A 144179-nucleotide genomic window follows, 5' to 3' on the forward strand; every position below is an offset into this window, starting at 1 on the left:
TACTCTGAGTGTCCAGTGGCAGCGTTTGTGTGCCCAGGTTAATCCTTGTGTCCCAGGGGAAACCTCAGGTGAAGCCGCAGCTTAAATGGTTCGAATGGCTCTGAGCACTATGGGATTTAACTTCTGAGGTCTTCAGTCCCCCAGAACTTAGAACTACTTAAACCTAACTAACTTAAGGACATCACACACATCCATGCACGAGGCAGGATTCGAACCTGCGACCGTAGCGGTCGCGCGGTTCCAGACTGTAGCACTTAGAACCGCTCGGCCATTACGGCCGTCTGAAGCCGCAGCGACTGCCGTGTGTATGGCCGTGTGGATGGCAGTCGCTGCGTTTCGTCCCGGCGCGGATTCATTGAGGTTCCGCCTCCCAATCTGCTCGGACCAACAGAAATCGGGACTAATCTGACCAGTTCACGGTTTGCCAGTCATTTAGGTTCCAACCGTTGCCGCCTCTTAATCCACGATATCGCTTTTTGCGAAATTTTCCAAATTTAAAGAAAGAGTTGGGACTGGACTGTAAAAGTGGCTCGATCACTATTATATTTGCACCTGACAATCTAACTTAAATTACGAAACCCTTTGTGCCTTTAATAAAGGATTTACAACAGTTTCAGCTGTTTTTATGCAACATGCAAAAGCTTGGCTGTGGATGCCCGTCCAATAAACTGCTATGTTAGACCACTTCCTTTGCAGCCTTGGTTTTTTCCGGAATGTTTTTTATTAAATTATATAGTCCTGTACTCGTCTGTTTGACGACCGTCCGTGAAACTGCGAATCACCAGCGCTATTTTCCAACGAATCATTGCAACGAGTGCTTAATCAGAGAGATGATCCGTCAGTTTTCTGCAAAGTGTAAAAAGAGTCGATTTGTTAGTGAGGCAATTAGTCGTCAGAAATTAGGTCGTCTTAAAGAATAGGGCTGTCGGTAACGACCAGAAAATAACGAGGCGTCAATCGAGCCGACGGGTAAGTGTCCTCCTACAAATTGCCGGCGAGCCGCCCCGTCTTCGACCAACGGTGGTCAGCAGGGAGGTGGTGCATGCGTGGGCGCGAGTGGTGAGTGCGGTGGTGGTGGGGGTGGCGCGGGCCCGGGAGGGGCTGCCGCGCCCTATAAGAGCGGCCGCGCCGGCCGCGTCCGCACTCCGCTCGCAGCCCGCCTTGCCACACGCAGCCGCCAGCAGTCTCGCACGTGAGTACAACAGGTTGCCGCACCGCGCACCCCTCCCTGTAGCTCTCCACAGTCTTTTTCCATTCTGCGAACCGTCGACAGACGAACGGTTTGCTCGTCTCGAACCAGAACTACGTACGTTAGTTCTGGTCGCTAGGCAAAACGCGGGCTTAACAATGTCGTTCCGTAAAAATTGCGTAATGTTGGTATCAGTATTTCACATAAATCATTTTCTCCTCTTTCCCGGACTCGTACGTTATTAACAGCGAACCGTTCTGCAATTTTTTGTTTTAAAAATACAAGTTCCCCATCTACACTTTATTTTTTAAAATTTATATTTCATTCTTTGCGACAAGCAGCCCATTCGCAAGCGATCATTCTTGTAGTCACCCGAGTTGTCAACCAGGAATGGGCTGCGATCCCGAAACAAACTGCAAAGAGCGATATATAAATACAAAACATGAAACCAAAAAGTGTAGTTGTGGAACTTCTATTCCCAAAACGAATACTTTATCAGCTACGTAGCCGATAATACATTTCGCACTCAAAAGTCATTAACAAGATCGTGAAAAATATGCCTTACTATTTAGCAATGTCTCGAATAACCACTGTTTCATCCAACAATATTTGGGTCTACAGAGGCTCGATAGTTTCGTGGAGCGTCCATTTGCGAGATAGGTAAAGAGCCAAACTGAATGACAAAAGAGATATATTCGAAATTTTTGTACAAACATTGGTGAAGTTTCTAACGAAAAACATATTTCGAGAGTTACCTGCAATTTGTAAAAAAATATAGTAGCAGCGACTTCAAACACAGAGGAAAAAAAAAAAGACAAAAATCTTACGAAATAAGCTGCTCACTGCTAAGAAGCTATTCCCGGAAATCGAATAGCAAATTCTCGAAATGTAACATCTGTAAAATTTCGATGTTTAGTATCCTCAATGAATAGTTATTTGAAACAAGATTTACTGCTATATCCTGTCGCACCATTTCTCCTCCAGTCAGACCAACTAACGAAAAATGGAAAAGCGACGATTGTTTGACAATTTTTGAACAATTTGCTCATCGCTCATTTACCTCAGAACTGACCGTTCTGCAAAAAACAGACTTAATAATATCGTTCTATAAAACCTGGGTAACATTCTTATCAGTTTTTCAGGCCTATCAGTTTCTCATCTTTCCCTAATACGAAGATTGTGTCATGAATTACCCGTGTTTTATCCAAAGGTAAACGTAAATGGGTTTGTAGACTTTTGGTAGTTTCGCTACGCGGACCGTTACCACATGGGTACGAAACAAAATTGAGTGAGAAAAGAGACAGACCCTAAATCTGTGTATAAGCAGCAGCGGAAGTTTCTAACGAAAGGCATATGTCGACAGTCACTTGTAATTTTCAAAGAGATAACTATCGCTGCGGCTTCTACATATTCAAAATTCTGAGAAAATATCAGCCACTGCTAAGAAACTCTTCCCGAAAATCACATAGCAAATACTCTAAATGCAATACCAGTGAAATTTAATTCTTATGGTCCTCACAAAATATTACAGCCTCACAACAGAGCGATGTAACGTACGATTTACTACTATCTCCTGATGCTCTACTTGACACATTTTTTATTTTAGATAGTCAAATAAAGTCTGTCCTACCTACTTCAAATTTAATTGCCTTCTTTAAAGGCTTTTTTAATTGTTTTATTAGTTATGTGGAGAAATTCTTGCAGTACGAGGAGCAATGCCAACAACGTTAATGCTTTTTATAAAAATAATTCTGAAGAAAGTACTTTAGGAATTACTGTCGCGATGCTGTCTGTATTAGTGTTCCAACAGATATTTCTATTTTCAGTGCAAAACGCAAAAACCTTCATTATGAAGACCAGACTGTACAGCTCACTAGGTCCATACCAGAAGTTTCCAGTTACTCATTATGACATAAGTGCGTTAGCACAGGCTAAAATTTCATTGGAAGCAGATTTATAATTATCATTATTTTTTTTTTTCGAGCGATGCAAAAGGTTTCTTTAGACTTTCAGATGTCGAGTCCGTGTAAAAATACCCTGCGCGATGCGAGACACTTTAACATCAATTACGATAAGTAGGAACTTTCCTCCCACTTTTGCCCCAATTAATCTAATTTACGAGACTTAAGAAGTGCTGCTTCACGTATTTAAGAGCACTATTAACGCCTGTGGTCAGACCTTAAAAGCAAGGATTTCACTGAGACGTCGCACTTGCCACGTGACCAGCACAGGGATAGTTTTGTGAGCTGAGATCTTCAGTGCGTTTTTGCATTGCTTCCTCGGGGTTCTCTCAGGATAATCTTTTCCCGTCCACGTTTCCATTTATTATCGATCTTGTAACTTTTTCATTCTTCATTAATTTGTCGTATTATCTGGAAATTGTGACGTTGTCAATGAATTTTTTGTCTTCTCATAAAATGATCATTGTTAATTTATAGAAAATACTGCCACACAACAAACAGGTTGTGGTTAGAGGAGGCACTATAATTGTAGAGTTTTTTACACTTAACTGCGCAAAATTAATAAACAAGCACGATTACAGTTAGTTATTTACATCTTCTGTGGTTCCTATTCACAGTAGATGGCTGAAATAATAAGTGTCATTTTTACGTATAGTCGGTCTATAGCTGTGCGTGTATATAAGTTATTCACTTACAGATTTGTAATTGCCTCCTTCTGATCAAGAGCACGTGTAATATGTTCAAAGAGCTGTCAAGCAGCAGTATGGTAATTTTTTTCAGTATAAAGATCATTTCCGTATGTGAGGACATGAAATTTGCAATCGACAAAACGAATGCCTGTCTGTTTTGTCGTAGCGGTTGGGAAGCAAAGTACTTACGTCACCAACATTTGAAAAAATGTTTAAAAGTAAGGGGTACACTGGGCTCATGTGTACAGGATGGTTTGGTATTTTTAGCTCTGTTTTAGATAAGAATTTGGTTGGTTACCAGGTTTACGTATTAATCTGCACAGTTCAAAGATATGCATACTCCAAGGCCCATAGACTTCAGATACTCCTTTACTTTTAGGTAACTTCGCCAAAATTCATTTAGCTGCCTCCTTTTCATTACACACGAAGAGAAGAATATTTAGAATTCACGGTTGAGGTGTTGTTTAACTAGATATTGGGACTGTCGAAATTGTTAACAAACTGGGATTCATTTACGAGTCAAGGGCAGAAAAAATAACTCAATAACAAAAATCTAAAACTCGAAATTCTATCCTTGATTTTCGAGTTGCTTCGATTACGAACGAACATACGAACGAGCTCTCAATGCTGAGCGCCATCTACAAGTTCGTCACTGAGTTCACTAGTGCTAGAGTCTTCTCACATCAGACTTTACAGAACGGTTTGCTTGCGCCATTCTCCTTTTATTCAGTACATGAGCTTTTCTCAGTGGCTTATGGAGTTTCGCCGTAATACAGTTCCCCAGGTGTGGATATCGTAAGTTGGGTTGCCTACCTTAAGGCACCTCAGACATTTCCCAGACCAGTTTTATTTTTCCCACTCTGTATACGCCCGATTTCCAATAGTTTTATTTTATTTTCTAAACGAAAAATAAATAGGAGGATCAGCGTTCTGTGAAACATATGTGTAGCGACCTGTTCCGTAAACGAGAAGCATTGATTAAGTTACCCCACGGAATCCGACGACATTTATTATGTAAAACGTAAAATAGCTGCAAAACTGCAGAAAATTCAATCTTTTACTGATAAAACGCTTCCTCGTCACAGTTAAGTGACTGTCTTGATTATAGCTCCAAAAAACCATGCCCAATTTCTTTTGGTCCACGCCCTATTTCTTTTCGTATCCCTGGCCAAGCCTACCGCACCATCTCCGAGGGCTTTGTTATCGACGGGATGTATTATAATCTTTCTTCCTTGCTTTTTACTCGCATCTACAAACTAAAAAATTCATTTAATGGCAGTCCGGTTATTTGTTCATATAATCTTTCTATGGCACGCTGTATGGTAGCAATATTTTTTGTTGTTTTTGGGTAAAGCCGTCCCTTCTAAGAAATAAAACGAGAACATTACTGTCCGTTAGGGTGTGCAAGCATTGTATTCCACAGCCCCTCTAACATTCGCGCTGGCTGCCATGTCGGGAGAACGACTGGTGGCTTAGTTCAGATAAATGGATGACGATTTTTAACTGTAATAAAAGTGAAAATACTTTGTGATTAATTAATAATAGATAAAAACTGTTAAAATTTTTCATACCGCTTAATCAGCCAAATTGAATTCGTACGTTTTTCGGGAAATGGGGAACAGGCACCCCAACAAAGTGAATTCACTATACTTGGTTATTTCTCGAAAAAGACTTTACATTTTATCACTCGCAAAGAAATCAATGGTTTTTTTTTGTACTTGTTTGCGCCCTTGTTCAAAGCCAACATCACTTTTCTTGTTTCATCTTTAGCAACTGAACGGCAAAACAAGTAATTTGAAGATTTGTTAACGAGGGGAGATTGCAGGCAAACCGGTTAAAAGTGTGGAAGAGACTATTTTAAAAACTGCACAGGTCCGCTGTAGATAAATAATTTTCTCTTGTCGAAAATGTGTTTCGTAAAAGTCGGTGTTCACTATCCCCCTGTTCAGTTACATAGAGGAATAAAAACATCAAAAATTTCTTAACTGCAACAGGAATCAAACAAATCTTCTCCTGAACACCCAGTTTCTTTCTTTAAGCTTCGTTTAGAATCTAAGAATTTTCTTGACAGAGATCTTTGTGTTGGACGTCGAGTGTCTCTTGCAGATCAGGAAAGAGATTCGGGCGTTCTACTATATCCCTTTATACAGTTTTCTTTTAAAGGCAGAAGTTGGAGCAGGCTCTGTGAAGCCTTCAGTCCGGAGCAGTGGTTCGCGTAATGCACAAAGCCAATCGACCGACGAACGCACACTGACATTTTCCCGTCAATGGCTCAAGTGTCACAGAACAATTCCTTTGCCCGTATTCAGAGCACTACATGACCTATCAAATGCACTGAGCTTCTGAAAATAATGTTTGCAAGCGTAATAATTCCAAAAAATGAAGAGACTGTACTGTTTATTCAAAAAGTTTGTAACACAGAACTATTAACTGTCGAATTTTCGCCTGAAAAAGACCTTCGAATGTGCACTAGTTTCCACAAAGAAGCGCAGAATTACGGTTTAAGATACACTAATAATTTAATTAGTTTAAAGAACTATACGGGTAACATTTAGGACGTGAAAGTTGTTGGTTAGCCTTCTAATATATAACATTCCTGTCTCTTAAGCGTTAATTAAACAGTATAGTATAAAATACCCACGAAATCTAATACACGTTAAATCCGCTGTAAATTTCCCAGTGTAGTGGATTGGAAGTCCGATTTCTCGGTCACTGAACCGAACGAGTATTAGCTGGGTCGTAAAAAGTCTAAAAAGCGCGTATACAGATGCGGCGGTAGCTCATTTAACTTAAGTAGTCTCTAAAAAATAAAAACATGGGCACATTTCAGTGCACTGTGTAATCCAGCAGTCACTTAGCGGTTTTCTACGCCTATAATAAGGTTCTTGTCGATTAAAAGAAAAAAGAAATGCCTTAGGTGTAATATGTTAAATTTCTGATGAGAAATTTTTCCAAGGAAGTAAATAAAAATTGTGACTAAAAGAAAACAAGAAACGCAGCAGGCGAGTCAAAATTGCTACGATAAACTGCGATTGTTCATAAATGGGAACAGACCACTTCGTACAGATAATAAACGCCTTATAATGTTCTGGACTAAACTCATGTATACCACTATCTATTTATCTAAAATGACTAATTTCAGAATCTGGTTACGAGACGAGTTTCTCTTCTCGTCTAATGTAAATATAAATAACAATATCGACTTTTGTTCCTCTTTTATGTCTCAGTTTGTCAGCAAATTAAGAAACCTTAGTCTTTGTCGGTATCGGCGTACTGCTCACTGTTCATAAGATATCTTCCATCTAAGAGAAAATTTCCACGCCGCAGAAAAGTAGAATAAAAAGTGGGAGACTCATGTTCCCTGTCGGCATACCGTTTTAGTCAGTTCAGAAGTTTGATCTTTCGTCAAATTATATTTCTTATCGGAAATGTTCCATCAGACAGAATCAAAACTCCAACGAGAACTATAACGATGATTCCTGCGTGTGTCTCAACCCTTCATGTCTCAAGATCAGAACATCAAGAAGTCTGTATCTCTAAGGGGTCCATCATCATTAGAAAGATCTCGAGACAAGAAAAGCTCATGGAGCATCCATGAAGTCCCCTGGCTATTCTGATACCCATATGAATGTCGAATGTTTCTTTCAACTAGACTATGACCGATATATTTACCCTGCGACCGATATATTTACCCGGTCTTTTCTAATTCAGCTAGTGCTCCGTTTCTAATAATGTCGCTACCAACGCGATGCCGAAAAAAAGAACGAAAACACTCAAAACTCATGTAATAATTTGCGGGCGTGAAAATGGGACGGACGGAGTCCTAAACACAAAAAAATCCATGGAGTTTTACGTCACACTTAGAAGCGATCACAGCTGTTAGCCCAACATTCGTACATGTGCATCTACGTATACCCTGTGCTAGCCGCTGTACAGTGAATTCGTAGATAACGGCATCATCGCGCAAGCTAAAAATAGCACGCTACGGAAGCTATGTTGTCCCTCAGAGATGTGCAAAAGGAAGGAACACATGGCTATCAGCATTTCCCTAAACCTGTCGCTAAAAAGTAAGTTGCATAAATTTCGTGTGTACTCAGCATTTCTCCCTGCGAATTGTTTTAAATTCCATTTACACTTCAGGTGAAGAGCTTTAACCCTTGTTAATTCCATTTACGATGTTGGCTGTTCTGACAATACCCCCATGTAAATTTCAGCTTTGTAAAAAGTTGATTAAAATACGTTTGCATTTCAGATGCATTAACCTGTCGCCTTCGTATGAGAATTCTAAATGCATTTGTTCGCCCATTTATCGACAGTTTTTGAAAAGTACTCGTAGGAGTGCTTAATTTTTCAGGCATCTGCTGCTGCAAAGTTTACAGGCCGATGCGATACGAGAATAATTAGCTAGACTAGTGTCCAGTAATTGCTCAAGTACCGTGACTGAAATTTCCACTGGTTTCTGAGCACCATTCTGCTGGACAGGCACGACATCTTCCTCGCCACCGGCACCCCCTCCACAATCCGAGTCATATACTACTTCGAACTCAGTCAAAACTGGTTCCGATGCCGATAGGTAGTTTAATTCGGAGACAAAAAGGGAAAGCTATATAACATACTAAGTAATGACAAATGATAAACCATTGTATATCAGTGAAGTTTGAGAAATTTCTTTGAATAAACTTTCTGGTTTCCGTAATTCGAAAATAGAGGTCGTATTTTAATTGCACGCTATATTATCATGAGAAATAATTACTTGTCTGCGGGCATATGCGCTCTTACTCGGGTCGAATAAAATGATGAGGTGAAAACTGGGCAACAGTGCACAAAACATCTACCGTCTGCATCTTGCTGCGATTGTATCCCATTTTATGCTGCTTCTTTCTTACAACAGAAAAAACTTCTGCATAAAAAATTAACCGCAAAATTGAAGTTGCCAGGCAAAGAAACTGTTCAAACAGTGAGGCAGCCACGGTAGCCGCTCGCTGTTCTGGTGAGATGTGAAACAAAAGCAGAAACGCTTGAGCGCTGATATCAAACGGTTGACGCTTAGTTATTTACCAAGGAATAATATTTCTATATGTCTTGCCTACGTGTCCTTTGAATAGAAAAATGGGAGAAAAGAGAAACGGGAACTACACTGGTGGGCCCACAAGCAGAACAAAATTAACCATTTTTTCAGTCAGAAACATTCAGTAATAAGCAGAAGCGGCTTTAGAATCAGTTTAACAAAGAACGACAATGGCGAAAATAGTTTTATCTCAGAAAAACATATTACTATATGAACAGCATACTAGTATGGAAGAGATGTCTCAAAAACTAAAAGGAAACAAGTAGCCACTCAGAGAATACGTTAAAATGGAAGATAATAGTAATGATTCAGTAAAGAGATACGAAGACAGACTTTTTCAGAGCTTGGTACAATAATCGTTAAATATCAGTCGCGACTTTACACTACCTTCATAAGTCTTAGTGAGAATATTCCATCTCTAACACAAGGCAATGTTACGTTTAGTTAAGGAATCGGTCTTTCTTTCCTTATTACATACTGCAGAAACGGTATTAAAATACAGCTAATAAATCAGCTACTAAGTTCTGTAAATATTTTTATGCTATACTGGATTGCAGTACTGGAATGCAGTACTGGAATGCAAAATGAGATATCTCTACTCGCAGTCTGCGGTTTTAATTGTTTGATTGAATTCGAGTGGAAAGTAAATTCAGTCTTCCGCAAGAACGCTGTTCCTTTGAAATTCTGATAAATCAATGAGAGGAGAGAGAGCATCCAGAAATATTGTTTGTGGTCTGGATTACCTTCCTCACGTAAAGGATTCCTCTTCTATCAGGGAACATACCACGTAAAAGCAGAAAAGTACTTTTAAAAAAAGTCTTACGTAACTCATTTTTTTCTCATCTGTGACGGTTGGCTTTTCTTCCTAATTACTCTAAAGGAACGTTAATATCGGTTCGTTCATTCATCGTAATACATTCAGCATTTACCCAGGCAGAGGTCACCTCAACATGCAAGGTAACGAGAAAACTTTCTGCTAATATTGCTTCCCGCAAAATATTAAAGGCTGAACCAGTAATTAGCGGATACGTTACTAGAAAATGTTTCCTTATCCTCATCTGCTTCTCTAAGAAGAGGCCCTGACTTACGTTATCCACTAGCCCCGTGGTATGGTGGACGGCGTTACGTAGTTTTATTCGTTTACCAAAAATGCAATAGTGGCACCGTCAGAAACTATCCTTTAGATATACCGGAAGGCCTTACACGTCCTAACTTATACCGGACGAAACGCTGGATTCCCATTCGGAATAAATGTTTTACTGACAAAAAAAATCGAGTATGCGATTCGCATTCTTGTTTAGGTTCGTATTTGATGTCCCAGACCTTGAAAAGGCTCATGTTGTAGATAACGTTTCCTCGAGAATTAGAAAATGAACTTGAAAATAAATTCGTTTTATAAGAACTTCGCAAAGTTAGGTTTTTTAAATCAGAAATGTGATACTCTTAAAGTATTCAGACGGCTGCAGAACTCAATGTCTAGCACTTCAGATTAGTCATGTCTGTCTAAAATTATGAAGTGTTTTCTCTATTTCGGTGCTACGTTCTTTCTGTCGCAGCTACACTGCATACATAGAGCCAGCACTGTTCGAAAAGAGTGGGAGACGTATTAACAATCGCCGTATTGAAGGATCCATCCCGGTATTCACCTGAAGTGACTGAGTTAGCCTACAGGGAAGCGAAATCGGAATAGCCAGATCCCTTACTGAAACCGACTCCTCCGAAATAAACAACCTCACCCGTACACGTTGGTGTATATCTTCTCGCAAGTTAGCGGTGGTCGGGACGCAATGGTTGCAAAAAAGTGTCCACGAGCTCCCTTATGTGACGCACGCACATAGAGAATTTGTTCTCTGAGATACAACCGCAGTTCCGCGCTACAATCTCTCTTTTTGCCACTGCTTTGCGAAAGGATTCATCTGAAAACAGGATCGCATATTTATTCTAAGTTAAAATTACGACAGTGAGGCGGGGCCCAGATATATAAGCGCAACGTGCACGGGCTCCGTGAAATGGTGCTCCGCTGCTAGAGAGCCAACCGTAACTTCAACTTCACAAGCCACCGCAGTTACACTCTAGTTTTCCCTCTGATTCGCTTGAGATTCAGCTGACTTTCTCTTACATTTTTGTGCGACATTTATATCATAAGTAGTCAGTCTTCTTAGATTAATGTCGCTTTTGTATTGTTGGGGCAACAGACAATATTCAACGAAAACTGTGCAAAGAACAGGTGAAAAATTCTCATCTTCGTACAGACGTTGCACTAATATTAATGCAGCTTGGTCTTTGTTATGCAGACAAGCATAAAACGGTAGTCAAAAGTTCACGTAGAACAGTTTTCCTTACACAGTTTATCATCACAGTTGTGTAGCGAATGTTTCGTGCAAATGGATAAACTGGAATACTGTGTCGTCAAAATATTCTTTTTCTTTCTTTAGTTAAGGGAAATTCATCTAATTGGAGCTTTAGCAGTCAGCTTCTTCACTTCAAACAGTCGAAAATGTTCTCGCGTATTCAAATTTAGCCGCACATCTGTTGAAGGTTGTCCGAAATCAACAGACGAAAATTCCAAAAAATGTGCACAGCATATTAGTGGACTGTAAATCAATAAAGATGAGTAAAATAACTGCCGTTATGGATACATCATAAAGGGGAGTGTAGTACATTTTACATGAAGAATTGAATATGGAAATCCTTCACGGAAGGTGGGTGCCACATTTGTGAAAGTTTGACCAGCAAATGAAAAGAAGAACTTCTGAGATATGCTGGGTCTTTAAAAAAAATTGTTCGCCTAATTTTGTGCGACGGTTTATTTCTGTAGTCTGGTCGGAGGTCCTCCACCTCAACCTGAAACCAAACAGCAGTCAGAACAGAAGACAACAGTTCTGGGTTAAATGTGTGTCTGGGATTCAAAAAGGATGTTTCTTATGTACAACTTTGGAATGGGTAAAGCAATAACTGTATACTACTATGCAAGTCCGGTCGAGCCTCTAGCTGAAGAAATGAATGACACGAGGCATCGACTGTTTAAGATAAAGACACATTTCTCACTAGGACAGTGCTTCCATACAGGTGCTTTTGAAGTATGAAATCTGAAGGATTTAAAGTACGAGTTGTTGGAACATCAAACCTATTCACCAAATGTGGAACCTTCTGTCTGTCGTTCTGTTCTAGGCGCTTCAGTCCGGGACCGCGCTGCTGCTACGGTCGCATGCTCGAATCCTGCCTCGGGCTTGGATGTGTGTGATGTACTTAGGTTAGTCAGCTTTAAGTAGTTATAAATCTACGGGACTGATGACCTCAGATGTTAAGTCCCATAGTGCTTAGAGCCATTTGAACCATTTGAAAAACTTTTACAGTCAAATGAAGATGTTATGATAATCGTGTACAGGAATTTCGTAGACATTTCAGAACTGGCTTTTAATGCTGGAATGAAATTACTGGAAGGACGGTGGATCAGCCAGGCGCACTCTGGCAAGCTACGCGCTTTCAGCACATTTGACTGCGACCATGTCACTGGAGCGAGACGTATGCAACGCTCCATTTTCGAAGTCGTGAAGCCACTGACTTTTTCAGAGACATCAGTCGCTGTCGTGGACAAGAACGTATCGATAACAGGGATGGGTATCGACTGTTGCTGCAGTACAGGAAACAAAACGACGCTTAAAGACTTGACAACAAAAGATTGACAACCGTAATATGCACAACCACATTTTCGCAGTGGGATATAGAAGTCACAGCCCAATACATGTACCTCAGCTTCCCACGTCACACGGCACAGGGATAAGTAGACACGCAGAAGTACCACCATTCGATCGAGGCTTGGAAAAAGACTGCTTTGATTGATGAGTCGCTGTGCACATTGAAACGTGCTGATGGTAGTGTACGAGAACGTATAAAATCACATGAGGCGATGTACGCCACTTGCTAACAGGGCACCGTTCGGGCAAATGGTAAAGATATTCTAGTGTGGATGATGTTAACATGAGACGAAATCGTCTGTCAGCGGCGAACGGTTCAGGAATCTTCTATTTATATGTGGCCTGGTTGTTCACCTACAACATCCCGTTGGCGTCATTTCTCTCCGACAGGAATGTGCAGAATATTATCGCACCTAAATTGTGTCAGAACGATTTGAGGAACACTCCACAGGTATACGTCTGCTTAGTTGGACTCTCAGGTCATCTGTCATCTGACCTCAGTCCAATAGAGCAAATTTGTGACACCATCGAGCGGTTCGTACATGCATTGTATCGTAGTCTCTGCGAGTTATATGTCCCGGTTGCGTGATCATTCGTCAGGGTAACTCCCCAAAGTACTTGTTTACACGTAATATTTTGAAACCAGCATTAACTATCACCTACTTAATTTCAGTGAGACTTTTTTGTGTTACGGTGAAGTGAGGGATTGTGAAAGAGAAGTTTGTGGCACCTGTGAATATCAATTTCCTTTCAGAATACATTCATCCCACTGTGCATTTGCTCCACTTTACCGATACCTTCGAGAAACAGGGAATCCGCGCCCTGAGCCTGTAGGCTGTTGGAGGCGAAATATAAGAACATAGGTGTCTAAAGATTCCGCCGTAGAGAGATGCGCCTGTTATGGGGAGTAAGATGTTGGATGGTACTACAGAAATACAACCTGCACGAGTATGACATGCAAAAGATGTAGGAAAAAGGAGTACCCGAGTTCGTTGCGTATAAAATTTGTGCACTGGTTCTTCAGCAACGTGCTACTGATGCTGCCTTTCACATACTCATGTTATTCACAGATGTGGCCCTCATTACGTTTGTCATTTACCTTCAAATGGTTCAAATGGCACTGAGCACTATGGTACTTAACTTCTGAGGTCATCAGTCCCCTAGAACTTCGAACTACTTAAACCTAACACACATCCATGACCGAGGCAGGATTCGAACCTGCGAACGTAGCGGTCACGCGGTTCCAGACTGAAGCGCCTAGAACCGCTCGGCCACTTCGGCCGGCGTCATTTACCTGAACAGTCGGAATAGTCTCATCTGGGACTATGAGAACAAACATAAGAGCTCATCAATATACGTTTCCCGTGAGTATTTCCATTGAAATGATTGGTATTCAGCTTTTAGGAGGTGTGCGTTTAACTGGAGCAGGTACCTGTCCACAGCACCCTGTGCTTCCAGGATGATATGGCCGCAGACCATTCCAGTCTCGGTGCACGATTAGAGGTAACCGTAGAATTCCTTGAGCATCGGATAGCTGCACCCGATTTATAACAAACGTAAAATAATATAGTTTAATACAGAGTTCTTTATGGAGAGTCTATCGTCTGTGGAATCAAAGAACATGTAGGGGAGGACGCAGCTGAGAAGAGAATGAGACAGGGATGTAGTCTATCCCCCATGGTAATCAATATGTACACTGAGAGAACAGGAAAGGAAACCAAAGAGAAATTTGAAAAGGGAAGTTCAGGAGGAAGAAATAAAAATTTTAAGGTTTTCCAACGACATTGTAATTCTGTTAAAAGCAGCTAAGCAGTAGGAATGTCAGTTGAATAGAACGAATAACGTCTGGAAGAGAAGTTACAAAATGAGAAAATTAAAAATAAAACAACAATAATAGAGTGTACTCGAAGTAATTCAGGTGATGCTTAGAGAATTAGATTAGGAAGTAAAATACTAAAAACTGGAGAAGAGTTTTAATACTTGGGGAGCAAAATAAGAATTAAGTAGGTGTAAAATGTGGAACTTCAGTATTAAGAGGTACTTAACTGCGAAAGATAAATATTTTAACATCTAATATAAAACTATGTGTCTAGCAGTCTTTCCTAAAAGTATGCGTCTGGAGTGTAGGCTTTTTTGTAAGTGAAACGTACACGAGCAACAGGACTGACTAGAAGACAACAGAAACTTTTGAAATGTGGTGCTATAGAAGAATGCTGGGGATTAAATCCGGCAGATAGAATAACTAATGAACTGGTACTAAACAAAATCTAGGAGAAGCACAAACTGACTAACAGAAGGGGTAGTTCCATAGGTCACACCCTAAGGCAGCAGTAAATAGTTACTGTGTGTCTGTGTAGGAGGAGACTAAGCTTCCACTTCAGTAAGCATGAATATGTGGATGTGGGTTGTAATATTAATGTAGAGATGATGGAGCATGCACTGGATGGACTACAGTGATTTCAATGTTTTACAATATTTTACACTTGTGAAAGTCAAATTTCACTTTCCTGCAACAAAATTGCTATGTTAAGTCTTAACAGACTGGTAAAACAAAAGTATCTCAGCCATCGCCATGATGGAAAAGAAGAAAAATTACACATTAATGAACACGGATGAGTATTCTGTCAGTTCGATTCCACTCCTTCGGTTCCTAAGAAGCTCACAGGAAAGAAGACAGTCAGCTATATTCCTAAATGAATTGTTGAGATGATTAATTATGCTCCGAAAACTTTCAAACTTTTAACAAGAATATCCCATTGTTTTCTATAGTAAACGATAGTCCCTCTCACGTGCTGCAATGCACGTATACTTCTTTTCCAGGTGAGTTTCATTTTATTTTTTTAAGTATTTCAGTTACATAACCGCAGTTTTTCAGGATCTTTTGTTTACAAATCAACACAGTTGTTAGCTTTAGAAACAATTCCGATTTGAAATGAATAGGTATACAGTTATTCTTCTCTCCTGTCTTCTGGTTACCGTAGTATTTCTTTGAAAGAAACTACAGTTTCAGCAGTTTCTTGCCAAAAATTTCCACTCTCATTTGGTTAAAATATAAAAACGACGAAGGTTTTGGTTACAGATGCTCTTAGCGGGACATTAAATGGTTGGACTATCGTAAGTTCATACTCCACCCGCTTTTGTGTTTAGAAACATGATTTTCTTTACTGATTGCCAGTTAAACCTTCTGCTCGCGGATTCCGCGTAAACACGGTGGATTTACGAAGCTACATTCCACTGTACTGAATGTACTTCTTATTTGCGGCTATAGAACGTTAAACCATAATATTCCTTCCTTGTTAGTTTCACGATTACTTCTGAGGTATGCAATACGTAAGAATAAATCATCAACGTGGAACGGGTAGTTGGTATTGACATACCTTACATAAGGCTGCATAGGGGGGTGAGAACTGTAGCTGACAGAATATCGTTTGGCGAGTGTCACTGGCCAGCAGGAGGACACAGATATCGCTACAACACAGAGGACGTGTTATTACGCGTCCATCGCTGCTTCCTCAACACGCGATGACTTTCTAAAACTGAGCAAATTTGTCTTCAAACGTATGCTACACAAATGGTGTAGTTTACATTCAGTAATGTTTCGCGTACTGAAATAACTTTTTGTATTTGTTTTTCTGTCAATAATGTCTCATCTGAAGAATTTCAGTAACATGTAACGATTTATTTCCTATGTGAAAGATGAGTTTATTAATTAGATAGGCGTCGTGATATTCATAAGTGACATTCAGTGGCTTACTTCAACCGACGAAACTGATGTTACGTGACAAGTTCGACTGACTCCTTCAAAAGTACAAAGCAGCACAGTGTCCTGGCGGAAGCGTCATCAACAAATGGAATTGAGAGTAGAGGAACGATGCGGGAGAACCGAATCGCCGTACTAGGCAAGGTCCTAATGGATGTGGTTTGCCGTTGTCTTCCTCCGACCGTAATGGCGATGAATGATGATGATGAAGACGACACAGCACCTAGTCATCTAGGGGCAGGTGAAAATCCCTGACCCCCGCCGGGAACCGAACCCGGGACCCCGCGCTCGGAAAGCGAGAACGCTACCGTGAGACCACTAGCGGCGGACTATCAAGAAATACCGAAATAATTTCGTGTGTACACCGGAAAGTGTGCTATATTCATATTTATTTATCATATAAATGTCAGCGGCCGCTACTAGCTGCAATTACGATTAGAGTAGGTTGGGTTGGTGGTCTATGTGGAAATGTTTTCTTGCAAAATCTTGGCTTAGTATCCAGTCAGATCTCAAGAAAATATCGGCTTGGTGCAAAGCCTAGCAACTGTTATTGAGTGGAAACAAATGTAAAACTGCCAAGTTCACTAGAAATTAAATTTTTATGGTTGTATTGACTTCATATTTACTAAGATACACCTGTAGTAAATAATGTCATATATATCACTGCGAATAGCAATGTGTAGGGATATGTAGTGTTTGAGTTGTAGGCAAAGCAACTGACGGGCTTCTGTCTATTGGTAAGATACTGAGAAACAGTAGTTGTTGTACGAAATAAATTGTTCACCGAACTCTGGCGAGGCTCACGTAAATGGGATTCTTTTCAGGGCGAACTAACAAGTGACGTCGAGCGTACACAGTGATGGGTGGTGCAGACTTCTGTAGGCTTATTTGTCTCGAAAGAGCATGTCACTAGAAAGCTGAAAAAGCTCAACTCGCAGACAGCCCACGAAAAACGTCGCTTTCTTCGAAGAAAGCTACATAAAAAATTCGAAGAACCAATATGGAGGGTGAAATTAGAAATAATCTTCAACTCCCAATTCATTACTCCTATACACAAGGAGTGGGCAAATTCTCTAGGAATGGATAGATACAGGTCCTGTACGACTACCAAGGACTATCAACTTTATCAGGACCACTGTACAATCACTGCTTGAGTGACATCTACACCTCCATTTACATATGTACTCCTTACGTCACTTCTTGATGTGTGACAGAGTGACCGAGCGACGTGGCGCAATGTTTAGCTTTAGCACATTGGACTCGCTTTCAAGAGGACATGTTAAATTCCCGGATGCTGCGGGGGAGGAATAACTGTCGGAGCACCTCCGTTTAAGATTGAATCTCTGTGATTTTACCGTCATCGGCATTAGGCCAGATGTGTCTCGAAGGAAGAAATATTTCTCTTGACTCGTTTTCGAGCATCGTACCTCAGGATTTTGAGAGCGAGCTTTTCCACGACACGCTGCATATTTCTTGTTGCGTTTCCCTCAGGGACTTGTCGAACATTTGCGTGTAGCTCTCGTCGTAGCTAGACAACCCGGCAACGAAGCACGCATTAGTAGCAAAGGTGTACTCCACTTTGAGCAGAGACTTCTAGCTTAATGAAGTAATCCACTTTTTAGCCCCTCTGCGGAGGAGGGGTTTAACTAAGGGAATACTGTGTTGGCTAGACGGCTGGGTTAAGATCTTGGAATACTTATGCGCTACCGTCCTAAATAGCCAACGAAGATGGGCACTTACCCGTGAATCTGCTAGCGAACAATATAGTGAGAATGCAGACGTCGTAATATTTCCTTAAAAAAAAAGAGCTGACACTATGAGGTAACATATTCCAGGACATGCCGTTCGTCGTGCCTTGTTGCAAATGGAAGTTGCAGGTAAGGCGTGAGGGAGCACAGGACCGTCATGGCTAGATCGTGGAAACATGAAAAGAAACTGCTTGGTGAAATTAATGACGCTTCAAAGGAAGTCAGAGATATTTCAGAGGAAAGTCTGCTCTCGAAACATACACTACTGGGCGTACATTGAATGATGATAGCAGTTTCATGCTATCTTGAAATTAACCTCGGTCTCCACGGAAGCTGTGTTTTTCATAGTAGGCAGCTTGAATGAATTGCTAAGCACACATATTCCTTCCTTGTTAATTTTGTTCACGGTGGACTTTTTTTTCTAGTTGGACAATATCGCATGCCACATAGCCACAGTGTTGCCGCACTGGTTTTAGGAGAATAATGACAAATTGTAGATCTCCCTCCAACCCCCCTCCCCTACCTTCCTTAATTCACTGGTTGCTTATACTATTGGGAACATCAAGGACATCACTAAGTGCCAGTTGATAGCTGTTCAGAACGCTTCCTGACCCGAAGAAAATGAACTCCCTGTGAATGGAAACTTGACTCTGCCTGGATCCATATATCACCGCCTGCTTGCCAAGACCTTTCAAGCCAACACACGACGAATTTTAATAGTTCTACTCGCCAGAATTGCATCAACACTATCTTAGTTGAGTGGTCATAGTGTTCGGGCTGATCAGTGTATATTAAAAACATTAAGAGTCACATAACACTTCATTCGCTCCGTAAGCCCTTGCTGAAGGAAGCAAAACACTTTAATGGAACAACGAAAAATTACATCTGCGTCATCTAGTATTGTCTTACAGTACATATTGAAATCTTCCTTACACTTTTTGCAAAGGAAACGATACTATTCAATGTAGCACACACGATGTACTCGCTTCGATTCTACTCCATACGTCTACGTATTTTCCCACTATGTTGTAACTGGAACGTACGCCTTACGATCGGGCCTTCAGGACTTCTGACTACTGGTTATTGATTCATCACAGGTATGGGAAAGTTCGTATCGGTGACATATTTTGTCCCGAGTAATGTAAGTGACTGGGACAGGTGGCGCTATTAAGGCCTGCTCTTTGATCTCTTCAGGCCACGGTCACGGGCGCCATTTGTGTAATAACGTCTCACCTTGGCTCTGCTGCAGCCCACTCCCTCCGTTGGGGTCCTCGTAAGCTGCGCTACGATACTGAAACACTCCGCAGATTTATATTTAATGCTGCTTGTGTAAGCAATGCATTATCTTACTCACGTCTTTAATTTCGTTCTTCTAATGTCCTTGCATCCGAACACTGGCTGGCTTCGGTAAAATTAGTTCACGAAGTAACTTCTCTTTTATTGTCACTTCTCACTTGATCTCATAATGGCATCAAAGACTTTGATAACTTTTTTGGCATTCGGTAGCTACTAGCCAACTTTCGATCATGTGTCACAATTATCATTTTCCTTCAATATTCATCCCTTTTCTAAAAATAATACGTTCTTTCGTTTGCAACACATTTTGGCAATATATTTCTCCCTTGCCAACACACTACCAACTTGACATGTTTCTCACAATGAGCCGCTTTTTAATCACTAACTTACTCTGTCGATGCGCGCCACGTACATGGTGCCCTTCTCTATATAGTGGGCTCTTTCCTCTGTACGTTCAGTAGTTTGTTCAAAAATGGTTCAAATGGCTCTGAGCACTATGGGACTTAACTTCTGAGGTCATTAGTACCCTAGAACTTAGAGCTAGTTAAACCTAACTAACCTAAGGACATCACACACATCCATGCCCGCGGCAGGATTCGAACCTGCGACCGTAGCGGTCGCGCGGTTCCAGACTGTAGCGCCTAGAACCGCTCGCCCACTCCGGCCGGCTCAGTAGTTTGTTCCTTTGCTTTTACTTGAAGCTCGGATCATGGATTTGTCGACAAATTGCGCGGAACGACACTCAATGAGCGCAGCATTTGAGACCTCTTCCCTTTATTTAATTTTGCTATTTCTATCTAGCCATCATAAAATGTCCAGGGATGATATTAGAAAAGCGGACTTCAGCAAGCCCGATTCAGACAATCGTCGAGGAGCCTAGTGTTAAATAAGTTTAGTTACTCTAAATTTTCAGCCAAAAAAATTGTCCAAGAGACAATCATCTACTAACCCAAAAGTCACGAACCTAGTGGTTTTACTTTGAGGAGTGCCGTTTTTGATGTGATGTCTGTGTTCGTGAATCTGTATTTCAGGAAACAATGAAATCGTTAGCGAATTTAATTTTTTTAAATTTTTGGACTACTACAAAATCACGTAACTGCCACACTTGGCATGGTCAGTCACATAGTCACTCTCTGTCGTGCTGATTTAATTCTCACCAAGTGGTTGGTTATCTCCAATGACGTGTTAAGACATTATAGAAAGAAACTGTGAGCTAACAAAGCGATCTCCTACAAACTGGAGACAGGGGAGCAGTAAAAATTACATCTGACTCCAACCAGAAAGGTACAGTATCTAATTTAGGAGGCAACAGTCGAAAAAAATATCCGTATGGCATTTTTGGTTGGGAATCACCTACTGAGCTGTTGGTTTGTCTGGTACAACGCTCTTTGTCTGACACCACTTCGGCGACAAGCGCACCGATAATGATGATGATGAAGACAACACACACACACACACACACACACACACACACACACACACAGTTCCGAGTGGAGAAAATTCCCGTTCCGACCGGGAATCGAACGTGGGGCCCCGTGATCGATAGCCAACAACGCTAACACGACCACGAGGTTCTGACAACAGCTGAAAACGGGTCGTTCTTGCCGTATGTAAAAGACATATTACGTAAATTCCACGTGATACAGATTATATTTTTTTGAGATGGAAATTGGAAATTTGTGGTAAGATCTTATGGGATCAAACTGCTCAGGTCATCAGTCCCTAAACTTACACACTACTTAATCTAACATAAACTAACTACGCTAAGGACCACACACACACACACCCATGCCCGAGGGAGGACTCGAACCTCCGACGGGGAGAGCCGCGCGGACCGTTACAAGAGACCTCAGACCTCGCTGCTATCCCGGGCGGCTTTTTAAGATGCATAGAGGACGTAGAAACTGAGAAGCGTGAAAAACAACTTAACCATTACATGAAGACCTCAAACTTTAGCAGGGCTCAGAACGAATTTGATTCCTACTATCCAGAGTACAGAAGATACTGACTGCCGCCCATGACATAGGTGAGTTAAAAAAAAAAGACGCAGCGACACTTGTACGTCTCTCATTAATTGTTGCTGTAGAAGATGCAGGGGAGTAGCACTTAAACACGCGTCATCTAGTTCAAGAGTTGACCTGTTTTACAAGTAAATACCTACGACTTCACCTGATGCCAAGAGTAGCCTCCAAACTGCAAGCTGCGTACGAATGTGAACTGTGTATATTAGCAAAAATAAGGTAAGGCTGGTAGGCACACTCTTGCATACAGCGTTCCTTTTTAATTAATGTATTGTGTTCGCCCTAATAAAGAAACATGCTGTTTGCCTTAAATAGAGAAGTAATGTGCTGGATAAATAGTACAATATTCAACTATCTGTATCATTTGTTACTTATTGTACATAAATACTAAATCGGTCCAAAAGCAGAGAAAGTGATGGAGTTAGGAAATGTTATGAAGAAAGTAAACAAAACAATGAATCTAGAAAAAAATTTTAAGAACCAGAATATAGAATCAGACTATTACTGTATTGTATGCCATCGATAGAGTGTCAGTTAATGAAATGCGCAGAGAAGGAAATATTTTGCTGCACATTGTTTCTCTTTTCTTTAATAAGATATGTTTCCTTGACATACAGCTAAGCCGTCGGTACAAGTTTGGTTGTACGTCACACCAGCAGCGCCGAGTTACCACCAACGTTGCTACAGAGGCGCCGCCCTTGTCTGCGTCCCTTAGGAAGTGATCCCAACAATGCAAGCGGTCATTGGTAGAGGCGTAAGGGACAGTATACGGCTTCCAAAGTTTGCTGTTCATTTTGGCGGCTGAATAAGGCAGTTAGGTTCATTTACAGCGCTTGTAAACCACGGAAGCGCTTCGTTGTTCTCGTAAAATACTGTTACTCGCTGTTACTTACATCGCGCGCCGACCTACCACCACTGGGGGCAGCAATTCCGAGGACAAAACGTTTCTTTTGGAAGCCACACGATCTTCAGAAAGTCACACTTTCTGAAGCGAGTAGATGAAGAAGAAATGCATTGGAAAATGATAAACTTACGTACAGTTTTTGCAATGCACATTTTTAATGTTCAACTGCTCTATCTCGCTAAGCAAATACAACTTTGATCTGTTTATTAGTCGGTCACTTGTTTTGTCTTTTACATTATTGATACTGAACATGTATTACATAGGACAGTACTCCTCTATATCCACTCTCCTTGCGTATAAACTATATTGGGTTAAACGACGGTATTTACTTCTCAGTGTTTGGTAACTGATATTAAGTTCACCATGTTCACATTCATCAAACGTTAACCTTCACAAGAAGTAACTGTTCGGTTATATGTAGGTATGACTAGTGCTTGATTTAGGTTCCTCATGGTGGAAGAAATTTGTGTCGCCAGAATTTGAATGACAGGGGAAATAGCGAAGATGGTATATAATTTGCGAGCGCCAGACTGTGCGTGAACGTGCTAGTTAAAAGAAGGTATCAGTTGATACGACGCATCCCGAGATGGCAAGGAAACGTCAGTTTGGTAATGGAGGGAAGTGTTGATGGATGTAGGTTGTAGTAGTCATTCTGCACAGCAGAAACCAGCGTGGAGACCCGCATTTCACTAATCTTGGGACTGAAGATCACACCTGAAAGACAAATGAAACACTTCTTTATAGAACGACCTCGCACGAAATGCTTTTAACTCTGTTCCTAATGACGTGATCTTTAAATTCTGAGAAATGTATTACGATTCAGTTCTTGACTCATTTTACTAAAATTTTCATGGAGCTACGCTGTCAAGCTAGTATTAAGGACGGTAACAAATTCATCACTATAGCTTAAATTTAAGATGCAGTTCTAACACAAAAGAACTAATCCTACAGTTTACCCGTCACGCCTTACATTTTTTTTCCTTTAAAATGACCAACGCTGTCAATTCTTACACGTTTTACAAGGGTATCGTATTGTTTGAATCCATATACTGGTTTATAAGTGAGAATAGCCCAAAACAGAACACTCTGAAGGAGGCCCAGACTTTCTGATTATCTCGAAACAAACATCAATCTGTCACTAATTCATTTTCCTTACCTGAAAGGAATGACTGGTAAATGAGAATGCAGTGACCGGTGTAGACGGTGCTCCTGCATAATAAAGCAAATGTTAATTACTATGGTTTTTAGGGTGACACAATGAATCTGTAAATCTGGAGGTCTGCAGAAGTAAACAGCAAGCTCTGGATTCCAGCAATGCAGACTAAGACAGCTGCTGCCGTCATGAAGTCTAGATATTCTGACGGCTTCTACCTAGGCCAAAGTGAAATATTCATGTCTAAAGACTTAACTGAACAAAGACATTCTCCACCTGGTTGTACTTTAGTACTGCACTACATTAACCCATTCTACTTTCGAGAGTGGTTCATTCATCCTCTCCAAACAAAAACAGCGCGCTATGCGTAAATGTGCGCAGAACGCGATTTTTATTTTACGAGGATGATGTCTACTTCTGTTATAGATGCACTTGAAAATAAGTCACTCTCGAACCTAGTAGTGCTTAATAAAGAGCAACTGTAAAATACAGCCCAGTCGAATAAGGTCTTTCTTCATATTTATTAACTGTGTGGTGACCACTCGCAAGAAGTTGATATAAATACTTACTATCATTTACTACTCTAATGTCTAACGGGGAAACAATGAGATCAAAATCAGATTATTTACAGAAACTGACGTTCATTATCTTACCGAATATACCGTAAACTATGAACAGTGTTTTCGGCTCTTTCGCCACACTGGCAGTGAGGGCGCATAGATAACGTATTTCCTGTTGCGATGAGACGAGTTGCAGGCAGAAGTGAGATGGGGTCGTTATTTATGTATCAGAGGGATTGGACATGTCTGGGTGGAATGGCAGATACAGTCGACCCGAAATGGAGGGTGACGAACCGTCCGTTACCGCCGCCCTGTCTTGCAAGTGAAACAGCACCAACCCTAATGGCTCCAGAAAGACGAGCTGCCCTAGCTTCTCGACTTTCGTGTCGCCCCTCAGCATGCCCCGCTGAAACCGGAAGCGAGTGCCCGCACGCGTGCTGCCGGCGTTTGTCCGTCTCCGTCGGTTTGCGGAATATCTGCGAGGATTAACGACCCGTCGAGGCAAGCTCAAAGAAAATTCCGACGAGGAAATTCCTGACATTGTTTTAAGATCCACCCCGGCATCTGCCTTGACAGGCGTGTTGAAAAGTAATTCCTTCGAATTTTTTATGTGAAAAATCTCGAAGATTTTTAAGTAAAATAAATGTTGTTAACATTGTAGATCTTTATTCTTCGTGACTACATATTTTTTTCACAATTTAGTCGCTCTGGTGACGAACACATTTCTCCCAATGAGAGACAAATTTGTTGATTCCGTCACTCTAGAATGTTTGACTTTGTCGGCGGAGCCACAATCCTACCTCCGCTTTCTCCGCTTCATTTCTATACAAGTAAGGTCCTCGAAAGTGTTCTTTAAGTTTTGGAAAAAGATAAAAATTGGATGGGGCCAAATCGGAATTGTATGGAGGATGATCGATGACAGTGAAGCCAAGACTTTGGGTTGGTGCAGATGTCGCATCCCTGGTGTGTAAACTGGCAGAGTCATACTGAAGGAGAGAATGCTCCATGTATAGACGTACTCTTTGAATTCGAAACTCGATTACTGCACACTGTTTCTCACGCACCCACATAGCTATCTTATACACCGCCACATTACACGCTACAGTTCGGAGCCCTCTAGCGGCCGAGGGCTGCAAATAAGAATACATGAAGAGTAAGGATGTAGAATGTTAATAACGATTGCATTATTTAAAAAGCTTTAAGAGCTTTCACATAAGAAATTCGGAGACATGACTTTCCAGCACGCCCTCGTATATAAATGGTTCAAATGGCTCTGAGAACTATGGGACTTAACTGCTGAGGTCATCAGTCAACTAGAACTTAGAACTACTTAAACCTAACCAACCTAAGGACGTCACACACATCAATGCCCGAGGCAGGATTCGAACATGCGACCGTAGCGGTTGCGCGGTTCCTAACTGTAGCGCCTAGAACCGCTCGGCCACCCCGGCCGGCCCTCGTATATAATCATCGGGGACTCATAAAAGTGATGGGCAGAGGAAGGAACATAGAAAGGTTTTAAACTTATCACTGCTTGCGCCACATAGCATAACTGACGTCTCAGAGCTATGCACTGGCTCACATGCATTTACCCAGATAATGTAGTAAGAGCTGAGGCTAATAGAATTTTAAACATCTTTGGAAGTTGAACGAAAACGTGTATCACAGCCATCATAATTCAGTAGATAGAGATAATTCATAAGGCTAATGAAAAAGGAAATGCAGAAACAAGTATCCTTTCCTAGCACACGACTAGTACGACACTCTTTATGGATTTGAATCCATCCTTATCAAAAGGACTGTGACATGCTGAATTTTCCCCTCTAGCGGTGTGATACGGTACTGTGATGCGGGGAGTTCTATGTGTGCAAGCACTGAAAACATGTAGCTACAAATGAACAAAAAATTACTGACGTAATTGTATTTTCTCGAGGCGATAATTAAAACCTTATTACTACCCCTCTTAAGCTCATAGTGTTTCGTGGCCGGAATCCAATTCAGAACAATTCTACCGAGCGAGGTGGCGCAGTGGTTAGCACACTGGACTCGCATTCAGGAGGACGACGGTTCAATCCCGTCTCCGGCCATCCTGATTTAGGTTTTCCGTGATTTCCCTAAATCGCTTCAGGCAAATGCCAGGATGGTTCCTTTGAAAGGGCACGGCCGATTTCCTTCCCCATCCTTCCCTCACCCGAGCTTGCGCTCCGTCTCTAACGACCTCGTTGTCGACGGGACGTTAAACACTAATGTCCTCCTCCTCCTCCAGAACAATTCTTCTGCGTGATGCGTGAGGAAATTACATGAGGCTTCGACTGCTTGGGCACGAAGCCTTCATCAGGGCGACTACTTGTGGTTGCGGTTACCTCTTTATATTATCTGAATATAGCGTACTTTGTTTTAATTTGATAAAGGACATCTCGTTGTACACGATGAGTTGCACTTCGAAAGTATTTGTATCCCTGACCGGTATTCTGGCATGTAGCCCATCATCAAATGACGTGTCTGACAAGTATAAAATACTTGTGATACCTAAAAATCATGTGGGTCTCTGCGGTATGGAAATCGTCATGTGTACGTGTTAAATGCTTATTGCTGGAAAATATATGATGTTTATTTTATTGATTGTCACAGGTGAATCCGGTGGAAGCTACCATCGTGACGTAATGCTGCTTACGTAGAGGCGATGACGGCTGAGACCTGCGTGTGGTTCTTGTTGCCTGCGTTCCGGCGTTTAGGCGCGCGGTTAGGCAACTCCGCTAAGCACGTTCTGCAGTAACCGACCGCTACCAGACCGTACAACCATTTGCAAACAATATACACGGCAGTCGGAAACAGTATGAAAAGCTTCTAAGGGTGTTGCAGGGTACGTTGGGATCACAAATAAATTTTAAGAAAAAAATTCTATACATTGTGTGGTTTCCGAGTTAATTAGCATTGACATTTGCCAATCAGGCCGTTGTGCGCGCAAATTCGAGCGGCCCACCAAATACAATTACTGTCAGTTGGTCTCATAGCGAAGACGATAGCGCACGAGACTGTTCAGTTTTTGGCTCGGGTTCAGTCCTTACTACCGTCCCATGTCCAATTTTTGCATCGCACTCTTGTCCCGCGTTACCAAACCAAACGAAGAACACGGCCGGCGACACCGTCTCCCGGTTGCCGCTTGAATTAGCTCGCTCAACGGCGTGATTGGCTAACTTCAATGCTAATTAACTCGTAAAACGCTGCAGCGTAGCGAATTTTTTTCTTAAAAATTATTTTTCAGCACAGCCTACTCTGTGAAACTTTGAGAAGTTTTTCAAACTGTTTCTGACCACCCTCTACATAAAGCTGTAACAACAGCCTCAAGTAGTCTCTCTGCATGTAATAGCAGCTGAAACGCTGGCAGTTTTCTCTCGTGTATGACGCGGCCAAACACTCTGAAGGATTTTATTGTAGAATAGTGCACCTGTCTTACAGAATTTTCAAAACTTCACACGGATCCTGCTTCACTCATTTTTAATATCAACAATAATTTCTTATGACGCCTTTCAGCAGCACCATAATGTTTTCATGTGTCCACATAATAGTAACGCATTAACTTGGTGGCAAACCCTCTTTTCTTGAAGTGTGTCAGTTCATGTGCGAAGTACTGACGCCTCTGATGATGAAAAAAGTTACTAAAAGTTAGGTGTTGCTACAGTATGTACTCCATTTATAGCATATTGGACACCAATATAAAACGAAAACATCGGTTCACTCCTTTTTCTGACACAGTTATTTACAAAAGATTTTTTTTTACATTTATCAAGCCTACTGCAGCAGAAACGGAGTGGAAAACAGGAAGTAGCCAAGTTGCTTGTATCGTAAATCATGCTGACAGCGTCCACAGACCCCTAGAGAGAACGGGGGCGAGCATGTCGTTTCGTTGTGCTGAGGTCTCTGACCGGAAGCCACAGGAGACTCTGCAAGAAGATGGGTCCACCGTTTCTCATGTCATTCTTCAGATGAGAAGTCTCTTGCCAAGATCGATAGGTATTCTGACCTCTGGGGATGTGTAGCGATGGAAATGATTCTGTCGACCCTCTTACCGAGGAGACTCCCAGTGTATGCGAATGAATTCCCAGCACGACGACCTTTCTCCCATGTCGACCAGCTGCCAATACTCCACCCACCCCTCCCCCAACCAAACCGACAGTGTACAGGCGCAGGTCGTACTTGAACCGTAGAACAGCGGAGAGATGGTTTGTAAGGTGATATAGGACGTTACACGAAGTCCGGGTGAATGAGAGTTTGTTTGAAGGATGCCAAAACCTAGGTGAGCATAAGTAAGAGATCTGCAGCTAATTGATTACTGGACTACTAACACAGCAACACCCAATCAGAGAGCACGCATTACGGTTTGCGCGCCATTCCCATATCGCAGGGGTATCTCGATTGTCGCTTATTACAGTTAACTATATAGTACATTTCTGTCAATGTTTGATAAATTGTTTAATGGCTATAACAATTTCGATTGACTAATCTTTATAAATAGCTCATAAACACTTCTTTCGTATCAAAGCACGCTAAGAGTGATCATTTCCACTAGACTCCTATTAACGACTATAGTAGGAGCCTAATGGAAAGGCTGAATACTTGCATACTTTAGCACAAACAGTCCAAGAAGTGCTTATGAGCTACTGATATAGGTGTAGCCACTAAAAAACGAATTTGAGGATTGATCTAAATATACTTTACGGTTGAAAATAATCTGCTCACAGATTCTCTCCGCCAGTACCATGACAGTTATGAGCACATTAGAGTTAGTTGCGGACGACAGTTGCAGTCGGCAAGGTGTCTGTTGTTCTCAGTTTTCGCTGAATGCCTTGTTTCTATGTGCTACCATTTTATTTTAATGTATAGAATGACTGAAGCTCGTAGTGACAGTGTACATAAACTGACAATCTTACGAAGCTCGCTCGATACTGCACGTTAACGGAGAGTGTGTGAACGATACTCAGTAAGGATCTGCTTCTTTGCTCGACTGTCGGTCACTTCGTTAATATGATCAAGGTATCGTCAACGTCATCTAGAAGTCTCCGTACTGGTCACAAGAAATGTTGTAGAACAGTCCCGCCCCAGTGGTGACAACTTGGGCCTCTTGTTGCAATGAGTGTGGAGGTGATGGTAGAGGTTTACAAGGGCATTCTTACTGCTTTATGGATACCTAACATCGAAAATAAGTTGAAGAGTGGCCATCTTGTTTATAGAAATAACATAGTGCCTCACCAACAACACCACTCTGGAGATTTACAGCTACCGGCACATCCCACTCCACGTGGACGTCGGAAGGATCTTAAGAAAAGCAGTAAAAGCCTCTTTACACCGAACATCACATTATTCGTAAACCAATAACGGTAAATTTCAGTTTCAAACTTCATTTATACCAAAGCATACTGACTAGTTGTTCCGAATTTTAATTGTAACTAATATTTTTCCAAACACTTCGAATGATTAGCCTACTCGTACAAATATCCTACAAGCCCTCAACGTTCTATAGAATTATTTTCGTACGAATGACGTCACTAACGTCTGTGGAATTGAGGTTGAAGAATGGAACAAAAAACTCTCTCTGCGGTGAACAAACTTTGCTTGAACCCTTGGGTTCACTTTAGCTTATTTTTCATCTTGATTAGAAGGCAATGGTATAAATATAAAATCAATAGCCCTGCATAAACGTATTTTAATAGTGGTGTTTCTGTAAGTTATCTTTAATTATTTCTTGCAAATGTAAGACGACTGGTGACAATTTTTATATTATTCTCCTGTCCAGTGTAAGAAAGTGACACATATAAAAAATCTGTTTTGCGATCAGTACTGGCCTAATGTCACTAAAAAGTGAATATCTTCTACAAAGAGAGAATGCAAAACTCTTTTATTACAAACAGGGACAGATAACTAGTTTCACAATATCAACATTTTATTCCACAACTTCTCAGGTTCCTTGTTCTGAAATTGGCTTAAGACGCAAGTTTTATGTGGCGTCCTCAGGCTTAGAAGAAAACAGACTGATATTAAATCTTCCGATTCAAGGAAAAGCGCTACGGAAACGAAGTCACTGCACTGGGTGATTCGATTTCATTAAATGTATTTTCCTAAATATGTCTCTCCTGCTCGAAAACAGGGTTATGTTCGATGAAAAAGAAAACAAGCTGAGCAAACGTTTAAGTGCCGATAGCTTTCTCTTAGATGTCTCCCCATCACCTGGAAATGCCGTAGGCACGTCAACCGTCAAAATAGTCTAGTAAGTGAAGTCCGTTATATAGACAAAGTATAAATTTCTCGGTCCTGACATTTTCAAAAAATTTTGCAGTGGTGTTCTTGCAGCAAGTTTATTTAATATAGAAGAAATGAATCAATAAATTAACAATTTAGTGACATATACTACAAATACATGTTGCTAGAATAAGAACTGAAGAAAAATTCACGTGAAAAATCTTGTTTCGTAAGTTTCAGAAAATATTCTAGACCTGGTTTGACTATCAAACAATAAGGAGCTACAACAGCCATCAATCAGACTTTTTCATAATACCATGTGATAAACTGTGAGAGCTGTTGGAAAGTTTAGCAGCTTGAATCCCGCTTCAGGTACAACAATTAAACCTAATGCCAGGAGGAATTTTTACGCAGTTCATGTCCAGTTATTTCCCAGGATTTCTGTTGAAACCTAATAAGCTGTCTCCGTAAAAACATCTGTCAGTGAGTAATTTTATGCAGCAGACTAATGGAAATGCCTCTGATGAAGAAACTTTTTTCCTATGCTGTCCGGTTATATTACTAAGGATTTTTATATCGTTGGTGTTATGGTACTCTCGACCTTGATATAAGGCATTTTGTACACTATGTGATCAAAAGTATCCGGACACCTGACTGAAAATGACCTACAAGTTCGTGGCGCCATCCATCGGTAATTCTGGAATTCAATATGGTGTTGGCCCACTCTTAGCCTTGGTGACAGCTTCCACTCTCGCAGGCATACGTTAAATCAGGTGCTTGTAGGTTTCTTGGGGAATGTCAGCCCATTCTTCACGGAATGCTGTATTGTGGAGAGGTATCGATGTCGGTCGGTGAGGCCTGGCACGAATTCGGCGTTCCAAAACATCCCAAAGATGTTCTATAGGATTCAGGTCAGGACTCTGCGCAGGCCAGTCCATTACAGGGATGTTATTGTCGAGTAACCACTCCGCCACCCGAATTGTTCTTCAACGGTGGGAAGCAAGAATGTGCTTAAAACATCAGTGTAGGCCTGTGCTGCGATAGTGCCACACCTAACAACAAGGGGTGCAAGCCCTCTCCATGAAAAACACGACCACACCATAACACCACCGCCTCCGAATTTTACTGTTGGCACTACACACGCTGGCAGATGACGTTCACCGGGCATCCGCCATTCCCACAGCCTGCCATCGGATCGCCACACTGTGTACCGTGATTCGCCACTCCACACAACGTTTTTCCACTGTTCAATCGTCCAATGTTTACCCTCCTTACATCAAGCGAGGCGTCGTTTGGCTTTTAGCGGCATGATGTGTAGCTTATGAGCAGCCGCCCGACCAGGAAATTCAAGTTTTCTCACCTCCCGGCTAACTGTCATAGTACTTGCAGTGGATCCTGATGCAGTTTGGAATTCCTGTGTGATGGTCTGGATAGATGTCTGCCTATTACACATTACGAGCCTTGTCAAGTGTCGGCGGTCTCTGTCAGTTAACTACGAGGTCGGCCTATACGCTTTTGTGCTGTACACGTCGTTTCACGTTTCCACTTCACTATCACATCGGAAAAGGTGGATCTCGGGATATTTAGGAGTGTGGAAATCTCACGTACAGGTGTATGTCACAAGTGACACCCAATCACCTGACCACGTTCGAAGTCCGTGAGTTCCGCGGAGCGCCCCATTTTGCTCTCTCACTATGTCTAATGACTACTGAGGTCGCTGATATGGAGTACCTGGCAGTAGGTGGCAGCAACGTATGTTTTTGGGGGTTTGCAGATATCTTCTTTTGATAGCTCTCCAAATTTCTGTGATAAATATATACCAAACCTTAGAGCTTTTCTCTTACAAAAATGCCTTATTGTAATAAATGAAAATTCCTTCCACAGAATGCTTCGTTACAGCATGCCAAATTTAAGTATCACAATGTCAGTGGTTTGTGAGGAAAAGGTACATAAAGTTTCCAAAATGTAAGTCACGGGAAACCTGAATCAAAGATTTGACAGTGTTTGTATTAGGCCTTACCTTATCTGGGTGAACTAGTACAAATAATATGCATGCTCCTCTTCATCCTCAAGCAGTCTTTTCTTTTCTTGTCCTTTTCTCTTTGCTTAACCTGATTTTCAAATTGAATAACGATAATGTCAACTCCATCAATTCTCAGCTTATCTATTTCCTTCAATATTGACAGTGTGAAAGCTCCTGGATCAAATCCTAACCTCTGTAGAGTCCGTAGTCCGCCAAGATTAGCACAGTTAAAAACTAAACAAGCATCATACGCTACAATTTCATCAGCATTTGTGGAAACAAATGTTGTCTTGGGGCACGGTCTTCCTATCAGAAAGTTGAAACTTTCGTTAGGGTTTTTGAGGTTTTCCATGCACACACTTTTGTAGAAGTTCTGGATCTGCTAAAGAGTGAAATATTCCCCACATTTTGACAGCGTAAGACTGGAAGAAAATACGCAGAAATAAATAATATGAGGAAATATAGAACAAAAAAGTGGCGTGGACTCTTGCAAGCTTTTATTTAATTATCATCACACATGGGAGTGGAATTGGGACGTAATATTCAGGAATTGAAATTTCAATACCATGTAGTAAAAGAAAGTCCAATAACAATTTTTTCACAATTTTGGTCGCTTCCACGTATGTCCTCCACTAATAACACCACAAACTGGAGATGGCAATGAGGGCAGCAATCTACGCCTACATCTGCATTCCGTGGAGGGTGTTTGTGGTACCACTATCTACTCCCCCTTTCCTGGTCCACCCACGTATGGCACATGGGAAGAACGATTGTCGTTAGCCGCGCGGGATTAGCCGAGTGGTCTTAGGCGCTGCAGTCATGGACTGCGCGGCTGGTCCCGGCGGAGGTTCGAGTCCTCCCTCGGGAATGGGTGTGTGTGTTCGTCCCTAGGATAATTTAGGTTAAGTAGTGTGTAAGCTTGGGGACTGATGACCTTAGCAGTTAAGTCCCATAAGATTTCACACACATTTGATAATTTTGACTGTCGTTAAACGCCAGTATGAGCTCTAATTTCTCTGTTTCTCTCGTCGTGGTCGTTTTGTGAGACATTTATGAGAGGAACATTTATGAGAGGAAATAATACATTGCCCAAAAGTATTACAGTTACACAACAGGAATAGTAACACTGGCGTTGTTATTAATACATTCTCTTTGTCATATACAGGAGTAACTTTGCCATGTACTTCTTCAAACCCTTTCTCAGTGGCTTTAAGAGGACTTACAATGAACCAGTTACTCTCCCGTGTTCCATGCGACTATTGCATCCTTTGCTGTTTTCCTTCAACTCAAATATGAATATCGATAACCAGTTGCGATCATATGTGCACGCAGAGCTTCAAGTGAGCGCGCGTTATTCTTGTTCTGGTCTCTCGGAGTGAGCTCGTTAGCCGCTTGTGACATCAATATTGGGTTAGGACTAGTGTTTAACGTGCCATCAACAGAGCGGAGAGGGAGGCGGGGCACCGCGGCCATCCATCCGCCTCCTGTTCGGTCTTCAAACACACCGCCGCCACTGCAGATCATATTGCCTCAGCCTTCTTGCTAGATTTCTTTTGCCTATTTCTTACACAATGCCAGATTTGCCATCTAAAGAAAAGTATGCCATTGCTACTATCAGAAATAGAACCTCCCACGCTTCGACCTACCATTTGTCATTTTTGCATTAGACCTACGCATTGGTACAGCTTCGACTAAACTGCGTTCAGTAGTCGCCACATAAACCGTTGACTTTTCTACGAGTTCCGAAACTCTTATCTACAATTTTAAATTATTACCCTTCAAAGAGCTTAGTAGTTCAGTATAAAGGCTTTTTGGCTCCAAACCATGACAGTAATTAATGGAATTCGGGCCTCATTACACCACTGAGTGGACTATATACATCCTAATAACGAACCATAGGTTGTATTTGCTAGATTGTTCAAATGGTTCAAATGGCTCTGAGCACTATGGGACTTAACTTCTGAGGTCATCAGTCCCGCAGAACTTAGAACTACTTAAACCTAACTAACCTAAGGACATCACAAACATCCATGCCCGAGGCAGGATTCGAACCTGCGACCGTAGCGGTCGCGCGGTTCCAGACTGAAGCGCCTAGAACCGCTCGGCCACTCCGTACTTGCTAGAAAACGAAATATTTTTGATTCAGTGTAGACACACCCCAGATGGAGACAATTTATGAAATGAGGCTATGTACCTCATTCGGCGTTTGTTATGCCTTGAAGTTAAAAATACATAGTTTTAATCTACGAGGAGGCTGATCACTTAAAATTTAGAAATGGAACCATCGTCTATGACATCGGTTACAAAAATTTCTTAAACAGAACAACATAACGTAATCTTTCTCATTGGACTTCCGTATTTATTCCCACAAAGACGTAACAGTGTAAATGTCCTGTTGAGTTTATACAAATATCTGGAAATGTAATTTGTTCCAAAGAGAGACTGCAGTTCATCAGCTATCCTTTTAGTCACTGGAAATACGTTTGACACATTTTTAATCTGCTCACAGATACTTCTAACTTTCATTTGGTTTCTTCCTCTTTAGACTGAGCAAAAGAGCACTGTGGGAAGACGCTGGATTCATATTCGAGAGGACGAAGATTCAAATCCCCGTTCGCTCATCGAGGCTCAGATCTTCGGTGGTTTAATACGAATGCTGCGATGATTCCCTTGAAAGGCCATTGCCGATTCCCCAATCCGACTTCGTGTTCCTTCTCCAGTGACCTAAGACCCCAATTTTCCTTCCTTGTTCCTTCATTCCCTCTTCATTTATCTTTAAGTCTATTTCAGCTACATGCGACAGTCACAGAAACACGCTGTCACTGGCTTTATATACTTTCCCCCGTTATGTAAATGCCTTCCGTGGTCTATTGAGGCTACAACAAACATTTTCAATTACCTACATGTCAATAACGTATCTAAATTGAGGACTTTAAATGGAATAATGACGTTTACTGTCATGTTAAGCTGCGTGCTCTGCCAGTAATATTGAGGTATTTAGTGCACCGCTGAAAAGTAATGCCTTCATGGTCATTATGTGTTACTGAATTGTAATGGAAATGGAAATGCCGTGTGGCTAGGGCCTCCTGTCGGGGAGACCGTTCACCTGGTTCAAGTCTTTCGAGTTGACGTCACTTCGGCGATTTGCATGTCGGTAGGGATGAAATGACGATGATAAGGACAACACAACACCCAGTCCCTGAGCGGAGAAAATCTCCGAACCAGCCGGGAACCGAACCTGGGCCGTTAGGTACGACATTCCGCCGCGCTGACCACTCAGTTACTAGGGGCGGACTGAATGGTAATAATTTAAGGAATGAAAAATAAATGTTTCTCTTTAAACACTCTCTTTAATCACTTACATTCTTTTTGCTACATAGCCACCAGATAACTGTATACACATCTTCCGAGGATGAACTAGTCACGTAAGAACTCCACATACCGTATCCGCAACTTCTTTCTATGGCTGTTTTAAACAGTGAAGTTATAGTAACGTCGCCGAAAGTCTTTTTCCAGTTTCGGAAGAATATATAACTCGGTGGGTGTAAATTATGAGGGTGTGATGGACGTGATACTCTACAGCTTCAGCTTCTAAAACTCGTCTGTGGAGTCACCTGATATACTGTATATACTACAAAAGCACACTGAACTAGTCATTTCGGAAACCACTTAACACTTTTTCTAATCTCAGAGTATTCTATGTAACCATCTAAGAGTGTCAGTATCTGCACAAAAGAAATTCACATCGTTTTCACAGATAATTCTATCAGTTAATTTTTTTTTTTTTTTGATGTAGTGAATATATGTGCCATGGACTGCCTTTTCGTTTCTGGTTAGTACTGTGTGCAGTGTCAATGTGGCGAAGAAAACAGGAGCAGCTGCTACATATCGATTCTGTGAACTTTCACTTCACGTGCGGGCATACAGAGAAACCTTTCGATAACCAAGAAAAGCAATTCTCTGATGAAAATTCTCTTTCAAAATCTTAATCTGGAGCCAACCTGCCTTTATTGTGTGTTTGTTGCTTGATCTTTTTTTGTTGAAGTTGGCAAAGGTCGTCACACTCTTCGCCTATGATATGATTCGAGTGCCTCAATTTCTCTTCCTTAACATCTCAGTTAACACTAAATATAGCTCGTAATGACACACACATTAACATAAACAGCTTACATGAGTCTGAATATCTCAACTAGAGCAATATTCTCTGCTGACAAAACTTGCACGTTGATGAAAACACAGTGACGAGCTTCCTACACAAGATTCACTACCTGCCACAACAACTAAAAAATCATTTCTGGAATGAGCTTTCCATTATGCAGCATGTTAAAACCTCCTGGCAGATTAGAACTGTGTGCCAGACCGGGAGTTGACCGCGGGACCTTGCCTCCGTGGACAATGTTCTTACCGACTGAGCTACCCACGTACGACTTTCGACCTTGTGACGACGAGTCGTGAGTAGTACTTGGATAGCTCAGTCTATAAGGCAAGGTCTCGGCTTCGAGTCCCGGTTCGTCACACGATTTTAATGTGCCAGGAAGTTTATAAGCGATCGTTAATTTTGATTGCTTTCGGAGAGCTGAGATTGTAAAAGTGACTCAACTAAAATACATTAAAACCGATATTAGCGCCAGTGCTGCAAGTTTTGTATATACGACGGCCACGGAGGTATTTTTTGTCTATCAGCTCTCGTATCATTGTTGTGCGTCATTCAAGAATAAATATATTTTCTAAGATTACTTGTATAAAAAAATAAACTAGAGGATAGCGAGTCAGCACAGCAAAATGCGATGCGGTGCAAGAGCTAGCGTGTGCGCCTTCGAGCGGAGCTCTTCTACCTGTTCACCTTTTCCGCATTGATCTTAGCCCCCGATCGCTACGGTTCAGTTTGCTTTGTGTCTTCCGTGTGCGTTCCCTTTGAGCCACGCATTTGGCAATTATAAGGTTGACACACAAAGGGCAGCGGTCAGACTGCTGGCCTGCCTTCTTTGTAGCATCACAGGTCATGTTTTGCAGCGGCTCAATTATTAATGCTGACGCTGAAGCCAGGCATTTAGCAAATGGAGTGAGAAACGCAACAGGTCCAGCGCCAGGATTTATGCCAGTACTTAAATCTCGGCCCATTCGAGCGATGAGGTGGGCTTAATTTGGTGTCAGCAGCTCATTTTTAATAGCTGACGGCTTATGAGGCCTTGTTTCAGGCGAGCCAAGTTAATAGTCACACCAAACCCTAGTAAACACTTGCCTCATAAATATACATAGTTTCAGGATCAGGTCGTGCACCTCATTAAGCGACGATGCCACTGGCGCTTCATATTTCTCGAGGACGATTGCGAAGCAAGTTGCAGTTTCGGAATCCAGACGACTTGTAAGTAATTGTTAGTGGCTGACATTTCCACTGCCGATTTAGTATTCTTGATGACAACTGCAGAAGAAACTGTTCTAATGTATAACTGGACACTTGAATAATAATGCGAAACATCGTAATAGATTTAAGTTAATGAAGTAGGTTTCATGGGCTACACTAGCGATATCTCTTATTTGATATGGGACGTGTCAACAGTGTTACAAATATACCGTTGTCCAAGTGATAATATGGACACATTAATCACACCAGAGATTTGCGTTTATATTTAGATTGCAGTTGCTACTTGAGCAAATTACATAATTCAAAAGCTTTCACATGTATCACCTATTTTCACTTGTATTACCTATTCGGAAAAATTCCTCTATGAAGTGTAAGAAGGTCTTCTCAACTATTCCAGTTAGTTTTTTAATTGTTTTTATGACTGTTAGGAGCTGTAATTTATTGGAGAGATATTTACATTATTTGTTCTCTTCGTGTCAGAGTCAGTTTAAGTCCTGAAGAGCTGACGCCAATTTTAAGGTTAGTGTTAAATTTGTTGTTGTAAATTCTAAACTGTTGTAACTATTAACTTAATAAGATCTGCTACTGTTAATGGTCCTATTTGTGTAAACAACTGTCTGCAGGAAATGTATATCACACATAATCCTTACTGCACGTTTTTGTGCAACGAATACAGTACATTTGCCGATAGTGAATTTAAACACCCAAATAAAAACTAGCCTTCTGATACTTACATCATCAAGTTTAACAATCACATGCAGAGAAAACATAGCTGAATTTGATCATATCAGTGATCTACAAAATGTGATTTCCAAATCACACTTTTATGAACAACTACACCAAGAAATTAAACGGTCTTCACATATTGTTTTTACTCCATAATGAACTGTTGTTAAGTTATATTCAGTCTTGTAAACTACAGCCAGAACCATGGGTTTCTTCTGAGTTACGTGATAGTCGCTTTACACGAAGACCAATAAATAATTTTACTGAAAGTTTTCTTTACATTTGTTTCTGTTGGTATATCTTTGGAACACTTAAGTATGTTGCTTGGATTGTCAGTAATATTAAACACTCCAGATTTAACAGGAAATCGTTTAAATAAAACATTAGGTACGGAGTTATCAAAAGAGTCACCTGAAGGAAAAAGATTAATACAGCTGTCCATTACAGAGTGGCTACCTACAATTCGTTAAGAGTAGGAGAAAAGAGAGATATTCTGGCAGACTGACAAGGGCCACGAACATTTTATGTTATCCGCAAGCTGAAAATCTCCCATTGTTCGTTCCCATTCAATACACAGTTTTAAACCGTCAGGAAGTTTAAGTTCAAGAATGTTGACTTACATACGTAGATCGGTTCATCCAACGAGGTAACACTAATTCCTTCAGCCTTGTTAGTGTCAATACTGATCAAGTGGTTTCCATTGTGTGTGCCATGAGAAATGTTGAAGTCGATTCGCGTGCTCGCCAACCGCTCTTGACTACTTAGATATTTTTGGAGAGTATGTATAGGAGCGCCGTACACTGATCAGCCAGAACGTTATGACCACCGTCCTACTATCGACATAAACCCGTCCAGGCGAAAGCAATGTCGAGGAATGACTGCTAGTTAGACACAGCTACTGCGCATGTAGTATCAGTGAGAGTGCTGTCCGTGTGTGGAATGGGGAAGGCGCGCGATCTATCTCAGTTTGACCGAGGGCAGATTGTGATGGCCCGGAGGCTTCGCACGAGCATCTCGAAAATTGCGCGACTTATCGGGTGTCCAAGAAATGCTGTGGTGTGCGTCTTCAACAGGTGGTGAAACCAAAGTGAAACCACGTTCAGACGTCGTGGGGTTGGGCGGCCACCCTTCATTACAGATGTCGGACGCCGTGGGCTGGGCAAGCCGGCCGCGGTGGCCGAGCGGTTCTAGGCGCTTCAGTCCAGAACCGGGCGACTGCTACGGTCGCAGGTTCGAATCCTGTCTCGGGCATGGATATGTGTGATGTCCTTAGGTTAGTTAGGTTTAAGTAGTTCTAGGGACTGATGACCTCAGATTTAAGTCCCATAGTGCTCAGAGCCATTTGAACCATTTTGGGCTGGGCAGACTGGTAAAACATGACAGGCAGCGGACTGGGGCGGAACTAGCACCAGACTTTAATTCTGGGCAGAGTACAAGTGTGTCTGAACACACAGTGCACCGAACAATCCTAACGATGGGCCTCTGCGGCCGACAACCCAAGGATGTGCAATGTTAACACAACGACACGGCAACTACGACTGAAATGGGCACGTGACCTTCGCCACTGAACGTTGGCGCAGTGGCAGAGAGTTGTACGGTCTGATGAATCCAGATACTTTTTTCATCATGCCGACGGGAGGGCGCAAATCCGTCGTCTTCCGGAACAGCTCATTGACACCCGTACTGCGAGACGGAGACCAGCTGGCGGCGGATCCATTATATTGTGAGGAACATTCACGTGGGCATCCGTGGGTCCAGTGGAGCTCGTGTTTTGCACCATGGATGCCAAGGAGTACCGTACACTGGGTTCAGACAACGCACACCCCTCCATGGCGATCATGTTTCCCGACGGCAGTGCCATTTTTCAACAAGATAATGCGCCATGTCACAAGACACAGTGGGGAGTTCCAATTAATGTGCTGGCCCCCCAGTTCATCAGATCTGAAGCCGATCAAACATGTGGGGTGTGATTGAACGTGGCGTCAGAGCTCATCGCCCCCTCCCCGAAATTTAAAGGAATTAGGCGTGTGCAAATGTGGTCCTGAGTCCCTCCAGCGAGCTACCAAGGCCTCGCTGCTTCCATGCCACGACACATCGCCGCAAAGGTGTACATACCAGCTATTAGGTAGGTGGTCGTAATGTTATGGCTAATCAGTGTAATAACTAAGACACACAGCATATTTTGTCGACATTTGCACTGTTGTGTAGATCTTTTTCAGTGCAATACGAATACAAATATAAACGGGGTAAAAATTCGACGAATTGCAATTACTCCGGAAACGAGCCGCTGAAGTCTCCTGGTCCTTTGTACCAAAATACCGAGAAAATATCCCTAAACAATGTCCGACATTTTGTCGAGAACGTTAAGGTTGACCGAAATTATCAGTTCCAATAAATGGATCAGAGTAAACGCCAGAGCAGATAGACTCTACACTTCACTTTCATTGTTGAGGATTCGTACAGTGTGAAACACTGGATGATGAACCTGGCTTCCAAAATTCTTGGTCACGATACAGAATCCGTCACCATTCGTTGTATACTGTCCAATAATACCCCAAATATAATATTTTCAACATTTTGTGAGACCTGAGGGTGAACACTGTGACCTCTGAGTCTAATGCTGCGGATCAGCTGAGAAAAAACGCTTTCATGGCGAGACATGTTATGTGCCATGTCTCATTTCTTTGGTGCTAAACAATCTCTTTGGCAAGCACCGTGTGTACGTTCAGTGTGTGCATGTGTATGTGTGTGTGTGTGTGTGTGTGTGTGTGTGTGTGTTTTACACCTTTTCCGCTGCAGAACGTTCATCCGGGATCAGAGTACATTTTGTGAAAAATTAAACGTCAGTCGTCGGCCTAAAATCTCCATATATAGAGGGTTGTTGAATATTTCAAAGGAAAAGCTGGCCGCTGGCCGCTCCCCTGCCCGGCGCAGCACCTGCCTGCTAATACTAACTCTAATGTACAACAAATGCGAAAACCGTGACACAAAGCTGGCCAGCCCGTCACACACAGGTCTCGAGGCTTCTTCGTAGTTTTTCCCTAATTGTGAGATGTCTTTAATGAGTGGAAGGGCACTAGTTAGAAACTCACGCCTTTTTTTCTGATATTTTCGTTGCGTGTTTAACTCCAACTTTTATTAGCGTGTAGCTGTCATGAGCAAACTTTTCCAGTTGTGCCTGTCAGTCAAGTGCTGTACTAAATTTCTTACATAACGCAAATTAATGTCAAATGATTTAAAACAATTTGGTACTTCACGCTTCATTTATTTATAACGCAATGCTTTGGTATAAAGGCCAATGTGAATCTGATGAACGAAAATATAGGTCTCGTATTACGAGGAGTCGCCTTAGGTTTTAATTGGTTCAAATGGCTCTGAGCACTATGGGACTTAACTGCTGTGGTCATCAGTCCCCTAGAACTTAGAACTACTTAAACCTTACTAACCTAAGGACATCACACACATCCATGCCCGAGGCAGGATTCGAAGCTGCGACCGTAGCGGTCGCGCGGTCCCAGACTGTAGCGCCTAGAACCGCTCGGCCACCCCGGCCAGCGTTAGGTTTTAATTACCACCGCGAAAAAAATAAAAAGTCGATCTACGACGATGGAACTTGTTGATAGACCTAGTCCTTTTCTACATGTTCAGCCTTAAATACGACACGTGAACGGAGGATGACTTGCCGGAGAACTTTCGTTGTACGAGTCTACATTTTGGCCGTTCGGGAAACGTTCCACCTCGAAAATGACCTCGTCGTCATTTTAGAAATGCCTAGCACGCAATGATTTCTTCATCCGAGGAAAGAGGAAGAAGTCTCTGGGTGTGATGTCAGAAGAATAAAGGGGATGAGGAGAAATTTGATATCCTGTGCGGAATGACTTGGAGCTTTGTCGTGGAGCAAAAACAATCCCTCTGGTAAGGACGCGCGAAAAGTAAACCTTTTTTACATGTCAGAAGTTCAGGCTCTTTCACCATGTGTCAATGTCCATAAAAGACTTTTGTGAAGAGTATCACGTCGTGTTAAAAAATATTGTCTGTGTTTCATCTACTTTTCCAAGTCTCAGAGAAATTATAATCTGTTTTGATCGTCTCCCACCGGACCGTGTTCTCTACGTCATTTCGCTTTCTCGCTTCTGATCGTCTTCTCGTACGACCAATACTGAAGAACTTCTGTGAAGGGTAGCAGGTATGGTAGGTGGAACCGTTTGCATCACCAGTATGATCACTTAATTTGCTCACTCCAGATTTCTTGAACGTTTGTGTGTTACAAGTGTCGTGAATCCCTACACCGTCGTCTCCAGACGGTTTGTGCAAAACGTTTGCTGATTTTGAACAAATTATCAGTGTATATACTTTGTTCTAAGAAGTCTGGAAATCACTGCCAAAAGATGTAATGCAAGTAATCAGTTTAGGGTAGAAACAATTAATACCCTTTGTAAAATATTCATTGCTTGAAGGTTAATACACAATTCATTTGATTTCACTGTATCACTTACGGCTTACCTTCTCTTCATTGTTACATAGCCCATTAAACAATACGTCATGTGCTGTCTGACAAAACTGATCTTAGAGCGATCATAAAAAACAAAGAAAACTCGGTTTGAATTATAATGGCCCGATCTTTTTCTAAACTAAAGCGAGAGAACTTAGTTTACCTTAAAACAGGAATGTGTAACAATGAAATGATGAATTGGGCTATGTGAGTTGTATGAAAAGAAAAGAAAACAGTAATAGTTTCAGTAACATCCACTTATATCTAGAGAAAAATCAGCCTGGTTCAAAAAGTGGCTACTTGGTCGTTACACACAGAAAGGTAAAGTTCTGTAAATGAAATTGCATGCAAACTATTAGTATGTTCCATACTCGAATACTGCTCAAACGTATGGGATCAATATCATGCAGGACTAAGGGTGGACATCGATCGTATAGAAATAATGGCGGCGTGGTGGGAAACTGGTTAGTCTCAGTGGCCTTAGAGTCCAACACAAACGTTGTAAATCTTAACTGCCAGGCACTCAAAGAAAGACATCGAACATTTAGCAAAAATCTGTTTTTAAGACATCAAGAATCATCTTTCAGGACTGAAATTTAAAATAATCTTGTGTCTCGTAAGTGTGTATCTAGTGGAGATCGCTAGGTAACATTAAGCACGCAACAGTTCGCACCCTCTACCATCCATTTCAAAGTGCTTCGCAGAGTACAGACGTAGACATCAGTTTAGATTAAATCTGTTGTCTCTCTCTAAGTTGGTCACAGATATTCCCACTCATCCTGTACTGTATAAATAAATCTTCACATTCATTTACGTCTTGGTCAGTCACTAGAACGGTTTTAAAAGCAATGAAACAGTTCATTTTGGTATACTGAACTACAGAACATCCAACATCTTTCACCGTTGGAAGGAGAGAATCTCGATGATACTCTTTGACTACTGATCTCCAAATGCCGAAACATCCCTCAAAGGGGACGCCGTAAAAGTCGACTCGTTAGACAACACAACAAACCTCCTTTGTTCGGAACTCTACGTTTGTGCGTCTTGCACCAAATGTTGTACACGAACTTTAACGACTACCATTAGACGGCTTTAGTTAACACTGTGTACTGTAGATTTTTATTAAGCTCAGGGTGTCAACTACCTTCAAATGACAGATAAAAACCCTCTTTCATTTCCTCCTTTGTACATCAATATGCTTAGCATTTTCTTCACTATTTCGTTTAGTAGACGATATTTTGGCATCATATCTCACTGCTGCAATCCCTTTACACACGGCAGCTGTAGATACGCTTAGTAGATTAGCGACTGTTGTCACGAATACACCAAAGAAGCAGACGCCGAAAGTTTGGCATTCGTGAGTTTAAGGTCTGTCGTGGGAGATTTAATAGAGAACCTCCATTATCACATATATAATGGCAATTTAGAAGACTTCCAGAATTGTTATAGCAAAAAGTGAAAAACCAAATACGTCATTGTGTTGCAAATAAGTCACAAAAGAAGTACATGGAATTAGACATTTGTGCCAGTACGTTCCACTATTTCTCCCAACTCATGTAAGCATTCCACGTCATTACAACAGGAAGCATTAAATTGAGAACTGCAATCATGGAAAACGAATTTCAATAATAATAATATCAAAGGGATTTTCCGTCTCCCATTTCAAAGGGGAAAGTGCCTTTCATTCGTAGCTGCTACTATCTTGCTGCCTCTCGATAAGTGCTTCCTACGAGGTCTCGTAGAAATATCCCACGAATTGTAAAACATTTAATCATATTTGTTCCTAGTGAACTGGCTCGTCACGTGCAAATTAACTTAGAATCTTCCGATAGCATAGTTTCGGAGATTTGGAATATTAACAACGAGCTTCAGTGAATAAATTTTCCTTCGTTTTCTTCGCCTCACGTATCCTGTTTCTATAAACTGGTTTAGATTTTAACTTACAAACTACCTTGATCTTTACGTCCCGCGTTATCACATAATTTGCATAATACAGGGGATGCATACAGAGAGCAAAAATGAGGCTACCTGGATATTCTCCGACTGGACAGTATGCCACATGCTTCGTACCACTAAGGAGCACTTTTTATTATATTGTGATAAGCGTGATAATATTCTTGTTGAATACTGATTAATGCGACCTACCAAAATACGGAAAAAGAGTACAACATCGTTTATTACCATTAACTTGTAACATGCAACAAAATATCCGCTTAATTAAGAGGTAGTCAAAGAAGAAGCACACTTTTTGTTTTCATTATGCCACTTCTGCTCGCAGTAGAGTTTCTATCTACGTCTCTCACACTCTGTATTTAAGCACTTGACGTGTTGAAATGGGGACGAATTATGTGCTCCAACAAAATCGATGTCTGATTCGCGGAATTAACCCGTTAACGAAGTTTTTCCACAGATAGGGTAACGCGTTTACTCGAGGCGGGAGCGCTCCTGGCGAACGCAGATAGACAGCTGTCGGCATCGCTTCGTTGATGATGAAGAGAGTTTTCATTTTGTAATGATTTACAGGGACTGCCTTCTTAACAGGGAAGAATTTTTTATAGTTTTTAACCCAACATGGGTCATCAGAGCTATAACATCACTGACGGGCGTTTATTACATCTTCTGAATTTTGATGTAGAAAATTTGTGATCTTGGTATTTCCGTGCACTCAGTTTATACCTATTGTTCGGATTATACGTTTGTCTGCTATAACTTATTCTAGATAACATTTTGTATTTTCTGTGAATGTTTATCCATTTCAGTCACAGTGATATATTAAATCCAGTATGCAATCTGCAACACCGGACTCCGTAGAAAACTCTGTATAGAAATTTGGCACTAAATCGTAATAAAAAAACATTTATAGAAAAAATAAATGTAGGTGTACTTGGACGGCAACATCTTCTGTTGCTGTAGGGCACTTGCTCTGAGGTATGCTAGGTAAGCTGCTTGCATATTCTTTACATGATCTCATTCAAAAAATCGAACGTAACGTTTCTATGACAATTAAAACATAGCTAAAAATTAGCTGTCGAAGAAAATAACGCTCCTCTACCCATAATACTGCTTCAGCCAGTGCGTAATCAATACATGCCTACGTGACGGAAGAAACTACCATGGACGCAGCTTTTCCGATAAGGAAACTGACTTAGAAACGCACACTTCTTGTTGATAGGCTGATTTGAAATGTATCCTACTGCCAATTGCCCTTACGGTGAAAATCTTAATCTGGTGAGCCACTTATTAGAAGTGCTTGCTACGATATCCATCCTCTCTCTCCATCTGCTACCCAGATTCTGGTCATGGAAATTTCGTCGCCAGAAATCGAACCAGATATTTCACGAAGAGGTCTATAGGTCTACAAGCGTTTAGCGGCCTAATCATGAAAGCTATTTCGATATGGTAGGTGGGATCTTTGATGAACAGATCACTAAACATTCGGTTCGATTCCTGGCGACGCCAGAAATTTGAATTGCTAGGGTCTGGGCAGTAAAAGAAACTGATATGTCAATGTATAGTTTTATGACGACTCGACTTAACACCAAAACTCTGCAATAGATCGCAAATATTTTGCTTCTTTGTTGGGGAATCCAAATATAAAAACGGATTTCTATAGAAGAATGTAATATGCAACGTTGCCAGATGTATCTCCCTTCCTGACTTTCATTCCGTTCTACCCATAACAACACGAACAGAAAACAACTCAACGGCTCATAACGGGATGTCACATGTCATACTTAGACATTTCAAGTATCAGCTACATTTCATAGCATGTGAATAGCAGTCCACTATCATTAAGCTATTCCGCAGAAATCAGAGAATGTTTTATACTAAAACAAAAAATTACAGCCCTTCATCTCATTATTGGATGTAGCAGTTGTCTTCCCATCATAACATCACATATAATATATACTCACCCAATTATCGTTACACAACTGACACTCGACATACACGAATCGAAGGATGGAAACGGTAAACGACATGAATACGCACTCTGGTGAAGAATGCTGTTCAGGAGAGAAGGAAGGAAGATTAGAGTTTTAACGTCACGTCGACCAAGAGATCATGAGAGGCGGAGACGAGAAAGGAAATTGGCCGGGTCCTTTTCTAAGGAACCAGCCCATTGTTTGCTTGAATCGATGTAGAGAAACCCTTGAAACCTAAATTTGGATTTAAACCGCTGTCCTCCCGAGTGCCTTGCCACAGGCTCACCTCACTCGGTTACACTATTCAGAATTCGCACGCAGTTTCAGATCGTATGGTACTCTGTTGTCTGGATCTATGTGTAAGAAGACGAGAGGATCCTGATAACAACTTCGGAAAATACACTGCTAGTATGTTATGTACATTTATACCTAATCAACTAAATGTAATATGTGGACGTATAACAACATGTCGGGAATACTGTTAGGAATGTTGTAAGTTTAAAAACTGAAACAGCGCCTATTCTACAGCCTAGTTAGTATTAATTTTCGATATTTCTTGAGGCAGATATGAAATTTATTACAGCAATAAGGGGACGACTTGAGAAGTGCAAATATAATACTCCTCCATTTCACAATTATTCCGCCACCTAAACACTAATTTCAACGTTCTGTGATATCGCTTGCGCTACATCCGGGATGGAATGGCAATAAAACTTTTTCGGGACTGCGCGGAGCGCTGAAAACCGGTGTAACGGAGTAGGCACGTTCTGTTCCACCCGATATGGACTACGCCAGCCCTTCGTGAGTGCGAGTCACCTGAAATATTAAATGTGAAATTATACACACCTCACCCCGCCCTAAGCATTGACATTCGATATTGCAGACGAGGCAAATCTAAAGTCCCTGTATGCTTCTGCGAGAAATGAAGGAAGGCTAGGGTTTCGTGTTCCAGCCTAACAAAACATAGTTCTCTTGCCGCTTCTGTAGTAAGTTTACAAGCTTGGTGAAGTAAGAATCTATATGCTAGATTAACGAATTTAGATGTATAATCAAAATTCTGTACTGACCCAGTGTCTTAAAGGTGCTAAAAATACTGATGGAAGTCCGCTACCGCTTGGAAACAATAAACAGAAGTTTTAATCTGCCAGGAAGTTTCATATCAGCGCACACTCCGCTGCAGAGTGAAAATCTCATTCTGGAAACAGAAGGTTATTATATGAGACCTTTTTGATATGATACGATATTGTATGATATAATTTCAGAAGTTAAATACGGAAGACAAGCAGGAATGTATGTCGCAACTGATTCAAAAGAGAAGAAAGACTTCGAGATCAAAGACAACTTGAAGAAAGGTACTCGTAATTTCTACACTCTAGATAGAATAAGAAATATGGAGGTTCTCGGCAGAATCGGATAGGAAATAAATACGTAGAAAACACTGACTAGGAGAATGAACAAGATGACAGTCCTTGTGTTAAGACGCCAGGGATTAGTTTCCATGGTACTAGAGGAACTGCAGAGGATAAAATCCGTAGAGGAAAAGATCTGTAGAGGAAAACAGATACAAATACTCGTATAGCCAATAATAATAATATAAAATTTTGTCAGCCTGTCTCCTGAAGAGAACACAAGAACAACTAGAATCAAAATTATCTGAATACCAAGCAGGATTTAGAACAAACAGGTCATGCCCAGAACAAATTTTTAACCTCAAAACCATAGTCAAAATGCGAGCTCTCAGACAAAAGCCATTAGTATGCACATTTGTAGACTTTAAGAAAGCATACGATTCAATAGATAGACCCTCATTATTTCAAATTTTAGAAGAAAGGGGATTAGATTACAAGACACGAGAACTAATAAAACAAACACTAACTGACACGAAGTCTAAAATAAAGTTCATGGGAGAAATTTCGGAGCCCTTCGGCATTCAGACAGGTGTGAGACAAGGCGATGGACTCTCTCCTCTTTTGTTCAACATCGTTCTTGACAAAGTTATGGAGGAATGGGAGAAACAACTACGGAAAAATGAGTGTTGGAAACCAATTTCACTTGGCTTTTCCAAAAACAATCTTTACATTCCATACCTCGCTTTTGCAGATGATCTAGCAATACTAGCGGAGGATGAGCAGACCGCCATTAAACAGATTGACACACTCAAAGAATGTGCTGAGAAAGTTGGGCTACAAATCTCATTTGAAAAAACTGAATTCCTATGTTCAAAAGTAGAAATTGCAAGCTTAAAAACAAAATATGGCAAAATCAATAGAATCCCGTATTTTAAGTACCTCGGAGAATACATTGAACCAACAGGCCAAGAAATAGTATCACAGCAAAATCGTTTACAAAAAGTCAAAAAAGCATTCTGGTTAGTCCACAACCTCTACAACAAGAAATCCTTGTCAAGACAAACTAAAATTCGGCATTACAATACCGTCATAAAACCAACAGTCCTCTATGCAAGTGAAACACTAGTACTGAACAGAAAGCGAGAACTCGAAGACATCAAAAAAGAAGAGAGAAAAATCATTAGGAAAATTTTAGGAGCGAGACAGACTAAAGATGGCTACAGACTGCAAACAATCAAAACAACAGAAAAGTTTTCAAACATAGAAATTGATTTTAAGAAAAGGCGACTGAAATTCTTTGGTCATCTTAGCAGATTACCAGAAAACCGTTTGACCAGAAAGCTAATAAATTACGTAACCTCACTTAAAGCTTCAACACCTTGGATGATCGAAGTTAGAAAAGACCTCACCAACGCGGATATAACAGCAACCGATATTTCAGACAGAGATACTTTTAAGCACAAAGTAGAGAAGTGGAAAATTTTACCAGAGCAACCAAAACAAAAACAGTACAGACCGAAGTGGTCAGAAGAGCGAAAGCAAGCCTTCTCAAAAAGAATGAAGATCTATTGGAGCAACAAGAAGAACCAGAAAAAAAGTTGATTGTCATTTGCTTAATGTCATTTGCTTAATGTCTTCCGTTATTGGGAGAATTCATAAATAATAATAATAATAATAATAATAATAATAATATCGTGTGATTCGGTGGTCTGGTGCAAGTCTTTCATCTGGACGTCACTTGGATGGTTAGGCGGCCTTATCAGAGATGAAAGGAGGTGATGCTCAGGTAGAGCGTGAGAAGTTCGACAAGAAGAGAATGTAAATGTTTGACGTCGACGGATGATGTTAGTAGACACTGAGCTCTAAAAATTGGACAAAGTTTATGTAAAGAACTGCTACTTAAGTATTTATTTGCCTGAACTGAGTTAGGAAACCGACTGAAATCCTAAATCACATTTTCCGGACGTTGATAGAGCCTGATTCCTCGCGAAAGTAATCACAGTATCGTAACTACCTCTCCATCTTGCTTGCAACAGAGTCGGTTGCGAGACCAAGTATGGCGGTATCTGCCAATATAATGGGAGGATGAAACTTCCCAAGTCAGTCGTTGCTTAAATTTGAGGTCTCGCAGTTTAATTACGGATGTTTTTACAAGAGATAGCCATGAAGGTTTATTTATCGCCTAGGAAAAATAGTTTGTTTGTTTCTTTCGAGGTGCATGTCTTCAGTCCTAGTAGACAGGGATGGAAAAAACCGACCGATTAAAACCATACAGGTACTTTAGTTCTAAATAACCGACATTTTTCGAAATTTGTTTGGCCTCAGTTGTAACAGATATTTTTTATTTTTTACTAACAAGCAGGTAAGAAAACCGAAATATCGATTAACCATACCAGCACTGCTAAAATGTTAGGTTTTTAAATATACCTTTCTTAAAGAAAGAGTAATTTTTATTGACCACAGGAACGAGCAACGAACACATGGCATAAGAATTGGTAAAGCGTTGCTGAGACAATAATGTCCCTCTTGCCGTGTGTCGTGGCTTAAGGTCGGCGTGTACGTGCAGTGTGCAAGATTGCCCCCGCCTCCCTCACTCCCTCACTCAGCCCCCACTGGTCAAATTTTGAAAATTTGTGGTAATGTCTTATGGGACCAAACTGCTGGGATCTTTGGACCCTAAGCTTATGCACTACTTAATCTAACTTAAAGTAACTTACACTAAGGACAACACACACCCATGCCCGAGGGAGGATTCGACCCTCTGACGGGAGGAGCCGCCCGGACCGGAACAAGACGCCCTAGACCTCGCGGCTACCCCGCGCGGCTCTCTCTCCTTCCACTCCAAAAATTTGCGCATTCCAACTTGTTTGATCTTCATTGGCTAGCCTTATTAGGCCACCGGCTTAATTGTAAAATTGTAAAATTGACGCTTGTGTAAATTTTAGCTAACAATTTTTTTGAATTTTACGAGCATAACACAAATAATTATATCGTTGTATTTCTTAAGACCTTTTTACTGCGCAACGACTGTGATTTTAAGGGATAAGTTTTAGCGTAATGTTAACAAAAGTCATTTTTCTTTTATTTCCCTCGCGCTCACGTTTAAATTAATAGTGTTAACGAAATAGCCGACTGTGTTGGTGGTGTAATAGCCCACTCAGTAGAGACCAAAAAAGGTCGAGTATCGGAAATAGTTCGAACAGTCGTAAATCTTTATACAGTGATAGGAGGGAGTGCCACGAACAATATATTAAGAATCCTGCCCGCTGACGGATAAGTGTGGAGGTGGAGGAGCGTTTGAAGGTCACTTCTCTACGAATTTAACTACATTACATTTCCTACAGAACTTTTTTCTGTAGGAGTAATAATTTGCTCGTAGCGAGCGAGAGAGTATGAAAATCTCGCGCGTGGATTTTGAAGGCCAGATATAACGTTGAGGCTTGTAGAAAACGGTATCTGTAGGGGCAGCTTCTCGGTCCGGCTGCATGGCGTACACGGAAGGCGGTGGTCCGAGAGGGAGGATAAAAGGAAGCGGCAGAGGAAGAACACGTGTGAAACGTTGTTGCCAGCAGCGCGAGGGACGCTCGATTATCGGTAAGAGGGCAGCAGCAGAACGCGAGTTTACCCAGCCTCTCGTGGGCCACACATGTCGCAGGTAATCACGCGCGCCCGCTGATTGGGCAGACCGCACGATTTAGAGCGGCGCGTCAGGTTGGTCTCGCACTTAATTGAACTCACCTCAAGGCAGATCCACATCTGCTCTCCGCTGCAGATCAGATGTGACTAGACACACACTGCAAACACTTCACTGCCTCGGCAGTCGAATATGGCTTTTTATAAGTACATCCAAGGTTTGAGAAGACGTGACAAGGAATTTCAGATTGATTCTGTATTTCTAGATTTCCAGAAGTCTTTTGACACTGTACCACACAAGCGGCTTTTAGTGAAGTTCCTTGCTTATGGAATATCGTCTCAGTTATGTGACTCGATTTGTAATTTCCTGTCAGAGAGGAGACAGTTCGTAGTAATTGACGTAAAGTCATCGAGTAAAACGGAAGCGATTTCTGGAGTTCCCCAAGGTATTGTTATAAGACCTCTGCTGTTCCTTATTTATACGAATGATTTAGGAGACAATGTGAGCAGCCGTCTCAGGTCGTTTGCGCTGGCCAGGGTGGCCGAGTAGTTCTAGGCGCTACAATCTGGAACCGCGCGACCGCTACGCTCGCAGGTTCAAATCCTACCTAGGGAATGGACGTGTGTGATGTCCTTAGGTTAGTTAGGTTTAAGTAGTTCTAAGTTCTAGGGGACTGATGACCTCAGATGTTAAGTCCCATGGTGCTCAGAGCCATTTGAACCATTTGAACCACTTCTGCTTAAGGAATTGAATTAGAAGAGCGCAGTGCAATTTGGAAGGAAACATAACGAAACATCCATATATCACTGAAGCACAGTTGTTTGTATTAACATTTAAACATTAAGTATTTACATTATTCCAAAGCAAAACAGAACCCAGCATACTGTACGTACAGAAGAGTACTGATGTATTACAACAGCGGCTCGACGTGGGTTTCACCAGCATTGTTACAGACATTGCATGTATGAAGTATGTTCTGGTACACGCTCTCCATCCCATCTAGTGCCTCTTCAGTTTCTAGTGCAGCGGGCAAAACTCGTACCGGGAGAGGTTCTCTCCATCTCCACAGGAGTCTCGTAAATTAAACTTCGCACACGACCCCACAAGAAGTGGTCCATAGGAGTTAAATCCGGTGATCGGGCGGCTACGCGGCTGGATCACCTCATAATCCATCTTTCACCATACACTCTGTTGAGATATCTACGAACCGCACGTGAGGAGTGAGGTGGTGCGCCATCATGGCCATTTGCACAGCGTGTATGGGTTCACTGTATGCCAGGGGTACCCAGTCCTTTAGTTTACATGGGCCACATTGGGAGAAGACTATTTTTGGGAAGCATATAATACACTTAAAACTACAAAAAAAAAAGCGGGGTGGAACAATGACTGACTAGCATCGCGTGGTGGGAGGTTCAAATTGAAAATATTCAATTTATCATAACTTTACTTAAACAGAATTTTATGGATTTTTTTCCCGGTCGTGCAATAGGTGCTCACTTCTTCGGCCACATTGATACTTGCTTTGGGCCGCATACGGCCCGAGGGACACCCCTACTGTGTACAATGGATGGGCATCACAATGACGCTATGTTGAGCTGTCTCCGAGGCGACGGCAGCCACGTAACAGTACTTCTGCGTCTGTCCGAGGGCTGTTGCTTTACTCTGTGTTGTGTTGCACTTTTTTGTCCTCGCAAATTACAGGATTCTTCACAATTGTGAAGGTATGCGTACAACCGTTCAGAGTAACATGAAGAAACGTAAGAATACCTCTGCAGTGTCCGTTGCCGGAACTACCGCTTTTGTCTTGTACTATTATTTAAAACGTAAGGCAACGGACGATAACAAACGAATAATCTCTTAATAGTCGATATTAATAACACTTATTAATAACTTAGGCGTGGAAGCAAAAAATAATTCTTTCAGTTTCATATAGATAGGGTGATTCTTATTATCGTATAAACACCACCGAAGCGACTTAGATGACACTGAGACAAGTGATTTAATATAAGATACATGGTGCCGCAAATGTCGGGAAATACCGCAATGATGAGCATATGGCGTCATCAGATGTCGCACCACGCCGCACGTGCTGAGGTTGGGCCTATCGGTCTGTTGCACCTTCTCATCCCAATCAAAGTCAAATATTCACGTCGTTGTGGCTCCGGGCCTACGTGCGTGACTTCAGCGTGTGGGACTAAGGGTTTGAGTTCAAAAAATGGTTCAAATGGCTCTGAGCACTATGGGACTTAACTTCTGAGGTCATCAGTCCCCTATAACTTAGAACTACTTAAACCTAACTAACCTAAGGACGTCACACACAGCCATGCCCGAGGCAGGATTCGAACCTGCGACCGTAGCGGTCGCGCGGTTCCAGACTGTAGCGCCTAGAACCGCTCGGCCAAGGGTTTGAGTCCTGCGACTAGCAGTCAGTATTTTTTCCATTAAGTTAGACAATTACGATTTTACATTGAGCTCAGATTTACTATTTTATTTACCGGTCTCGTGGTCTCCGGTGGTTTACTGTGAAGTACAGTACAACAAAAATCTACCGTGTTGGGTCACAAGTGAGTATATGCTTCCGAACTGCGTCATTACCAGTAAATGACCAACTATTTCTTTACTAAATAGTCCATAAACAGAAAAAGAAAGAACAGAAGGAAATAAATACAAAATAAAAACAGCCTTTGCAGCAGAAAGTTCAGGAAACACTGAAATCGATATTGAACCTGAGGAAACAGATTCATTAATCTGGGCAGTGACTCTGTCGTTTCTCGATTTTGAAGCCAGTCCTGCTAAACGAAAACGTGGGGATGGACATGGTGACGTACTTTATAAATGGGTATTTGGCATCATAATCGTACAAATAGACTAAAGATTTGACTTCTGAGATTATTGCCGGTTTACATCTAGCTAAGATCCGCCCATGCACAAAGAACACAGAGACAGCTTACATAAATTTATAAAAGAATTTCCTTTTTGTTCTAATAAAGAGCGAACGCGTTGCCCTTCATTCATTTAAAGAAATAGGCGACAAACTTGGACACTTATGAAAAGTAAATACTTCTTGCTATAAGAGCACCGGGCTGAAGAGGTCCTGTAGAAGGTTCAATTTCCACCTTGAAAAGGATAAAAATATGCCAAACACCTTCTCAGAATCACTAACATGTTTCAGAATTAGCACTGTCTCTACGTAAAAGATCCTTCTTCTTCATTGAAAGAGAGTCACAACAGATTATGGAGACGTCCTAAGACGTTAATTTGACATAGAGTTAAGATCCTGTTGTAAACCTGCAAAAATGAGTGAAAGATTAGTTGACTTAGTGAGATATTAATATGTAACTAAGTAAAAGAAAAAAGAACATTGAGTCTAACGTACCGTTGACAACCAGTTCATTAGAGACGGAGTAAGGCCCACAGCTGCTGATAAATAATTCTTCATTCACAACCAGTTTCGATCTTTACATAATTTCTAGATATCTTTGGTGACTGAGCATCATCTCCACAACATATTGTGTATCAACGGACCAAAGTAAAACTGATAGAATACATCAAAAGTGTAAAATTTAATACGAAATACCTGTTCCTCAAAGCAAAATATACATATGTACTGGTCAATATAAAGGAACCTACAGACACGCTGAATATCGAAACCTGTTGGAAAACAAAATGTTTCTCAGCAGCTTTTGGGGGTGAAATATGACGTTTTTCCAGAGAACTTAGCCTATTAAAATGCAATAAATTATGCTTTTATTTTGCAAGAGTGACAGTAGGGCTTTTTTCCTCTGTAGATGCCCTAGGCGACAAACTTGGATACTTATGAAAAGTAAATACTTCTAGCTGTAAGAGCACCGGGTTGAAAAGGTCCTACAAGGGCAGAAGTTCGTGAAGATGCTGGTAAATACAATTTAAAATTATTTTATGTATAACATAATTTCAAATTATGTCAGAATACAAACCAGATTGCACTTTACTTAAAACCGTACGTAACCGCAAACACAACCAACACCAAGTGCGTTGGAAGTTTCGAAAGCCATATTTCGAAACACATTGGTGGCTCCAACGTAAACCGTCCACTAAATCTTGAGAAATTTACTCTCTGATGTGATGGTGATCAATATCAATGAACGCAGTACCCATTCTGCTGAAAGCTTTTCGTAACTGAATCTTCTGTAACAGTGCTATTCTTTGTGGTAACACCCAATGTCTTGCAATCGAAAATTCTGTAAAACACTGCCGTAGCTTTTACTTACGATTCTCGAAGTCACTGTTGCTTTTGGATGGACACAACGAAAATTAACGTATATTGATTTTAAAAATCACTACATTTTTATAACTACATTGAATCTGCCTTTTACTACACGAAAATTTAATTCAGTTCCTTTAGTCTTTTCTTGATTGGCTATTTCGTGAGCCACTTTCTGCTTCCCTTTATATGTACTGTACAGCTATTTTTACTTGAGATCTTAGTACAGAAGTCACCAGAAATCAAGCAGAAATTCTGTAGTTCTATGCAAGAGAGTTGCTAATTTACAATGCAATATTAATGTGTGCCGCGTCTCTACCGTGAACATAGAACTGTTCTCCGAGACATAACCTAGTTTACACATGAGCATGGGGAGGAGTATCCTCCGTATCGGCAAGAAACTGCTTTCAAATTATGCTTTAGTTTCTAATCTTTTCCTAAATCGCTCCGGAAGAAGTCCAGAATGAATGCTTAAGGCATCTCGCTACTGATTTCTTCTTCCGTCGCGGAAGGGAATAATTATTTATTCCTATCTATTGATCTCTGTGTCGATGTGATAATACTATTTTTGCCTGACATCAGAGTCAAAGAGTTCTGCAAACTTAGAGATGAAAATTAGCTGATTCATGGTAAAAGTAAAACACATTTTCGATACAGCCATTAAAGGACTTTTTACGAAAAGGGGCGCTTATGCGTAGCTAGGAGAAATTGTTTCTGAGAAGAGAAAAAGGTGACTCTTTTAACTAACATTAACAAATGTAACTCTGAGATTTTATTTTATTAGTTCACCAAAATTTGTATCTGACAGAGTTTTGCGAAATTTATATCCTTAGAAACAGTACTATCGTAATACGGAAAGTAGTGATAAACAGCAGATGCTGTGTTTTGTAACCAACGAAATTACTGTTACAGGGTCTTATTTTCTTGCCAGTACCTAGACGGAAACGAACTAAATGCAGTAATTGATTTCTGGGTTACTTTCCGCAATTGGTTACTGACAGAACCTACTTTACCAAAAATATTGCAAAAAGTACACGGACCAAAGTACTGACGTGACAAATTATTACGGTTTAACGTTGATGATAACCAAAACTAAGTTAATAGTAATGTATTAAAGAGTTAAAGAATTTGGTCACTTATACACGTCTGTCCTAAAACCAGGCGATTAGTTTTCAGAAAACTTCAGCAGTAGGGGTTTAGTATATCTTTAGAGTACCGATGACACATATCACTGAATTCTCTCTCCGGGATCGTCGACAAACTCAAAAACAATCTTAATTGCAATCCTTAATTGCAATGTCAGAATGATAATGAAAAATACTTTCACTAGAAGTTTGCACGGAATGAATATTTTTTCCAGACTGTGAGAGAGCGATTACAAGTGGAGTCATGAAACCCGCTGCTATGCCAATATGCAGCAGAGGTTATGTTTTGCTGCCATCATATGATACTACAATGGCTGTAGATACAAACCATGCGACTGGGTCAAGTTTAATACTAGCAATTTTTTAACATGTAAATGTTAAATTTGGTTAAAACCTTTGCATTGTCCCAACCTCTTGTGACTGGAAGAAGTTCACGGCAGATTTTAAATGTCCCGCTTACAATGTTGCGCCGTTTGAGATTTCCACACTCACGATGCTACTGTCCCACACTCATATTTCTCTTAGAGAGCGATTGCGCCTGTTGCTACATACTATCTAATGTCGTGACTACGTATTAGTTGCAGCAGCTACAGTTTACATTCTCCATCGTAAATAAAAAATCACCGACAGCAGATGAGTATATGCGATTGAACATAATCAAAGTATCGCGAAATTTTTGTGCGATAAAGCACTAGAGATTACTGCATGTTGTCAAACAGTCACTGCAAAGCCTAAAAAGGTTTTTATTTATTCTAATTGATGTTTGTCTCTATAAGACTATACAGTCATCACAGTATATATTGGTATTAGCACACTACGATGATTATCTTAATTTTTAAATAAGTTGCATAATTGTTTTTCTCGTCTAATAGCGAAGTCAAGAATTTCTCTGTTAGTTAAAGTGTTTATTTTTCGTTAAAATATATTTACAGACTACACCGACTACAATCTCGCAAGGAATTAAAGCCACAAATTCACAAACACAATAATTCATATCGCGAAATCATTCCTTGAAATAAGCTCAGTGTGTGTTGTAAGAACTTTTGAATTGTCGCGGTTAAAGATTGAGCTGATATTTTATGGGACTGGGACATGTGATGTACTTTAATGATGTTTTTCACTCACAACTTCATGTTATCTCCATAACAAAAAGACGTTTTTTATATCTCAGATTGTCAGGGTATCACAGTCACAGGTTGAAGTTTCCCTAATGTGACAGGAGATACATATGGTCAAATCTCATTCTGCAAATCCACATTATATTTCATTTCAACAAGGTCACACACTAAACTGATTTTACACATTTCTTAGACCGATTCCGTGAAAGATTCTTCTTCGCATCTTATGGTAAATGACGATGAGATGAGCATGCAGAGCGTTTATCGCGTGCGACCCGGCAACAGAGAATAACACCAAGAAGGGATGGACATATAATTGTTAAGCCTGAATATAAAGCAAGATGAAGACACAGATTGCGATGCATATATTCGTCAGCCAGAATATACAAGTGCTCTCAGCTATCACAACTAGTACGCGCAAGTCTCGCGGAAGATATTTCTTATGGTTGTAAAAGTATATAACTGGAGACAGGAATTCTCAGAAATCATCCAGTATCCTCCATGTGCAGCATATGGGAAAATCTGCTGATTTCAGTGACTTTAGTTAAGAATAGATTGTGGTGGACCAGCGAACTACGATCAATATCAACGAAAAAGGGGGAGACTCGTTACACGGTTACATGCTGCAGTAGTCAACATTTATAGAATGTGTATAAATGCGACGAAACTGCTATCATATGACAGAGCGCTAGATACTCATGCGTAACTCAAGAAAATGAAATTCGGAGACGTTCCCTGTTTCCAAAGAAGAACAAATGACAATCTATGACGCAACTGGCAGTAAATGAGCAAACGTTTCGCAACACGATGATACAGCTGCGAGATGTCAACTGAAAACACACCGAAAAAATTAGCATTTTTCAAAATTTTTAATCTCAACCTAAATAATTTTCTTCTGACGAAGTCGTTCTATCCTCTGCAAAGAATACTATAGGCTGAATTAATTTTGTCACTGGGATGTAATATACAGAAGTGAATAGACTATAGCAATGTTGTTCATACACGCGCACATTATTGTCTTATTATAATTTCATATCACAAACGTACGTTGAGAAGTACAAAAATTATTCTCGGAAAGGGATACAGGTTACAAAATATATCATTCTCCCTCCATCAGAGTGTTCCCAGTTATGCAGCTTCCTGCCAGACTAAGACTGCGTTACGGGTCAGGATTTGAAGTCAATGGCAAAACAAGAATATTGATTCAAGTTCCGATTCAGCACATAGTTCTTCCTGCCAGGAAGCTTCTCAGTATATAAGATAATTTGCCTGATCCATTAATCCTGATTTGAGTTTTCCCAGATTTTTCCAAATCATTCTAGGAGAACGCCGGCATGATCCCAAATAATAGGTCATAGACCGGCGCCTTCCCCTTCCCTCGCCATTAATAAAACTAGAAAAATGAAGTTCATAATTATAATGTACATTAATTATTATTATGTTGATGACGATGTTTGTTATCAATATCATTTTAATTCTGGCACTCCTTATCTCCACGATATTTTATGCTGGTTTGCGTTCATTTAATAAGTTCTGTGTGTGGCTTGCCGTGTTAGTGTATGAAACTTTGTCACTGACATCGCTGACTGTGTTACGGTGCGTCATATTCCTGGATAATATCTGTTAGCAACTCTCGGTACGAGAACTACATAGGCCTGTAACACGCTGTGGTTGTTGAAACAAGACATCAGGTAAAATGTTCATTACCGGTAAATCAACATTATTGCTGAACACTTGCACGCCTTCGTGATTTGCTCTACGGACTCGGCATTTTTCAGCATATCACCGTATCACTACATATATCAAAACGACTCCACCACCAGGTAATCCACAGAAAATGTCGACTACTGTACCTTGCGTGAACTTCCGGGCACGTGCCAATGATCCGTATTACGAGAAATTGCAGCTGTGCATATCAAGAATGGGATATCTCGCTATTTTGTAGTTGTTCGTAATATTTTAGCTGATCAGTGTATGCGCACGGCTTACATTGAGTTTAATCTTCATTCAGTGTCGCATGTCAAGTCGTTTTCCATGTGGAAGCCGAAGCAATTATTATTTCAAGTGCCAACATAATACTGAATAAATGAAACAGCACTCATTTCTCGGTGAGAAACTAATTATTATGAAATCACGAGAAAAGGTTTCGTTTGTGTCGAACGCTTTGTTTAATGTAGCGAAACAAATAAATCAGCACGGTCGATTAAAGTGCTACGAACAGTCTCTAAATTATTGATTGATAACTGATTTCTTTTATAGTAAGTATCAACTCTGATACGATGAATGTGAAGATTTCTTCGCAGCATGTTTCCAGCAGTAACCGCAAGCACATAGCACTCTGTGTGTGTTTGGTCGTTACCGACGACGACAGATAACAGTGCCTCGTCGGCTTCCGTGTCCACATAACAAGCCTAACTTCGTCCGTCACTTGCTTTCCTCTTTACAATGAAAACTTATCCTGCATTGTTTGGCGCCTTGGGCTTCACGGTCTGAGTAAAATACGAACGCGCTAACCAAAAAATAGTTGTGAATCTGTTTTAAGGAAGTATGGTGGCACAAAAAATGAAACCGTCAGACATTCCTCGATGCGCACGTAGCTTCAAACGAGCGAAACTCTAGTTACATCCACGCCATGGGAACTGACTGCATATTACTTCAAATACTGCACGAAGTAGAATTATAGTTTCACTTAATGCATATGCAGAAAAATACATTTCCTTTAGCACAGAAAGAAAGAAATGGTAGAGAAATCTCTCGTTTGGCTCGCACACAAGAGAGAAACGCGTTTGAAATGTTATCAAATGATTAACCTTCTATACTCCTTTTGATTTCGATCTTGATTCCTAAAGGATGGTTAACAAGAATGCCTATTTACGCTGAAGCAACCCGAAATTTCTGGGGCTGGTTTACTTGTAGCAGTAACAGACGCACCAGAAGAAGTCGCTGAAAACGTGTAACCTGATTACTGTTAAGAAAGTCTCGCTTATGCTGTATTAGAGTGTTGGTCACATGTCGATTAGATGACTCGTTGTGGTTTGTCGCACATTATGAATATGTGGACTAGAGGAACGACAACCACTATTGTGAAACATTGTCGTCAGAGGCTTCTAGTAGCAGATGTTCTAAATAGCGACTGATCCGTCTTCCAACTTATTTCACCACGCTCCTGGGAATACATTTAAGCATGATAGTGCCTGACTACTTTTTGTCCAGAACATAAACTTCTTATCCACTGAAAATCAAACTTTTTTTTCTCGACTAGCCTGTAGGAGCATTACGGAGTGGCTCAGAAAGAGTGCAGTAAAATCTCTTGCAACCTTCCTGAAAGTGTCCTACAGGAATGAGTACGACTGAACTGTGGTCCCTAATAGAAATTTCATGGCAGATAACATGTTACAATGATAACAAACTATTTTCGGTTTTTCCACGGTTTTCCTAAATCACTTTGGTTGCCAGGAGGGTTCCTTTCAATGTGTTCCTATCCCTGTTGTTGTACAGTTGGAATTAATGTTCCGTCTGTATCGTGCTAGGTATCGACAAGGCATCAATCTCTAACCATCCTTTGTCTTACTCTGTGACTTTTATCTCTAATGTATCAGCATCATCATCCATTCATTTCATTCATAATTAAGTACAGGACGTCCTCGAAAGCCTCCAGTTGGTTACGTTACCAGCCATTTTCTCGCTCAGACGTTTCTGATTTTTTCACGCTTCCTTCAAGCCTTTTCACACCTTTCCATAACCTACTCCGCAACAGTGGCACCCGGTCTTCTTAGTGTTGCCATAATGACCTCCGTTTTTAATTATTTAGTTTTGTGCCCACTGATCTTTGCTAAGCGGTCTTCGGTAACTCTCCATCTTTCAGACTCATAGAAAATGCAATGAAATATTGATCTCGACCCCAAATAATCATTTTGCTGCTCAGTGGTGTTACATGACATATCTGTTTGTTTGTAAATATCTCTAACAGTATGAATCTTCAATCAATATAAGTGTCATGTTTGGCAATTTGCAGCGTATGATTTGTATTTTCTTCCACATTATTCCCTGCAAATAATAGAGAATACTGCTACAAGGGCCGCAATGGATTAACTCTCGGAACTAAAGAGGGACATATAAAGAACTGCACGAAGCTACCAGACAGAGAGCGAACACAGGAAACGTATTTGGCCTTTGGAGCAAGCAACACATAATGCCTTTGTTTCCCTTTGTTCGTCACCAAATTACTTGGCTGCAAGAGTACTGTTTCATCAAATGACGAACAGCAAAGGAGTGTCGTGGGGGCATACTCATTTTGTGGCAGACGAGACAGTTCTGCAAGCAAGGCTAATGTTACCACTTCAAGTACCCCTTCCCGCGTGCTCATATTTTCACTTAATCACTACTCGACAGCTACTTTTCAAACAAACACCGTAAAAAGTAGGCTCATCCAGTTTACTCTCACCTACTTACGAAGTTCTCTGACGTCAGGTTTATATTTAAATTTCTATGCAATACACCAATGTTTACAAAACGATTAGCGCGATATTTTATAGCCTTTTAGTTGCGCTTCTTTTTTAAGAGAATAAAGCATCACAGTCCACGTACATATTGAACACCAGCACACATCGAATCGTACACGGGGAAATTCTAAATGTAAATCAGGTTTCGAGGTAGCCGATAGCGTGCCCGAAGTGCTACTTTACGCCCGGCGCCTACAGATTACAACGAAACCACGAGTCAGAGCTCGCTGGCAAACTTTAGAACGACACTTTATCGAATGTATTTAGGTCAGCTTTTATTCGTTAGTTGTACTCGTTTATGTGGCTATTTACTTTGTTGTATGCTACACTTTTATATGTTCATTTTATTTAATGACACATAACCCTGTACACACACTGACTTGCGAAGAGCTCAATAATATTTGCATTGTGTGTATACAAACAACTCTAAAGTAATTTGATTGCAGTTTTTAAATTTTATATTTACTCAGCTTTGTAGCTAAGAAAATACAATAGTCAACTAAAAATGTAATATTTAATAAAGTAAATAATTTCGTACACGACTACAATAAATACGGACAAAAATATGCAAATGATCATAATGAAGTGTCGTTTCGGTCATTCGTCTCCTAAACTGCCACTTCACATATGAAAGCCTGAAGAGGACGAGTATTAAAGCTGTTGAAACGTTACTGACACTCGCCTCATATCTAGAGAAGGTTTCATCATTGCGAATTCTGTTGATGCGAAGAAGATACAAGCTTGAAACTTCCTGGCAGATTAACACTGTGTGCCGGACCGAGACTCGAACTCGGGACCTTTGCCTTTCGCGGGCAAGTGCTCTACCATCTGAGCTACCCAAGCACGACTCACGCCCCGTCTTCACAGCTTTAATTATGCCAGTACCTCGTCTCCTACCTTCCAAACTTCACAGAAGCTCTCCTGCGAACCTTGCAGAACTAGACTCCTGGAAGAAAGGATATTGCGGAGACATGGCTTAGCCACAGCCTGGGGGATGTTTCTAGATACAAGCTTGTTTACCTTATCCAATCGTCCTGACTTTATTTTATTTTTTCTATCTAGTAACTTTTGCGTGTGGTTCGACGCATGCTACGAAATTATGCCACTGACACAGATGCCTAATTGTTTGTATGTAGAGATCAGGTAGAACGACAACGTTTTCACAAACTGACACAATTAATATGGAAAGTTTATTTCACAATTAGTCGGGAACGATTTGTTAAAATCAGATTCTATCGCGGACGTCCCTACGTGCTCAGGTTTACGTCACATAGACACTAGCGTAACTAGGAACGGGCCACTTATAGATTCAGACGTGGTTCAGGGGAAGGAACTGCCAAGACAGTATCGAGCAAACCTTTCGATCTTCTTAAATTACTTAGGAAAATCACAACAAATCTCTAAAAAGGGACTGCCGACTGGGACTTGAATATGACTCCTCCGGAAGGTGCTTGGAATACGGGGTCACTGCGTGCTTTGCTCTAGCAATGCCTCGACTCTAAGGCTGAAGCACCGTGTCAACTAACCGTGTAAATCTTCAGCGAATAGTGATTGGGGGCTTTTTATGCAATTTCCAAATAACTTAAATAGTTGATCAGTTCGTACAGATGGAACAATTCAGATGTGTAGATGTGATTCCCAATTGAAGAAATAAAGTTAAGAGATGCAGGAACCGTTTACTTTGAAGCATAATGATTTCCATTAATACAACCTTCAGTCTTAATAACTAGTACGAAGAGAATCATGCTAATCCTTTGCCTCAGCGAATACATTCTTTTTCTTGTAAAGTGAAAAGAGAATATCTAATTTAAAGAAAGTAAAAGCAACATCCACACTAGTCTTCATTTATATGTGACACCTAACTAACAAGAGAAGGCCACGGTATTTGTCGTGGAGGATAGAACACAATTGTTTTTGTTTTGTTACTGATTAAGTAGAAAAACTCTTTGTACAGTTTTAGTTGCTATGCTGTAACGCTATTGGCAGGAGGGGGAGAAATAGGTGGAGGTTTCTCCTCTCTGTTAAAGTCCTCCATTTACGTGTCACTCTGCAAGTAGCGCAGAAGTCACATGGGTTTGTGTTGGCTATTAGAGTAAATCAGATTGTATTGTGAATAGCAGAGTAATCACGTAGATGTAGATGTCTTCGTGATGTGGAAGTGCGTTTCACCCTAGATATAAAGACAGGCAGTAGTTGTAAAACAGTTAGTGGAGTACTTTGATATTTCAGGAGATGTACCTACAGGAGAAGAGCGTGTTATTTATGAACAAATGAAGCAACAGCTGACAGAAGACGATGCGGTAATAGCAGAGGTTACCACACTTTTCATCTATTGGATGAAAAGGCATCAAAAAAAGAGGTATCAGATAAAGAAAATTATAGTACCATGGCAGTGGGGAATGCAAAATTGTCACCAGTGGCGGATTATGGATTTCCAAGAAAACTAAGGAAATTTCCAGAAGGATATCTGTGTGATGCGTACAAGGTATGGACAAAACAACCAAGGAAAAAATCTGTAAATGTTGATCCTCCCCGTCTGTGCCATCCTGGATTAGCGATTGATATGACACCTCGCCTGAAAATTACAACCGTGGTGGCACGGAAGAGGAAAATAAAGAGCAAAACTGTGTTACAAAACTTTGAAAACACAACGTCATTCTTCAAACGCAAAAATTCTGCAGGATATGATAAGTAGTGAATTGTGTGATCATTTTACAGTAAAGAGACAAGAAAACGCAATAATTCATGACTGCGATTTGAGACTTTTGGCACTGAAAATAAAGAAGAGAACTGACCCTCACAATTCACTGTAGTTAAAGCTTCCTACTCGTGGGTAAAGAAATTTAAATGTAAGAATAAGATTGTTTGTCGTAAAATAAACCACAAAGTTAGCAAGAAGTTGGTTGAAGGAGATACCGATATTCAACAAAAAGCTTATCAATTCGCGAGGGAAATCAGATCTCACATTGAGGAAAAACGTCTGTCTCCAGGTCAAATAATTAATGCCCACCAATCAAGATTTAATAAGGAATTACGATCTGGACGGACTCTCGCAGTGAAGGAACGCAAGCACGTCTTTGGTGCGGTTGGATCCGTACCGGCCACCACACAATACTTGGGATTCTGATGGATGGTACGTTGATGCTCCATTTGCATGTCCACGTATCGGATCTCACCGACAATTTTCCTGCAAACATTAATAAAATTTACCGAACATCAAGGTATTTGGTAACAAAGCTGCTAATATGTCGAAGAGGGATTTAAAAGTCTTCCTAGAACAAATAATGTGGCCAGATATACAAGAAAAAACTAAAGCCCTTCTATTGCTTGACACTCGGACAGCCAAGAGAGATGACGCACTATACAGCTCTACAGTTCCTGAAAGCGCTGAATTCAGCAAGACGCTGATTTCAGCGAAGTGCGCAGGCATTGTGCAAGCTGTCGAAGTTTTCTTCTTCCGTCCATACAAATATTTTGTGAAATTTATCACAGATACCATTATCGTATCTTCTGACAATGACATAACATGTGGCACATTTCTTAGCGCCTTTAATCGTTTGTCCAACTTAATCAAATTTGCATTATTTTCAATGAGCTACATCAAAGACTTTCCTGTAGTACTTCAAATACCCTTGGAGTACTGCTTCGAACAACGGTTAAAGGAAGAGTGTTTCCATGAGAACCGTGACCAACCCGCTTTCATCAAATGTGCACACTGCGAGAAATGTGTATGTACTCAGCATGCTCTTATTGCTGACTAGAATTTTTTTGGCCTCCGATAGTATATTCAAATGTGTAAACTCTGTTATAGAGTGTTTCGTGTCACATTATTGACTATTTGTCTCAAATCATCCATTAGTGTAATAAATCATTCATATTTAGAGTATCCTCATCGAAACGTCGACGACTGACATCTCCTGTTCTAATAGTCCATAGCAGCTTGTTTGCCAGTGCGCTCAGCGTCGTACTTGAGTCCCCCAGAATCCGGAATCGGTGAACCGCCTAAAAACTGAGTGAGAGTATATAAAGGGCCAGCGTAAGCTACCAAACATTTTTGTTGTATGTAGTTAACATCCTATCTGTTACTTAAAAATAAACAATATTTATAGAAAAACTGAAATTGTTAATTTTAAATTCAGGTTTCATACGACAATCGTTGATTTGAAACGTGAAATAGAGGTATGTTGAACTAAAAATATTTATCATACAGCGTTATAAAATGCAATTTCATCAAAAAAAAGGAAAATTAGAAAAAATGCAAGACAAAAACATATCAAACATTGTTTCAATACTTCGTCGAGCTTATATAAAACATGTTTCTGTTATTCATAAAAAGCTTTCACACTTTGATCATGATGAAGAATGTTACAACAATAATTATAATGATTTTTTTATGTTTGTGCATGTAATATGTACTTTTATCAAACTAAATTGCTTTGGTTATATGAAAGCGCAGAAGTTACGCTATCAACTAAATTTTATTACTTATAAAATGAGATTTATGTGTTGTAAGGGTATAAAATACACAATGGACTAATACTGAAAGATGTGCAATTTTAATAATGTGCAAAACAACGATCAAAAAACAAAGAGAAGTCGTCGGTTACCAGTTTTTCTTTCACACATTCATTTATGTTTCTTTCGCCACCAGTGCTAACAATACTAGCAGTGTAAAATGTAAATGCCGTGTGGCTAGGGCCTCCCGTCAGCTACACCGTTCACGTGGTGCAAGTCTTTAGAGCTGACGCCACTTCGGCGACTTGCGTGTCGATGGGGATGAAATGATGATGACAACACAATACCCTGTCCCTGAGCAGAGAAGATCTCCTACCCAGCCGGGAATCGAACCCGGGCCGGTAGGTATGACAGTTCGTCGCGCTGACCACTCAGCTACCAGGGGCGGACAGTACTACCCGTGACCCTACCACTTACTACGTCATTTATGTACTGTACCAAAACAGCGGAACCGTAGTTTTGGTAGAACGCAACTCTACCCGTAAGCATCATCAGCTGCTATGTTAACAAATTCACCAAGATTGTGAGCAGTTGATAATAGTAAGAAACATCTTCCGCCTTGTATTGGTATCAACTTACGGGTTATGTACGTCGGATCTCGTACGTACCACTTTGTATTTCTCTGGGGAGCATCAGTTTTATAACTGGGTGATACTTGCCGTCATTTTTGCTGATAATGGAATCAGCAAGAAGTTCAACATCAGTGACTGAACAGTCGCTCACACTTCTTTAAGTTGTATTTTTTCCATGAGTGAGAACTGAGTAAATTCTTCTCCGTGCTACCACATTTTTAGCTTTCAAACTGACAGATGTCTCAAGTTTTCCCAATTCCTGAAACTATCTGGGAACCGAAAGGCGCCGATCGGCGAAGATCGAGTTCGTGGAGCAAAGTTGATTTATATTAAGATACTGTCGTGGTTCGCGATTGAAAAGTTAATAGACATCGCAGCAACGATATATCGAGCCAGTAGCTACCGCCGTGACAGCTAATCAGAACATTTCAGCCCGCAGCTCCACCTGCTGACGTCTTCTGCCGTAGAAAGTAATGTAACTGTAACTATTACGTAATGTGGCTACATTCGGATGGGAGGCTGACAACATATTCTGTGTTCTGTATTTCATACACTTTTTAAGAAATTGAATTACCATAATGGCGCATTCTTTTTTTACCTTTCTCTAACTGTTTTTCTATGTCATTTTTAAAATATGATAGGTACATTCCAATAACGTCGGTTAAGAAATTTTCCTTCTCCTATCGTCCAAACCTAATTGCCAAGAAACACTTCTGATAACCAAGGGCGAAACTTGATCATAAAATTGATTTTAAGACCGTAGTTCCAAGGACTCCCTCCCGTAAAAGCTGCTACTCTCACAAGTAGGAGAATGCTTGGTATTTCCGTTGCTAAATGTTGTTTGTATATATTCATATTTTCTTATTCTTATTTCCTAGGAGCACTTCAATAATTGAATAAATAAATAACAGTAATAGTAATAACTATGTATTGCAGAAAATGTTTATAACAGCATATTAACCAAGGCCTGGAATGGGGTAGCAGACGGTCATGGTTAATTGTTGGAAACCATCTCGGTGTTCGGTCACATGTTGCCAAGATTGTTTCGTATACGCTGCAGAAGATTCTCTGGGAAGCCCTTACACATCCCCCGGTCTCTCCACATGCGATTTCCATAGTTTTGGAGCCCTGAAGATGCTTCGTAAGAATAGGTGCACGCCTGAGTACAATCATTGTTCCGTAGGCATCAAGGCATGAAGGCACTGACCGTCTTGTCTCACAGTGGGATAAATGTAGTAACTGTTACGGCGATTACTTTTGAAATAATACAGAGCTTACTTACTTTATTACATCTGTCTCGTTTTCGTTTGACTGCCCCTTACATTATATGACGTCTGTGAGTGAAAGAATGGAAAATAAACAGGCTTTAGGCAGAAGGTAACAGATGGTAATTCTGATAGTAAAGACAGCTGCTTTCAACTTCTCACCAGAGGTTGCGAATGTGTGCATACATGTTCTCAGTTTCAGAAATCAGATATCTTCCACTTCAATAGTCATAACACCAGTTAAGGGAGTAGAATGTCACTCGTATAGGAATTACGTGTGAGAGGCCAACTAGAGGGAATCAATTTTCAACTATGGACTAAGAAATGCTTTCTTACAGCGGATTGTTTGTTTCAGTAGTCAGTTTCGAAACTGAATCTGTAACAACTATGCTTTCACTACCGACAATTAAGACAGTCTCTCTGTTATCTGCCACACTTGGTAATAAGTCATTTTTGCATACTGAGAAAGGAAGTAGTCAAAGCACTTTACCCAACTTTTCAGAGCTTCAGTCGTGACAGAGCAAAGCGCATTCTTGTTTCCTATAGAACAACATAGTGAAATCTTATTCCATAATACTCTACGTTATTTATCAATGTACCATTATCTATAAAGTCGAAAGTCTTCGTTAACTCACAAAAGATACTAAATGGTAGTTGTAATTTTTTTTTCAAAACTTGATGTTGTTCATACAAGAATGTGTAAATGCTATGTCAGTTTATTCCTGAGGCTAAACTACGAACCTGTTTAGAAGTTACCGCTACTGAAGAGATGCTTAATTTATTATACATTGCCTTTTAAAAAATTTAACAGAGCTAAAGTTTTTCGGATATGAATGCAACCACATTATGTGTTCATTGGAAGAGAAAAAAATTATATCCACCTGGCTCACTCATTCTTCCGCGTCTTTTACTTTCTGCGCACAGTGCAACATGCAATATTTCGTCCTGGGAGTTGTCGGTATCCTGTTGCCGGTGGCATATAGCAGTCTTCGTAAGTCGTGGTTCTGCGGCTGACTGCCACATAGGAAAATAAACATCTGCGGCTTTTGCGGCAAGCGTGCGCAATGCCACGCTGTTGCCGTAAAGCCAAATTACCTCTTGCTGCAACATGCATCGCTGATTGCAGAAACAATGCGCGTTTCCGCGGTTTGTGTAGCAGGGCTGTGCTAAATCTCAGTTCAAATAAACCAGAGAAATTTGTCCGCATTATGCCGTCACCTGGCTGGTGCTTTGGTTTGTTTTGACGGTCAACAGCCACAGTCTAGTAGCCGTCTCACGTCGCAGTGTTCAAATTCGGATCAGCATTTGACACGGGGTTGTTACGAAAAAAATCGGAATGGAATTGCTGTCACGGAGCACAGGAACGTGCTTGGAATTGAAAGGGCAACAGCAGATTAATACGGATGCCAGACTAATTCCGCTGTCCCTAAATTCTTTCTGCTCGTAGATAATTTATTCACTGCACATTGCGGAAACATTCGCCTTCCTTTAATCAGTTTGCAAAGCGCTCTCTTCATAAATTGTTTGTACTGCAATCTTTATTCTGAAACTTGGTCGACGTGGATCACTAATTAAGACAATGGCTTCGTTTTCTGGAGGAAGTGGGTGCAAATCACGATCCAGTTATCGTAATTTCCGTCTCCCGTAGTTCCATGTGAAAGGTTTACTTTCCTGTAATTAACGTTCAAGAACTGATGGCCTGGGAGGAACGTCGTTTAGGAGTGAAATATTGGAATTACACATTTCTGTTACGCATCGGTAACTAAGTAGACTCTGAAAAAAGAGATTGGAACGGAAGGAAGGCTATTGTTTAACGTCGCGTCGACGATGATGTCGTTATAGACAGAGCACAAGATCTGTTTACTGACGGGTGAAGGAGGAAATAGGTCACCGTATCTGACGAAATCATCCTAGCAAACGTCTGGAGTCTTTTTCCTCTTCTTTTTTTCGTTGCTTTGTCCTCATCGGCGCAGTGTCAGCACGGTTATGAACAGATTTGGCACACTTAATTTAAGGGGTGACCGAATGTTCTACCTGTCACCACCCCGTTACCCCCACCCCAGAACGGATTACGTGTACCCCAATTGTCTGCGTGTATTATTATTCATGTGAAAGTGAGCAAAAGTTTTGTAAATGTTTACGAATCGTGTAACTGAGGTGGGACTTGGATACAGTCCGGAAACCGCTTAAAAACCTCATCCAGGCTGGCCAGTACAGTAGCCCTCGTCGTTATTCCAGCGTGCGGATTCGATCCCGGCTGGTACACCCCCTTCTCCCAGCAGCAGCGCTTTAATACGTACGTCTGTCCGGGCTATAAGGCAAACGTCTGGACTGATTTAGGGCAACCTCAGTTTGGATGACTGGCTAGTCATCTGAAACCCCTGCTTCCAAATGCGAGTCTAGTGTCATAACCTCTCAGGTACTTCGTTTGGTGAGAGGTATGGGAATCCAAAATACATAATAAAAATTTCTGAGGTGACTCTCTACGGCTGTTAAGTTTTCTAAAAAAAGCATATATGTGCCATCAGCTGTGAAACTGTATTTTTATTCTCTATCGGTTTCAGGTAGAGCAACCACCTTCACGAGAGACAAACAGTATACATCAGTAGATCAAAAATACATTTTCGTCAGATACGATTCAAATGGCTCTGAGCACTATGGGACTTAACTTCTGAGGTCATCAGTCCCCTAGAACTTAGAACTACTTAAACCTAACTAACCTAAGGACATCACACACATCCATGCCCGAGGCAGGATTCAAACCTGCGACCGTAGCGGTCACCCGGTTCCAGACTGAAGCGCCTAGAACCGCACGGTCACGACAGATACGACTCAACCAGATGTTGAATATACATTACAAAGGTAAGAGTCTGTCTGAACATAATCTATATCATCATTTTGTACGTTAGCACAATTTACTTGCTGACAACTTCACACTTGTTCGTGGAGGGATCGAGATTATGACTTAGGCGGGATGTGGGCGTCCGGTGGTGTCAGGCTAGTTGTTAAAAATATAGAACCAGCTGTTTTCTGCTCACTGATTGAAGTTCATTATTTACTGCTAAGGGTTAAAGGTCATGAACGGCGGCGCACAGGAGGCTACCGCACCCAGACTGAGGGGACATGGTGCCCAAGAGAGGAGCAGGGGAGCTGGTGGACAAGTTATTAAATGTGAAGTTCTCAACACGTAAATTGTGCTAATGTACAGCATGTTTATACGGACAGACTGTTATGACAGTTACGTATGTTCCACATCTGGTTGTGAAGTATTTGGCGAAAATGTAATTTTGATCCATTGATGTACATTGTTTTTCTTCTGTGAAGATGTTATAATTGAAACCAGTAGAGAATAAATATACAATTGTACATATGAAGGCGAAAATACGTTTCATTCAAAATAAAAACATAAATAAGATATATAAAGAGTAATCAAAAAGTTTCCGTTCGAAGGCCACACAACCCTTCGCCTACATGTCGGAGCTTATATACTTGCATCAGAGTCGCATTGGGTTGCATATACACTGCAGCAATGCCCTATAACGGAAGCTTTTTGATCGCCCCTTATATTGCAAGTCATTATACGTGCTATCTGAGACTTTTCCGTTGACTGTGATTATTGTGTATTCCCTTAACATCTCGCGGAGTTCTAGGAGATAGTGCGTAGAATTTTTCCCATTTTTCGATATCAATAGCAATCGTGAACCGTTTATTCTTGCCAAGATGAGGAGAGCGAACGCTCTTTACTGCATAAAAGTACATCTATATGAAGGAACCCACATTTTTTTTTCTTTGGCTCTCAACGCACGCATTGAAACTGTCGTCGCCTGAGGAGTTGAGCTTAACTCACTCTGGGGAGGTATGTGCAGTCTGTTAGCAAAAATAATACCTCTGTTGTTATACGTATTTGTAAATGGAGTGAGACAGCTGAACTGCATCTAGCAGGTAGTATAGACCTAATACATTTGTTTAAAGTAACAATTTACTGTAAAAAATCCGCGGGTAAGAGTGATCCTTAAGTAGTTGGTGTAAAAATGTATAAATTTCAGTCTTATTACTTCGATAAACTCTTTATTCCATAGAAAAGCATTGAAGAGTTACTATCGTCCTCAATAAACTGGCGGCATAGAAATATACAGTTGTTATCCATAAGCGTAGGGTCGCTGGGGTCTTAAGTAAGAACTGCAACAATGCACATATTTTAGGCTCTTGACCTAATAAGAATGATTCACCGCATGGGAAACACGTAAGGCATAGGAGTGGATTCGTAGCGGATGCCATCAAATTTATCATTATTGTAAAACCTTGGAGCAATTCCATGGCGAGCTAGTCGCCTCTTATTGTACAGATCAAATTGTAACTTGACTGTTGCACAACATACGTCGACGTAACAAAAGCAAGCAAAGCACCACGCCGACAACTTTTCATTCTGCTCGTACATCTACATCTACACTACGCAAGACACCGTACGGCGTATGGCGATCAGTACCTCTAATACCACTACCCTTACTGTTCCTTCTTGTTTCATTCGCGAATGGTGCGTGGGAAGAATGACTCTCTATAAACCACTGTGTGAGTTCTATTTTCTCGTTGTGACCATTTGGCGAGACTTGTATGTGAGGAAGTAACTCTACTCTTTCAGAGTAACAGTTGTAAAACTCTCCGTGATGGATAACACCTCTCTTATAACGTTTTCCAGTGGAGTTTCTTGAGCAGTTACATACATCACGAATTCGTAGTTCGTATAACGACGATGAAAGTCCCCTTAAAAGTATCGAGAGGGTTCTTAAGAGTTACTCATTCAAAAATATTATGGAGAGAGGCTAAAACGATATTGAAGTCGTATTTCTGCACATGCAACATTAAGGCAGATAAAAACCCAAACAGGAACTTCCCTCCTACAAGCCTTCACACTACGACCTCCTTAGATAGCTATGTTACTGGAGTAAATGTCTTTAAAGATTAAGAAATGCCCGACTCTACACAAACGTTCATCAGTGTCCGGTTACTTCAGTGTGCGGCAGCTTCCAGTACCGAGCGCGGCAACTACGGACACCGCAACGCTATAAAGGATGACAGACCAGCAGAGCTCATTATACTACTTGGGGTACGGAGCTTGGGTGAGTCGTTAACCCTCTCCAGTAACCAATTACGTTTACTGGCGGCACTTCAATTCAGTGTAACTTCATTCCACCTTTACAGCCCCCAAAGCCGCTTCTGTCGCGTCAACGCAGTGCAAGAAATTCCTCCGTCGAAACGACGACCGCTACGCGGCCAAATAAAAAACTACTCCCGAGCGCTTATTGTGCTCTTTGATTTACGTAGCTGTAAACTGGAAGTAAGAGGCGACATCAGTTCTCTTCCGCACAAATACCTTTGTGATGGCGGTTAAATTTGAGTAATGAACAACGAAAGCTACGAACAGTAGCTAAGCACTTTTACACCGTTGTGGCAGGAAGTAAAATGCCATTGACTATTTGATTTTTAAGGAAATGAAAGAAACTGTGTGAAGATATACGAGGGTAGGAGTGTTGTGGGTTGGCAGGAGAGCCAACACCTTGTAAATAGAGGAAGCCGAAATGCACGCGTTTTAGCTCACACAGGCTGGCGTGAGGTCTGGAACAGGACAAGGAAATTAGAATTTGGAAAAACGGACGTAGCTGGTGGAATACTTAACTTTAATCCATTAATGGTGAACGTCGGTCTGACGGTACATGAATCACAAGATCAATAGCAACTGATAATGGCGCCTTGCTAGGTCGTAGCAAATGACGTAGCTGAAGGCTATGCTAACTATCGTCTCGGCAAATGAGAGCGTATTTTGTCAGTGAACCATAGCTAGCAAAGTCGGTTGTACAACTGGGGCGAGTGCTAGGAAGTCTCTCTAGACCTGCCGTGTGGCGGCGCTCGGTCTGCAATCACTGATAGTGGCGACACGCGGGTCCGACGTATATTAACGGACCGCGGCCGATTTAAAGGCTACCACCTAGCAAGTGTGGTGTCTGGCGGTGACACCACAAGGAGGTTCATCAGCGATTATGTGAAACTGGTTTCCAATCGACTTTGCGCAGTAACCGAGACATTATTTAATTATTTATTTTTATCCACGTGTTTATAGCACCTGGCAAGATTGAGGCCTTCACACCCCGTCTTACACCCAGCCGACATCCTTAGTGATTTTTCTTGTTTTATTTTTATATAGGATGCAGCCCCCTCCACATCCACACCGGCATGATGGCCAACACAAAAGGTCTACCGCCATCTCTCCATATTGGTTAGTTTTCACAAAGAGAGGTCTCGCAGGATGTGGGTACTGCGATGTTTGCATATGTCTGGTTATGATTAATCATTAATACGCGCTTATCTGGAGATAGATTGGGTCGAAAGTTGAACGAAGGGTACCGGTTTGAAGAGCAGAGGAAAAGAAGCGCCAAAGCAAAAGCCAAGGGGGAAAAAATTCTGCGATAGTTGGATCGGGTTGTAAGAGCATTAGCGGTTTTCTTGCTGCCTGCGACAGGTCATGCAAGGGTAGGCTTTGTTAGTAGTGGGTATCATTCAGGACACTTTTGACGTTGTGGAGCGGTGTTACTCGGCGGCTGCAGCAACGTACCGGCGTTGGCTCCTCGGTCAGCATCAGCATGCCTGTAACACTTGGGTTCATCATCTTTTAGTGTCCGATAGGTCATGTATCGGATTCACAGTTTAGAGTAGTGTTTGCGGTGTGTTTGTGCGTTAGTATGCGAGCTTGTCGGCTTCCCTGCTGTATCCCTTTCAAAAATGGCTCTGAGCACTATGCGACTTAACTTCTGAGGTCATCAGTCGCCTAGAACTTAGAACTAATTAAACCTAACTAACCTAAGGACATCACACACATCCATGCCCGAGGCAGGATTCGAACCTGCGACCGTAGCGGTCACGCGGTTCCAGACTGAAGCGCCTTTAACCGCACGGCCACACCGGCCGGCTGTATCCCTTTCTTCAGCTTTAATAGCAGCTGGCAAATCCAGTCAGTGTTACTGATTTACAGGAGGTTGTCGATGTTGTCGCTTGTGACTGTATGTTAGTTCGCCATAGGTGGTTATGTCTAGCTAGTAAACATTCTTAGTGACTCAACGTTACAATTTTTTTTTTCAAAATGTTCAAATGAGTGTGAAATCCTATGGGACTTAACTGCTAAGGTCATCAGTCCCTAAGCTTACACACTACTTAACCTAAATTATCCTAACGACAAACACACACAGCCATACCCGAGGGAGGACTCGAACCTCCGCCGGGACCAGCCGCACAGTCCATGACTGCAGCACCTAAGACCTCTCGGCTAATGCCGCGCGGCTTACAATTTTTATAGTACGGGGGCGATATGGTACAAGAGCCCGCTGAAAAGTAACGTCTCCGAATTTTTGATGTGAAACTCGTCAATGTTTAAAATAAAACAAGCTTTATTAAAATTCTACATCATTTTCTTCATGTTTATGTATTTATTTCTCGACACAGCAACCCTGGCGATGAACACATTTCTCCCAACGAGAGCCCAGTTTTCTTTGCCGTCACTGTAGAATGTTTGACTTTGTTAACGGAGCCACAAATTCGCGTCTGCTTGCACCGCTTCATCACTATGAAAGTGAAGTCGTCGAACGTATTCTTTACGTTTTGGAAACGGATGGTAATCGGATGGGGCAAGTCTGGACTGTACGGAGGATGATCGATGACAGTGAGTGTAAGGCATCAGACCGCTGCAGATGTGGCAGCGCTGTGGTCTGGCATTGTTATGCTGAAGGACAGGATGCTCCGTGTGTGGACCAACTCTTCTGCAGTTACAAACTCAATCGCAGTACGCTGTTTCTCACCCTCCGACATGCATCGCCGTGTTACGTGCTATAATTCGGAATCCTCTAGCGGCAGAGGGCTGCAACTTGCGTCAGCGAAGCGGGGAATTGCATGACATGTAATACCTCAAAACATAATGTGTACAGAATTTAAAAAATTGGAGGCATTACTTATCAGCACTCCCTCGTAATAATAATGATAATATGTACAGTAATGAATACATGGAATTTTTTTAAAAAAATGTGTCTTATTAACGCCGTATTAAGCAATGCCTCATTACTTCCATGTCGAATGGGTTTAATGACGTCTAGCAGAAAAGGGGCAACAGTACAAAGGGAATTAAACTGGGACCAGAAGTCTCCTGATGAGAGAAAGAGCGAGAAATAATAGAATAAGATTAACAGATGAAACGGAAGGAAGAAAACACAAAGAGAAAGGAATGAGAAAAGCACAGACTGATTACAGTAGGGCCGGCCACGGCGTGCCAAACGGCTCAGGCTGTTCAGTACAGCGCGGCATTTCATTTAGTATTACTGTGTGGCATTTTTCGGTCAGCACAACTCTCTTGAGTTCGGCAGAATCGTGGTGTCAAAGCAGTTTTCCCTTCGCTGTTTTTTCGTGGCACGAAGGACGTTCGCAGGTCCAGTGGCAGTTTGCACAAAAAGAGCGATCTGTCGTCACAAGCCTTTAAAACTGAGTAGAAGTGACTGAAGAAAGGCATGAGAATTCACAATATCTGTTATTCAGTCGCATAATCGATGGGTACTGCAAATATCCTTTGAAACACTATAATACCGCTCAGAAAGAATTGAAACATTTAGTTAATAACGAAAGAACAAAAATTTACAAAGATCGCTAGGCGAGATTCATTGTTCTGTACATTAAGAACGACTTTGCGCTGAATTTGCAGGCATGTAACACGTGAATAAATTGATGGTACGAATAGCAAAATTTATGAAGTCGTACGTATTATCCCTCGGTCAGCTGTAACAGTTTTCCATGGAATTGAACGAAGAGTTTGGTGATGCTATATAATACTGCAAAGTAGATTGGCTATGTCAAGGGGCATGCCTGCAACGATTTTTCGATTTGAAACTCGCTGTTACTGAATTTATGAATGAAAAAGGAGTTCAGGAAAGAAAATTAGAATATGTCGAATGGATTGCAGTCCTCGCAGTTTAAGTGGACTTCACTGCATACTGTCCACGGTAAGACACTGCAGTGAGAAACATCTAAATTCTGATTTGATGTGGATGCGTTTAAAAAGAAAATCGTATTGTGGAAAGAACAAATTTTGGCGGAAAAGACCGTCACTGGCGTTAAAGATAACGCGAAATTTGAAGAATTCATTGTGGCCTCGAAAGAGTTATAAAGATAGTTTCTGCTGTGTCCTGCCTACTCGTCAAATATGGGGTGCCTAGGAAGTTATTACAAAAGGAAATGATTACATTACTTAACTTTGGGTTAAACAGCTGTGTCGCATGCGAAGGGCGACATAAAAAATAAGCAATCTCTTCAGTATAACAATTCTAATACGAATGAAGTAATACACTTCCTACGTCGCTGCTATACAAGCGCCTATTCTTGATGCCGCTGTTGCAGAACTCGCAGAACTGGCTAGTCTTCAACTGGGTCGCGACCAGTCGGGAGCGGCGCGTATGTTCTCTTCGCCTAGAGGCCGCTGCTGTCTCGTTGTCGTCCTAGAGAGGGGTCGGTCCGCGTGCAATTGGCTGACGTCTTCATTACAGCCCTCTCTGCTTATACCGGCTTGCCAGCGCTTGACTTTATGCTGGAACAGTTTCCTAAACATTTTGAGGCGACTGCGAATCTCACATCTGTTTTCGAGCTTCTGGAGACCATTTGCTTTTTCAGTTGAAAGCGTCCCTGTGCACGTTCAGGTGTAACTGATTGAGAAGCAGTGTAATTTCCTTTTAAAAGACAAATCATTTTACCGATTGTTCAGGACATCTACACTGTTTTTCACAGGTAGAGTTGTAACGTCTCCACAATGAGGTTACAAAAGTGCTACAATATTTCGATCAACATATGTGTGTTTGTGAAATACCGTTTTCGATTATGTAACTAAATAGATCACAGTTACGTGGAAACCTGAGTGCGAAAACCTGTGAAATTGTCTGTCAGTCCACAGGCCGATAGTTTCTACCAGATAAAAATTATATTATGCCTTCAGCGTGTCAAAAATAATTATATAATACTGAAAATTTTGCTTCATTGTGTTCTGTGTTGTTAAGAAATATAAAGCCAAGTTGCATGGAGTGCCACTGCATTGCCACTTAAATGCGGCGCATTTGCAGTTTCCCCCTCATCACACTCACAAGGCGAGGTTGTTTGATTTGGTATTTTCTCGGAATTGCCAGAGTAGTGCAGCTTATTACTTGCACATTATGTTGTTTTAATGTGCTACTAAAGGTGTACAAAGTTTGAAGTAAATCTGTGATCCCAATGTCGTGGCCTCCCCTTGTCAGACAGCACGCCGTGGTAGTGGGGGAAGTGTGTAGCTAGGCTGACTGCTGTGGTACTCATACCAGCGCATGGCTCACGAGCCGAATTCTTGGCCGCTCGTGGTTTACAGCGTGACAGTGACATTGGTTCCCTGTCGGAAAGAAAGCAAACGGCTGGGATATCCCGAAAGAGAAAATGACAAGCTTTCATCTCTTCTCGAACGCAGAGCTGTTTTGGTTCATACGCTGATTACCGGGTAGTCTACTTTGCAGTCATATGGATGAAATGGAGACAGATATGGAGAAAAAATTAGTATTACGCAGAGGTACATCCTAGATGCTGGTACTGCAGCTATGGAATAATGATAGGTATTTCTTATGTGAGAAGAGATATTGAGGACACCACTGATAAGTAAACAAAGGGAGTAACATATGAAACCACTGAAAGACCTCGAGTAGGATTAATCCGGTTTCCGGAGAAACGAAGGCACATACAATGGAATATTGCCCCTAAGACCTATGTTTTAAAATAGAGTGAAGAAAGACAAACCCACATCTATAGCATTTGTAGATTTAGAAAAAGCGCTTGAAATTATTAAGTCATCAGTGGCAAAATACATGGAGTGAAAGGTTATGTGTAACTTGTCTCGAAATGAGAAAGCAGTCATAATAGCCGAAGACATGAAAAAGCGACGCAGTAAGTGAGAAGGGAGTGAGAAGCTTAGCCTAACCTTCGTGTTACTCTACCCGCACACTGAGCAAGCAGTAAAGGAAACTAAGGATAAATTTCTGAAGGGAATTTAAGTTCAGAGAGAAGAAATAAAAACTCTGAGGTTTGCCAGTGGCGTTGTGATTCTCGCAGACAAGGCAAAAGACTTGGATTTGAACGGAACGGATATTGGCTTCGGATGAAATGTAAGTGAATTCTTAAGGGACCAAATTGCTGAGGTCATAGGTCCCTAGACTTACACACTACTTAAACTAATTTGTGCTAAGAACAACACACATACCCATGCCCGAGGGAGGACTCGAGCCTCCGGCGGGAGGGGCCGCAAAATCCGTGACATGGCGCCTCAAACCACGCGGCCACTCCCCGAGTCGGTATTGGCTTCAAAAGGGTTTGTAAGACAAATATTAATTAAAGTAAATAAGGGCGATGGAATGTAGTTAAATTAAATAAGGCGATGCTGAAAGAATTAGAGTAGAAAATGAGGGCGTTAAAGTAGTACATAAGTTTTGGTATTAGGGCATCTAAAAAACTAACGTTAGCGAAGGTAAATGGATTATAAAATTAAATGAGTTTTACATCAGTGTTTAGTAGAACGTGACAATACTGTTAAAAGGAAAACGCCTCCTAATGTTCTGCAAAATTATGTTTATTTGGTCACGAACCGGCTTTCGGCCTCCCAGGCCATCTTCAGGTGACAATTGAATGTCGCAAACACAGATAAACATGATGTAGAACGTGAAGTTTTACATTTTCTCAAGAAAAGTAGAAAGATGAACCTACTGGAAATACTGGATATCAATAAACGCATGACACAAAACGCCAACCCAGATCAGATTCAATTTCCGTATTTCCCCTTTGTTAAATTAAGTTTTCGTGACAAATGCAAGATTCACATTAAATTCGTCTTATGTTTCATCATTTGTTAACTAAATCTCCATATAAAAGCTTTGTTTAGTATCACTTTTTAGTTAATGTAATTATTGTAATGATTTGCTATGTAAACACTTCGTGATTTTTTTTATCTTCTGTACAAATAAAATATTGTAAGTCTGTGTTTGCGACATTCAGTTGTCACTTGCAGATGGTCTGAGAAGCGGAAAGCCGATTAGTGACCAAATATGATTTTGCGGCATATAAAATGTAGAATTGTTACGTAGTAAGGAAAACTTTTCTGAAAAAAGAGGAACTTTTAACATTTAATACAAATTTAAGGTTTTGTCTGAAGTGTAGCCTCTTATGCATGTGAGGCGTGGAAGATTAGAAGGCCGGCCGCGGTGGTCTAGCGGTTCTAGGCGCGCAGTCAGGAACCGCGCGACTGCTACGGTCGTAGGTTCGAATCCTGCCTCGGGCATGGATGTGTGTGATGTCCTTAGGTTAGCTAGGTTTAAGTAGTTCTAAGTTCTAGGGGACTGATGACCACAGATGTTAAGTCCCATAGTGCTCAGAGCCATTTAAAGATTAGAAGTTAAGACAGAAAGAGTATAGAAGTTTTTTAAATATGATGTTATAGCAGAATGCTGAAGATAGGATGGCTGGATGGTATAAGCAATGAAGAGGTACTTAATCGACTGGGGGAGAATAGATATTTATGGCAGGACTCGACTAAAAGAAGGGGTAGGTTGATATGAGACGTCCAGAGCCATCAAGGAATGTTTGCTTTTTTAATGGAGAGAAATGTGGTGGGTAAATATTGTAGAGGGAGACCAACGCTTCGCTACAGCAAGCATATTCGAATGGAGGTCACTCATTATGCAAAGCGTGTACAGCAGCTTGAGACACTTCTTCGGACTGAGGACCACCATAAAACAACAACAACAACAACAACAACAGCAACACAACAACGTGGAACATTATGAATCCTAGCAGTGTTTTCAGTAGCGTCACAACTTGTTACGCCTGGAGATAAAAGCGACGGAGTGGGCACTAGCGCTGCCATAGAGGGACTTGGCAGGTGCTGCTCCGTGCTTCTAGCTGCTTGTAGCCAGACGAAATTGCACCGATGTGTGCTTACGTGGCCCGCAAACGTAGCTTTACGACGCTTTTAAGAACCTATTCAATCTTAGTCCACTTTGTTTAATGGGCACAGAGCTTTATAATCGGTTTATATACATTTAAATGTTGACGTTACGGGAGGAAATAGCGAGACGCACTCTAATCCTTCGCTATGGCCAGTAACGGGCCGAACGTTAATGCTTCCTTAAGGAAAACAACTGAATTAATCGCGACCAAAAGCCGTGAAATAACCAACAAACACTCACAGCGTCCTCATTCAAATGTCTTCCTACCAGTTCCTCCTAAATGACAGCATGGCTCGTACACATATCCCAAGTTCACGTTTTCTGTACTTCATACAGGGTGTTTCAAAAATGACCGGTATATTTGAAACGGCAATAAAAACTAAACGAGCAGCGATAGAAATACACCGTTTGTTGCAATATGCTTGGGACAACAGTACATTTTCAGGCGGAAAAACTTTCGAAATTACAGTAGTTACAATTTTCAACAACAGATGGCGCTGCAAGTGATGTGAAAGATATAGACGACAACGCAGTCTGTGGGTGCGCCATTCTGTACGTCGTCTTTCTGCTGTAATCGTGTGCTGTTCACAACGTGCAAGTGTGCTGTGGACAATATGGTTTATTCCTTAGAACAGAGGATTTTTCTGGTGTTGGAATTCCACCGCCTAGAACACAGTGTTGTTGCAACAAGACGAAGTTTTCAACGGAGGTTTAATGTAACCAAAGGACCGAAAAGCGATACAATAAAGGATCTGTTTGAAAAATTTCAACGGACTGGGAACGTGACGGATGAACGTGCTGGAAAGGTAGGGCGACCGCGTACGGCAACCACAGAGGGCAACGCGCAGCTAGTGCAGCAGGTGATCCAACAGCGGCCTCGGGTTTCCGTTCGCCGTGTTGCAGCTGCGGTCCAAATGACGCCAACGTCCACGTATCGTCTCATGCGCCAGAGTTTACACCTCTATCCATACAAAATTCAAATGCGGCAACCCCTCAGCGCCACTACCATTGCTGCACGAGAGACATTCGCTAACGATATAGTGCACAGGATTGATGACAGCGATATGCATGTGGGCAGCATTTGGTTTACTGACGAAGCGTATTTTTACCTGGACGGCTTCGTCAACAAACAGAACTGGCGCATATGGGGAACCGAAAAGCCCCATGTTGCAGTCCCATCGTCCCTGCATCCTCAAAAAGTACTGGTCTGGGCCGCCATTTCTTCCAAAGGAATCATTGGCCCATTTTTCAGATTCGAAACGATTACTGCATCACGCTATCTGGACATTCTTCGTGAATTTGTGGCGGTACAAACTGCCTTAGACGACACTGCGACCGAGCGAGGTGGCGCAGTGGTTAGACACTGGACTCGCATTCAGGAGGACGACGGTTCAATCCCGCGTCCGGCCATCCAGATTTAGGTTTTCCGTGATTTCCCTAAATCACTCCAGGTAAATTCCGGGATGGTTCCTCTGAAAGGGCACGGCCGACTTCCTTCCCCATCCTTCCCTAATCCGATGAGACCGATGACCACGCTGTCTGGTCTCCTTCCCCAAACCAACCAACCAACCAACCAACGACACTGCGAACACCTCGTGGTTTATGCAAGATGACTGCCCGGCCACATCGCACGGCCGACGTCTTTAATTTCCTGAATGAATATTTCGATGATCGTGTGATTGCTTTGGGCTATCCGAAACATACAGGAGGCGGCGTGGATTGGCCTCCCTATTCACCAGACATGAACCCCTGTGACTTCTTTCTGTGGGGACACTTGAAAGACCAGGTGTACCGCCAGAATCCAGAAACAATTGAACAGCTGAAGCAGTACATCTCATCTGCATGTGAAGCCATTCCGCCAGACACGTCGTCAAAGGTTTCGGGTAATTTCATTCAGAGACTACGCCATATTATTGCTACGCATGGTGGATATGTGGAAAATATCGTACTATAGAGTTTCCCAGACCGCAGCGCCATCTGTTGTTGACAATTGTAACTACTGTAATTTCGAAAGTTTGTCTGCCTGAAAATGTACTTTTGTCCCAAGCATATTGCAACAAACGGTGTATTTCTATCGCTGCTCGTTTAGTTTGTATTGCCGTTTCAAATATACCGGTCATTTTTGATACACCCTGTATTTTGATACCGACTGGCTGGGTAGACTGCGTCGGACAACTGTCTATGAACGTGTACATCCGGGCTAATACACTGGTCGGAAGAATTATCGCTCACGTGAGACGTCTCATACTGTGTACGGATGAAGTATGGATTGGATATACACTGAAGCGCTAAAGAAACTGGTATAGGAGTAGCGAGCAACCAAGAGGCGCTCAGCCACAATGTTTTAAGTGAATAGCAGGTTATCAAGATATAAGTGAGTCTGAACGTGGTGTTATAGTCGGCGCACGAGCGATGGGATACAGCAACTCCGAGGTAGCAATGAAGTGGGGATTTTCCAGTGCGACCACTTCACGCGTGTACCGTGAATATCAGGAATCCGGTAAAACACCAAATCTCCGACATCGCTGCGGCCGGAAACAGATCCTGCAACAATGGGACCAACGACAGCTGAAGAGAATCGTTCAGCGTGACACAAGTGCAGCCCTTCCGCAAATTGCTGTAGATTTCAGTACAGGGCCATCAACAATTATCAGCGTGCGAACCATTCAAAACATCATCGATTTGGGATTTCGGAGCCGAAGGTCCACTCGTGTACCCTTGATGACTGCACGACGCAAAGCTTTACGCCTCACTTAGGCCCGCCAACACCGACACTGGACTGTTGATGACTGGATACATGTTGCCTGGTCTGATGAGTCTCGTTTCAAGCTGTACCGAGCGGGTGGACGTGTTCGGGTATGGAGAGAATCTCATGAATCCATGGACCTTGCATGTCAGCAAGGGACTGTTTAAGCCGGTGGAGGCTCTGTGCTGATGTGGGGTGTATGCTGTTGGAGTAATATGGGACCCCTGATACGTCTAGATACGACCCTGGCAGGTGACACGTACGTAAGCATCCTGTCTGATCACCTCCATCCATTCAGGTCCATTGTGCATTCCGACGGACTCAGGCAATTTCAGCAGGGCAATGTGACACCCCACACGTCCAGAATTGCTACAAAGTGGCTACAGGAGCACTCTTCTGAATATAAACACTTCCGCTGGCCACCAAACTCCCCAGATATGAACATTATTCAGCATATCTGGGGTGCCTTGCAACGCGCTGTTCAGAAGAGATCTCCACCCCCGCGTATTCTTTAGGGTTTATGAACAGCCCTGCTGGGTTCATGGTGTCAGATCCATACAGCACTACTTCAGACATTAGTCGAGTCCATGCCACGGCGTGTTACGGCACTTCTGCGTGCTCGTGGGGGCCTTACACGATATTAGGCAGGTGTAACAGTTTCTTTGGCTTTTCAGTGTAGAATCATATAAGGATAAATTATAAAATAACAAAAATTTTCTTACAACATGATGCTGTACACGCAACTAAATGTTGTAAAATTACCTGACAAATTGTGTACCGGATTGGGACTCGAACCCAAGACTTTGTCTTTCGGAGATTATACCTTCGAGAGTATCGGTTCTACAGATTATGTAGGAGAACTTTTGAGAAGTTTTTTTAGATGAGAGGTAAGTACTGCCTGACAGTAAGCTTGTAAGAGAGGATTGTGATTCGCGCCTAATTAGCTCAGCCGGTAGATCACTGCACTGCGAAAGGCAGAGTTTCCATGTTCAAGACCAAATCTGGAACACAGTTTTAATCTGCCAGGAAGTTTCAAACGGCGCACACTCTACTGCAGAGTGAACTAAACACTCTGTTTCACGATCAACACCGGTTCTTTAACAACACGTCGAGAAACGTTTCGTCATGTTTGAGTAGTATGCGCTTGCGCAGGAGTGGCTACATCGTTGTTGCGCCATTGTCTCCGCTCACTCAGCAAAATAAATAAGGTGGCAAATCTGAAATCCACAGTATGCAGACAAGGTGCCGCATTTGGCACGTCCCTCCAAAATATTTAAGGCTAAATTAAAAACAAGTGCCTAGTGGCACTCCCACACGTGGGCAGTGCGTTTCTAAATAAACTGGTCAAACAAATAATTTGCATCAGTTGCATATCCCCGAATGTGTGTGGGACTATATTTAAGGAGAACAGGGAATGAAAGAATAAAATTTCAATACCATGCGTTGTAACATGCTTCTATACTCCCTGCCAAGTTGTCCACTAGACTTTGCTACTCAAGCCTGTCACACACTCGGACGTTGGCCTGCCAAAGATAACGTAGTGTGTGAGGAAGATTCCTTTCACTGTCAACTGGTCCCATCCATCCGTGCTCAGTAGAGTTATTTCAGCAGATACCCCAGGCCTTTCCAGTTGGCTGATTCTTGCCTTCTAAATGAACGTGTTCACGAGATGGGCACAGTGCGCTTGCGTATTATTGTCTGGAAAGACCAACCTGTCACCTAAATGTTACAAGTACGGTTGGACAATAGGAAACCCTGCGCTAGTTGGTGAAGATAACCCGACGCCATTGATGCAGGTTCCATTCCACTAGCGCCCTTGGTGGTCTTCACGCACCGCAGTGCAAGGGTATTTGGACCATTCTTCGTAACGGACACCTAGAAGAAACGCGTGCTCTCCACGTACACACAGCGCTTCTTACTACCTCCAAAAAGTCAGCGTGCAGTTCTGTTGCTTTCTCCCCGGGTAACTACAAGCCACAATTTGTAGATGGCGGTCATCAGCTGATGATACTGACCGCAGACAACGACTGCAAATTTTCAATGTGTCGTGTCTCACGCCAGCCGCTGAATATTCGAATGAAGCAGTGGTGGCGTATGCCATTTCAACGAATAACTTTCTGTGTCGGTAACTTTTCTTGCCGTAAAATATCTACGTGCAGTCTAAGCTTGAAATGACCGTTAGAAGCATGTAGCCATACCTAAAAGTGTACAAAACCCGCATTGTCCCATTTATTATTGGATACACAGCCCGCTCTACTGAACACCGCTTGTACGAGGGCGGTTCAGAAAGTAACCTCCGATTGGTCACAGTGCGGGTTGTGGGGGGAGTAGCGACACCATCTGTGCGTTCACGCACTCAACAGGTCAGTCGGCATCAAGCCGTGGTCGAGTGAACGTCGTACCTGCGCTAGTTTAGTTTTTGTGGCAGTTTGAAATGTGTGCTGCAATAGAAAACCCCGCCAAATGTGAAGTGCGTGCTGTCATAAGGTTTTTTACAGCCAAAGGATATTCTGCAGCAGCTATTCATCGTGAGCTTTGTGCCGTGTACGGACCAAGACTTATGAGTGAAGGAGTTGTCCGTGAATGGGTACGTTTATTTAAAAGTGGACGAGAAAACGTTCATGATGAAGAGAGGAGTGGTAGACCATCATTGGTGACTGACGAACTCGTTCAGACAGTTGATGCAAAAGTTCGTGAAAATCGACGTTTCTCAATGTCAGAGTTGTCTACTGGTTTTCCACAGATTTCTAAGACTCTCTTGTACGAGATAGTGACAGCAAGATTGGGTCACAGGCTGGCTCCAGGCACAAGCGGGTGATTTTTATGCAGAAGGAATTTCAAAGCTTGTGAAGAGATACGATAAGTGCCTCAATCGCTATGGAGACTATGTAGAAAAATAGTGCAAAGATGTAGTTGTAAGATGTATATATTAAAATATTTTTATTTAACTTGGTGTATTTTTTTAAATCAACTGGAGGTTACTTTCTGAACGGCCCTCGTATCTCTACTACAGAGACGCCTGTGTATACTGATTTACGGTGCTCAAAAGAGTCTTGAGATGGAAGACGCCATTAAAAGTTGTTTTGAAAAAGCAAGAGCTATGCTAGTCATTAGAGTGGGACACAAATTTTTTCTGCAATTTAAATACTTCAACTTTTAAGGGGTTGTCAAGTGTTTTGGGGCTACAAGCCACAAAACAGCAGAAAATGTCTACTATGAAAAACACATAGGAGGGAGGCAATTTCAGTTTCTTTTGGTCTTTTCACAAAAGTAATCAAACGACGTGATTTATCCGAAAACATACCGGTGCAGTACGTTCTAAGCAATATTTTTACAAAAGTTAAATGAAAAGAGGGTGCAAAGCAAAGAACAGCTGTTAGCGATAACCGTACTCTTTGCAGAGCAGAGTGTAATGCAACTTACAAACCGCGCAAACGAACAGCCAATTGGGAAACATAGCCTGCAGCTCCTTCGCGCATGGAAATTGTACGCAGTCTGCAGGCTCCATTGGAGCGGTTGCTTTTATTGGATGGCCACTCTCCACATCGCCAAGTGGCCGTTTTAAAGCTGATATGGTTCTGCCGCTTCCGCGCCATCACCTGCTGCTTTCAGCAGCTCTGTGTTTCGGATGTCACTCCGCAACTCATTTACAAACAGACGAAAACATTATCTTCGTAGTGTTTGATTCAGATTTATGATACATATTGTGTGTACTATGTAACACTACTGAGAAACATTTACGATGCAATTTTTTAAAATAAAATTATTCCACAACAATGTACTTATATCTTTGCTTTCATATTAAATTAGATTTTATAACATATTTGCAATTAGATATGGATACGGCTATAAAGTTATTATGTGGAGACATGTATGAACATGTAACATGCACGTTTTTACGAAGAAAAAGTTCATTTTTGCATACTTTCTGTTTGCTCTTCCGGAAAAAGGGAATGCCAAACGCATTAAGAGTCCTCGTAGAAGCATACTTTTGCCGACCGACATGTAATTTCCGTTATTTTTTATTTGTGAAAAGCAAGGATGAGAATATGATTAACATGAAATAAAGGACAGTTAGAGAAGAAAACATGCGACGATACTGCAATTATTGGAGTCAAGGTATATATCAGATTCAGGGTTCAAAAATGGTTCAAAAGGCTCTGAGCACTATGGGACCTAACATCTGAGGTCATCAGTCCCCTAGAACGTCTGTACCTTATTGTATCTTAGCTGTTTGTGTCTCATATTTTCTAACGCTGAGTTTGGGGGCCAGCCCAGCATTAGTCTAAACGAGCGTCGCCTAAAAACCACACCCTTTATGGAAACTGTTCCACACCAACAGTCCTTAATCCGCATCGCGCATTTGATCCAAGTCGGATTCACCTCCCTGCCTAGCAAGATAGCTCGCAACGGCTGAGGTTATAGGAGCAACTCTCCAAAATGTTATATCAGTTTTACATATTGAAGAATATTCTAGTTTCGAAAAGAAGTCTCAGTCTGGTACAGCTTTTTTCTGTTTTATTTGTGCCGTGTCATGTGTCCTGCACTTGGGCTAAGATTCGTCATATTCGACACAGTTATTGTGATTCTCTTTTGTCATTATAGTTTGGTGAACGCGCCTTCTTAGCCGAGGTGGCTAACGCACGACTATGCGCTGTCGCTCTACTCGGAAGTAGGACGGTTCGAATCCTCGAGGTAGACAATTTTCTCTCCCAGTAGTTGGCCAGTAGGTGGAGGAGACAGAGTAGCGTAAGGTTCGCTATCACCAGTCTTTGCAGCGAATTCTCGGATTAAATAACAAAATGTCTCATGAAGTGAGGGCATGTGACGCTATTGAAGGTGATGCGTCCGTCTGATGGGGACGTTAAGCTCCGTGGCCCCCTTGCTGCTATTCGAGAGGAGTAGCTTACGTGCCTGCACGTATTTCACCTTGTTGCTTTCCTTCGTCCATAACAACACAAAAACAACATATACTGTACAAGCATTCATCACAATCATCCACATGACACAGAACACACATTTGACACTTCATGATAGGTAGGGACTAGTACCTAGCCCAGAACAGCGATACAGAATTTCTGCATCTGTTCCCCGACGTTCGTTCCCTGAGTGTGGGACTGTTTTGGCTTTTGATATTCTGGTGACAGTATTTCTTTTTCTTTCTGTATCACAGACATAGTCTCTCTCAGTACTCATTGGCCTTCCCATTCTTGTAAGGAACTTGAGAGCATCTTGGAAGCAACAGCGGCTCCAGAGTCCTTGTCATCATTTAATTTTGTCTGATTATAGTTATTAAATAGCCGAAACTGGTTAGCAGCAATAAAATTAAAACGATTTGAGCTGATGCATTTATTTAGATGATCTTGGAATTGTTTTAAATTTGTTTAGCAAGCGATGTGGGTGTTTGTGTGTTACAGCATGCATCTCGCCAGCCTGGTAACCTCCCTGCTAGCAGTAGTCCTGCTCCTCGTCACCCCAGCGAGGCCAGCATGGGCGAACCAACTCTCGTAAGTACAGTCGCCGGCCGTTTACAACGGGCGCTCGTCGTCCACTACTTACAGTGTTTCCAAACAAATTGTACGAGGTGGTTTCACTCACTGCACTTGTTGGAAAAGCTCGTAACAACGTCCCGTGAATCAAATGTGACCGTGCTGGGCAGTAACTCTTGGGCGAATCTTTGGAACGTGTAGCGTCAGGAGACGTTAACGCTAGTTAGCTACATGTAGCTTCTTACACACAGAGCTGTTCGCCGCAGTTGATCAAACTGATGGCCACTTTAGCACTGTGAGTTTCATCATCGAGAATGTCTGTTTAGTAAAATGTGTCATTTTACAGGAACTAAACCAAAATTGCAGCTACTAAATCAGTATTCGTTGCAAGCTCAGCGTCGGAAAGGATTTTTACGAAAATTAACATTTGAAAAGTTCATAATTAACTGTCATTCCTTAGTACATACAAGCACACATACACACACACACACACACACACATACACACATTGTCTGAAGCACATTTGAAGTCCAATTGACTCTACTCGATCGTGTAATTCTGTAATGGATCACTCCGTCATAAATTGGTGGCTTTCTATCTCATTCACTGCACGTATATTATTTTTTAGTTTCTAATGCCATGGAAATGTGACATGCAAATTCGTATTTATGTTCTCACAATAGGTTGCCATAGTAACAAATGCGTGTTGGGAAAGAAAATTAAAAGTACAGCATATGCTATTTGGTGCGTTGCGATCCATTAATGCAAACTTAACGGTTGCATAAGGTCATTTACGTTAAATATTTTCTTGTGAGAAAATGACGCTAACAGTATCCACATCCACAACATATGTTGGGTTCTTGACATCTGTTCTGTGCAGTGACCAAAATGGCATACTTGTTAGTAGTTCACAAACCAGGCAACCCCGATAGCTTATCTGACTGTGGGCTGGGTGACGACAAGCTATTAATTTAGTCGATTCACTAGAGTTCCGGTATTTCTTTTAAATGGAATACCAACCGAGTGCTCAGAAGCGTGTGCTGTAGGATGATCCCGAAAGTGAGGGCGAACGAAGCAAGAAAATCTTGTGGCAAGGCCTGTCTTCAGAGGGCAAGAAGAAAAAATCAAAACTGAAGTGAAGACAAAATTAATACAAAAAAAAGACTGGTTGATATAATATCCAAGGAACCTCCAAAGTTTTTCTTAGAGAACTCGCAACTGTAGACACTGCTTTAGTTCTGTTATAAGAAATAGGAACTAAAATCCAGTGTATCGATACCCCTCTAAGTGAAGCCGCACGTACAAAAACAAAATGGAAGCAGTGTTATACAGTACATAGTTTGAGGGCCCTTACACAAGCTCCTGTATTCATTCTTAAAGTTGATGAAACTAGTATCTAGAAAGCTCTGTGTTATTATCATCTTTTGCAGCTAAGAGATTTTGGCTAACTTGATTGTTTTATTTTTGTACAGGAGGCATTTCAGTCAACATGCGCTCCTGTTTCACATATGCAATAACAAATTATTTCGTTGTATCATCTCCCTAACAAGCTATGCTGCTTACCTACAAGAAACAGAGATGACAAGGTCAGCTGCGCGACAATTGGAAATGTATTTGTGGGGGGCTGCATCTATAGCTTTATATCAAACTAAATCATTAAAGTGGCTTAGTTTAAACCAGAACTAAGAGTATGTGCAGGGTGTAAAAAACGAAAATGGCCCGAAAAGTGTTTGCGGAATTTTATGACGACAGCAAACCGACTAACGGTTGTATGGATAGTTTCAGGAAGATTCGAAAATACCATACATCTCCCATCTAATCTCGGTGGCGTTCATGAGGTATTCGTGGAGGGAAGAACTGTCAACAAAGGCATAAAATCTGGTATCCAAGACTGCCAGGTTTTTCTCTGTAATTTTTGCCGGTAGGTCAAGCTGAACAGTCAGGCGTACTCAAATAACCCTTACTACCGGAAGAGCTACAGTAGAATACTGCGTACCTTCAGACAGAGCTAGGCTTACTAGACGCATTTCACATTTTGAGAACCCACGCACAGTGCTGCCACGACATCATCTGCAGCCATTTCCAACATCTACTCCGAAGAGGTACATTAGGTAGAGTAACTAACTTCGTGTCAAACTTCAAAGAATTATCATTGTCACTCTTATTTTGGCCACCCTATATCAAAACACTAAAAGAAAGCTGATAAAAATTAATGGAAATTAAGATGCTAATGTGATAACAGACGTTACAACGTCCCTCGCAACATGTATTTGGTCTTTTATGCTCCGCCTACGGACAGAACTGTGAATAATATCAAAGCACAGTATCAGTGCCCCCCACTACCTACATCGTTAGTCTTTTTCGCCAATTTCTTCCTGTCCCATGAAAAATAAATGATTTAAAGTATACGTATTTATGAAATTTTTCAGGCTATTGAGAAGAAATGTAGCGTGATCGATTCATAATAACTTCGGCTCCAGCTACCAGGAATTATTTTGTTTCACACAGCGTTTCATCAATGTTAGGATGACTCCACAGCAAATTTTAATATAGGTTCCCACAGACGCTTCTGACTCTACTAAACTCAACAAGAATAGACGGTTGTCATCTTAATCATATATTCAAGCGCTTCAAAATTAGAGTTTTACCAAATTATATGATAAAGGACGGGAAGATCGGCTAAAAAGTTTAAAGGACACGAGTGAGATTAATTTTGTAAGTAAGTAGCCATAAAAGGGGAAAAACATACAACGCGCATTAGGAAGGAAGTAGCTCTCGTAAAGTAGGCGTCATCCAGCGATGACACTGACCCCGTATCAGAAGTAAACCACTCCCACAATCACAGAATATAACCGACAAAAAGTCAACCGGCCTTTGCGGGAAAGCAATATAGAGAGCAAGTGAGAGAGCAGATGTGTGGTGCGGTCTGATATTTTCTGAGAAATAGACTACTTCTGCAAAGAACGGAGACATCGGACTGGAAGGTTCCTTCTCTGGATGCTGCAGAGAGATGACACCGGCTCCCATGTAATAACTTCTCACCATTTAAGCAGAGTGTTTTTATCTGAACAAAAATCTCGTATAAGATAGAGCTGATTTGTACTAGGCCAGTAATTTAGTAAAGTGATACAAAATTATATAGCAGAGTAGTTTATTAAAATGAGTTAATGGACTCGATCGAGTAAGATGGAATCTGTTTTCTCTCTTTTTTTTTCTTTTGAACCAATTATTCAACTTCTTACAGATACGATTACTGCAAGATTTATTAACTGATTCATCCACGGTTTAGAATCATCTTCCGGTGCACACTCCACAACATTCAACACTTGGCCTCCAGTTAAATAATGTCTCAGCTTACTTTCCCAGACGTTGTTTTCCCCTTAGTGGTGATACTAAATCACTGACTAAAAAGTGAATTTACTGTCTAGTCTGAACCACCCACTACCGTGGTCGTTTTAATGTGGTACTGCAACGTGTCCCAACAAAATTAGCAGTTAGGGCAAGAGGTCATAGCTAACACGAATATCAATCCATTTGGATAATAATGAGGTAAGCAAGTACTTTAGATTATATTTTTATGTGACACTGTAATGTGTCCCAACAAAATTAGCAGTTAGGGTAAGAGGTCATAGCTAACACGAATATCAATCCATTTGGATAATAATGAGTTAAGCGGGTACTTTTGATGATATACTGACAGCTGTGAATCGCATGAAACTTTTAGCTTTAGCTAATGAGATACAGGGTGAAGCCGGGGAGGTAATGTGTGGACGTTCGACTTTGACACGTCCCGACAGTCGATAGTGGGAGAAGCACCAGAACGGCACCAAGCACTTCGATGAACACAAGGTTGCTCTCTCGCTAAGTCATGCTGCTTTTCCAGGACATCGTTCCAGCCGACGGTGACCTGTAGCTACAGACATTAGCCAGACGCTGATGGGACACTGTCCTATGTGACATAAACGAAGTACACGCATATCGTGGTCCAAACTCATGTGCACTAAGAGACAACCTGCTAACTTGAAAGTTCTCTTCTGAGCTCGGATAAGCGGAGCCAAGCATAGCTTAACATCTCTTTTAATGTTCCTCCTCAACAAAAACTAACTGAGAAGCTAAGGTTCAGAGCAAGAAAGGTGACTAACTACACTGATCAGCAGCATATGCTATGTCAGTTGTCCCATCTGTCTCAGAGTAAGAAACCAAGTGCCACGGCGCCGTCTGAAGAACAAAAGGAACCTAGTCTTTAGAAAAATTAAGCTAGTCATTATCTCTAATCAACTAAGGAAGCAAATTAGTACAGTTCTTACAATATTCACCTATGGAAAGATGTATCATAACGCAGACTCGTTAAAACTTCTCTTCCAGATGCGTTTCGTTTATCGTAAGATATAAATATTTTCTATCAAGTCCTTCCGTCTCGTACGTTAACATATATGCACGTACTAAATACACGCGTGAATAAACAAGATACAAAGTGACGTGGTCCAAGCCATCCTACACTGGAGACGAAGTACGTGCCCGCCAGTTTCGACATTCTTATAGAAGCTGGATTTTATGTATCATGTACTCCACTGTCAATCACTAAAATTCTTAATGTATGAAGAGATTTTTCTTCTATTTGGAAACATTGAGATTGGCTTCCTCGTCCCAACCGTTAATGCAACCCTCTCAGGTCACTGTAGATTACTCCTATAAACTACCAGGTAGCATATACTGGAAACTGTGGTGTGTAACTTCAAAAAGGATATTATTTAAACTCAAAACTTCGTCTACGTAGCTCTCTTAGGATACACTCAAAATTTTCAGACAAGTTTCTCGTTCATCTTTCTTTTGTCCAGGGATGTCTGCGTAACACAACTAAAACTACAAGAAAGAGATTAAATGCTGAGATAAATATTGGGACATATGCAGTATCACGAGGGTTGCCCAGAAAATAATGCACCGCATTTTTTTCTTCAACAATTCCTTATCGAACATAATGATAATTACATACACTAAAGAATGGTGTTTTATCTACACACCCTATTTTTCCACGTAATCTTCATCCCGTTCTATGGCCTTCCTCCAGTGAGAAACAAGGGTATTTATGCCCTGTCGGTACCAATCCCTGTCCTGGTGGCAGAGCCAGTGCATCACTGTGTGGGACCCTTGACAGATACCCACTGCCGAGTCGTAATGCGTCTGTCCTCCCTCGCGAATGACATCAGCTCGCTGCAACATGTCAGATGTGACAGACGTAGATAGTCTCCCCTACCGCTGCAAATCGTGGAGCTCCGCCGAACCGCCTTCTGGTGACCTCACCCACCATGCCCAATGACTAACTGTACTTCTGTCGACAGCAGATGCTCCACAAACTTAACACAAGCGTTTGTGAATATTCCCTTCACTGTTTTTTTTCTCTGCAAAGAGAAATTCAATGACGGCACGTTGCTTGTAAAGTACATCACCTACAGACGCAGTGACAGATTTAAAAATTTTGCGCCCCTAAGCACACCATACTATATGCGCCCCCTCGCAAAAAAAAAAAAAAAAAAAACGTTTTAAATAATTAATATTACCCGACCATTTCACAATTGCCGTTTTGGGTGGGAGCGCTGTGAGCTGTTTCCGTACTCTGCTATTAGTGGTTCTGAAGGAGGCGACAGCGGTCTATATACACTGCTGGCCACCGTAAATGCAACACCAAGAAAGACAAGAGGTAGCACAACAAAATTTATTTTGTAGATAACATGTTGACCAAGTACCAAATGATTACGTTTACAGACGTCTGTGACATGTGGTTCCTGCCAGAATCAGTAGCCAGAGTAGCCGCCATTGTTGGAGATCACTGCTGCCACACGTCTCGGCATTGAGTCAAAGAGACGTTGGATGTGTTCCTGGGCGTACAGCAGCCCAAGCAGCTGCCACACGTTGCCAAAGATCATCTGGTGTGGCAGCTGGGGATGTAATCTGGGTCACTCGTTGAGCAACCATGGACCACATGTTTTCTATCGGCGAAAGATCCGGAGAGCGAGCCGGCCAGGGAAGCAATTCAATCTGGTTATTGACGAAGAACCTTTGGACAATACGTGCCACGTGTGGTCGCGCATTATCCTGTTGAAATATGGCTGTGGCCGAGCCCTGAAGGTAAGGAAGGACAACTGGCTCCAGCACCTCGGATATGTAGCGCCGGCTATTTAAAGCACCGGCAGTGCGTACTAGAGGCGTGCGAGAGTAATATCCAATACAGCCCCATACCATAATACCCGGTGCAAGACCAGTGTGGCGGTGCATAATGCAGCTGTCCAGCATCCTCTCTCCACGGTGTCTCCACACTCGAATCCGACCATCGTGGTGCTGCAGACAGAAGCGTGCCTCGTCAGTAAAGACAACGTCATTCCATTCTGCCGTCCACATCCGTCTGTCATCACAGCATTGGCGACGGAGACGTCTGTGGTTCTGCGTCAATGGTAGACGAAGCAATGGACGTCTTGCGGACAGACCACTCTGCTGTAAACGGCGTCGAATGGTACGCGCAGACACTGGATGATGCGTTACAGACGCAATGTGCTGTGGTATGGTTCGGGATGTCACTGAGCGATCCGTCACTGCCATGCGCACAATTTGCCTATCAGCACGTGCAGTGGTGCACCGAGGTGAATGCGATACACCACGTCGGTCCGTCGTACCCTCCTGCATCCAACGGTCACATATCCGCATTACAGTTGTTTGGTTTCGTCCAACACGACTAGCGATTTCTCTATATGATAATCCACAGTCTCGGTAAGCCACTATCCTTCCTCTTTCGAACTCGGATACTTGATCAAAAGATGTTCCCTGTTGTCTACGAGGCATAACTGATCGTCTTGTGAAACAACCACAAGGTAAACACACGTGCCGAACGTACACTCGTCGAAATCGCCAAGCCTTAAATGGCGCTATGAGGTGGCGCCACAGGAGCGCGTGATGTGCGTCTGCGCTGAAATTCTAATCAGTTGCATATCTCATCGCTGCAAACTCTTGGTGTAAATTTCACTTGATTCGGATGCTTCCTTCAGGGTGTTGCATTTACGGTGGCCAGCGGTGTAGTTAAGGCTAACCGGCCATTGACCTTCTCCTTCTGTGCTGGATGCACACACATTGCCCGAACTCTTACGGGAGTCGGTAAGATTGTTTGCTGCGAGTAATGAGTGTAATGGGTAGGGGCACTACGAATGTAGTGTGTGGACATTAAGTTGGGAATGTGGGTCTCACGGGGAGCGTGCAAGGGATAAATCTCTGCAGTCGCACCCTTCTCTGTGCCCTCGGTGGCTCGGATGGATCGAGCGTCTGCTCTCTAAGCAGGAGTTCATGGGTTCGAGTCCCAGCCGAGGCACACATATTCAACTGTCCCCGTTGATGTATATCAACACCTGTTGGCAGCTTAGGGTCTAGATTTAATTATCATTTCGTCAGCGGTCTAGTCGCGCTCAATCAAAGTGTATTATGGGTCCTAAACTGTACTGTACGGCAGCGGATAAAACAAACTTAACACTGCATTGTGTTAACACATTCTTCTGTCGAAATACATTAGAAACGAACACAAAAAAAATAACTTTTCTTTTATGGCCTAAAAATTCAGCAGAGTGTGGTGGAAACAACGGCTTTTTGTTATATATTCACTTTTAATATGTTCTTTTACTGGAAACCATTGAAAATGAAAAGAAAAAAGTTGTGTTACGATCTAAAAATTGAAGCGAACGTGTCGTACATTAGAAATTAATACGCACTTTTACAGAGATGCGTTCAAAATTAAAATTAAACTGTCGTTTTACGAGCTAATAACTTGAACGTGTACCAGATAAAAAACATGTTCGGTATTAATACGGGAATCTATAGGAAAGCGTAAGAAATGAAAATGAAATAGAGATTTCGGCGCACGAACTAATAACTAAAAACAGACGAACAAACACAGACCTGGATATGCTATTACATAATTTTACAGACTAGTGTGGAAAAATCAAATTTGTTTTATAATCTAATTGTTAACGTGTAGAGCATTAGGGTCTGTGTAGCTAGATGCTGCATAATAAATGTACAGAAAACCTTTAACCATGTAAGGGCTGAACAGTTTTGTACTGCAGCTACTGCTCTCACCATAGCTCTTTCTAACGGTATTAGCAAAGCTTTTACGTGTTTATCGACAGAACTGAATTACTTTATTTATTAACACTTTTTCATCCAAGCGTACTCTCCGATAACTTATATTTCCGCGATAACTATACATTTCAGCAGACGCCAAGAATACACATCAGTTGTAATATACTTCAGTTGACTTGACTGAACAAATGGTTCAAATGGCTCTGAGCACTATGCGACTTAACTTCTGAGGTCATCAGCCCCCTAGAACTTAGAACTACTTAAACCTAACTAACATAAGGACATCACAAACATCCATGCCCGAGGCAGGATTCGAACCTGCGACCGTAGCGACAGACTTTAACGCCTAGAACCGCCCGGCCACCTCGGCCGGCCTGACTGAACAGCGCCGAGGGGAACGGGTAATTCGAGTATTGTTTAATGGTGTCGGGCGCCTCCGGTCACGTCCGCACGTAAACGAGGTAATTGTAAAATAAACAGGTAATACGTAGTTTGTAAATCCATAGAACGTGCCCTAAGTTATAATAAAAATCATATTACAATCTTAAATTTTTTAAACTGATATGAATAAGTAAACAAACTCACCAGTCAGCAAAGTTTGCGTCTGATTTTGACGGCAGAAAAATTGTTGATCATATCTTCACAGTTCAGATGGTTATCAGTTAGGAGGTCGGCTTCGAGGTGAAGAACGGACAAGGCGTTCAGTCTCGCCTCAAACAACGTAGAACGTAGGTACGATTTCAGTCTTTTAAGAGCCGAAAACGAGCGTTCTGCTGAACAATTTGTAAGTGCTACGCATAGAAATATTCTAAGAGCAATGTTACCATTAGGAAACACGGACTGTAGCCTCTCTTTTCGTAAAAATTTACTCATTTCGACTGGTATATTACTAATCTCAGAAGAATTCAAATGTTCCTCAAAATGTACACATTCACTAGGGAAGGAAGGCTCTAAATCTATATCATGGAGCTTTGCTGCACGTTCAGCAATATCGTCAGGTGAACTGTTCTTAAGGTTACTGAAAACTGTGAAGGAGTCCAACAGTATTCCATAGCTTTCCTTCGTTCTCACTTGTTCGGCGTACAAGTTGTCGAGTACTGGGAGAAATGTTTCGACTCTAAATTTTTCCCTTCCAGCCAGAAAAACTTCTTCGGAGTCCGCCTCTTCGTCATCATGAAGTTTGGATTTTCATGATCTCTTATAGGTGCATTCATAGTCTATATCAGTCACAATCTCCATGGATTTATTTTCATAATAGTCGAACATGCCACGAATAGATGCAATAAATCCTACAAGTGATTCATATAATTCATGCACTATTGTAGTATCAATATTTACACTTTGCAATTTCAGATTTACACTATTAACTCTCTGGAGTACGTCCTTCCAAACTGTCATCATGAATACTGTTTCTAGTCTGCTGAGTTGATTCAATAAACCTGACGCCTCATTTCGCACAAGTGGTTTTTCAAACGTGTTATTGGTAATATGTGTGAGGGTATTGATAACACCCTCCCAGTTTTCATATAGACTTACACACGTTTCCTCTCTTGCTGACCAACGTGTTTTTGACAAACTTTTTACCGTTTTGCTTTCTGGTTTCATGAAAGAAAGACGTTTATCCCAGCACTGTGTAGAAGCAGAGAAAAAATTACAAAAGCTTTGCACTACATTGAAAAATGAACATGCTCCCCGACAACAGCTTGCAGCACTACAAAAGTGCCGACTAAATTCAAAGAATGCGCTGCACAAGGCGCACAATGCACTTTCGGATTTCGCTGACATTTTGCTTGTCTTGTCATATGACTGGCTTGTACAGTCAGTAATATCAATGGAATTTGTAGACAGGACCTTTAGTGCGGTCTCAGCTAAGTTTTCGGATTTGTATCCTGGATTTGATAAAAACAGAAGGAAACGTTCAACAGGTTCACCAGTCTCGTTCACATTTCACAATAAGAAAGATAATTGATCAATATGTGAAATTTTTGCAGTAGAATATACTATTATAGAGAAATATTTGGCCTGTTTTATTTCACTTATGATAATTCTTTTTATTCGTTGAGAAAGAAGATCTATTATTTCATCACAGATTGTTGAAGAAAGATAATTTGTATGTCCCTGCCTGGCTTTCCATATTGTTCAATGTGCTCTGCGAGAAAAGCATCAAACTTGGCTACAAGTTCAAGAGACATCGTAAATTGACCATTGTGTAATGAATGGAATCTTTCAACGTGTCCACGTAGGGGAAGTCCACGTCTTGTTAGCTTCTTCACTACCCTTTTCAACATACTGCGCCAATATATTTTTTTCTGTCTCAACATATAAGTCGAAATGGTTATCTATTATTCCAAGTGACTTTTTTCTTGTTAAGCGTGATAACTCAGAATTTTTGTGATCAAGTGAATTCTCATGATGAGATAAAATATTAGAAATATTTTTCCAATCTGCAATACCATTAGTAGCAATCGCGACCTTACCTCCGAACAATTTACATGATGCACAAAAAACAGCACCGGTGCTACAGGACTATACTAGAAAATCGCGCAAAGTTGACTCATCATTTAAAAGTTTACGGTAAAATACATTTTTTTAAATATCTGGTTTTATCGCCTATTGATCTTCTTGAATTAGAAAAATCACCGTTATAATTTTGATTAATGCCACATGGTAAGAGAATGTCGATTGTTCATTCATTAACACACCATTCTGCACTATCATCACTAACGAGGTTATTTGTTTTGGTAATGTCTCACTCGACACTTAGTTTCGTGGAACTTGAAATCAGGAACAACTTGCTTTTCCTCATTTTCAAATTTTGTTTCGTCTGTATTTACTTTTTTTTTTACAACAGGTGCAGTGCCAGAAATATCATCCGTACTACTTGAACTCGCAGTCGAACCAGCAAAATTTTTTTGTGAAAAATGTATCTACTCTGCCAAGCGTTTTTAGAACATTGGCTTTTCGTTCTCGCCTTTCCTTCGATAATTTCCAAAATTCCGCACCACTTAATCTTGCACGTTTGCTTTTTTCACTGTTATTCGTGTTAAGGCGCTTACAAAATTGTCAACCAACAGTCAAAACAAAAGAAAAAATTTGTAAAAGGAAAGAAAGAAAGACTGTATCCAGTTCCAATCGTACTGCGCCGCACATGAGCACAAAGGTTTTTATTTTAAACACGGCACACGAGCACAAAGATTTTTCCTTTGAACACGGAGCGATGGACTGACCAACTCGGATTACTCGACGTGGCTGTGCTATGAAAGAACGACAATGCAGAATAATTTAATTCCATTGTCGCCTGTTTCTCTGTTGTCAGTGAACAGTAGAAGCACACCTGCAGGCTGGAACTCATCTCGTAAAGAAAACGGGACAGTCACTTTTTTGGCTTCTGTTTCCCGCGTCACCGGAATTTTAGCTGGAACACAAATATGTTCTGAATATTTTGACACTGTCTCTCTAATTTAAAAGCAAGTAATTTTCGCAATTTCTTGCAGTGAGCTGTGCTGGATCGACTCTTATCCCACTTATTCTTATAACATTTTAGCGGTTTCTGTGTGCAGAGTGGACAGACTACAAAGTTTAAGTAGTCTTCTTGGCAGTTGGTGTGGTGTGTTGTGATTTTTGTGGACACTTCTGTTATGTCTAAATGCAAATGCACCTCTTTTTCCAACATAAAATAAAAATAGCCTTTCCTCGAAGAAAAAAAAGCTTAGCTCAGAAGTTTAATATAAAATTTGCAATACCACGTACCATTCGATTGACAGAGTGGGTCTGGTCCCTTTCATCCCACAAACCAACCAACCAACCACAGAGTGGGAACTTTGATATCGTGCAGGCTGCAGCACAATAAATGAGACAAACGAAAGTTGGTTTCTTCTTCTTTTTTCGCCAAAGAAAGTAACAAAGTAAATAAGTAAAGAAAATTTTTAAACTGTTGTGAAGTATATTTCACACATTATTAGATATTCTGCTTATGTTCTTTTCGTATACTCATGTGTTTAAAAATGTAAAACATTCACAGTATAAACATGTTTTGTTAAACGGGAGTCATTAAATCAAAGCACAGATACTGAAGATCACAGAGCTTTCACGTTAATTACAGTAATGGAGGGTTGACTTGATACTTCCCCATAATTTCTACAAGAAATTTAAGTAGAGTCGGGTTTTACATACTGAGGCCCACACATGTTACAGTATTTAAGAAACTACTGATTAGTTTATCACAGTTTTTCAGGGGTCCCGGTATTTTCACAGGGAAGATATGGTAGGGTTAAGTAGGAGCCGACAAAATTCTCGGTATAATAACGTTTCAGACATTGTATTGTAGATTGCCGTCCTGACAGCTTACTTCAAAATATTTTGAACAATCATGAAGATGATGCCAGACAGAGACCCAATGTTAAATTTCCATTTAGTCACTAAGTAAACTATATATATTTCCAAGCTTGTATTGTTGAATTTCGTTCTTAAGGCTTATTTAAACTAGCAAGTTGTCTAACAATATTAAAAATTTTTGTCGTTTGTAAGCGCAGTTATTTTAAAACGTAAAAGGTTAAAATGAGTACAGAGCAAAAACTGCTGCCCCCCTTTAGGTGCCACCCCTAGGCCCGTGCCTAGTGGGCCTGTATGTAAATCCGCCACTGTATAGACGCCATTTTGAAACTGTCCTGCAGCTACGCTATCTGTCGGAAGTGACGGAAACTTGGCGCTCTCACTCAGGAGACTTCAAATAATACACAAGTAACGTTCCGAATTAGTATCATTGTTTTCGGCTGAGAAAAAAAAATGCGGTGCATTACTTTCTTCGTAATTCTCTCGGAATGATAGTGCTCACTATTACTACGTTTTACACGTTTTCCTTCGATACTCACACTTCCATGTTTTACATGCACATATTACGTAAATGGTAATCTGCAGGTCAGTTACTTGAAGTAAATGATTAGAAGCCAATTTTGGCCCGCATCTCGTGGTCGTGCGGTAGCGTTCTCGCTACCCACGCCCGGGTTCCCGGGTTCGATTCCCGGCGGGGTCAGGGATTTTCTCTGCCTCGTGATGGCTGGGTGTTGTGTGCTGTCCTTAGGTTAGTTAGGTTTAAGTAGTTCTAGGGGACTTATGACCACAGCAGTTGAGTCCCATAGTGCTCAGAGCCATTTGAACCATTTTAGAAGCCAATTTTATCTCTGCTCATAATGGAAAGAATGTAGTCGGAGGAAACAACTTCAGATGAAATTTATTCCAGTTTATTTTGGCGTGGTAGTACAGCAACCTTCTGTTGTGATTTATGGTAAAAGAGAACCCCAGGTTGCAGAAAGCTCTTTATTGGTTCAAAAACGACGCTTCTTAAGAGGGTAGGGCATCATCAGGTTATTTAGTGAATTGCGGTTAGTCAGTCATGGCAGCGCAGTGTAAGGGCATGCTCAAAAACTGTAAGCATGGCCCCATAGGTAACTGCTGGTGGCCAATCCGCACTCGTGCGTTGTATACACTGTTAAGAGTTTGTGAGTGCAGCCTTACTCGGTGCTGCTATGACCGACGACCCACACTGCACGTGATAACATCATGATGCTCTACCTGCGTGAAACGTCTCATTTTTGAGCCAATAAAAAGCTTTCTGCAATCTAGGACAGTCTTTCAGTATCAAAATTCAGATGAAACTGCCTCGATTAAAATGTAATCCAATGGCCTCATGTACAATAAACGACCTAAATTACAGCAAAATTATACTATCTTATGCTGCTGTTAATTGTACATTTTTCTACAGTTGAAAACGTCGCTAAATGAAATAAAATTATAATATGCGTTCACCGTCATAATAGAAATTGTCAATGGTACGTTTTCGTACATAGTAATCTGGCAAGATGCTGTCTATCGTTGCACTTTTAAAAGCGATTCTTACGACTGGTTAAACCGAAACGCTTTAATTTGTGTGGTCTATGAAAATCAAAAGCGATCAATAAAGAACAATATATTAATTATTATAATTAAAAACAATCATGTGGCGCAAGAGATGGTAAGATATTGCGTACAGTTGCCTTTTCTGTTTTCCAGAAACAACTACGTGTCAGACTACGAGATGGAGCAAACAGCGCCCCTTCTTAGCATCCTGGAGCTGATTTCCAAGCTGCGACAGACAAACAGCATCGCTGAAGACCCAGCGTAAGTCAATGAGCCAAACCGCCTGTTTAACTTACCCTAGGACGAAAATCGGATAAATACTTCTAAGGCAATGACTGACCATAAACTATCTTAGCTGGAATAAGTGTTCTAGGACTTGTATGAAGTGTTTTTACGAAACGTTAGAAAATTCATTGGCTCAGATCATATTTCTTATCATGAAATACTTGTGTAAGAATCTCTGATAACTGTACATTGTGTTGCTTGAAGCATGGTATCGTAACTGAACACTATTTGTTTCGAAAAAAATATTTCGATTTTACAACACTGCGCTGCGTTGTGTGTTGAGTACAGCAATCTGCACTCGGTTACGTGTCTCACTCGTGTGGTCTTGCTAATCCTCTCGTTGCTTGTGTATACAAAAGTTTCACTATACGTGATGAACAGAAACCAGACTCAAATTACCTTCCTATAAATGAAAAATTTACGAGGACTAAGGACATATATAGCAGTAGAAATCAGCATAAAGGCATGAACATTTGTAGGAAAATAAACAATGTCGGTTGCAATAGTTGTGCACAGTGTATATACAAGAGTATGAGATTTAGTACACTGATTACAGCATTTGATGTCAGTATTACAGTATATAACAAGACATCAATTCAGATGGTAGAGGGTGGAACTCGGTATAATGGAAGTCGGCTCTGTGCGGTGTTAGTGTGTGCATACTATCTTTCCTGCACATGGGAAATAGACACCATTAGTGACAATGTGTATCGCGTACATAAACCATGATTGTGACAGTGTCACGCGGAAGACAGCTATCATGTGATGAAAAAGCAAAAATCGTGCGTAGAACGAAATGGAAGTCTCTAATCGTCAAATCGCCAAGAAGATTAACCGTTCAAGTACACTGATAAAATTTCATTAGATTATGCGCACGATATTGACACAACGGAAAATATGGGCAAAGTAGAAAGTTATCTGAGGTATCGAAACAGTTACATTGCCTAAAGCAAGAGCCACAAATCGTTATTCTTCTCGACTTGTTGATGATTTTCAGTTACCAGTAACTGCCAGACGTGTACGAGAAATTTTGTCAAACGAAAACATCTTGCTTTCAAGAAAAGACTGCAGAAATCTGCTCTAACACCCAAACATAAACAGTCTAGACTGGAGATTGCTGCAAAACACGTCATGGACTTGAGAATAGGATAAAGTGATCTTCAGATATGAAAAGAAGTTTAATTTAGATTGTCTGGATGGATTTCAGTATGCAGAAATTTTGGTGGTGGTATAATTATGGTTTGCGCGGTCTTCTGCACTAAAGGTAAATAACTCATTGCTTGGGTGGACGCTAGAATGAACTCTAATATGTACACTGAGATACTAGAGACAGAATGGATTAGAAAGTATAAGACCTAGGGAACGAAAGTCTAATGTTTCCAAAAGATAATGCATCTATGCATGTTTCTGTTCAACAAAAAAGTGGTTTGAAGTATATCGATGTCTTGCTTAGGTCTGTACGTAGCCTGGATCTGAATCTCGTGAAAACCTTTGGGGAATACTTGCAATTGGTGTTTGTCGAAATAGAAGTCAATTTGAGGCCGCAAGTGAGCTGAAAAGAGCGATACGAGAAGAGTGGGAGACAATTTCATTGCAAGAACGACAAATCCTAACAAATTAAATGCCGAAGAGAATCTTTGAGGTAATTAACAAGAACTGTGTTGGACAAAGTACTAACCATGCAATACCACAACAGGACAGTGAGTGCCTTTATACCAATTTCCATCCAGGAAATGCAAACGCCTCATTTTTGTTACTAGTGTTATGAAAGAAACTATGTAATTTCGTTATGATCGTTTATGTTAGATATGTATCGAGTACCTTCATAATAAATTCGATACATATATGCTGGGTACTTTACTTTCTTAAGAACCTTTCTTTGTACTGATTTTCACTACTGTAACGACTCCTACAAAACGTACAATATTTCATTTAACCGACATTTAACATCAACGCCGAACATAACTCAATATACAAGCAGCTTCAGTCTTTATTTCACAAAGTTATGATAATTTAAGTGATATATAAACAAGAAATATGCGCCCATTACGTAATTTATTTGTAGATTTTTGCTTACACCTTATCCGCAGTGCTAGAGAGTGTTCTCAGCGATTTGGAAAATATTGCTTCTGCAGCACAACACCATTAAATTTTCGCAGTTTACTTCAAGTGACAAAAGTCTTGGTAACACTCTAAAGGCTTTACGGTTTGTAATAATTTCCCCGAGGATTCTCTCTCTCAAAATAATTACTCTTCTGCAGGTTAGATTCGCGTGTATCCTTTTCTTATGATACCACTATTTTCCCGTAATGAAATTCCTAAGTAGTTCAGATTTCTTTGTGATTGTTTTTAAACTTTCCGACACGATTTATTGCCCTCGTTAGTAGTGCGTTATGAATACGGCGGCGCGTCTGAAAGAACTCTGCTCGTAAAAAGTCTTTTAGGAAGCGGGGAGCTGTGGCACGACCGCTGCAGACTCTGGCCCCCTCCGGCATGAATGTGGCCAAAGTAAATTCTAAACTCAAACAACGCTATCTCGCAAGGCATGCAGATTAGTGCGAGGTCTACGTATCGAGGGCAAATACCGTTGGGAGATTGTCTCCGCTCAGTTAAGCTGACTGCTGTTCCGAACGGCAAAGAGCAATACAAACTGCCCACGAGCCGTATTCTACTGTACACAGCAACAGACACTAACAGTTAGAATGTCTGTTCCCGTCGCTTTCGTTGTCACAAGAGGAACAGAAACACGACTAGAATCATAATGGTGGAAACCGAATCCACAACAGAAGCTACCAACGTCTACAAATGGCGATTGTTCGTAAACGCCGAATTCGCTCCGCTGCCGTGCATCTTGGAGATATTAGGGCAGACTTATTCCGTTTCGAAATTACATACTATGGTTAACGTATCAGTTTGGAATAGATTGGCCAATTACTTCAACACAGCCAGTCTCTACAATGTTCAAGTAGCCTATTCCCGAAATGTAACTACCTAGATTTTTATGGCTGGCTCTGAGCACTATGGGACTTAACATCTGAGGTCATCAGTCCCCTAGAACTTAGAACTACTTAAACCTAACTAACCTAAGGACATCACACACGTCCATGCCCGAGGCAGGATTCGAACCTGCGACCGTAGCGGTCGCGCGGTTCCAGACTGAAGCGCCTAGAATCGCTCGGCCACACCGGCCAGCCCGAGATTTTTACATTTGCAGTTTTGTGCTTAATACATTCTTTCAGAAGAAAACAGTCAGAGTATTGCCTCGATAAGGAACAAATTTAACAGAAAAGAGGCTGACTTTATTTCATGAAATAACAAATACATTGTTGAGAATGTGGTGTTCCTAAACCATCTTCGAAATTAAAGTGATTATAGTCAGCCGGCCGGTGTGGCCGAGCGGTTCTAGGCGCGTCAGTCCGGAACCGCGCGACCGCTACGGTCGCAGGTTCGAATTCTGCCTCGGGCATGGATGTGTGTGATGTCCTTAGGTTAGTCAGGTTTAATTAGTTCTAAGTTCTAGGGGACTGATGACCTCAGAAGTTAAGTCCCATAGTGCTCAGAGCCATTTGATTATAGTCTCGGAGAGTGTATTGTAAAAAAGAGATATAAACCTAAAAAGAAACAGACTTATTAGGAAGACGACTAGAGATACAGATTGGAGAATTTATGTAAGAATGTGTGTACCAGATTAAATTAAGCATCTTAGAGTTTCAAGAGCATATATGACTTACAAATGGCTCTAAGCACTATGGGACTTTCACATCTGAGGTCATCAGTCCCGTAGACTTAGAACTACTTAAACCTAACGAACCTAAGGACATCACACATATCCATGCCCGAGTCAGGATTCGAACCTGCGACCGTAGCAGCGGCGCGGTTCCGGACTGAAGCGCCAAGAACCGCTCGGACACAGCGGCCGGCATACATGACTTGCAGATGCAGAATATGTTGCAGGAATAAAAAAGACAAAAGAAAATAAAATATCATGAGCTGATTGATTTTCCCAAGTACCTGTGTCAGTCAATAGCTATGCTGGTGAATTTCATAAAATGTGGTAGTTTTGAGGGTTCCTGTACGCCTGCTTAAGCCTGATCTGAAGAGCAGCAAAATGCACAACTGGTCCGCGCTGTAAATAACCTGAGACTCTATACAGACTTACTGAAGGCATCATGTCTGTCACATGTTCTGATACGACTGCTCGTAATCTGTGATGAGATCGTTTTCATCCCTGTCTTTCCGACGGTGACTGATGCAATAAAGGACTTTAATGTTTCGTGTAAAACGTCAACGGAAGAGTAACATGTACTGATCTTTAGGTTATTCAGTGCCTCTTCAAATAGTTAACTTTTTATTTTATATTGGGTACAATACATCTATGAGACAACAAAATAACAGCGATGTTTACTTGTTGTACATAGCAGCATGAAGACATATATCACGCATAAATGAAGCTCCAGTATTATATTTATACAGACAAGTAAACAGATTCACGTTATAGATCCGTGAGAATGGAAAGACCTATTGATCAGCTAGCTACTGTTAAAGGGAGGATTTCATGTAGGCTTGCCGCGCCGGACAGCCGTGCGGTCTTAGGTGTCTTGTCACGGTTCGCGCGGCACCCCCCCCCTTCCCCTCCCCATGGGAGGATTGAGTCCTCCCTCGGGCATGGGTGTGTGTGTTGTCCTTAGCGTAAGTTAGTTTAAGTTAGATTAAGTAGTGCGTAAGTCTAGGGACCGATGACCTCAGCAGATTGGCCCCATAGTCCTTATCACAAATTTCCAAATTTTCCATGTAGACTTCGCCAGTGGTATTTCCGTCGTCTACACGTTGTTCCCTTTCCGTACAAAGTCTTAAGAGTCCTAGTTGCCTGATAGGTGCGGAGGGCGTTTAGGCAAATGACGTCTGAGATCAATATCGTAACCCGGGCTCTGTGGAAGAATTTCTTTTCCAGATAGAGACGTCAGAGGTTTTGCAGCAATCTCTCCGACGAATATCTACAGGATACTGAATTATCAGATGAGAAAGAACAATTAGTACGTGGAGATCAGCGGAAATGTGATAAGAATGTAATTGCTGATTTCAGAGCCGGATTTGATTGCTATGTAAGACACGACCCTCTTTTAGCAATTAAGCGTTATCGTTTAGGATTTACGAAAGCAAGACAACGTTTCTTTCCGAAATTTCAGCTCCATTATTTTTACTACCAGTATTCTAGATACCTAGTGCGTGGATTTACGTTATTTTTCACATTCTACTAAACAAAGGCAGTGAGAGAGCTTTCCATTTACGACTCGCTAAGTTAAATAACTATACGACGTTTTCATACTGGAAGAACATTTTTCAGTAAAAAGCAGGGTTCTCCTTTCTCTGATATATTAGATTTACCCGCAAGTCGCGTAGAATGGCTATCTTGGCAGAAAGTTTCGGCTATAAGAATACTACAACGAAATCTTCCAACATTTTTCCAGTACAAGAGTATAACCTGTTTTTTGTTTTGCAGTCTGCAAACGATCTAGCGTGTCGTACTCAGCTTTTCCCAAGTCTGTTCAAAGTAATTGCAGGCTTGCAGTCAGTCGTCGTTTACTACACTCTACAATGTTTTGAGTCGGCATCTGTCAGTCATCGTCAAGTGAACCACCGAAGACTGCCGAAAAGTTTCCCCATGTAGTGAGTATTAGATGGGATACCGTGCAGGTCCCCAGTCGAAATATCGTGGAGTGGAGCAGACGACGAGCGGCTGCAACCCAAAATTCCTTTGAACATTTAATTCGCGGGTAAAATTCAAGTGTAGTTCAATATTTATACGGTGTGCGGAAATACAGTTTGACCATAAATGTAGAGCAGAAAGACAACATCAAACAAAGGTCTTTGAGTATAGGAACTAGGGGTCACAGTTCCACATATTCGGCTGCCTTTACTAAAAATCAAATGTAACTCACAGAAAAGTATACGTAAACAAAATATGTGGACTAGCTAATCGTCACGATGAGAAAACGAAAAACTTACAGCATCACTTACACGTGTATCGCACTTAGGTGACATACCATACAGAACTTCTTTAGAAATCAGAATATTCACATGTCCATGTTCCATGTTTCATTATGTCCTAGAAAGGTCAAAGTTAATGTAAAATGAGTATGCCCTTGTTCACAGATTTGGTACCACTTAATTAACGTAAGTGCATCGTAGCAAATGTTCAAACTGATCACCGTTTTCAACCAGAAACAGCGCCGTAAGCAAAAACTGCGACCCCCTAGTTCCGTAAGTCAAATTTCTTCGTTTGGTCCTGACTTTCCGCTCCACACCTTCGGTCAAATTGTTATTTCGCACCCTGTGTATTCTTAGTTTGAGTACTAGGCGATGATCCCTTCACTTACACATGAAATAAACCTACATTTCTGGGACATGTCCCATTCCCAACTTCCTTCCTCTAGTAAGAATATTTCTCTGGCACGTTTCCTTGCCTGTTCCACTTGAAAAGTGTTCTTCTCACATTTTGTCTTTTCATTTTATTTTAACGCTCTGCTGTAGCGTCACATATCAAATGCTACTAATCTTTAGTTCTGAAAATTTCTTGTTGCCTATTTTTCACATTTGTACTGTGAGGTGCTCTAGATAGGTAATGTTAGATAGTTCTTGCTTAATCCCGATCAATATTAGGCACCAGGGAATTTTGTTCTTCTGAGGAAAGGGTTCTTAGCCTGTACAGTCTACGTTTTACAATCCTCTATCTTCATATAGCCTCCATAATTTTGCTTCCTACAAGTAAAAACCGTTCAACAGCGCATATCGCATAAAATATTTTTTATTTAAGACAACCGGTTTCGACAGATTATGATGTCATCTTCAGGTCTTAAAACCTTTTCGTTGTAAAACTTGTTCATTTTACGCTGACATCACACACAAAATGTCAAGTGGATAAAAACAGTACATTATAAATGGTTTGTCATTGCTAAAATATTTAAAAAACGTAAAGCACCTTGTGCAACAGCTATGTATATATACATATTGTTCACAGTTGCTTGTTACATCATCCAAACGTGGTACACAAAAGCACAATTGTTTACATATGCTGGACATATTCTAAACAGTGCGAATCCACTTGTTTGTGACGTCAGAGTAAAATGAACATATTTTGCAACAAAAAGATTGTAAGACGTGAAGATAACAGCATAGTCTCTTGGAAACCGATTATCTTAAATTAAAAAACATTTTATGCGGTCTTGGTTGTTGAATGGTTTTTAACAATTAAACAGATCGCCCTTCACCTCTCTAAATGAGAAAATTCAATCCTACAGCCAAATTACTTCTCTTCTCTTACAACATGCTTTTACATTTTTTTTTAATTCAGTTAGTCTAGAATCCGGGCAGAGTATTCGGTAATTATTCCTTCATGTTTTACGTTGCAAGCAGTGTGAAGAATCTGTTTTCCATTCGAGAAAGACCGAATCTACCGGTAACAATTCTAGCAGTACGCCCCTGAATTTCTTCAGAATCTTCCTTTAATCCGGCCTGGTGCATATCCCAAACACTTGAGCAGTATTGAAGAATGGGTCGTATTAGTGTCCTATATACGGTCTGCTTTACAAATGAACCACACTTTCCTAAAATTTTCCCTATAAATCAGAGTCGATCTTATGCTTTCCCTACTACAATCGTTACATACTCTTTCGATTTTATATCGCTCTGGAACGTTAGGCCTAGATAGGTAATCACTGTGACTCTGTAAAGCGGTGCACTACTAATGTCGTATTCGAAAATTACGGGATTTTTTTCCCACTAATCTGCAATAACTCACATTTTTATGCCATTCATTATACCAACTAAAAATTTGGTCTAGGTCATCTTCTACCCGACTACAGTCTCTCAACGGCGACACCATCCGGTGCACCACAGCATCATCAGCAAACAGCTGCAGATTGCTGCTCACTCTGTCTGCCATATCATTTATGTATATAGAAAATAAGAGCGGTCCTGTGACACTTCCCTGGGCACACCTGACGTTACCCTTGTCTCTAATGAACGCTCGCCGTCGAGGACAACAAGCTGGCTTTTGTTACTTAAGAAGTCTCGAGCCACTCACATACGCGGAACCTATTACGCACGATTGTGCCTTCGTTAACAGCCTGCAGTGGGACACGGTGTCAAATGCTTGTCGGAAATCTAAGAATATGGAATCTGCCTGTTGCCGTTCTTCCATAGTTCGCAGGACATCGCATGAGAAAACGGCGAGCTGAGTTTCGCATGAGCGGTGCTTCCTAAAATCGTGCTGATTATGGACAGAAGCTTTCCCTTCTCAAAGAAAGAAACTTATTGTATTCGAACTGAGAATGTGCTCAAGAATTCTGAAGCAAATCCGTGTTAAGGTTATTGGTCTGTAATTTTGCGAATCCATTATTTTACCCTTCTTATACACAAGAGTCATCTGCGCTTTTTCCAGTCTCTTGGGTCTTTGCGATGGGTGAGAGATTCGCGATAAACGCAATGCCGTAGAGTAAAATCGAATCGAGATCCATCTGGACGTGTTAATTTATTTGTTATCAACTCTTTCAGTTGTTTATCTACGATAGGGATGCCTATTATTATGTCCTCCGTACGGGAGTCTGTGCTAATGTCAATCGACGGTATGTCTGTACGACTCTCCTTTCTTAAACGCGAAATTTAAAACTTCGGCTTTCTTTTCTCTGTCTTCTATTGCCACACCGGACTGGTCAACGAGTGACTGGAGAGAAGCCTTAGACTGGCTTAGCGATTTTACGTACGACCGGAATTTTCTCGCATTCTCGGCGACATCTGTTGCAAAAGGTATAACGGTGGTAGCTGTATGCTTCGCGCACCGATCTTTTTACAAACGCACAGATCTTCACTGTTGTGGACTGACAAGAGCAGCCAGTCCACAATGAAGTAGCCGATAGGGCACGCGTCAATTCACGCCGTCTTGCGTTAAATCTGAAACAGGATATGTGGTAAAAGCTATAAAGAAAAGAACGGAGCTTCTCATATACTTATCTTTAATTTCTTCTTGTACATCTCTATGGTGAACACAAGTGAGACTCTCTCCAGATATGGATAACTGCGCCTTGCTAGGTCGTCCGTACTACTGGGGCCGAGTTCTAGTCAGTCTCTCGAGACCTGCCATGTGGTGGCGCTCGGTCTGCGATAACACAGTGGCGACACGCGGGTCCGACATGTACTAGAGGACCGCGGCCGATTTAAGCTACCACCTAGTAAGTGTGGTGTCTGACGGTGACACCACATTCACAAATTTTAGCCAGTCGTCATTTGCTCTTTCTCATTTGAACCGAGAGCACAACACGGTTTGCTTCCTCAGTATTTTCCTAATTTCGTTGTTAAAGCACGTACAGATAGACTACATGTTGTGTACGTAGTCCCGCGGTGTCAGCGCGTACACAACTTTCCCACTAGAGCGCGACACGCTAAGCACAACAGCGCAGGCGCAGCGCTCGTCCGTCTCCGCACTAAGAGATGGTGCTGTCTTAGAGACGGACCAAATTCTGCTTCCGCCGATCCGCGTATTAATATGTAACGCAGCCAATGAGATTGCTGCTAACGTAGAACCTTCTCTCCTCGCGGATCACACTCGCGCAGTGATACCTGAATGCTCGAGGTATTATAACGAGTGTACAGACCTCCGATTAGTCAATCTGCATTAGTCTGCATTTGTCTGCACCAGTCTGTACTAGTCTGCATTAGTCTATAGTCAAGTTTCAGTCTGCGCCTAGTAAGATTATCATATTCCTGTACACAGCCATGAAGATAAATGAATAGACACTTTGTCAAGTATCAGAGATATGTGAGAATAAGATTAACGTACCAAGACCAAAGGAACTTCAGATTGTCAATTGTAAATAGCATCCAGACCAAGTTAAGTTATTTTTATGCTTGTTATTATTTTAATAAATGTGTGTGAAAATTAATCAAGTTCTGTTTAAAGTTGGTCACCGTCAATCTGCTACTCTAAGCGTGGAAGTGGCATTTCTATCGTCTGACCTAATGGCAGAAGATAAACACGCCACGATAAGACCACGAGACACATTGCTGACACTCGCCTACTTCGTTAGAGCGACAAGTCAAATAATCTGATGGTGTGTGTACCGAAGGTCTCACAGTACGCACGCCACACTACACATCACTGCAGTGACAGTTTGGAGAGTCTCGCCATTCCCAGCTGTATGAAGTAGCAGTTGTCCTCCATGTCCAACCTACACCAGGTGACACGAGGAAGATGGACGTCCGGGAGTTTGATAGCTGGGTTTTCGACTCGCAAAGAACCTTTCCGGGGTGAAAATGACTATTCCGATTTCCAGCCAGCCACAGCCGCATTGTAGGACCTGCCTGAAACGTTCTGCACGGGGGAGAATGATTCTGCTCTAATCTTACAGCGAGAGCTTGCTGGCTTCTTACGAGAGGTGGAGTGATACATAACACCGAGTGCTGTTTTGTTGCAACTGTACATTTGTGACGCAACTTGTTGCAGTGCGAAGCGCGGCCTGGACCTGGGCATCAACCGCGGCTTCTCGGGCGCGCAGGCGGCTAAGCACCTGATGGGCCTGGCAGCAGCTCAGTACGCAGCAGGGCCCGGCCGCAGGCGCCGCGACACACACCAGCAGCCGCAGCAGCCCGCGGGCGCCCCCTCCGCGTAGGCCGCCCGCCGGACACCACTCGTAGCGCGACTGTAGCTCCTACCGTAGTACCGCACTCACCGTCTATTTACTGTTGAGTCATCTAATAAACCACTCTGTAGACAGCTGCCTGTGTCTTCATTTACTACCTCCCACTCACTATCACTGGAATGTCTGCGGAGCGACCATAATATAATGCGCACCGAGTGGTAAATGTTATGTGACTCTCGGTAATGACCTATTGTTTACATTTTCCGAACAAGTACGAAAATTTTAGTATTATGCATATATATAATGTTTTTATATGTTTATTTATTAGTAACAGTGACACAGATGCATTTGGCAGTACTCGAAAGGATTAACAGGTCCTTTTAATAGACAAGTGCCAGAAAGTTCCGTGACTTTGAAGGCAGCGTATATTGGCGGCAAAAGTTCTGTTCGCTCCGTAAATAATCCTCCCCTGTCTACCAGACTAGAGGACTAGGTGCGGCATTATGAAATGAGTCTATCTAAGTGACACACAGCATGATAGTTGAGGTACAATATATTTTTATTTTAATGGATTAAAGAAATGGGCCTTACTACCAAATACTGAGTCAGGAAACACACATGAAAATATTGATGCAAACATAATACACAAAATATACTCAAAAGATTAAAGTCAGTAGCTATATACTTTCACATCATTAATTCAAATTTAATCCACAAGCAGTAAGCTAGGCAAATGGACAAACAAATCAGGTAAGTAGTAAAAACCGAAATTACCATTAAAATTTTCATTTACGAACACACTGGAAAAAATTTGTTACGTCCAGGAGACATGACGATTATATTGTGTAACACGCCCTCTACCCTTATTAATTGCCTCAATTCAGTGATGTCTTCACATGTTTCTTCAGCTGAAGCCACTCAGTGTTGATGTTGTGCCAGACGGAATAACACTCTTCGACACAGATGTGGGTTATTAGACTGCCGCTGTAGGATGCCGAGTTGATACTATAAGACACACAAAATATTAGATCAGTTTATTATAACTTGAACAGACGAAATACTTTGAAACAATCCACTGCCACAGGAATGTCATGTATATTTGTTACAGTCACCGAATACTCACTTCTCACACGATACGGTACAAGATAATATCTCTTCTCTTAAAGTATAATTGATTATCAACTATTATATAGAGTTGCGTCTTATCAACCCTCGCACTGCTGGCTGTAAAGAATCGATGCTGTCGTCTTCGGAGAGGGTTGCTGACTGGGCTGAGCGTCATTCCGCCCACGCCAGCGGTGGTGTGCCTATACTAACGTCTCTCACTCGTCGTTGCTTCTGGTAGCGACTAAGCATACTTTTGGTTCTGTAGCGAGATACCGACTTCGCCTGGGCACCTCATTCGTAGGACGACACCAAATTCCTCCCACCTCTCCCCCGTCCCAAAACCTCCACACCGTCCTATGGAGGGCCCGTGTCCGCATCCTAGTACCTACCTCGAAAGTGACTGGAAGCACAGGACGAAAAACCGGCCACAGGGTGCACGCCCGCATCCAGTGACACAGATACTGTGCCAAAGACGTCGGCGACTTTAGCGAAGGCGACGGCGGTGTGAGTGGCGGCAGTCCATCTCCGTGGTCACCACCCTAGACAGTGCCGGTCGCACTGGCGGAGAGGCTGCTGCTCTGGACCACAGCGATGTGCTGGGTTTGTGTGCAGCCGAATCACTGGCGCCGCAGCTGCTTCCGGTGATGTCGATACAGCCCGGCGGAACCTTGAACGATGTAAAATGAACGTCCTAAACATTTCGTGATGACACCTTGCTCCCAACGCTGTTTCTAGCCAAAAAGTTTAAAGAAGACTTCACCCTGAAACTTTGTCTGATCTTGCGGTACGAAGTGTTTCCGTGGCAGCTGCAGAAGATGCAACAGGGTATGCTAGCGACGACAGTGTAACAATTCTGCTGGAGGCTTCCTGTCATATGGCAAGGTGCAGTAGAACGAAAGAAAAATCTTTAAGGCTTGCTCCATTGTGTGCGACCAATAGAGCTTCTTCACGTGGCTTCTGAACGTTCGAATGAAGCAATCAGCTACACTGTTAGACTGCGGGTGAAAAAGTGCAGTGGTTACACGCTTTATGCTGTTGGTTGCACAATAGTGTTGAAAATCGGCTCGTGTGAATCATGCTCCGTTGTCAAAGACAAGGACCTCAGGAAGACCTTAGAGACAAAAATAGAAGACAAACCCGGTACTGTGCTAGCAGTAGTCAAATGTTCAAACGTGTGTGAATTCCTAAGGGACCAAACTGTTGAGTTCATTGGTCCCTAGACTTACACACTACTTAAACTAATTTAAACTAACTTATGCTAAGAACAACACACACACCCATGCTCGAGGGAGGAGTCGAACATCCGGCGGGATGGGCCGCGCGATCCGTGACATTGCGCCTAAGACCACGCGGCCAATCCGCGTGGCTGTGCTAGCACTAGTAGGAGATGTCATAGCGACAAAAAAAGAAAATTTACTGTACATGTCTACCACCAACAACCGTCGCGTGTTCCTGAATGGACCTACAAAATCAATATGGATGCGATGCCACGGTCCAGACAGATGTGGCCACTCAAAAAACCGATGCGGCGGAGCTGACTGATGTTCCACGGATACCTTGCAAGGAGAGGTAATTTGCTCAAACTTGGAGTCAACGCCCTGCCAAGTACAATGACGTCGGCGAGTTTCTTTGTGCGGACTACGCCAAAATGACCTCGATACAACAAAGACAAAACTTCTTGCTAGAGTGAATGAGGAATCACAATCAGTGCATCGTCATTCTCTACATGCAACAACAGAACACTTGACTGCATGGATCGTGAACAGTACGTCACAATACGAGAAATGGAGACGCGTCACTAGCTGGGGAATTTCTTTCTAAATACACAGGTACCTGTAGCGCATATATTGCTAAACCACTTGAAGAGCTGGGTCAGAAGCGGTTGCTCTGATAGTATAGAGAGGAATATTTTGAAGGATTGCAAAATACTGAGAATCGCTCTGATAACATGATTCCTCAGACGAAGCAAACACTGTGCCAGTACCAAACGATAACCGGGACAAGACAGCAATCGAATGTTGTGCAGTGGCCCTGTAGAACAACTCATACTGATAATTATACAATATTAGAGCCCAACGTTACAATTCTTACGCTGTCCATGGTGGGATAGGTTTGGAAAGATTTAACAAAGTTGTAAAGGCTGACACTCTGTAATCAAATACAACTTACTACCAAACAAGTATTAGTGTAACTTTTTAAGACGTATGTAATGGCGAGAGTCTCTTTCAAGTTGACTATAATTTCACTGCGCTTTATTCAGAGTTATCAACTCAAAAGCTCGGAGGAACCCATTCTATGCAAAAGCAAAGATACAATTCCGTTAGAAAATCCATCCACAGCAAACACAAGAGGCTTAGCTGAAACAAAATTAATTAGACAACGCGACTTAACAATGTGTTCTTTAACCGCTGAAATGCCTGCTGAAATTCTTGGGACTACACAAAGAGAAAATCTTTCTGGCGCAGTCGGCTCATCGGAGTAGCAATACGGGCAGAGTTTGCAATAAATTTAAAGTAATAAGTATGTTTCCCTGTGACAGCTTGGAGCTGTTTCATGTTATGGGGCACATCTTTATTGCAGACAAGTGCGAATTAGCAGGGTGAATGCCCGAAGCACTTATAATACGTCCTAAATATTCAAGTTCTTCTTGGAAGAAGAAGCACTTTTCCTTGCAATTTAAGCCAGCTGCAGACAGAACTTGAGACAAGCAGCCAGAATTTGCAAGATGTTCAGCAGGCATACGATCTGTGCAGACAATATCGTCCAAATAGTTTGTACAAGACGGGACTTTTTGTGTTAAGTGTTGCAGGAACAGTTGAAAAGCAGCAGGAGGTGAGATACTTCCAAATTGTAGTCTCTGAAACTGGAACAATCCCCCTAGTAATGATCATAAAATATTGCATGGACTGTTCGTCCAGCGGTAGCTATTAGTATGTATCTTGTAAATCAATCACGGGAAAGTATCTGCCCTGTCACACATTGTCCTTTAATTCCTCCGGACATGGGAGAGGAAATGAATACACGACAATATGTTGGTTTACTGTGGGTTTAAAATCGACACACGGACGTAAACCTCTTGATGGCTTTTTGAGAATGACCGAAGGTGATGCCCACTGACTTACAGAAACAGGTTGTATAGCCCCATTGTCTTTCCATCGTTGCAGTTCCTAAGCAGTTTGGTAACGAACTGCATGGGAAGGCGCTTTCCGCGAAAAAATTGTACTACGCATTGTCTTTAACAGTAATGTGCGTTTCAAAATCTGTAGCCCTTCCTAAACCTGTTTCAAACTGTTCACTGTACTTATTACGTAAGTCAGAATAATTTGTAGGAGACACTGAAACACTGATTTGTAACACACTGTCTTGTATGTACAGATTGAACAAATCATGCAAATCTAAACCAAAAATGTTTGCACTGTTCCTAGAACTGAGTACATAAAATCAAACACATTTTGTAGCATCACGCCAAGTACTGGAATTTTGTGCCCTTTGTATGCAGACAAAACAAAACTAGGCCTCTGCAGCCATGTGCTACTGATCCTTTCATGTATGTCTCTATTGATATGAGAAACAGATGTACTTTTGTCTAACTGAAGTTGAATTGCAGTTTGAGCCTTTGTTAAATGGACAAATAGTTTATTCACAGCAGAAGATTTCTGTGACATGTAAATGTGAGTCTTCGCTTGTGCTGGCTCTAATATCAAAGCCGACACAACATCACTTCGTCAAAGCTTTGCTGAAACCGTGCGCCAGTCCAGCGTGTGACCTGTCTGCCTCGTAAACACTCTGTTTGCTATGAGCGTGCCTGCCACGCCGGACACATCGTGCATCCCGACAAGGACAGGCTTTTCTGTCACGTTCTGAAAGCGCTGACAAGACGACTTCCTCACCGTATTCCATAGTACGCCTCACGTGCCGCAACACTGAAAGTTTTTACCTTTACATTTACTGTTATCAGAGCCCTATTTTTATTCACTTTAACATTAGCACGAATTTTAGACTGAGTTCCTTGTGGATTTTTAACAACAGAAATAGATAGAGCCTAAAAATCAACTTCAGTTGTATCCACAATAGTTTCAGATTCCACAATAGACAAAACTACTTCAGACCGGTATATGGCAGTTTTAGAAGAGCAGCGTGAATGCATCCATCTGACACATTTTGCGTGACTGCATCACATAACAGAGCATCAGTCTGAGTCCATAAGAACGCTTAAATCTGCAATGTTTTGCTAGCCCCCGAAGTTTGGCAATCCACCATTTCAAAGTCTGTGGAGGCTGCTCTTTCAGTCTAAAAGGTTTATACCTCACTGCAGCGACATGAACCCGAGTATCAAAATGGTCACCTAGAAGCCGAACAAATTCGTTGTAACTAATATCTTCTGGCCGAGTATCTGGATACAGTTTTAAACATGGACAGTAAACGTTGGCTCCGACTATTCGAAGAAAAAAAAAGCCATGCGCACCGTACCTGTAACGTTGTAAGCGGCGAAGTCGGCTTCCATTGTGACCAGTCCTCCACTTTACTACTGAGCTGGCGAACTCGGTGTGCAGCAAGCGCTCGTGGTGCTGCTTGTACACAGATCAGCAGTGGTTCAATCTGCTGCGCGTCAAATTAAACAACTTCGTTTAGAAACGTTTCCCGTACATGCTCGCACATGGTTAAATACTTTATAGGACACACAAAAATATAGAAACAGTATTTTGGACGCTATGAAAAGTCTCCACACGCGTCGACATTTGTTGTGCAGGACCAAATAACACTCGTCGGCACAGTGGTTGGTTCCTAGGTTACTTCTGCAGGAAGTCGAGTTGATACTATACATATAAAATATTAGATCACTTTATTACAACTTAACCAAGTCGGAATACTTTGAAACAGTCCAGTGCCACAGGATGTCATGTATATTTGTTACTGTCACTGAACACTCACTTATCACTTGATACAGTACAAAATAATAGTCTCTAATCTTGAAGTCCAATTGGCTGTTAACTAATACGCAGAATGCTGTCCAATACAACTCTCGCACTGCTGCTTGTAGGGAATCGATGCTGTCGTCTTCGGCGATGACTACAGACTGGGCTGAGCAGCACTCCACTCTGCCAAAAGCAAGACTGTGCCAGCAGTGGCGTATGGAAACTTTTGAGTCTGTGTCTACGCCAAAATCTGTCATTCGTCCTTGCAACTGGCAGCGACTTGCTTGTGGTTCCGTCGCGAGATAACAACCTTGCCGTGGCACCTCATTCTTTGGACGACACCACAGTCGATTAGATTCCGCAGAGCTACCAAATATTCTATTAAAACCTCATAACATTGTATCACCTCCTCCAGAGAAACTATAACAGGCAGTTGGCGTATACAATGGAGAGTTTTTGTTGTTGTTGATGATGATTATGAGGAGGAGGAGGAGGAGAAGGAGGAGAAAAGGAGGAACACACTATAACTGTACAGGTGTAATGTAACAAATTAGGAAAGCGGATCTGGTTGACGACTCACAAAAATATGGATAGGCTAGACACCCCGGAAACATTTAACTATCAGTTTGGATACGATTTCAGACCAGAGAAAAATTTTTAAAACTCGTATGGTATTCGTCCCCTTATCACTTAAAAAACAGAACTGAGGGCAGATCATCGACTATGCGTAATACTTATCACCCCTCCCCTTTCCCAAAGTTACGTGAGAACATGACAAAAGTTCAGGAGAAATGAAGTATTGAAGGCTGTATGCGCTTAGGAGTACAAACCTCTTTAATACTAGGAAACTATGCGACATAGGACAAGGCCCTATTAAGGTGATGATTAAAATAACTTTGTCTTGCCTAAGTAAACGATAAAGTAGGCCACAGAGAGACTAGATTTTATTACCGACAGTACGTCTTTCGGCATATCCAACAACCGAAATTCTCAAACTGACATTCTGCTTGTCTATTTATTCCTGATTGTTGAGCTCACAAGTTCTAAACCGTTAAAATCCAGCGGCAGTCAGGTATTTTCGAGCCATTGGTGTTAGTTTAAGTCCACTGCCAAGGTTATAGGTCTAATAACATTACAGTAGTGTTGTAGAACTGTAGAGGTCATTAAATTACGTACATCCACATCTACATACATACACCGCAAGCCACTATACGGTCCGTTGCGTACCACTAGCAGTCATTTTCTTTCCTGTTCCACTCGCAAACAGAGCCAGTGAGAAACGACTGTCTGTATGCCTCCATACAAGCCCTAATTTCTCTTATCTTCGTGAAATTTACGTTGGCGGCGGTAGAATTGTTCTGCAGTCAGCTTCAAATACCGGTTCTCTAAATTTTCTCAGTAGTTTTCCACGAAAAGAACGCCCCCATCCCATTTGAGTTCCCGAATCATGTCCGCAATACTTGCGTATTTCGAACCTACCGGTAACAAGTCCAGCATCCCATCTCTGGATTGCTTCGATGTCTTCCTTTAATCCGCGCAGGTGTGGATCCCAAACATTCGAACAGTACTCAAGCATGGATTGCAGTAGTGTCCTATATGCTGTTGCTTTAACAGATGACCTATACTTTACTAAAATTCTGCCAATAAAACGAAGACAAACCGCCTTCTCTACTACAATCCTTACATGCTCGTTCCATTTCGTGTCATTTTGTAACGTTACGCCTGGACACAGCTGATGAATGTTGTGTTGCGCTGTCGGACGTAACTGTTCAAACTTATAATGGGGCAGTTGGCGATTCCGGCCCCATCGCGGGATGCACTTAAGCATCTTAGAGAAGGTTAGAATGTAAAATGAAATGAGAAAGATACTACTAAGGGCACCATCGCAAAACATTTAAGCATTCTTTACTTCCTTAGATCACTTCTACTCTTCATTGGTTGGTTGATTTCGGGGAGAGGACCAAACAGCGAGGTCATCGATCCCATCGGATGAAAGAAAGATTGGGAAGGAAATCTGCCGTGTCCTTTCAAAGGAACCATCCCGGCATTTGCCTGAAATGATTTAGGGACATAAAGAAACCATAAATCTGGAGGGCCGGGCGCGGGTTTGAACCGTTGTCCTCGCGAAGAAGAGTCCAGTGTGCTAACCACTGCGCCACCACTCTCAGTCTATTAGACATAAGCCGGCCGCGGTGGTCTAGCGGTTCTGGCGCTGCAGTCCGGAGCCGCCGGACTGCTACGGTCGCGGGTTCGAATCCCGCCTCGGGCATGGGTGTGTGTGATGTCCTTAGGTTAGTTAGGTTTAAGTAGTTCTAAGTTCTAGGGGACTTATGACCTAAGATGTTGAGTCCCATAGTGCTCAGAGCCATTAGACATATAGCGCTAGTGTAGTAGCAAGTTAGGTAAAGAAACTTCCTGGAAGATTAAAACTGTGTGCCGGACCGAGACTCGAACGCGGGGCCGACACAATTTTAACCTGCCAGGAAGTTTCATATCAGCGCACACTCCGCTGCAGAGTGAAAATCTAATTCTGGAAGTTAGCTAAAACTTGCTCCCCACACTGCCCCTCTCATCTATTTAGTGTGTGCTGGGTGGAATGGTTCAAATTGCTCTGAGTACTATGGGACTTAACTTCTGAGGTCATCAGTCCCCTAGAACTTAGAACTACTTAAACCTAACTAACCTATGGACATTACACACATCCATGCCCGAGGCAGGATTCGAACCTGCGGTCGCGCGGTCGCGCGGTCGCGCAGTTCCAGACTGTAGCGCCTAGAACCGCTCGGCCACTCCGGCCGGCATGCTGGGTGGATACTGTGCTTCAACAATGCCTTACACACCCGTCTGTAAGCTGTCAGGGAAAGTTCGACGAATAGAATGATTCTTCGCATTAACAGGAAGTTTACCAGTGAACAGTGCATCGTACCACAGAGTCTACCGCACAGACATCCAAAAATCACAGGAACGTGTTCTTGGAGATCATAGTTTCCTGGTATCAAAGCACTCATCAAACAATCCTGAACATCATCTCCAAACCATCTTGTACGCACAGAGTATCAAAACATCGATAGTGGTTAGAAGGTGGAGTGGAACTATACAGTGTTATTCGCAAGTACCTCCGAGATTTCGGAAGACGATTGTGCGAAATCTATGGGACATACAGAGAAAGGACACGTATTATTAGTCGATAGAACATCCTTTGAAGTTTTGATTCGTCATGGCATAATTGTAGAGCACACCACTATGGGGCAGACATTTCAGAACATGTACACAAATGAACCACTCCGTAATGTAGCAATGAATGAGTTCGCGCCTGCAGATAGCCAACATAACGAAGAGATTTCAAAAGTTGCCTGCTCTCGTTGCATCATCCCCGGCAGTTGCAACGTCAATGAACTGCACACACTCGCTCTTTCTCCGGTATTCACTTTTTCCCTGTCACAAACTGTGCCCATATTGAGCATCTGTGATGTGAGTTAAAAACTTGGGGAAATATTCTATCCACTGATACGTCTGTTTTTTATATGTCTTGTAGATTTTGGGTAGTCATCTACTGAAATCCCGGAGAAATTTTAAATAAACTTATATACAGGCTGAATCAAAAAGGACTTAACAACTTTGAAATGATGCAGAAACTTATTGAGATAATTTACAGAATCGATAGATGTGTCGTTTTGTACCAAACAACCTCAAGTTTGATTCACGTAGTGCATCAGTCCCCCATTCGGCCACCAGGAGCGCCAGAGTAGTACACAGTAAAAATGGCTACTTTCACTGCTGAGGAGTGTCATCGCTGTGTGTTTTGGTTTCATGAAAGGAACTCTGCAGCAACTCTTTGGCGTAACTTTAGCACCGAATACGCTAAAAAACCTCCAAGCAGGCCTACAATTTACTATTGGCACATGAACTTTATTGAGATTGGTTGTTCACTGCGACGTGGTAAATCACCAGGTCGCTCGCGTGTTGATGATAATGTCGAACACTTTAGGGGGAGCTTTGCCCGCAGTCCACAAAAATCAACGCAGCGTGCGTCTCACGAGACTGGCATTCCACAAAAGTACTCATTGGCAAGTACTGTGTAGACTTTTACGCTTGAAACCATACAGATTCACAATGGCACAGCACATTAGTGATGCAGATAAGGTCGCTCGTGGAGAATTCTGTGCGGAAATGATGCATCGGATAGAAGACGCCGAGACATTCCTGAACACAATAATCTTGAGCAATGAATCAACATTTTACATCAGTGGCATGTTAAACACCCACAACTGCAGAATATTGGGCAGCGAAAATCTACATGCAACCCTGGAACACTTTCGTGACAGTCCCAAAGTTAATTTATTTTGTGCCCTTAGTAAATTGAAAGTGTACTGCCCTTTCTTCTTCATGGAGAAAACTGTCATTGGTCTTATGTATTCGATATGTTTGAAAATTTCGTAATTCCACAGGTCGATGAAAATGACCGAACTGGGATGGTTTACTATCAGCAAGACGGTTAGCGGCTGATATATTCTTTCCTTCGACGTATATCTTGCGAAAAGACCGTCGAGGTAGAATTAGAGAGATTAGAGATCACTCTCTGGCTGACCAACAATCGTTATTCGCATGGACCAGAAGCAACTGGAACAGGAAAGCGGAATGAGACAGTGATACACAAGTTACCTTCCGCCACATACCAAATTGTAGCTTGCGAAGTATAGATGTAGATGGAGATGTGGATGATACGGGCTACTGACATTTCACCAGTTACTCACATAACACATCGACACTGCATCACGATCACAAGAGCTTATACCTCTAGACTATTTTCTTTGGAGTATTTCGGAACGTCTGCTGGATGTTACTCTTCAAACATAACATGAAAACATTTCACGAATCTTGCATCCAACTGATAACTGAAGTACCCAGCACAAAACCGCGCTTATTTAGTCATGCGCGTACACCTTTGTAACATCGATTTACGCTCTACGGATGTCCAAACTTTGAACACATTTCATGACTTACGGAATTTCGTGCTGTTCCTTTTGATATAAAATCACCACGCCAGAATCATTCTCAAACTTCAACAATCCATCCTCCACCACAACGCTCAAAACAAGCGTCTCTGGACAAGGGTTACTCACTGAAAACAGTTCATAATGTTATTTCGAACAACGTACTAAAATTTATTAAAGCTGTTCGCATGAACCCTGCATTCATTCATATAATGAACGGTTACTATTAAACACTCTTGCGTCTCATCGCTTGCTTAGATAAAGGCGATCCCAAAAGCTGCGGTAATGTGATTTCAAGTTTAACGTCACTCAGAGTAGAAAAAATGTTTATACACGTGAGAACCTCGTTTACAGTCTAGATGTAAGTGAAGAACTGTGATAGTGAATCTTCGAAAACATTTGTTGTAACCTCTATTTAAAACAAATTGTAACTGTAAAGAATGGACTCAGATTAATCAAACGAACTTTGATTGCCGTTAACACATGGTGCGACATAGTGACGTGTTTGGTCGAATCGCTAAGTTTCACATGTAGCATCAACACACATTACGAAAATATCTTGAATAATATTATCAACCGAGACATGCAAAATACTGTGAACGGTTCATCTGGTGTTTACTTTATAAAAGAGTAGAAACCTCAGTAACAGGGTACCAGACAGTCTTCAAATAATCGTTAGTCCATCCAGTTATCATTTACTTTCAGCATATGAGTTAATGTTTCACATCTGTATTCAGTAATACTACATCTACATCCATACTGCGCAAGCCACCTGACGGTGTGTAGCGGAGGGTACCTTGAGTACCTCTATCGGTTCTCCCTTCTATTCCAGTCTCGTATTGTTCGTGGAAAGAAAGATTGTCGGTATGTCTCCGTGTGGGCTCTAATCTCTCTGATTTTATCCTCATGGTCTCTTCGCGAGATATACATAGCAGGGAGCTTGACTCCTCGGTGAAGGTATGTTCTCGAAACTTCAACAAAAGCCCGTACCGAGCTACTGAGCGTCTCTCTTGCAGAGTCTTCTACTGGAGTTTATCTGTCATCTCCGTAACGCTTTCGCGATTACTAAATGATCTAACTCTAGCTTATTACATCAGCATAAACAGCTGTTGGTTAAGAATTTTCAACAATCAGCAGATATTTCAACTGTACCCAATTTTAACTCAGTCGATGTGAAATGTCAGCTAACTTTATTGCATCAAAATATGTGAGGACTGAGAAATAAAATTAATGAATTAATTATCTGCATAGATTAACTAGAGTCCTCAAACCCAGCTGACACAATCTGCCTCTCTGAACATCATGTGACCACTGGTATAGAACTTTTAAGTGTTACAGGGTGTAGGTTAGCATGTCACTTTTGCAGAGCAGAAATGGAGAAAGAAGTTGCCACATTCATCAGGAACTGTCATAAATTTAAGAACATAGACATTCATAAATTTTGCTTAGAACAGCATATGGAAGCATGTACAACAGAAGTAGAATTTCACAAAAAATCCTTCATAATATTAAGTGTATATCGAGCACCTGCAGGTAACTTTAATCTGTTGATAAACCACCTTGAAGCTGTACTGGCCCAGTTGACAACCCAAAACAAAGAAATAGTGGTTACTGGTGATTTAAATGTAGATTTCCTTAAATGTTAAGCACTGGTTTGCTGTATGCGACGTATGGATTGGAAGAATTTCCTTAAAGACTCTCCCAATAAGAACTTATTTGAGTTAGTAACACTATCATTCAACTTAATTCCCACTGTAAAGTTCCCAACTAGGGTAGCCAATTGCTCACAAACAGCCATTGATAATATCTTTGTAGAAAAGTCCAATGAATAAAATTATGTTACAAAAGTCAGACCATGACAGGCAGTTCCTTCTGTTAAATGTTAATACTGAACAGGATATATAATCTGTTAAATCTGAGCTCAAGAGAGTAAGCAATAAGCCAAAACTTGATTATTTTAGGACACTCCTCAGAGACATTCACTGGACTGATGTTTACAGTGCTCATGGCATGAATGAAAAATATAACACTTTTGCTAATACAGTGCTTACCTTATTTGAACACTGTTTTCCCTCAAAACTAACCAAGGTAGAGCAAAGTCTACAAAGAAGCCACAGATTAGTCAAGGAATAGGGGTATCTTGTAAAACTAAAAGAAAACTATATCTGTCAATCCGAAACAGTTCTGATGTTGATGCTATAGCACATTACAAGAAATACTGCAAAATATTTAAAACTGTAATATGTACATCAATGCAAATATATTACAAGGAAAAGATAGTCATATCAGATAACAAAATAAAGACAATATGGGATATGGTGAAGGAGGAGACCAGTAGAACCAGACATGAAGAGGGACAAATAGCATTAAGAGTAAACGATACATTGGTGACAGATGTGTATAGTGTTGCAGAACTTTTCAACAAACATTTTATAACTGTTACTGAAGATATGGGGTTGTCAGGTTCTGGAGATGCTGCTATGGAATTCAAGTAACTTCCATAATTTGAATTTGACCCTCACTACCCCAGCAGAAATTATGTCCATCATAAAATCTTTGAAATCAAAAACATCCAGTGGGTATGATGAAATATCACCAAAGTTAATTAAGAGAATGTGATTCTCAGTTAAGTAACATATTAAGCTATCTGTGTAACCAGTCGTTTATCAATGGAATATTTCCTGAATGGTTGAAATATGCTGAAGTTAAGCCACTGTTTAAGAAGGGAGATAAAGAAACAACATCAAATTTCCGTCCAATTTCACTTTTACCAGCATTCTCAAAAATTTTAGAAAAAGTAATGTACAATCGGCTTTATAACCACCTTATCTCAAATAACATACTGTCAAAGTCGCAGTTCGGATTTCTAAAGGATTCTGATATTGAGAAGGCTATCTACGCTTACAGTGAAATGTGCTTAATTCATCATACCAAAATTTGCAGGCAACTGGTATATTTTGTGATCTGTCAAAGGCATTTGACTGTGTAAATCACAAATCATTTTAAGTAAATTAGAATATTATGGTGTAACAGTAAATGCTGCTAAATTCTTCAAATCTTACATCTCTGGCAGGAAACAAAGGATGTTCTTAGGAAAGAGACAGGTATTAAGCTATCAGGAATCATCCAACTGGGAACTAATTACATGTGGGTTCCCAAAAAGTTCCATTTTAGGGCCCTTACTTTTTCTTGTGTATATCAATGATCTTTCATCAGTAACATTATCAGATGCCAAATTCGTTTTGTTTGCTGATGATACAAACATTGAAATAAATAGCAAATCAAGTCTAGTCTTAGAAAGATCGGCTAATAAAATATTTGTGGACGTTAATCACTGGTTGCTAGCCAATTCTTTGTCACTAAACTTTGATAAAAACACACTACATGCAGTTCAGAACTTGTAAGGGGCGTCCCACGAGTATATGCCTAACATATGATGACAAGCAGATAGAAGAAGTGGACAGTGTTCAATTCTTGGGATTACAGCTTGATAATAAATTCAACTGGGAGGAGCACACCGCAGAACTGTTGAAGCATCTTAACAAATCTCTATTTGCAATGCGAATTGTGTCAGACATAGGGGATATAAAAATGAAAAAGCTGGCATACTATGATTACTTTCATTCCATAATGTTGAAACGTTATAAATGACTGTGCTTAAACTGACACACAATATTTTAGCGCAACGCAATCTGACTTTCAAAAGTCCCTGCAAAAGAATGGCCCTGACTAACAATAACCTATACCTTTCATCAATCACTTACCTCACAAAAATCTTCGTTACCCGAACTACTGCAATACAGCGAGCGCCACTACTGCCAGCTAAATAAAAGATTCTAACTACTGAAGGGACTAACTACTGATAGGCATAGTTAGCAAATGAAAGATTTTGATAAAGAGCAAACAATGTATTTACCTTAATAGTGTTCAAAAGTCATAATATATATATATATATATATATATATATATATATATATATTCATGACATCCAGTCTTACAAATTTACTGTCTCTGATGGACACACGTCCAGATCATCCGCTCTCAAAACTCCGCCATCTCTCTCCCCACATCCACCACTGCTGGCAGTTCACCTCCAACTGCGCAACGCTACGCGCTGTTAACATCCAAGTGCCCACTACAATAGAGAATTTTTCAACAATACCAACCAGCCACAGACTGCACACAGCACAGCCAGTGATTTTCATACAGAGCGCTACGTGGCGTTACCAATATAAAAACCTAAACAGCCTACTTACAATGTGATATGGGACTATTTTTTGGGGTAATTCATCAAGCCAAGCTAAAGTTTTTCAGGCACAAAAACGTGCAGTAAGAGTTATATGTGATGTGAACTCAAGAACATCCTGCAAAAGCCTGTTTAGGAAACTAGGGATACTAACTACTGCTTCCCAATATATTTATTCCTTAATGAAATTTGTCATTAAAAACATATCACTTTTTCAAACCAACAGCTCAATTCATGGAATCAATACCAGAAATAAAAATAATCTTCACAAAGAATTAAAGTCACTTACTCTTGTACAAGAAGGTGTACATGATTCAGGAACACACATTTTCAATAACCTGCCAGCAGCCATAAAAAGCTTAACAACCAATAAAATTCAGTTTAAGAGAATATATATATATATATATATATATATATATATATATATATATATATATATATATAACTTCTGCACCACTTCAGTGGAGTAATGTGCTCATTGTAAATAAGTTTGTAAAATGATCCTTTCATATAGTGTTCATTAAAAAATTACGATCATTCCACTTGGGACCTGTGGAAGGTACGTTAGCTTATTTGTTTCAGTTGTAAATATTTGTCATGTATTATTGTTTTTCTAACATGTTCCACATCCTGGAGGACCTCCTCACTATGTATCAATTGGAATGAAAGTAAATCTAATCTAATGTAATCTATATTACATGGCGTTTGGTTCTTTAAATAAATAGAGCTACAAGTGCAGGGGAGATAGCTGGTGACAGAGTTCCTACATGCTGACACTTCTGCTTCTGTTGTGGTCCAACCTCACCTATAGTCAGTAGAGAAGGGACATTACGTTAATTTGGAAGTATGGTGCAATCCTCTGTTGTTCACATGGCGTTACCCGATGTGAACAGGGTATGCTTGTACCTATGAAAAATAGTCATTTGCAGTTAGATTCGAACCCAGACGGTACGTATAGAAACCTACCATTCGTTTTTATGGTACTATTTTTGGCCTCTTCCACTTCAAGCGTTGGAATCTAACACACGTAGAATCCCCAAAACCTGTCTAACCTACAAAAGGAAATAATATCGAATGCCACTGCCATTTTCAACCATAAAGCTAAGTAGCACAAGTTTTTACCACCACAACGAAAAACGAAACACGACTCTGATCGTTCTGTAATAAAAAAGGAGGGAGGAAGGAAAGGGTACAATGCTTTTCTATTTTTATTTTCTTTCTACATTTTATTATTATTATTCCTTTTTTTTCGGAGGTGTCCGCAGCAATTAGACGGAAGGTTTCCAATTCGACTTCTCACTCATCGAGGGTTAAACAGCCTATAATTACAGTTGATGTCTCATATCTGTCCATCCTGTGCTATACTTTCAATCTCCTCTCACACATGGTAGACACCAATTCTCTGTTCGATGCATAAAAAACGACCCCGAGTAATTCGCTAACAGTGAAACATACGATGCCTTGCTCCATAAACCAATGTAAGTGCTTGTTAGGTAGTTCCAAAAGTCTAACAATTCTGCAGCGCCGCCAGTAGAAAGTATGACACCGCCATACCTTTAATCCACACCGTGGCATTATGTCGAGAAGCAGGGTAGTAAGTAATGCCAGGATGAACCACGTCCGTAGGCTCTACGGACGGAGGTGTCCGTCCCAACAACAACGCCATCATACCGTGTGTGAGGAGCCCAAAGTTGGCAGCTGTATCACATACGAAGCGGTGTCTTTGGTGTCGACAGCAGCGCTTCTGGGGAGAGAAGGTCCTCAGCCAGATGTAAGTGGGAGGCAACCTTCGTTTCAGTGGATTTTGTTAGTGTGTTGTCTACATTAGGGGCAAGTATTCACTCAGGGGAAAACCTATTGTTCTCCTTTGATTGAGAGGTAATGACCCCTGGGGATAATATACCCTTTCGATTGACAGGTCCTTAACCTATTGTTCCCAAGCCTATCCCCCTCCCCCTCCTCCCCTCCCCTCCCCTCTGAAAACCTCCAAAGCACTTTCTGCCCCTCACTGATACAGGTACACTTTCAGGTCTGAGTAATTTGAATAGCCCATTCTCACTCTTTTTATTTTGTTTGACTACCTAATTAAATTGATCGGTTAATTAACCTCTCCCTTCTGGCCACCCCCAACCTACCACCCTCCCCTTTCCCCCTACCCTCCTCTACCTAGAAATTGGCGGTTCTGTGGTGGAGAGGAAGGAACTCATGACAAGAAATTCAATGGTATATTGTTTATTTGTAAGAAATTCAGTTTTCGAGAGTTGGATTTCTATTGCTCATCATTCTCTGCTTTATGAGAAGCTGCAGGTCTTGTAAGAAGTAACTAAATCGATCGCCATTCTTTTTATTCTGATCGCCCAAGGAATACAGTCATGAAAGACCTATCACACATAATGACACAATGAAAAATTTTTGATCACAAAGCATGCGCCATCCACTGGACCCCACAGAATACCAGTGCACACACTGCCAGGAGTCAGGGTGCACAAGCGGACTCCACAAAGCGACGACGACGCCGTCAGCTGTCGAGCCATGCACAGTTGCCGGTTTGGGTACTGCAACTGACGGATCGGATGAGGCACTAATCCTCGAACAAAAGCATGAGGCGGCAGCATCTCTTTCAATCTTGAAACCTGAGATATTCCTGTCGAAACACGTGTTTACCTAGCCACAGTGCCTCCTGCACTGACACATCGCTTTTGTAGCTGCAGGTTCAGTGTCAGCCTAATTGCCAAGCGAGACGTTTTGATAGCAACCTACCCTCACAAGTGCAGCTGAAAAATTGTCAGTGTTATAGTAACGTCTCATGTCTGTGTACATAACAACCAAGTCTACCTCTGGATGCACTATAGAAATCTTTTGCAATGTTTTCAGAAACTGTTTAAGAAATTATCCTAGACTAACACAGGATGCATTCTTCCAAGCGATCCTAATGGGACAGCCCGTCCATTACATGTCAACCCTTCCCAGAAATCGTAAAGTGCTGTAGGAATAGTTAACGGTGGCTTTTGTTGTAGGAGCTTCTGTGATGTCTCGGCGTACCTACATGAAATTCCTGTCCTAACAGGACCCATTTACGAAAATATTCCAGAATAACACCGAATGCATTCTTCCTGACAGGCATAACGAGTCACCACATCCATTACATGTTACCCTTTCTGGAAATCGTAATGTACCGCTTTCAACATACATCTCAGAAACGGTGAACGTTCACTCATGTTCTCATCGCTAAATGCCTTCATCATGTCTGTGAATGCTCGCAAACACACCTTTAATCATGAAAGCATACTTGTTGTTTGGGAAGAGTACACTGTCTAAGAACAGCCAGGGAAAATCAAAACCATTACACAAACAGAATTTTAAGCACTGTCCTACAGAAGAGAAAAATGGCTGGAATTTTTGGTGTCCTGCAGGTGCTGGTCTGGAGGTGTCCTGATGCCACAATTGTGGATGTGGGACAGCATTCCACCAGACATGCATGGTCTGCTTCAACCTGTCTTTGAACACTTGAACAAAGACGATATCACGTTACTCTCAGAGCTTCCATAGATACCTTACCCCCATCTTGTTCGAACCAGACTGTAGAGGCTCCTATGCCCCAGCACAAAGGATGTCTTGTGAATGAATGGAGCATTCTCATTGGCTCTTACTGAAAAAACCTACCAAACTGCTGCTGTTGCCGGTGTGGGAGCAGTGTCCACCATTTTTTCTGCAGACGAGACCTTCAGTGACAAAACTATTTTGTACAGATCGCCATACTGCATTGACAGTTAAGCCCTGCAAAAGTGGTCTATAGGTAGTCAAATATGGAAAGACACTGCTCACCTTTTGTTGAGTGAAGCTTGAATTTTTCGGTGTGAAGGCAACCTCCCAACCGGCTATATCGCCACATACCATATCGATGTAGTAAACACACAATTCGTATCCTGCGCCATCCAAAACCAAAACTTCAGCATCCTGCACATGGCCATCGACCATCAGACACTCGTAAATGTACCACATAGACAGATATCATAAGCACATGCACCATATACACTCATCGCACCATTAGACATTTCCCGTCAGGTCGGGTGGTCATCCACCGCAGCTGACGTTCACAAGTCATCTGCGCCCCCCCCCCCCCCCCCACACACACACACAGGCCCAACACACATGATCAGAGCAACTTCAGTGGACTGAGGTCATTCTCTGAACTGTTGTACAAAGGGTGAGTCAGTTCCCCTCGGCACAAAGGCGTTACTGTTTCTGATTCCGACCTGCATACTTGCTTGCTTTCTACACCCATCTCCAGAGTCTGGGATTACAAGAACATATGTATTTTCACATGGTTTACCAGAATATCATACCATTTACGTGATACTTCTCGATATCAAGCACATAGCAATGTCACTTGCAAAGCAGTATCACCTGCACAGTATAATTCCAAAGATATAGACTGGAAATTATTTTCCTAGAAACCCAAAACTTTATCGAGGTGGAACGTGCTGCAAACCACGAAGTATGAGAAACTTACCTAGTCTGCGAAGACCTTTACATGAAAACTCGAAAAAAATAGAGGTAACTGATAATTCCACTCGTGAATACCAATGTCGGTGATATAACAGATTCCAAATCATAATTTACAAAGTCAACTAAGGTATTTCTGATGTCTAGAGAACCAGCAAACGTGTCTTCCACCCGTCCTTCACCTACTAGATGCACACAATACACACCACAATCGATGTTGTCTCACCCAAATAAAGACTGGAAATGTGCAGAAGCAGTCAACCGGACAATTTACATAGGAGGAAATAATGCTCCAGGGCAAACACATGTCCATATTGAATCTTCTCAAATTTCCATGGAGAACACACATGATCACGAAGGCTATCCAACACATACTGTATATTAGTTCGCTATTCAGCCGTCTAGAGGGCGAGACGGTTAGGTAAGCTATATTCCTGCACCCCAGCCTCCCTTACCATTAGGGCGGCTCCTACCACACGACAGAAACGTGAATCGTTCCCGCCATAGGATACCGCCGCCACGCGCCACATACCCCCAAACAGAATCGTCCTAGGAAACCAGCCACATATATATTTGATCAATGTACTTACAATTACGTAATGCTATTGCAGCCTCAATAGAAGGACATTCGACAATGAGCGATGTATCAGAAATACCCCCCTCCCCGCCCCATCCCCCTGACGATTGTGGCTCTGGAAATAGAAATATCTGTACCATTCTTATGACGACAATTTTTCAAGGAAAAGAACTCTTTCATTCCCTTTGCGCCTATCGCAGTTTTCCACATCAGATCCATACCTTCCTTTATGGCAGGACATATCCATTTTCTTTGCACATGTAGGAACACACACACATACGTTATAAGCCTGATGTTCAAGGCGAACTATCATGCATCCCCTAATACTAAGTATAATACTTCGCCAATAACTGAATGCTGAAGATACGAAACAATACTGCGCGAAAATCAGCAATGGATGGACATTCTCATAAGTTCTTCTTGCGAGTGGTACCACAGTGTCTTAGAAACGTAATCGTCTCTCAAGACGCCAGATGTTAAAAATACGATCTCAACGACTATGTTACTGTCACAGTTGGTCTTGGTTTTACAGTTGATCACAAGTATCGCTAATGATATCCATGTTAAAAACTATACAAGCCTTATAAATCGAGGTATGGCATTACCTCCAAATGAAGTGGCTTTTCCGCACAAACGTCGCAACAGTGAATATAGGCGGTGGTCGCTGGAGTGTGTATTAACAGACCGAAAGTGCGGTTACACGTCGCCGGTATTTGCAACCCCCTCATGCCGCCGCTAGATATTTCTCCAGTATTTGTAACACATTCTGTCTTGATACCACAGTGATATATCCACTGGTTGGCGATGGTTGATTGAAAATGATCAAATACAGTAGATGGTGTGATGATTGAGGTCGTAAGAAATGCACACAGCCTTTTCAGATCTCTAGTGTTACGCTTTCTGATAGAAATGCTGTCTGCGATTTGAAATCAATTCTTTCCAATCAACCACACCTATGGAGAGGCCTTTTAATGATTACAGGCACTAGTGAACCATATTTGTGGCACTGTCATATCTCGAAAAGAGTCACCTTTTTTGAACCTATCTGCTATACTAAAATTCCAAGATGGTTTTAGATAGTCCCTATGCATCTTGCAACTGGTCCTCAGACTACCATCCTTGCAGCTTTTTGCATGTGATAGTTCCAATTTAAGTCAGATCTGAGCAGAAGTCAGAGAGCGCTATATCTACCAAATTCTGCAGCCGATGTATAAACAGACTGACCTGAGTTAGTTTGACAGACAGTGTGTTGATCATTCGGTGGAAATGGGAACACGTCGTAGCTCCGCCAACCATGTACGATGTGTAAGGTCAGCACCAAATGAAGCCCGCTCCTGCAACACGAGTTAGCATAAAAGACAGTACGAACAGTTACGGTGGTGTTTCTTATAGGGAAAATTAGGAAGACTCAACATCATACAGGTACTGCAGTACGGAGGGGAACCGGTTTTCCTCAGGGTTCATTCACGTCTATCACCCCCAAGATTCTATCATCATTATTCTTTTCCATCCAACAGAGAAAAATTACGAACTATAAAAGCTCCCCTAACTTAATCTGATAGAGAACTGAATAAGATTTTTACTGCATCTCTCTCTCTCTCTTCCGATATATCGAAAAAAAATACATGTGCATGCTGACATCAAGTATATGTGGCGATCCTATTAAATATACAAGTATTGATCCATTGCACAGACCAGTATAAAGTGTCAACGTCTGTACTGTAACAACTGTAACGGCTTCTGACATCAAATGTAACAGTTGTGATACTAAATGTGACACTTCTGTCACTAAATGTAACTGGGTTTTCTCTTTTGGTGCTGTCAATTGTCAGGATGAGCATTCTAAGCATTCTGTCAGGGTGAAAATATTAAATAAATTAACTTTTCTCTCTTAACAACATGTGGGCAGGGTGGGTTCTTCCTTGGCGCGGGTATGAGGACGAATGAAACATCATTTTTACATAAGAATAACTTTTATTGAAGATTTGTACAACTGTATCTTACGGAATATTCTGGTTCGGAGAGCGGCAGCTGTGTCGTTCGTGAAGTCTTCTGCTGCGGCAGCGGCAGCGGCGGCGGCGGCGGCGGCGGCGTCTGATTACGCGTAGCGGTGTGTATCTCGCGTCGCTGTCTCGCTCAGTTGACTGGAGAAGCGCAGCGCGAGGTGGCCCGTTTAATTATTGCGAGCGAAATCGTGCATCGGATGATACCTTGGGTGTCGCGTCCCAGTGTTTCTCTTCTCTAAGCGGCCGCGTGTGTTCTGCGTCGGCCAGCGGAGCGGCGCGGCGGGGGAAGGCCAGTGTGGCGGACTCGACCCACGGACTCCTGCTTGCCAGTCTTCGGCTGTCAGGTCTTCATCCCAGCTCACAGGTGACTACTGACGTGAGGCCGTCTCCTTCCCGTCCTCACGAGTCACCCGGGTACGTAAAAATCAGACTTCAAATACCTTTTAACTTCTGTCTTCTGGCGCTGCGGCTACTGCTTGCTATTCCTCTTCTTACATGACGGTCTTCAGCACCGAAACTGACTGAAAACTACTGCTACGCTTCTTCGTCTTCTTCGTCTCTCGTCTCCGTCTCCGTCTTCGACTCCGTCTTCATCTGTCTTCATCTGACTTCCTCTGACTTCATCTGTCTGGCCCACTGCGTCTCGCGTATTTATTCACTTCAGTTTACTGGAGGTGAACGACTTCACGGTCATTGCCTCGTCTGTCACGTTGAAAAGCTTCTCGAAGAATCTTCTTAACGTCGGTCGTTGGCTCTTGGAATGTAGGCGAGGGCCTTTGCTCACACGCGACGACTGAGAAACACGTGAGCCGGTCATTGCCTCTGCTGTCACGTTGAATAGATTCTCGAAGAATCTTCTTTACGTCGGTCATTGGCTCTTGGGATGTAGGCGAGGGCCTTTGCTCACATACGACAACTGAGAAACACGTGAGCCGGTCGGGCGATGCCCTGACGGCTGAATCGACAGCGCCCGCTTATGTGGAAGTTGCTGACTTCATGGTCATTGTCTCTTCTGGTCTGCTGTTCGGCCCGCTGTTTGCGTGTATGTAACTCTCTAAACTAAACCAAGTTTTTTCATTTATATTCTAATTTCTAGTTCACTTTGATTTCACTAATTTATTTACTTAAGTAGCACTCAACATTCCTCCACCCTTCGGAGAAATTCGCCCTCGAATTTAGCACTCAACATTCCTCCACTCTTCACACGGCAAAAGCACTAACAATGAAAACTCTCGACTTAGAAAATTACACACGCTTCACATTAAGTATGTGGAAAACACTTTATCACTTTACAAAAGCACTGTACGGTCATGAATCACAAAGTTCTTACATAAATTGTTGTAATAAGTGTAACAAATCTTGGTGACAATGAATAAACAAAAAAATAGATTATTCACTTAGAAATTTACATAGCAACACCTGTTTAATCAACCCTATATGAATGCAAGAATATTTATTCTACAGTATTGTTTATTTTAACAAGAGACTGTTTAATAAAGAATGAAGTACAATAAACAAAATTAATACAGTAATGCTGAAAAGTAACTACTGAAGTACACCAGTTAAGAGTGTGGTATCCAGGTAACAGGGATTTGATGAAGTGGTATATTATTATTTGGCTTCTTTTTTCGTCTTAGATAAAAGAAAACTGTACAAAGCAGAAACACCAACACAAAGGTTCCAGATATACCCGTTCCTATATTTATACTTTTACTTTTGTTTTCACTTTTTAACTTTAAGACATGTTGCATCATAACATTGGCATCAATTCTGCCTTGCTGTGAGTTTATGAACGTATCTAATGACTTCGGAAGGGAACTGTCAAGGGAGTCACTGAGGTAGGATAGGTTTTGTGTAGGAAATGCTTTGCATGGCGTTTTCTGACAAAAGCAAACAACATGGTTATGAACCTACCAACCTAGTAAAAACAAAAACAAAGAAAAGAAGGAATACATTGTTAACTACAAGATCTACATGTCTCTACGTTCAACTTTTCTTTCTTAAAAAATAAACCATTATCATTTATTAATTATTTACATTTGTACATTATCCACAGTCTACTAAGATTCCACTAGGACATTCGTACTCTTGGTCGAAGATTGTATGGTGCGATGTCTGTATGTTGTGCTGGCGTGGCCACTCTTTTTCCTTTACGGGGACTTCCTCCACCCTTCGGAAAAGCAGACACTATTGGTGAAGGAATTACATCTGGAGCGCCCTTAAAAGGTTTTAAACGACTTGCATGGACAATGGTAGTTCGGGTGGGCAGTTGCAGTTTGACGTTGACTGGTGACGTGATCTCAATAATTTGATAAGGACCTCTGTAGTTTGTTACAAATTTCTTCGTTTTTCCTTTAGCAATATAAGGAGTTGAAACCATAACCCACTGACCTATTTTGTAATTTGGATATTTAGCTTGGGTATTACCTAATCTTTCCTGTCGTTCCAAAGCCTTTGTATTAGATTTTTGAACCTTTTTCCATACATCCTTCATCATTCGACTGAAATCTCTTACTGTTTCTCCGACTTTTCCGTTTTTCTGCCTGATTACATCAAAAGGGGACGGCATTTTTCTGCCATAGACCACTTCATAAGGTGACATGCCAGTTGCTTCATGCGTTTTGGCGTTGTATACCGACACGATTATTGGTAAATACGTATCCCAATTAGAATGTTGTTCATTAATATAATAACTAAGCATCTTGCCAATTGTCCGATGAACTCTTTCTGTGCGCCCGTTGCACTGAGGGTGTAACGGAGTTGTGCGTAATTTACGTATTTTTAGTAAGTGGCATAGCTGTTTCATTAATTCCGACATAAAATTAGATCCCTGATCTGTGATAATAGCTTCCGGTATTCCAAATTTAAGTATCCAGTTGTTAACTAAAGCTTGGGCAACTGTATTTGCTTGCTGATCTGGGAGACTCACCATAGCTAGATAGCGTGAAAAGTGATCTATAATTGTAAGGACATACTTATTACCAGCCGGTGTTCTATGATATGGCCCGTAGAGATCTAGTCCACAGATTTGAAATGGACTTGAAGCCTCGGGGAGCCTCTGTAAGGGTATTTTTGAACGAGAAAGTTCAGCTCGTTGTGCGCACGCAATGCAATTACGAACGTACTGCGCAACATCCTGCTTTCTGGTTTGCCACCAAAATCGCTCTGCTACACGTCTTTCGGTTGTCCGCTGTCCACCGTGTCCTGCAAGGATATGATCGTGGGCCTCTGCCATTATTTCTTGTCTAAGGTGTTGGGGAACAACAATTCGCGGTCCAAGTTTAGTTTTACGGCATAATACACCATCTTCAAAGCAAAATTGTTTTTGAGTTGCGTATTTTTTGCATTCTGTATCCTCATCTTGTGCCTTTCTCCAGTCCTCAGTATCTCGGCCTGTTGCTTCCAAAAGTGCTATTTTCCAACTTAGACAATCTGCATTCGTGTGTTTTTTGCCTGGTTTATGGATAACTTCGAAATCCATTTCGGAAAGACATAGGGCCCAACGCGTGAGACGACTAGATGGATCCTTTAATCCAAGCAACCATTTTAAAGCTGTGTGGTCTGTAATGACCTTGAATTTCCTACCGTACAAGTAGCATTTAAAGTATTTGATACCATAAATAACACTTAACAATTCTCTCTCCGTTGTGGAATAATTTCTTTCTGCCGTTGTTAGTTGTCTGGAAGCGTAGGCTATGGGGTGTTCCGCGCCATTAATATTCTGACTCAAAACAACTCCTACTGAATGACCACTTGCGTCACAGGATAAAATAAATTCTTTATTATAATCTGGGTAGGCTAATACTGGACTGTGTGTTAACTTATCTTTAAGGGTTTGAAATGCTAATTCACAATCTTCAGACCAATGAAATTTTGCACCCTTTTTTATTAATTGGGTTAAGGGTCGGGCAATTTCAGCAAAATTTTGAACATATTTCCGGTAGTACGATGCGAGACCAATGAAACTTTGTACTTCCTTAAATCGTTGTGGTGTTGGGAAGTCCTTAACCGCCGAAATTAATCGAGGATCTGTTTTAATTCCTTTTTCACTAATGACATGCCCTAGGTATGTAACCTCTGTCAATGCAAAAGTACATTTTTCCATGTTTAATGTTAATTTAGCTTTTCTAAGCCTCTGAAAAACATTACGCAGACGCACAGCATGTTCATTAATGTCTTTGGAGAATACAATAATATCGTCTAGATATACACAACATTGCTGAGTTTTGAGTCCTCGCAATACTCCATCGAGTAGTCTTTGAAAAGTTGCTGGTGCATTTTTTAAACCGAAAGGCATTCTTTTAAATTGCCAATGGCCTCCAGGGGTAGAAAATGCTGTTTTATGCCTATCTTCAGGTGCAACTTCCAATTGATGATATCCGCTACGTAGATCGATTGTTGAAAAGTATTTACTGTTACCCAAACTGTCAATGATATCTGTAATGTTTGGAAGAGGATAAACATCTGAGATAGTTTGTTTGTTAAGGTGTCTGTAGTCACAACAAAATCTATATCGTTTCGTACCGTCGGGAGACTTCTTTGGAATAATTACGATATTTGAATTATAAGGCGAATCAGAATATTCTATAATTCCATCTTTTAGATGCTGTTCTAAAAATTCATCCAGTACTGGCTGTAAGTGATGCGCAACTCTATAAGGCTTTCTATAAACTGGGGGGCTATTTCCTGTTGGGATCCTATGCTGTGTGATATCTGTTGCTGGCAGTGGACCTTCTGCATTAAATAAATCTTGAAACTCAACTAAAACTGCTTCTAAAGTGTCTCTATCCTTTCCTTGCAAATGCTCAATCTTCTGGCGTAATGCGGTTTTATAGGCGTCTGGCTTCTGACCATCATTAATATCTGACCAAATGAAATCTTCTTCTTCAAAAGTACTGACTGTAGCTACTAATATTCCCTTATGCAACTCTTTGTCCTCCACTCCGAAATTGTCAATATGTACCGGTACTTTTCTTTCTCCCTCAACGTCTTGAACCCGTACAACACTTCTACGTACAAAACAATGTGATACATCTAATTCCTCATTTTCCTCTAAAGGCTCTATTAGACACACTGTATCTGTAGGTACTTCGGGGTCAACGGCCATCCAGAAAAGTTTTCCTGAGCCAGATGGTATCTGATCCCGCGAATCAACCTTCAAGGACGTTGCACGCAGTGTAGTTGATTTCGCCTTCCGGTTAGGGAAATCTTGCGGCAGAGGGCCCTTTGCAGCGGTGTCACCTAGCTGAAACACTATTCCGCTAAGTTCTACAGTTTGCTGTCTGAGGTCAATTTTAGCGTGATGTTTATTCAGGAAATCCAGTCCTAGGATCGCGTCGTATCCGTCAGTTACCTTTGTTACCACTTCTACATCTTCTTGAAATTGTACACCCTGAATAGAGAAAATCAGTGATGTACATCCTAATGACTTCACTGTACCTCCTCCTACTCCACTCAATCTATACCTTGGAGGGTCATATTTCTTTTCTCCAATACATTCATTACTTACTATTGATACGTTTGCGCCTGTATCCACTAGTATCCTTGCCTCTTTATCCTGTATGGTAGCAGATAACCAGCATTCCGCCTTCACATTCGCCTTAATGGCATGAAATTTTATTGGGAACGCCTGGCGGCGGTTCCGACATTCCCGTTGGAGTTTAACTGATTTCTATTTCCAAAAACTTTCTTAGACCTGCATTCCTTGAATGTGTGACCTATTCTTTGACAATTAGTGCATTGAGGTTGTCTGCAGTTTTTTGCTATATGGCCCTGTCGATCGCACCTAAAACATCGCACTCCTGCTGAAAATACATTTCGCTTCTCCTTGTATCTGGTGGCAATGTCTATTTCTTCGAAAGCTGTCGCCACAGATACAGCTTCTGCTAAATTTTTAGGAAACTCTGCCCTGACACGACGGGACGTTTCAAGAGGTAACCCACGTAAAAATGTATCCAAAGCTCTATCTTCTGCCTCTTGTAAAATAACTTTATTTGCTTCATCACTAGTTGTCAACTGATAGGTGTTAATATTAACTTTTCTAATCCTATCTACAAAACTTTCTAACGACTCGTTCTGCCTCTGAGTGATAGTGTTTAATTGTTCCCTATAAAATCTACAGATGTTCTGTTTTTGAAAACGTTTAAGCAATCCTTTCTTCAATTCCTCAAATGTTGGAGTATTCCTTAATTTTTCATGGTATAAGACGTGTGCTTTAGCCTCTCCTGTCAATCGTAACTTTGTCATTTGTAAGAGCTGTTCATCTGACCATGATCCTAACTTTGCAGCTGCTACTAAATCATCAAAAAAGGCTGTTATGTCCTCGCCAGGTTTACCTGAAAAAGGAGTTACCAAGGCTGCTGCTGAGGAATCTAGGGTGGGGGGGATTGAACTGGTTTGCCTAACGTCACTCAACTGCTTAAATAATGCATTATTATCATTTTTAAGCTGTGCTATCTGATTAACTAAGC

At 41.5% G+C, this 144179-nt stretch overlaps 1 protein-coding gene across 1 annotated transcript; it reads left to right on the forward strand.

Moving 5' to 3' along the window:
- Positions 1 to 1156: 1156 nt before the first annotated feature.
- LOC126249064 (diuretic hormone class 2) lies at positions 1157 to 115491 on the forward strand. Its single transcript, XM_049950715.1, has 4 exons — positions 1157 to 1192; positions 90354 to 90443; positions 104592 to 104699; positions 115222 to 115491. The coding sequence occupies exons 2-4, from the start codon at positions 90355 to 90357 to the stop codon at positions 115385 to 115387; spliced, it is 363 nt and encodes a 120-aa protein (XP_049806672.1). The 5' UTR covers positions 1157 to 1192; position 90354; the 3' UTR covers positions 115388 to 115491.
- Positions 115492 to 144179: the final 28688 nt, after the last annotated feature.

The sequence above is a fragment of the Schistocerca nitens genome, chromosome 3, assembly GCF_023898315.1.
Source record: "Schistocerca nitens isolate TAMUIC-IGC-003100 chromosome 3, iqSchNite1.1, whole genome shotgun sequence".
NCBI lineage: Eukaryota > Metazoa > Arthropoda > Insecta > Orthoptera > Acrididae > Schistocerca > Schistocerca nitens.

Bases quoted from the DNA above. Each gene is read 5' to 3' on its own strand.
- LOC126249064 (XM_049950715.1), top strand. From the start codon at position 90,355: ATGCATCTCGCCAGCCTGGTAACCTCCCTGCTAGCAGTAGTCCTGCTC. The intron at 90,444-104,591 runs GTAAGTACAGTC...TCTGTTTTCCAG, and splicing joins GCATGGGCGAACCAACTCTC to AAACAACTACGTGTCAGACT. The intron at 104,700-115,221 runs GTAAGTCAATGA...AACTTGTTGCAG, and splicing joins AGCATCGCTGAAGACCCAGC to TGCGAAGCGCGGCCTGGACC.